Here is a 101,728-nt window from a genome sequence, read left to right as displayed (position 1 = left end):
GAGACAAAAATATGCACACACACAAGGCTTACTACATGACGAAAATCCAGTCATGTTTGTTGACTGTAAGAGGAAGCCAGAGCAAATTAAGAGAATCCAAGCAAGACTCCATCCTGACATTTGAACCCAGGACTTTTCTGTTGCTAGACAACAGCGCTGACATCTGACTTATAAATACTTAGTAAACAATAACATGTGTTGGCATGTGTTATGTGCCCCCAGGCACATTATGATTTCTTTTCTTTGTTTTCTTATAACCTTTAATTGAAGGATCCTTTTGTTAATATATTTTAGGATTCTTTAGTCAATTAATTATGTTAATTTGCGGTGCTGTCGTCCGCCTATAAATAGGCTGGCCTTCAGCACGTTGGCGTGCCGTGGTTCCTTGCGCGCTCCTTGCGCGTTCTTTTTTTCCTACCTCGTTTGGGACGCCGCTTTCCACCTGTTCCTTTTGGTTCCAGCGTGCGCGGTGCGCACTTGTCTTCCTGCTGCGGCCTGCAGCGGACGATCCAGCTTGCATGCGGTATTTTTGTTAACCGTTTTTTTCTTACTTTTTTTTTTGAGTTTTTGGCCTGGCGGGACCGGTAGTCCTGTTTTCGATTTTTCTTTCCTTAGGATATTTTTTGGTCTTTAGTCCGGTAACAGTAGGGGCTTCGACGGCCCTGTATAGGGTTGGCCCCCTGCTGTACCGTTTTGTTCTGTTTGGCCGGCCTGCCAGGTCCAACTTTCTGTTGATACTTTGGGTTTTTTTTTACTTTTGGGGCACGGGATTTGAGGGCCTTTTTCTTACTCTTCTCTTCACATGACATCAGAAGAAGCTGACCAAGAACAGCTAATTGAAGAGAAGTGTTAAATAAAATAATTCCTTTGAACCCTCATTTGTTGTCTCGTGTGGCGCGACCCACTGGTGGGGAATTGAGACGTGACAGGTGGGGCGCGCCAAGTTCCGGTGTGTGTGTGTGTGTGTGTGTGTGAAAAGCCCTTTGGGATCCAAGTCTGACACCCTAACCGCTCACCCACGACTGCCCTTTTTTTGTAGAACGTGTGAGAGCAAACTGTCCTTATAGCTGTATGTTGCCGCTTTTTAGACCAATCAAACCCACAAAGTAATCATTACTAGCCTACATGCAGTCTAATTAAAAGAACATTAGATATGAGAAAAATTTCACCTGGAACTGAAGTGCCAAAATAATGATTGACGTGACGTCGGCATATTATTTGTAACGGAATAAACTTTCGCGCCCCAGTGTTGCCAACTCAGCGACTTTGTCGCTATATTCAGACCCCTCCAGCGACTCTTTATCAAAAAAGCGACTAGCGACAAATTAGCAACTTTTGGAGACTCTTACGTGAAAGCACGTATCGTTCCTTTTCTTGTCCTCCAGCGGCAGGTGCTGCCGTGGGGCGCCTCCCCCATCCCAACCCCGTTCTCCCCCGCTATCGCAGGAGTCCCTCTCAGCGCTGCAGAGACACAGCATGTTTACCCTCAGCGTCCAGACTGCACATGCGCCGGGATTGGCGGCGCAGGTTGATCATAATTAACTGAATTTGAAATATTTTATCTAAATAAATAGGACCAGTTTATTGAAATGACGTCTGACTCCACCCTGAGGCTCAGGTTTAATGCTCAGACTCATAGTAAATTCTGGTTTGGAGTGGAGAGGGAGTATCCACTCATCGGGCAGAGAGCTGTGTGCATTCTTCTTCCCTTTGCCACATCATATCTCTGTGAGATGGGCTTTTCAACTGTTGCTTCACTGAAAACAAAATACAGATCTCAGCTGAACATTGAGCATGACTTGAGAGTGGCAGTATCAAGCCTGCAACCCCGTTTTGAGAAACTGTGCAATGCAAAACAGGCTCATTGCAGCCACTAATGCAGGGATAAATAGACCTGTATTGCCAGATGGATTTCACTTCTTTTCTTTTATTAACAGATTGCAGAGTGGCACTTTAATTTTTTCTATCTTTGAGCTTGATACAAATTTTGACACAGCTGCATTTTTATTTTCTTTATTTTTGAGCTTGCTGTTATTTGATGTAGATAGTTTGTATTTAGATACTACTTGTTACTTCAATAAAATTGGAACATTTTAAGATTGTTGCATATTTCATTAGCATTGTGTTGGGGCGATGGGGACAGGCGAGGCTTGAAAATTCCCCCTTGTCCAAAGTGGGGAATGACAGAAAAAGTTTGAGAACCACTGCCTTAGCGGGACGTAACAGCATGCTATTAGTATGCTAACATGTTACATAGCAGCTGAAATGATCATTCAAGTACCAAATGTTAAAAAGCCTTTTGCATTAGAGAATGTCAGTTTAATTTCCTTTACAAGACCTAAAACAGCACATCGCTGTATTCAAGAGAAGCAAGTTAGTTTTGTTTTCTAAAGATTTAAAGAGATTTGAATAAAAGCCTTTCTAAAACTATTTTTGGTAAACTGAGCTATAAAATGCGCAATAAAAAACTAAACCACAACAGTGGGAACAGTTGTATGAAGCAGAACACACTAAGAGGTTTTCATGTTATCATAGTCATAAATGTTTTGATATAGTTTTGGCCTCATAATTATCTATTTGAACTGTTCTTACTCCAGGTTACTCAAGTACCAGTCACCAAAGGGTGGTGCCTCAAGCCTTCTTGACAATTAAAATAATATTTTGAAAGCTTCACTGTGACTCCAGTAATACATACTGTACTTCCTGGCCTTTGCAAATATCATGCAAAAGCATAAGCTTTTCCATTTTGATGTGGGTTTCTTCCTTCTCTGATCATAGAGTGAGCCTTTTTTTCATACAAGATGCACTTAAGGAACATTTTAACCAATTTGTATTTGATTTAAAATGATGGTATACTAAAAATAGTTTCAAATTCACTGAAGTTTTTAATTATTCCATCTTTTAAAAGTTGTATATAATCCTCATACCAGTGATACATGTATGTAAGCCTTTTACTCGAACTGTAAACTCCCCATTAAAAAACGGCAATCAGAACACATTACATTAACTGAGGGAACACTCTCTATTCCAACCACATACAAGTTCCCATTAGCTGTCCCATCACTGGCTTTTAAGAAGCTACCCTGCTCTTCAAAATACATCAAAGAAATATTAGAATATTCCTTCATCTTCGGAGCTGTCAGTCAAAAACATTATCCCATGAGCAGCAGCAACAGCCTCTCATTATGCAAAATCAAACAAGGCTGCAGAATTGAGTTTGGTGTCCCAGAGTAACATTAGCAAATACAGCCTGACAATTCATATTGAAGACGACTTAGAGGACTGCCTTTGCTGGGATATCAAGACAATAAGACAATGGTTTGTGCAGCCACAGGCATAAGATACCTTGTCTGCAGAGGAAGCAGAACAAACAAGCGTCTAAGCCTCAAATCCACAGAATCTGAAGGAATATGAGCAAAGTGCTGTGCAATGATCCTTACTGAGATGTCCATCTGTGTAGGCGTGTCTAGTGTGCAAAAATTCCTATATCTTTCATGCAGCAATAAATGAGAAGAGAGTAGATATATAAAACTAATAGGAACTAGAAAAAAGTTACACAGTAAATCGTAACACATTTCATTTTTTCCATTTCTATTGGGACCGATTTAATAATGGTTTAAATCAAAGGTGATGAAAAATAGAGACAAAGACAATGATAAGAAGGAAGAATATTTATTGCAAACTGTGATAAGTTAACTGTCACACGTTTTCTGTTTTCCATGGTGTACCACTGCCCTCCTGTGGGATCTCTCCACTCTACACTCAGTTTATAGTTGAAGATAACCCCTACCAGTGACATTCATCTAGGAGGAATCTTTTTAAATAGAATGAGTCTATCATTTTATTTCAAACTATTATTATGTAAGTCTGCTTTCATAATAAAAAAAACTCAGCTTTTTAACTCTCAGATTCAAACATATATTTCATAAGCATAGTTTAATTAAGAATGTAGTGATTTATACATAATTTATCACAATGATTCAAGTATTTTTCTTGTCATACCAGCTTAACTTTGTATGTTTGTGAAATCAAAGCTGAACTTAGGTTCAAGTTCAGTAAGCTTCATATTTAAGAAAATAATAAGAATTGATGAATTAAGTGCATCTCAAGTTATGGTGTCTAATAGCTGCAGGGTAGAAACTGTTTCTGAGCCTGGAGTTCTTGCTCTGGATGCTCCTCGGGGAGATGCCTGAGGGGAGAGGCTGGAGCAGTCTCTGTGCAGGATGGGTGGAGTCCTTCCTGATGCAGAGCTTCTTCCTGCTCCATCTTGATGAGTAGAGGTCTGAGGCAGAGGAAAAGGCTGCCCCCTACGGCCTTGTTTGCAGCTTTAACCACTCTCTGCAGAGCCACCCTCGCAGCAGCAGAGCAGCTGCCATGCCACATGGTGATGCCGGTTTAGAGAACGCTCTCCAACACACAGTGGTAAAAGTTCCCCAGGATTGAGTTCCTGAGTCCAACTCTACGCAGCTTCCTGACGAAGTAGAGATGTTGATAGGCTTTCCTGACTACACAGGGAGTGTTGTCACTCATTGGATAAATGCACACCTAGGTACCTGTAGCTGGAAACTACCTAAATACTTGCTCCCTCAGAGATGCATGGGATGAAGAGAATCCTTGCCCCTTCTGACATCACCCCCATGTTGTCTTCTTCGCAGTGATGCAGAGGTTATTATCTCTACATCGCTACACCAGGTGTTCAAACCTCCTTTCTGTATTCTGACTCATTTGTTTGTGATGCATCCCACTACTGCTGTTTTGTCTGCAAACGTCTCTATATGACAGCCGGGGTGTCTTGCTGAGCAGTCATATGTCAGTAGAGTAACCAGAAGGGGGCTCAGCATGCAGCCCTGAGGCAAGCCAGTGCTGAGGGTGATGAAGGAGGTGATGGTTACTTGAATGCTGACAGCCTGGGGTCTATTGATCAGGAAGTCCAGGACCCAGTCCTCCTGTCCTTGGACTCAGACCAAGAGGGGAGAGCTTCTGCACCAAGGAATGTGGGATGGTGGTGTTAAAGGCTGAGGAGAAACCACCTATGACCATCCAGAGTGGATTGATTCCTCTTGTAGGCACACTTATATGTGATGTTGGCGAAGTCTTTGATGTGGGTCATGACTATCCTGCCAAAGCACTTCATGATATTAGGCTATATGTCTATAGGCATTCAGACCTTTCCCTGTGGAGCACTTGGGGACATCAACAGTAGTGGTTGACTGCAAGTTGAGACTGTTTCCAGTAGCATTGTGGTGTTAAGACCAAGACCTCAGATAATTGGTCTGCACAATCCCTGGTGCTGATGGGGAGGTAGGGATCTTCAGAGCTGGTAGAGAACCTGTGCATCTGTCAATGAGGGGTCCCTTGAGCATTTTCATCTGTGATGTTTTAGCTCATGATACATTTGATGCCGTTCTTCATGTGCTGCAGGTCTTTGGTGACCCTAAATTTTCTGGGTGTCTGTGCTTTTGTCCTTCACAATGACTGGAGTAATTCTTTTCCTTTGTCTGGACCTTGCGATCTCTAGTCCCACGCAGTCCTGTAGCACAGTGGCCACATTCCTGGGCCACACAGAGACTGTTTTTTTTGTTGGCCTAATAGGTCGCATCAGCGGTCGGTATGCTGGTGCCAGCAGGATGGATATGTGGTCGGAGACACGAGAAATGGTTCGAGGAGAAGCTCTGTTCAAATGGTGAATGTTGGTGTTCCTGTAGTCCAGGGCATCTCCTCGCATAGAAAAGGTAAAATAGAATAGAAAATCCCTTTATTGTCCCACAATGGGGAAATTGTGGTGATAAAGAAGGAGAATCATTACAACAGAAGTGGGCACACAATCTGGACCTTAAAAGTGTTAAAACTGGGGATTGTATATCCGTTTTTCTTGACTAAAGTCCCCCACAACAGAAAAAGCCCCCCCTGGTGCGTTATCTGCAGCAAGTGTCAAACAGCATAATTCAGCTCCTGGTGGGATGTAAACAATGGTGATGAACACCACAATACAATCCCATTGCACATAGTGCACCCAACATTTCAACGTCATATGTTTTATCGCACCCGACTTTCACCCATAGAATGCTGCAGATAAGCAACTGCCCCATAAAGACCCTGACAGATAAGTGAGAGAAGATGGATGGATGGAATTAGCTTTTTACCATTTCACTAGTAAAAACTTCCAATGGTGTATAATCTGTGCTTATAGTGGCACATTTCTACTTAAGGGAAATACATTTCAAAGCCTAGGAATAGTGAAATGATAAAATATCACATCACTGTTGGCCTTTATAGTATTTTAAAAGCAGATACTGTCTCCTTGAAACATATACATAATTGATTACATCATCTTCATTCTTACTTTAAGGATTTAAGCTAGAATATGATGAATTTATGCCTGAATGCTTAATGACAAACAAAAAGGGTGTATTAGCATTTTTGTGACAAAGACAAAATGCAGAAAATATTAAAGACCACATATTTCCCTTCAACCCTTACAGCAAGAAATCCACAGGTTTCATTTCCGGTCTGGGACCTAAATGCATGGAATGTGGAAGACCTTCTCTGGTATTCTGACTTTCTCCCACAGTCCAAAACATGATAATAATGTTAATTGTTCTCTCTAAATCACAATTAGGTATGTCTGCATGGGTGATTGTTTATCCTGTATGATTGATGAAGTACTTTATTGATGTGAGACAATAATTAGTTCTTTAGAATATGATAGCTGGAAAATTCAGGCATACCATCAGCAGCAGCATGCCAAAGAAAATAGAAGCATATAGCACTCAAAGATAGTAGATAAACAAAAAAGTAAGTTTCATGCTGACATACAATACCTCAATAGAATAAATAAATTATGATTGAAAAGTGTATTTATTTCAGTAATATAGTGCAAAAATTGTAACTCACATTAAATATTCATTGTGTACTATGTTCTCAGTCGAGAGTAATTTTGTATAAAACACTACATCGATAAGGCTTTAAGTGGAGGAGATCAGTCAAGGAAACTTAGGCTGCTTAACAGTTTCCCTAAGCTCAACTGCATTGGCAGCAAAGAACCAACAAACTAGTGGCTGTGGAGATTGTCTGCAGTGAGTCAGACTTATATACAGTCCTACACTGAATAACAAAACAGTAATTATAAAATGATTTATGTAAAATAGACTTATACCGAATTTGACTGGCAACTGCCAGCTATTACGAAGATGACTAATTTGAATCGCCAGGTGTTGCATTTGCGCAGTGGCGGCCTAGTGGTTAGGGCATAGCGCTTTGAATGCTAAGGTTCTGAGTTCAAGCCCCACTCCCAAATACTTGCACTCTGTGTCTGAGCAAGACCCGTTTAGAGGAAAAAGGTATATGGCTCCCAACAGTGGTGAATATTGTAAGTGCTGTTTAATATAATACAAGTATGTGAATAGTTCCGTCTGCAATTAATGAGTCAGATATGTGGCGGGTAATGTTCGGTTTATTGAAAGATTTAATCTGTCCCAGTGCAAATGCATTTTGCAGACATTTAATGTTGTAGGGAAACGGCTGTTCCATCCGTTGCATTTGCAAATTCTCCCGAGTGGTGCCCGACTTTACACAAGTGAATAAAGTGAATGTAATTGGTCGTTAATCAAGGGGGCGGGATAGCTGTGGCGGAAGGTTCGCAAGCAAGTTGGGTTGTGGCCGATGTCTAGGAAGCATCTTGCTAACCAGTTAGCAACTTAGTACTAGTAGGTTCCCATGGGAAGTTACATTGGTACCAAGTAGCACTTAGCAACGACACTGTCAAGGAATGCTATGGACAGTGGAAACATGCAAGAGGAGGAGAGTTTTGTGTCGGAGTCTCCTCCGTCATACATTTTTTAGTTAGAGGAGGAAAGCGGGGACAAAGTTGTTGTGGAAGAGGACGCCAGGGTGACAGAAGCTTTGTTTGGTGTAGAAGGCTTGCATGTACATGTTTGAGCCCTTGCCTGGCAACGCTGCCAGTTCTGTTAACTCTATGCCTGCCGAAGACACAGACGTCCATGTGAACACTGGGACGGAACTCAATGGTAAAGTAAATGATTCTTATTTGAAATGTTGCGTATATTAGCTGTGACATATGAATCAAGTTACTATAACGGAAAACATTTGATTGACAGATGACCGTTGATATACGATTGGCCAAATTTAGGTGTACAAGCTGACGTATAACTAACTGGCCTGCATAAAATAACGAAAAAAAACCCCACAGATTTTAAGACAGGATTTTTTTTTTATTAGAAATTTTCTAAATTTTGGGACAATGTAGTCTGATAAAGAGTACATTTATATACATGAATATGCCAGAATGATGACATTTAAGTATGACTTCCCTACGGCTTTACGCACAGATTCCAGTATCTCTGCAGTGTTGGGACTATAAATCTAATATTAGCTATGATGGTACTGCTGCTGAAGTTAATTGAAAATGTTATTAGCACCAAGAACAGTAGTAAGAATTCCGGTATTCATTCTTTGCTTGCTTTGTGTGTAAACTGTCTAGTTGACAGAGAATAGGGCGGTGAAAGCCGAGGAAGGCTGGACCTGTTTGAATCCTTGAATCCATCTTGTAGGATTCAGCTTCGGAAATCAAAAACACCCGCTGTGTGTGTGCATCTGCCGTCTGACCTTTAGATGTCACTGAAAATTACACATTGTAGCTTTAAGGAATGCAATTGTTGTACCCTATGAACTTCTAAATACCATTCTGCCACTAGCTTATATGTTAGAACAGTGACTGTCTCTACTGTTTACTGTACTTGAGCTTGAAATGGCACACAAAGAGTATGTCTGTGTAATATATCGAGTAATTAAATTTTGAGAATGTAGCCAGATGCTTTAATCAGGTAAAAGTTGTAGTTCAACTAACATTACTCAAGTAAAATGAGTAAAAGTGCAATAAAACAACACAAAGAAGTTCTTTAAAGAGAAAGGTTACTTAATATAACTAGTTATCAGCCACCTCTGGCTGTAAGAAATAATAATCCAAAGTAGAGATAAAAACAACATGTAAGTCATTGTTCAATGAACGTATATAACATGCATCCCTTTTTAAGTTGAATTATGATCGAAATTTAAAATGGATTCTATTTAAGCAGTCTCCTGTTGATAGTACCTGAGAAACATTACTAAACCAACAGAAACCGTTTCATGTTAAGCTATGATGTACTGCAGGTCTGAATGAGGAACAAAGACCCAAAGGACACACTCTTGATTCTTTTATGGTTTAATAGAGATATTTTTCTTTCAGTCATTTATAAAATATTCAAAAACTTTTTTCTTTATTTACATATTAACAGGTGACTGTGCAAAATTTACAAGACAATAAAATGAGATCATATCAGTCTCATGTGTCAAATATTTATATACAAAGAAAGAAAGAAAGAAAAAACAAACATTTTCATAAGCTGAAGCCATCAACCAAAGATTACAAGTTGTAATCTCAAGCATAAAACTATAATTGTTATGTGTACTACTCACAAAAAAAGCCCATGTTAAGTGGGATGTTGATCTGAGGAACTAAAAAAAAGGGAAACAATGCAATCTTCACACGGAAATTTATTATAACGTCATCCCAACCCGTTTTGTTTTCTATCATTTCAGATATAGTTACCTTTTATTAGAAAAAGTAAAATAAGGTAAGAAGTTTTTCAGCAAAACTAAAACAGATCCTCATGATAAAATTTGATAAAATGTTATCTTGTAATATATAGAACAAAATAAATGCATACTTCTGTTCTCTAATGAAAACTAAAGAAATTCGGAGCATTTAAAGTCTGTAGCAAATCTGTGGCAGTAAAATATATTAATAAAAATAATAAAATCATCCACTGAACTCCCATTGAAAGCTTTGTTTTTACAATATCCCCAAGTGTTACATAAATCACATAAACAGCCTATTAGAAAAACTGGATTTATCCAGAGTCATTCAAAATCTCTGGAATAGATAAACCAACACTATGAATGGATATGGCTTTACTTTAAGAAGGCAGCTGAACAGATGTCGATTCAACAACAACCAGGAAAACAGCCAAGCAGAGTAACAGCGCCCTCTACACTCATTGGCAACCCTGTTAAAAAGGTATTGAAATAAATTCAGCATTTATTAGAGAATCATAATCTCAGTTTTTTTTATCTGAATTCTTAATTGTAGATTTTTAGTCGGAGGGGAATAGAATAAAAAAAGACATAGATTGTGTTACATACATCACTGAGGCCACGTTAATAAGCACCCTGACCGTTAACCTTTTGTCAAACCTTCTTTTGCCAACTTTTAGATCAGTCTCTTCTCCAGCAGACATGAATTAAATGAGTTGCTCTTTGGCAGACCTCTACAGAGTTGAATGACATGTTATGGGAATTGTGCTGGTAGATTTAGGTGTCTTGGACAACAGTTGGTTCCTCCTTAATCTAATCTTTTTCTAAAGCTCCAAATATTTAATATTTTTTTCTTTTTTTACAATCACACTGATAATAGATCTAGCCATGTTTATATGGAAGCTTGAATAAATTTGACTTATGATAAATCAATGTTAAAGGCCCACACTCTAAATGTTCTCATTGTAAACAGTAAGCAGGACAAACAAGCCTATGTTACATCATATTTATCCCCAGTGAAAAGAGTCATGGATCGATTATTTTATATTTTCAGACATTCTGACCAACGTGAAATCTTTAATCTACATTAAACCTTCAGCTTAATTCACCATGAAAATATTAGAGGTACCAATGAGTTTATTTTTTTCAAAAACCTGGGGTCTTTATTCCAACCGACTTAATGTACTCAAATCGTACCATAGACTCTTTTTTTTTTTTTTTTTTCTATATGAGATTATGCATCTGTAATAAAACTGTATTTAAACACTTTTAAACAACTTGAATATTGATATCAGTTAGTGAGAGTGCAACTGGTGTCATTACCCGATCACTTCATCGCTGAACATGCCACAAAAAATGCCAGTGCTTCAGTAGGTGCATTTAAAAGCTGATGGCTCCTCTGTGTTTCAAATTATTTTCTTCCTGCAAATATCTCTTCTAGTGCAGCAGATAAAATAAAGGGCCATTAGGTCTGCTTGCTTTATCCCACTGTGTGTGACTAGTCTCTTCGATCCAGCTGCTATTTAAGGAGACCTTTGTAGAGCAGCTGGGAGTGACTGGTCTCTCTGTCATTCTCCAGACATAAAAGCAGGTCCCGGAGGTTAACCCTGGTGATGCGCTGTCGCATAAACTGTCTGGAACCAGGTCCATTGGAGCCTCCAGGCTGAGTGGGACCTGACCCTGAAGCCTGCAGGGTTGAGTGGCGGAAATTATTTAACAATTCAGCAAAAAAAGCATCTTACTTTTAATCCCAAGTTTGCAAAAATCATTACCTCTGCACTTGCACCACTTAAAGGGGAGTCTGTTTTTCTTTTTTTCCTTGGACCGATTGCTGCAAGAGCTGTTAGGTTGGCTTCTCTCTGCCTAATCTGGGCCAACTCCAGCTGCTGCATCTGGAATACGCCAAAAAAACAACAACATCAAAACATTGAAATCACCCACTTGAAAAAACAATAAGAAAGAAATGACTTTCATATACACCCTTTTCTGCATATAATTACCTCCTTGGCCTTCTGTTTAAGTCTCAGCTGCTCCGGGTCTTCTTGCCTTGACCTGGACTACAGAAATATAGAGAAGATTTTGAATATTTTAGATTGGATCTGTGTGATTAGCTCATAAATCCATTGTTTTATTCATTCACTCACTCATACATGGCATATATATTGGCTAGCAGCATAAAAATGTACATTTATGATACAGATCACAGATTTTGGCCCTCTATGCAATCATAACAGTGTGAGTCATCCTGTCAGGCCCTTGTTTAAATAATGCTAGGTCACTCAAGTTCAACAAACCACGTTTCCTGCTAAGATGCATTTCATGATCGTGGTAAAAGAAAAAGAAAAAAAAAAAAAAAAAAGGGAAAAACCTACAAAGAAACAATGTCTTTACAGTTTGTATATAAAAAAAAACAATAATTATCAAAAACATTATGATAGATTACCATTAACCTGTTGTTCTGGGATGGACCACATCACAAATCAAACACTGTATAACATGATAAGGCTTTTGCTTTTTTGTACAGACAAACAAACAAACAAAGACATGACTTTAATAGGTATTTTGTAAAATGATTTATACCATAATTTCAATACGTTATTGGTCAACTTGGATGATTTATGGTCTGACCTTCTAACCTACAAATTAATCATCCCCAAAGGATGGTTAACTATAACATTTATTATAATTATTTTTTACATGAATAAATAGCAAAGATAAATAATAGGTTCCTAATATTTGGTCAATAAAAAAATATCTTTTTACATTTTGTTTGCATTTCTAGGTATAGTGGAGGATTTTCGCAAATTTCTCAAATATAAAAAAATAAATAAAAAATGCACATGCACAACCCTGTACCCGCTCCCGAGAGGGAACGTCTATTAAATGCATTCTAGAGCATGAACGAGCCCATTTCTCCTCGGGCACGCTCTGTTTAAAAGTTGTTGCTTGCATCGCTCATACAAGCTTACTTTCCAAAAGAAGATTTGTTATTTTTCCACTATTTCAGACTCACCACCGTTAAGTGAAAATCGAGCAGTAAGGCAGGCCTTACGTAAACATATCACCAGAATGATTGAAAATTAGGAGAACCTCTTACTTTGATGATGACCACTTATTTTGTTATAGACACCTTGAAAACGTTGAATATTGAGACTGTTAGTGATGATCCATCCCAAAATACACCCCTGTTTGTGTATTTGCGAATTAACATGTTACTAGGGGTGTCACAGTTCTATTGCACCCGTCTTCAGGATTATTAATGTGAATGTTGAATTCGCCCACAATAACTAAACAGTCAAATAGAACAAACACTACAGAAAAGGTCGCATTAAAATCACTGACAAGGTTTGCTTAGGACTAAAGGCTGATTTATACTTCAAAACCAGGTCCTCTGCGTATGTGTCGCAGTGAACAAAAAGACGTCCCCGCCCCCTCCGCAGACACTCTGTTGCACCTCTCCCAAATTGTAGGTGACTACAGACAGGAGGCCGCAGACAGGAGGCCAGCTTGTTTTGTTTTTATGACCACAAGTGCAGAAAACAACTTGTGAAGATGGACCAGCTTGAAGAGCGAGGTGCGCGAGAACGCTAGGACCCTTTTTCCACCCGGATCCCCGCTCTTTTTCGCCATCATGTCCCTCCGTTGTCAGACAAACTTGCCCCCACGTCCTCTCCGCCTCGGCTGTATCTAGACCCACAGCTTATAGTGCAGACCACGCTTCACTATTGAGCATAAACCAAAGATGTCTGCGTCAAGCTCACTGTGACACACTGCTGCGGGGAGTATAACCAGCCCTTAAGGAGGCCTGTAAATATTCAATAACATGGTTTGGACTGACTTCTTTAGCAAAAGAGCCAAATATTCTAGCGCTTTTCTTTAGGTGAAATTGTTAAAAACTGTAAATTGAATAAAACTTTATAAAAATCTGTATTCCATTTCCTTTTTTACCCATATAAAAGAAGTAAAGCGAGTGTTTGAGGTGAAAGGAAAGCTTCCTGCTGTTCTTAAACCGGCAGATTTGTCTCCCTACCTTAGCAGCCTTTAGCAGGATCTCTCTCTCCTGCTCCTCCTTCCTTTGCTTCTCCATCTGATCTAGCTGCTCAAAGAATTTGAGCTGCGCTCGCACGTCGCTGACCTGCTCACATCGCTCATCCTCCTGAAGATTTTATGAAGTAAGATGTTTGAAGGAAGGGTAGAAATAAAAAAGCTATGAAATAAGAATAGAACACATTTTGCAAAGCAAACTCTTGAATTACTAAGAAACATTCATACCCTAAAATTTATATTCTTCTGCTGTGCAACATGTGAAGCCTTTTCCAAAAGGTTCTGCAGTCGTTGCTGTGTAGCATGGGAAATGTAACTGATCACATCTGTGCCCAACTCGCTGACACCAAACCTCTTTCCTGAAACAGATTCCAGTGTGGGAAAAAAAGAGGAATGAATGAGATTTAAGCTACAGTAAAAGAATAGCTCCTTTGTCGCAGAAGTGGATCACTTACCGATCTGCAGAACTATCCGAGTGAGAGAGGAGATGGAGAGAAAAGCCTCGTCCTTACAGGACCGGGTCACAATCCCCACCAGTTCAGAGCTGGTTGCCATGATGCGGGCGCTCTCCTCAGATAAATTGACTCCTGCCATGGAAGCCACATCATTGATATCATCATCATCCCTGTAAGAAAGATGAAGTAAAAACAAATTTATTTTTTGTAAATTAAAATCTGTCAAGGTTACATAAAGGTGATGCTACTGAGTAACGGTAGCATCACATAGTTTAATTATAACCATGATAAATATAACGGATATCTTTCATTTTGCTTAATAGGAGAATTTGAACACCAGTTCCTGACTTTAATAATTTTTTTGGCCCCAAAGTAAGTTTTAGATCTACAATAACTTATTCCCTTCTTTCAAAGAACAAACATTTTTTCATTTTTTTTCTCATTTAATTTTTTTGAAAGTGAATTATTTTGGCTCGCGGATACTTTTGCATCAATTTGACAAAAATTGGCGTATGGATAAAATAAATAGTATAAAATAAGGAAGTGTTATCAAATTATAATACGGCACTGTTTAAAGACTGCATATTATAAATTTTCCTACTAAAAGAGAGCCAACTATGTATGCCCAGTTTTACTGTAACTAAAGCTGATCTAGCATTAGGAATTTAGCTGCCCTTTAAATTAAGGTTTTCTCCCAGAAGAAAAAAGAAAATAGGACTGAAATAAAAGCTAGTTTTGTCACCTTTCATTATAAATTTTAAAGGGGTGAGACCTTTAAGCCATATCGCCAAGCCCCACACTGTGTCCAAAAAGATTTTCTGTACTGCCAGAACAGTGATAAAAGAGCAATCATTGCTGTCCATAAACAATTATAAATTAAATTACAAAGTACCAGCAGTCTTAAACTCCGGTCTGGTCTAGCCAGGTCAAGATCTGCAATTACAATCGCAGCAAACAGGAAAGAGAACGAAAAGAAGATCCGGTTTGTCAAATTAAAATATGGTAACGACAGATCGGTAACTACAAATTAAGAGCATAATTCCTATATATTCCCAAAAAATAAGACAGTTTAATTAAATTATTGGATGCAAACTATTGGTACTTCAACATACCAGGAAGTGGATTTCTCATCTCCATCAAAATATTTATTTTATTAAAATGCGTTTGTGTATCGAGGCACGTCAGGGGAGTCTTAATTGAATCTTGTATTGTGTGTGGATTGTTTTGGGCTTGTGTGAATTGGGTTGTGCATGTTTGGATCTTGTCCTGTGCATGTATTAATCACATCTGTGTATTTGTGAAATGCCCAATTTCAGGCGTATATGTGTAGTGAGCTACGGCTACGGTTTCAGAGAGTCTTGAAGCTCTACTTTCTCACCGCGGTTCTTTGAAAAGGGCCGAGGGTCGTAAGAGAAAAAGTGTCTACGAAGTTCAGGAGAAGAAGTGAAAGGCCTCAGAAGAGGCAGATATATCCCAGAATGCTTTGAGCAGAGAGCCCTCCTCGCAAAGCACTATGGGATTTTCTGTCACAGCAGCCCGCGACTAATAAAGATGGCGCAGGCACCGCACAGTGGAGGAGGACTTACATGACCAATGGGTCAAAAAGCAGCGATCATCTGTCCAAACGGTCAGTTAACTGAGTTTGCTATAAAGTACATAATACAGGCCCCGCCGTATGTGTACACACAAAGCTTGTAATATCTATGAGAACAGCACATTTTAAACAGGGCATGCACGAGGAGAAATAGGTTTGTGCATGCTCTGGCACAAGAATTTTTCTTTTTTCTTTTTTAAGGGGAGAGGGCGGGTCTTCGGAAAAAAAAAACCTGTCCTCAGCTCCCTAGAATATGAGAATTACATATGGTTATTAATATCAACTGTTAGTGTCACTGTTTAGACTGATGTGAAGGATTTTTCAACATGTAAAGACTTGAAATTAATTGCTCAGCATTTTATGTATTTTATTTTTCTTACTCTAGTAACTGATTTCCTGGATAATCAGAGGGGGGACTTTCTTTCCAAGATAAAAAAAAGCCTCTGGGAAGATTCCATTGAGGATTTTTCTCAAATCTACTTCTGTTAGCCCTCAAAAGTTAAAGTGCCTTCATATCATGTCATTGTGATATGCTGCAGCCAATCTGTTGTTTATGAGATGTCACCTACAGCTGTTTTTTGTCAAGTTTTTCCAATAATCATTGGGAGAAATCAAGTATTCATGTAGTTGTGAAGCCACAAGCTTATAACTCAAGTCTGACTCGATTTGCAGTTACATGACCCAAGTCCACACCTCTTCCATTATCCAATAATACCAGAATAGAGTAATGGATTGATCCCCACTAGACATATATTTATCAATAATAAATATTAAAGCTTTCTGATGGGATCACAAATGATAAAATAACAAAAAAGAGATAAGAACAAAAAGTTACATTTAAAAAAAGCTATAGTTAGTAATCAGCAAATGTATCTCAATAAATATAAAGAAGTGAAAAGGTAAAACAAGTAATGGAAATACACAGAGGACTTAAAAGGTAAAGTATTCTAGATGCCAGATGGAGGACATGTACAAAAGACATATATATAAGCAGCACAAACTTGAAAGTTCCTCCTCCAGCTTCCTTCAGCTTGTTCTGGACATTGATGGGAGACGCTGGGTTAATCACTTTTACTCCTCTGGCCCCTGGAACTACGGTCTGCTTCACCATGGAGACTAAAATTGACAAATGGGGACAAAAGTTCACTTTTTGGCATAGATAACATAAGATTAATCACAGCAGCCATTTAAACAGTCCAAATCAATATCACATCTTTTTTCCGACAGTATAACGCATTAAAAAATGTAACCACAAGGTGGCAGCAATCCCATCATGTAAAACCTGAAAGATCTTCAACTTTGCAGGAAGATTTATTTTCAAGTGTCTCTGTAGCATATCAGCCTTTCATTAGGGCTGGGCGATATAGAAAAAAAGCTTATCGATAAAAAAAAATGCATATTGATCGATATCGATAATTATTGAAAAGATTTGAAACCATATTTTATGTTCAGCTCTGCCTGGACTTATTATGATATTGCTAAATGATTTAATTTTAATAAAGAACACAAACACAGACTTCGAATTAAATCTTTATTTAACCAACTTTTTTAACCATAACAGAATTGTTTTAAAGAAAAATAACTTAAGAGACCTGAGTTATGTTATTAAATACTGACAAAGAATAAACTAAAGTGACCAGAAAAGTGACCAAAATAAATATAACAAATAAATAAATGCCCCCCCACCGCCGCCCCCGTTTCCTGCTTTAACCTGAGTTATTACTTTGAAGTTTCTGGCCCCTCAGCATTTTTATCTCAATTGTTAGAACTACGTGGGAAACTGCCCAGAACTGAATATATATATATATATTTTCCCGAAATTCCCGAAGATTCCTCGGAGCAGAGCCGCGTCGGGGCCTACACAGCTCGTACTCCTGCGGGTGTGAGCGGCTGAGATGATAAAAAAAAAAAAAGTTGGTTTCGTTATCAGACTGGTTTTCACTGGTTCCCGACACATTTTACAGATGACTGTGGTTTGTTTTTGGTCCGACTTGCCATGACCGAAATACTGCCAGACTGCCGAACTACAAAAACCTTTCTTTGAAACAATTTCCTCCGCCTCTCCTTGCTGCGACATCTGCATGTGCTCTGTGTTGTGGTTTGAGAGGGCGGCGCTTGGTGACGGCGTGCCTGGGTCCGCGATTGTGATTGGTTAGGAGGAAGTAGTGACTAGCATAAACCTACATGCTAGGCTACAATGAGAAGGAAGGAAAACTGCGTTTCTTTTTTATCGAACTTTTATCGACCCTCTTTTTTTCTATTGCGCCACACGTCTATCCATCGATATATATCGTTATTGAATTATCGCCCAGCCCTACCTTTCATTAACATTATTGCACAGGATTAATATTGCATTTTTGTGTTTATAGCTACAGTGGGCAGTTATATTGAAACCCAATCCTATATAGATGTTTGAAATCTCCAGTTTAAAAATCTGCTGAACTCAAACCTCGTGAAATCTGCCTGACAATCTGTGGCTGACCGACAATAATCCGGCTCGGAGCTGCTCCTCGGATTGTCACCAAAGGAGACTGAGCCAACGTCACCTGTGGCCTCACTGTGCCGCCCGGCTGCTGAGGTACCACCTGCACATAATCACACACACAGCAACAAATGTTAGAAATTCAATAACAGAGTAGGATTTTACAGGTGAACGTGAAATATTGAATTGAAGTTTCACAGAAGCAGCTACATTACCACTCCAGGTTTACTGTTGGCTTTATGGGACAGGGTAATGACGGTGGCTTTGGTTGCAGCAGTGCCTGTGGCTGCAGTGGCTGTAGGGGGAAGAGGAGGTCGCAGCACAACAGCGCCGAGGGCTGTGGAGGCTGCTGCAGTTGGCTGAGTGCTTGGCTGGGGCAGAAGGCTTTGCTGGATGAAGGCCTCTGAGTCTGGGGTCATTTGGCGCAAAGCTGGAAGACTTCTCTATAAGCAGCGGGAGACAATAGATGTATTCAGTGAAAAAACTGAAGTTTCGTAATTTTTGACAGGTTTTTGGATGTTGTAGAATAAAACTAGTAGAATGAATAAAGTCATTACATTACAAAATAAAGTGACTGTAAATAAAATAAAAACATATTACAAATCAAAATCACAATTCATAATATTACAAGAATAAAGTCAATATTATTCAATGAGAACTCTGGCTCTTTCATCCCCTCCACTGAAATGAGGACTGATGAGAATCTTGTAAGGTTACGCTTTAGTATCATTTTTACAAATAAGGAAATATTCAACCTTTTAGCTCATAAGCACCAAATAATTATTTTGTTTAGAAACGGAGCTCAGCTTTCTGATTGGTTGTTTACATATTTTGTTTTCTGAAAGGAATAATAATCGGACAAATTTATTCTATCATGACTTTATTCACAAAGCATTACGACTTTATTATTGTAATGATACAAGAATACATTTTTTATTATTACAACTTTAGATAGCAATATATCTATTTTTTCTGGTAATATAACGAGAATGAAATCATAAGATTAAAAATGTATTCTTATAAAATGCATTACAGGATGACATTCGTTTAATTTTTTTTTTTTTGGTCTGACTCTAATACTCTGTCTTAGATTACTTTTAGATTTGTATTTAACGATTTGTTTTTTTATGCATATAGATGAACCGTCCGTAAAATATTTGGATGTAGATAAAAGCTGGTCTAAACGTTTAATCTTAGATTGGAGGACTTCCAACACACAGCGCTCTCTTAGCTGTTATTGTGTATTGATTTCATTTTCTACATGAAAGCAACTGTTTTTCTCCAAGTATCTGCTGAATATAGCTGAACTAGAGATAGATTCAATGATTTCCAGGTCAATAAACAGCTTTTGATGTTTATCAATGCTCTGTCTGGATTGCCCTTCTCAGAAACTGGACTATGTAACCAGAGATGGTCAGATCTGTCACTGAATGAGTCGCGTGAGTCATGAATGAGCCACCTAAATGTTGTTGTTAAGCAACAACACAGATATAAGTAGTACCTGAGGACTCTGTTTAACTGTAGCAATGGTCAGCCGGATGCCAAATAGTGGCGGCGCTAAAATTACAGCTTTCTATCACCTTTCGGGTTGCTTTAAAAATGATTATATCAAACTAAATTATCTTTCAGATTGTTGTAGCTATATTCATTTATGCCATATACTGTATCTGTTCCAAGGTCAATTTAAAAAGTAGCGGAAGAACAGTTTTTTTTTTCTTTGATGACGAAATATGAATTGCATTAAACACAAGTTGTTGCTTTTCTTTTTTTTTTTTTTTCCCTGAATGAAATTTATAAAATCCATGAGTGCTAGTGCACTAATATAATAGTAGTTTCATTGCATTCATTTATCCCTTCAAACTTAAGTTGAGGTAATAAATAAAAACCTCAACAGTGTGATTTGCATTTGTATTCAACCTCTTTACTTTATAAATTCAACGGCAACCAGCTACTTTCAAAAGTCACCTACTAAGTAAATGAAGTCCATCTATGTATAGGTTATAGTAAAATTTTTTAATAAATATTATATTAAAACTATTATAAATTAAAAATATTTTCCTGTAAAGACGTCTAATGTTTGTTAAAACAAAAGCATCAAGCAGAAAGGAACACACCTGGCAAAGATAAAGCAGCAGTATATGGTTACCTTATCAGTACTACGTTAAGGTGCGTCATTAAATCAATCATCAAAAATAGAAGATAAAGCACAGCTGCTAAACTAAACTGACAGACTAAGCAAACTTTTACAAACGAATGGTAATGTATGTGTTTACTGTTGGATAACATTTAAAGAAAGACCATTTTTGCAGCAACTCACCTTAAGGAAGGGGACAAGGTATGGCTGAGGGGAAGAGTTAAGCTCCTTGTACAACTGCTTGGTGAAATCATCAGGCTCTATCCTTCCTTCCTGTTAAAGTAAGGAAACCAAATGGTAAAGCTATGTGAGGTAAGCAGATATTAGTGTACGAATGACAGATCAGCAAACTGTGTAGAGAAGTACCAGCAGGCTCTTAACAAGCTCTTTGACACTGGCTGTAGTCTCCGATGACTGTTTTCCATTTGATGCCAATTTGATGAGTGTAGACAGAAAGTTTCTACACTTTTTCACATTTTCTAATGTTTCCTAAAACAAAAAAAAAAAAAAAATATTCAGAATTTGACTTAGTTAAACAAAGCCAGTTGTTCTACTTCTCTCTTACAGCTGAGATGGCTATAGGAGCAAGGGGCGCCCCAGTGGCTCCGAGGGGCGCCACCCTCTGAGTCACTACTGTCGTTGCCTGGACTGTTGCTGATGTTCCAAGGGCCTGACCTGAAGAAGACGCATTTCCTCCCAGTACAATAGTATTCTGTTCATGTGAGAGAGAGAGAGAGAGCACATGAGTTTACTTTAACAAGACATGAAGCAATCAGACATCATCTTTTAGGACCAGCAACTAAAAAAAGTCCCTAAAACTAATTATCCCTTAAAATTGTCAGAACCATAAAGACACATTTTGGCGACAACCTTGATGAGGTTTTGTTGAGTAAATACCATGAATTTCTGTTGATTTTGTTAATTAGCCTTTGTCCAATAAACTAACTGGTAAAAGTAAAAAAGGCAAATATGATGGAATGAAAGTCTAATTTTAATTTTTTATCATATCAGTGTGTTATAAAAAAAAAAAAAAAAAAAAAATCCCCCCTAGAGGGGTCTTTTTCTTCTTCAGTAAAGTAGGTAGATTATTCTATAGTAGTGGGCTAATTTAGATTAACTGATTTCATTGATTATTCAAATTTTATGTTTATGACAAATACATTTTTTTAAAACTGTTTTTTTTTCCTTAATGCACTTCTTGAGTGGCATCTGTTCATCAGAAGATCCCTCCTCATTACTAATATACTAGCTCACTGTGTGATTTCACTAGCTGCAAATATTTAGGGCGTTTTATTTTCATTGTTTTTGGGACTTTTTTTACCCTTTAAACTTAGGTATTAATGTATGTAGTTGTTTTGATTATTTTTATTAGAAAACTAAAGGGAGAAAAATAAATCTATTAATTAAGATTTAGTATAAAATAATAGATTAGACATTTTAGCCATATTACCCAGCTAGTATGTATGATTTTATCAAAGGCACCCCTTATAAACAGTTACACAGTGATACAGTGGGTAGCACTGCTGCCTTGCAACAACAATGTTGCAGGTTTGATTCCCCGCCCAGTGTCTTTCTGCCGCTGGGGGAGTGTTGGCCTAGTGGTGAGAGCAGTGCGCTCGTGCTCTGAGAAGGTTGCAAGTACCCCCGTTTGATCCCCACAGCCTGTTCTCTGGGTCCCTGAGCAAGACCCTTAACCCCACACTGCTCCCCAAGGGGATGGGTGAAATGCAATGTGTTAATGTGGTTGCTTTGTACTTGTGACAGTGGAAATTATCTAAGATGACCAAATAACTAAAAACAAATAATTACCTTGTTTTTCTAACTTGTAAGTAAAGGGAAACAAATGGCCTAAAAGACATGTAACAATCTTTGTGTTTGCAGAGTTCTACACATTCTTTCAAGGTAATTCCAGGAAATGGATGATACAATTATGAAAGCCTGTTTTATCTTTTTCCCCACAAGGACTTGAAAATTAATAAATGCTTTTTATCCAATATAGCAGTAAATAAACAAACAAAAGACTGGTGACTAATCCAGTCAGTGTCCAGGATGATCCTATTTTCAAATAACGATTGGCAGTCAAACAGAAGCCAACTTTTCTCGAGGAATTACTGAGTTGCTAGCATGACCTATTGGAACAACAACAGACCCACATTGAAGATCATATTTACATCTGTGGGCTCAGTGAAACATCAACTATTGTCAACTACCCTAAAAATATTACATTTCTTTTTAGTGTAAAACAGATAATAAAGAATGGTATTAAATATGTTTATTAATAGAATGATGTCTTCTTGTTGTGGTAAGTAGAAACGGGATAATCAGTCTGATGCGGGTACCTGGAGAACTGGAGGCCTCTGCAGTGTGGCGGTGGTGGTGACTGTAGTTTGAACAGGGGAACCCTGTTTGATGATGGTGGTTGGAGTTACTGAGCGAGCCAGCAGAGGAGCCCCAGGAGTCTAGAGAAGAGGCAGAGATGCTTTCATTAGTTGAAAAAAGAAATACAAGACAAGGACACAATAATCATTAACTTTATTGCCCCATTTACACTAGCCCTCTGAAACCGATCTGTGCAGAGTTCAGACCGAGCTTGGATCAGTTACCCGTACCAAGCTTGGTTCTTACGACCATTTACACATCACGCTAGCACAGTTCCTTGCCTCCTATCAGCGGTCCGCAATACTATAGCTCTCAAGGCAGGAATTTTGCAAACAAAAATGTCGGCGCCCATAACATTCAGGAACTTATGTGCCTGAATAGCTTCCTCCACCTAAATTTCAATGAGAGCGTCGGTCTCGACATGATCCTAATTTGCACAACGCTCTTTTGATGTCATTTATTGTTCATAGATTGAGTTTGTGTTGTGAACAGGTGAAGAGATCTGTGAATTGCAAAGCCGGATACGGCGGAAAACCAGCTAAATCAGTCAGCTGACTGTAAATAGGAGATGATGCGGTCTGCTCATGAGCTCCTATTGTTGAACTAGTACTAGATTTAGCCCGGTTCGGTTGTGTCTGGCGCGGTTCGGTTCAGTTGCACTCCATTTACATCCAACAGCTAACTCTGTTATCATGCTCTAACCATTCTCAACATGGTTTCAAAAGGGAAGTGTAAATGGGGCTTATCTGTGTTATTAAAAATCTCTTAGTTAACGTGGCATTACTGTGTTTTCTAATGATACTGCCACTTGTGGCTAAAACAAAGAACTGCAGCACTCTTCTGCTCGTTGTCATAGATTGGCTCATACTTGACAAGGTTTTATTTTTTTTACCTTATGTAGAATTCCCATTGGTGCCTTAGTTGAGCTGGATGCTGTTCGCTTCTGAGTATCCACAAAATCCTTTTTAACTATTACGCTTCGATTGTTTACTAGGGAGAACTATTTCACTGGGCTTACAGTTATCAGCGCTGAACTACTGAGGTGTCAGTCTGCTTAATAAACCATGTTATAGTCGTAAAGGGCAAAAAGACAAGACTATTTCAAAGATATCTTTCTGTAAACACTTGAAAAGGTCTCTTAAGCGTTTGAGTTCCTTAAACAAAAACGATGTCCTGTATCCAAAACATGATACGTGCATCTATGTCTAGTTCTGCATCTTCAAAAAGTCTGTTTTAAAACCCCTTTTTATTTAAAGGGAAAACGCATTTCACACATTGCAGCTTTTCAAGTAATGCTAATTTTAAAAATGCATACAAAATGAAACAAATTCATAATTGCAACTATGAAGTATAACTGTGGCCTTAACATATGTGCATGTAATGTTCTTTACAAGAATGCACATAAACATAGAAATTGGATCTCAATAATGGACACAACATCCACAGTTTCATGTAAAGACAGCATCTTTTCTATCATAGAACGTTGTAAGATTGCACTTCACCGCAGTCTGTTCTGAATAAATAAAGCAGTGACAAAGAAATTTTTTTTATTAGCCTGTAGTATTCTTTCATGTCATGTCTCATTCCAGCTTGGGGGATTGTATAGAGCTTGAAAAGCAGCACATGGATTAAATTGATTGAGTAAATAGCACAACTTTTTCCTCTACTTTCTGTAGGTTGGGCAATGGACTGTGATCAATGACAGCTGTTTAACAGCTTGTTTCTAAGTCCATGTGGAAAAAGCTAACTATCAACCGAAGGGTTTTCTAAAAGCCTGACCAGCACAGTCACAGCTTAACTGTCCAAATAACTGTTTTCACAAAAGTTATTTGGCATCTTAGAATGTCATGTTTTTATATGCAACTAATGTACCAAAAACATTACACTTCTGATTGCTGCTTAAGTGTTATAACGTCAATGTTTGTCAACTGCTATCCAGAACTAAACATTTCTGCACTGCTGCATTTCAAATAGAATTCACATGTGTTGTGTTCCTCTGCTTCAAGGTTTGTACCTGAGAGGCTGTAACCTGGACAGACGGCGTGGTGCTCGGGGCAACAGGTCGTGGCGTAATTGCGCTTTGTGATTGGGCCTGAGCCTGCATTTGAGCCAAGGTCTGCTGGTGAATCATCAGAAGCTGCCCACTCTCACTGCGTACCAACACCATACCTGCAAAGTAAAGCAATAGCAGTCCTACTCATGACATAGGATAACTTTAAATCAACATAAATAAGCAATTCTAAAAGTTTTCAAAACATTAATCTATAAAAGAAGAGACCAGAAGTAGAAAAAAAGAAAACTTAACTGAGTAAGAATAAGAGATTGACTGAGAAATAGAATCGTGACAAAAAGAAATCTGAGAAATATTGCTCGGATGGGTTGTTATGGTGGAAAAGAATATTCAAGGTAACTCTTTTCAGGGAAAGCACAAAAATTGGAGCTACTAAAATGAAAGCTGCCATCTCTTCAGAAGCATATCGGTAAATATATAAGCATCAATAGACTGCAATAAAGTATTTCTGTGCCAGGAGGATGTATTAGTGATGGTGAGATGAAGCCTCATGAGGCATTGAACCATTTGGCCAAATTGCTTCAACGATCCCCACAGTTCATGAGGCTTCATGTGAACATGTCACCACCTACTGGTGGACAGCAGAACTACAGTTTGTAATAAAAAATTTTGATTTTTTTTTTGCAACTGTTTTTTCTTTTTTTCCCCTTTTAAGTTCCCTTGAAATTGTTAATGGTTGGTGTGTATAATAAATTTTTTATAAGTTTTTTTTTTAAGTGTAAAATTTCTTAGAGCAATCATTTAAGGTGCACAGTTTTTCTGCCATTTTATTGAAATAAACTCAAGCAGACAGTGAAAGTGTTTGTGCAACTTGGGCAATGATGAACAAAATGAACGGTGTTAGTCATTTTTATTCAAACATGATAGTTTTTCCATGTTTTTTTTATTTTAATCAGGTTGGAAGTTGTGTTCAACCAATCTTTTTACTAAACCGACCTAATTTTCCCAATCTATATTTTTACTCGGGCAAAACAATGCAGTTTAGTGTCATCAGCCAAAATAATTAAGTTTAATCGCAACGTTCAAAAGAGAGAGACAGGTCTTGAACCATCAACCTCTAGGGTGAGAGTCTGTCCCTTACAGAGGATGCCACTCATGTAGATGGTCTGTGGTGGGAGAAAATACTTCTTAAAACTGACGTATTAACACTGGCTTTGTCTGGTGGTTTGCTCAGATTTTGATCATTACATTGTTTATTCAAACCAAATTAGCTTTAAGCAACTAGATTGGTTGGAAAAACAACCAATTTATTCTTAGGATCTATCCAAACTTTTTCCAGCTGACAGCAGCTCTCCTCCAATCTCCCACATCTTGACTGAACATTGAAGCTGTTTAGAAGCCTGTCAAAATTCTTGCGCTTCCCGAACCACTTACCGAAGCGGTCACGTGGTATCACGGTAGCGAGGCCTCAGACGTCATCAATTTTGGCCCCTCCTCTAAATGAATCACGCCTCGACACGCGCATCGGGGAAACGCCCCCTCCATTACTCGACACACGCCTCGAAGCCTCGGCTCATCTCATAACATCACTAGGATGTATCTATTGCAAAGGTAGATCATTGAGTACCTTTGTTCTGGCTGGAGCCAGCTGCTATTCCATCCTTTTCCCCCCTATAAGATGTCTTAATCTACAATCCATGCAAGAAAATAAAAGCGTTGAACAGCAAACTAAAAGTTATTGGACATCTTACCTGGAGGGAGCTGGAAGTTTTGGACACCTGTGGTGTTTTGATTAGGCTGAGTGGCCCGAGGGGCCAACACCTGTGGAGCGATGGTCCGTGTTACCCCAGGCAGGCTGCCACCGATTGTTGGCGAAAATGTAGTTCTCATGTTTTGTAGCACAGTTGGACTCCTCATAGTGGAAGTCGTAGTTGTCAAAACACTTGAAGCAGGGACCTGAGCACCGGTTGGGGTTATAGTTTTAGAAGGTTCGGCTTTGCAGGAATCACTGAGGCTCCCTGATGACAGGACAGTGTTGGAAGTTTGTATCGGTGGCCTCACCAGCGCCACAGTGGGAACAGTTTTCACAGAACACTGAGATGAATCCCCAGAAGAGATCGCACTGTTTTGTGCATCAACAGAAGTTCGAATAATAAAACCAGGTGATGCAGAGGAGGGTCCGTTGACAGCAGCTGTCGGAGATCTGTCCGACTGTCCGCTTCCGGGGATGTGACAGTTCATCACCGCGCCGCTTTCATCCAAAGCTGGAGCGGCAGCCGCCGGTTGTTTGTCAGCTGTTGCATCTGATGCTGCTGTATGACTTTGCGCGGCTGTAGTGCTGTGTTCAGCCGCCGGTGTGATCCCAGCCGTCCCATCCATGCTGTAACCGTGGGAAACTCTCCGATCAGTTACTGACAGCTCCCGCAACTCCTGCCGCTACCGCAGCTCAAACATACGGCAACCAGGGATGTACCAAACAACTACCCAATTCTCTGTAGTATCGGGAGAGCGATAAGTCAAATAAAGTTTCCCGCAGTAAAGTTAAACAACCTGACTAAAACTAGCTACTCTCGGCTAATCAGTGAGCGTAGATGTCTTACCTGCTTAATATTGTAAAAATCCAGTTTTACTACTATTGAAACTACCGACTGTAGTTGGACCGCAGACGTGATTTGTTGCGAAATAAGCTGCAGACGTTGAATTAGTTCCAACTGCTCGAGTTAAGAAGATCTCCGGAGCTCTCACTGCCTCTCTGACTACTTTTTTGTCCTCCTCTCTGTTGAAGAAAACATCATCCAACAAATCGGAGCCCGCCGCCATCTTTGCCTGCCAACGCTAGTGCGTTGAACGCATGCGCCGATTGGACACGCCCTTCCACGACGTAATGCTTGTTAGGCATTTTGATTGGTTGGTTGAAGAAAATAAACTCCGAAGCAAGTTGTTTTTGTACTATTGGCATTTTCTCCACAGTCACTTTATGATTAGTACAACGAAAATAAGATGCAAACTTTACTAACATTGTGGAAACAGTTTGAATTCTTTTTTTCTTTTTTTTAAACGGCTGCTTTTAATTTATGTTCTTTTTCAAAGATTGTATGAATAACAAATGGTTTTATTCTTAAAATAATTACCACAACTTTCTTAAAGAATTTTGCAGGATTTTATTCATCATTTAATTAAGATACACTTCTTATCAGGAAAAATCTATCTTGCTCATTTATCCTTTGAAAAACAAATAAAAAAATCTACCTTGTAAGGTTGACATCATATCAGACTGGATGAGGCAACTGCTGACATAAGTTGGCGTAATTTGCTCATGGGCAGATTTTAAGTATTCCTTTTAGATCTGTTTCACAAAACCAAGATAAGGGATTAAGCTAGGGATTTTACAGACATCCTTAATTAAACCTAGACTTGGCTTCACAGAAGCATTAACTTAAATTATTAAGTGAAGTTAGCCTGCTCCAGACCAGGGAAACAGACAGGCTTAGGTAATCCTGGAGCCTGATCTGCTCAGTCAGCATATCAACAAGTTTTGCCAACCTACATTAAAATTACTGCTTCTATTTAGTTGAGTAGTTTGATTATTTAACATCATATTTGGACATCGTTACTGCTCAATTGTGTTTTTGAAGGCTCTTCTAAATTTCACACCTTTAATTGACTAATGCATGTATTGAGGAGAGAATTTAAGTTATAGAAGAAAAAGGGGTTTTCCTTAAAGTCATGCTGGAACAAAAGCTCCAAACATGTGCCTTCTTTTACAACGGCATCTTCATTGTTGAATTTTTCCCAAAATTTACCATCAGAACCTGAGTTAACCTGTGTAACCTTAACCTGACAACAGCCAGATGCATGTCTCGCTCCGCCTAGCTCCGCTCAGTGTGAGTGGAGCTAGGCGGAGCGAGACATGCATCTGGCTGTTGTCAGGTTAGTGTAACCTGTCCATAATATTTAAACTATAATCTATAATCAGTTTATGTCTCAGTGTAAGTTAGAGAGCCCAGTCAGTGATTACATTTGTACCACTTGTTTATATATATATATATATATATATATATATACATACATACACAAACCTGAGTCTCTTTAGATGTGCTGTCTTTGTCATTCGTGATACAGTCTTAGACTTTTATGGAACTTGATGTGAAAATTATGTATTAAAGATTTCTTTCGAGGAGCACTATGTCAGACTTCTTAACTGTGAGCTTTTATTTAGAAGAGTAGGGATTGGAAAGTGGACATAATAAAGTGGAGGTAATAAAACATACAATAGAATAAAAAAGTCTCTGCCCACTTTTTTAAGTGTTTTAGAACACCAAACAAACAAATTAAAATATTAGTCAAAGAAAGCACCAGCCAACACAAAATGCAGTTTTTAAAGGATTATTATATTATTAAGGTAGAAAAGAAATCCAATCTTATCAAACTCACTTTTTAAAACCTATGTTTATATATAAAATGTACCTTTTTCAAGAGTACTCATGAGAATTAAAGTGATTATTCATTTTCAGTGCTAACTATTTCAATTATTATAAATTACAGTTGTTTTTATAAAACACTAGTAAAACGCTCTCAAGAGGCTGTGGTTTGTTTCATTAGAAAACATTCAATTTAATTCAGTTTATTTATATACTGTAGCCCCTCTTCACAACACATGTCATATCAAGGCACTTTACAGAGACAATTCAACCAGATCATATAGTCAGACTGGTTCAAAGTCCCTGGGGGCTTGACCTGGGAGGACATAGTTCTTGGATCTATGTCCGAAGGGTCATCTTATATGGCATTAAAGGTTCCTGTAGAACACCATCTTCTCTCCAGTTTCCTAGCATCTTGCTAAAGTGTGCAGCTCTGCATTAAACCAGGGAGCAAGCTTTCTATTTTTTAAGTTTTTCTTTTTAAAAGGGGCTACATTGTCTAAGGCAGTTCGCAGAGAACTAACAACCCTATCAGCAAAATCATCAAACTGTGAAGGGCAATAAACTAAACTTGTTTCCTCTACAGCACTACTCAGTAACACAAAGGAGAGAGAAAGTGAAACAGCTACTTAAAAATGTATAACTGCATTGTCTGATAATGATCTGCTAAAGTGAAACCTTCTTTAGGGGGAGAAGAACTCTGTTAAAGTAATTCTGAAGGTAATTAAAAATGGTCAGAGAAGACAGGGTTATGAGGAAATACTGTTATTTCTTCACATTCATTGCCATATGTCAGCACAAGGTCCAAAGTCAGAATGGATGTTAAATACCCCCACTATGATGACCCTGTTAGTATTCAACACCAAATCAGATACAAACTCTGAAAACTCATCAAACAATTTCAGAGTAAGGACCTAAGTTACAAAAAGAAGAGGTTTTCTTGCTTTGGAATTTGGATGATGGAAGTTTTCAAAAGAGTTGTAACTTTGGAGTAATCAGTAAGTCAGACTGAAAGGTGTTGCTACTCCCCCTACTGGCTCAGAATTTCTAGGAATGTGAAAATTTAAATAACTATAGGGAGTTGTCTCATTTATGCCTACATAGCGTAATCCTCTTGCTGCAGCCAAGTTTCTGTAAGGCAACATAAATCAATTTGATTATCACATATCAAGTCATTAACTAGCAGACTTTTTGAGGAAAGAAATCTTATGTTAAATAAACCACATTTAATCATTTTAACTTTTTCCCCAATTGGAGTTATTTTAATTTTAATTAGATTATCAAAATTTACTCTTTTGGGAATCTTTGCTAATTTATTAGATTTTTTTCATAGACAAGACACTGTCGGGATGGAGTAATGAGTAGGTAACAGTAGAGAAGCTGCAGAGAGATGTGTTAAACTATGACTCTTTTTCCTGGTCTTCACCCTGGGCTGTCTGCATTTTAGAGGACTAATAAATTTGACCAGATTCCTAGAAAGAAGAGCTGAACCCTCCAAAGTGGGATTTGATGCCGTCTCTCCGAATCAGACCAGGCTTTCCCCAAAAAGATTGCCAATTATGAATATAGCCTACGTTGTTTTCAGGAAACCGCCTGGACAACCAGCGGTTGAATGACGACATGTCATCACTGATTAGATCAGGGAGGGGACCAGAGAACATTATGGAGTCTGACATTGTTTTGTCAAAATTACACACTAAAGAAACACTAATTTTAGTGACCTCTGATCAGCATAACCGGGTGTCATAGCCAGCAGTTTCAGATGGGATTTGATGTTTCCCATTCTGGCCCCCGGCAAACATTTGACTATGGTCCCTGGTGTCGTTATTGCCACGTTTCTGAATATGGAGCTGCCAATTACCAGAGTGGACTTCCCAGTGGGGGCATCACTGAACAGGGAAATGATTACTCATAGTTAAATTAAAGAGTGACCAACATTGTCTAATTGTGTGTGTTGCCCCTACCTAGCTGAGGCTTTTATCAGTTCCGACCTATGAAGGACCTATGTGACATAGTGTTTGCACAAACTATCTAGTATTTCTCCACTAACTACCTTCTATAGCTCAAACAGCAGGTAGCTCAATCTAAGTAGACAGCATTATTTCAATATACTAAAGCGACTTTGTGATGCTCTGAAAAATACAGGAACAAAAAGTAAACAGGGTGACCACAGGCAATGTTATCTAATGTCCTGTCCTTTCCATCTAACCACCAAAAGTATTTATCCACTTTGAAGACTGTCTAGAAAAACTAAGTTAATTTATAAATTTTTCTTAGCTTTTTAAAAATAATGTTTTTAAATTGCAACTAGACACCATAATCTTATTTACAGTACATTGTCAGCTACATATGACATAACCTAAAACTATGATATACATACATGTTTGTTGATTATTATCTGATTTTATTGCTTCAAATATTCCATTAATTGCATTGACATCACAGCTTTTATGTCTTACATAAAAAGGGGAGTTTTGAACACTATTCAAGGGATAAGTACCCAAACAAATTGAATCTATGAAATATTGTTGAATGAAAACGGCTGTCCTCACTGTGAAAGGTACTCCTCCCACTCCTCATTGCATTGACTTCCAACCAGGTCATTCTCCGGCTGCCTGTAAAGGAATGCACCCACTGAGGTGGTGCTGTGATTGCCGTGGTACAAACAGGTGAGTTAAATTCAATCAGCTGGTGTGTTCCCAATACACCTCCAAATGCTTATAAGGTGTCTAAGAAAAATCTGAGTAGTGTGTTGTGAGTCAGTAAAAAAACTTGGAGCATCTGTCTTAAATGTTATTCAGCCATGGCTTCTACAAAGCCATATATTGGCTGTAAAATAGGGTTGCTTTCAAAGGCTCAAAATCGTTATGAAGGGATTTTATACACAATAGATAAAAATAACTCCACTATTGTGCTGGCAAAAGGTGAGTATAATATATTACGTGACAAGATGTGTCAGTAATACTCTGAGGCTTTGAGAGATTGAGAGAAAAAAAAAAAATGTTTGTGAACAGTAAAGTGTTTTGGAACTGAGGGACGTCCTACTGACAGACCAACACCACCCAAAGATGATGTCTATGAGTACATCACTTTCCGAGGAAGTGACATCAAGGATATTACTTTGTGCGAATCCCCAATGTGTCACCATGGCCTACCACCAGACCCAGCAATCATTCAAGTACAGTAGGAAAAACATGCATCATTCAATTCCATGTCAAGATTGTGAAAATTTTTTTTTATTTTACTTATTTTTCAGTCATCCAGTTCAAGCTCTGGCATCTACACAAATTTTGGCCCTTTTAGCCCAGTAAGGATGCCCATCTGTAATCCACTTTCTGCAAGCTCCTTTCTTAGCCAACAGTATGCTGCTGCTCTTGGCGTGGGCAAGTATTCCTGCAATTTCATGTGATGTAAATTAACCTTAAACACAACCCAGGTGTTTGATTGTTTTTTTTGTTTGTCAAATAGGGCCTGTACTTCCAGATCTGCATTTTAGACGGGGTCCCATGGTAGAGAAGGCTGTTCAAACAATCAAAGTAGAAGGGCAGAGAAGGGGTTTGATTGCCTCACAGGACAGGCAGTGGAATAGAAGGCCCCCGAGGACCAGGAGAGAAAATTCCCAGCCTCAAAGAGAGCCTGGGCCTACCAGTAAGTATCTGGTGATACTTCAGCTACATTAAAACAAATGGCCTGAATTTCTAAATTATCTGTTCAATTGTGCAAGATTTTTATTTTTTCCCCCCCAAGGCAGTTCTGGTTCTGGTGTGAGCTCTAATCGTCAGGGTTCACAGCGGCAAAACGTTGACCGCCCACCACCCAGAAGAAAACAAGGTAAATTTAAGATCTGAAAGGTCAAAACTTTAATGTTCTGTACAGGATTAATATCATGCATTTCATTGAAATGTTCTTAGCTCCTCAAAGACGTCGGAGCAGTGGTAGAGCGCAGCTGATGGTGGCTAATGTTCCATCTCCTATACTGAAGTTTGATACAGACTTTGACTTTGATTCCGCCAATGCACAGTTCATTAAAGAAGTTGAGAGGGAGGTGCAAGAAAGAAGAAATCTAAAGGGTGGGTTTCTGTGGCTGTTTATATTTCTTAACTTGTTGGAATGGTGTAAGGTCAATTTCCCATAAATATGCTACTATGTGGGGGAGTAAAAGGCATTTGTGGGAAGTAGTCCACTGATCCCCAATGGGTTGGGTGCAGGAATAGGGCTAGAGTGTGGAGTTGGGTATGTATTGTTACTGGTAAGGGTCTGGACCAGAGATAAACTGATACATTGGCCAACCAATGTATTTTTTTGTTTTGTGTTTTTTATTTTATTTTATTTTTTTAAATAAATGCTTGGGCTTATGCATAGATGCATTAGGCAGCCACGCCTTAAGAGCTTGTGGATTGCATGTACTGTCAATTTAAAATCTTAATTGTTTTGGAATAAATTGAGACTTGTTCAAAAGTATTGGCACCAACTATGAAGGATCTGTTTGAGTTTTTAATGCATCAGTTGATCTCAAGTCTGGATTAGGGCCTAAAAATAAATGCAAAGTTTCTGTTAGGACTTTTTTTGTGTTGTGGTTTTTTTTTTTTTTTTTTTTTCTTTAAGTTTAGAATGACTTTGCTGCTCCAAAGAAAATCATTTATATAGATAGATATATGTAGATAGTCATTCAGGAATTATCAAGCCACATTTGTCAAGAGGTGCATGTATGTTTTTGGACTTCTGGTAAAATTAGATTCTTTTTGCTGAATACACTAGAACCCATAAGTCATTTTCAAAGATTAAACAAATGATGACACAAGCAGACCGTATTAATCAATGTTGGTCCACTTGATCGCTTCTATCTGCTTCCGTAATTTTCTTGTTCTTTGATTCAGATATTGGGAATGCAAAAGAGAGGATGTGCTCAGCAGAGTATGAGGACTTCGGACCAAAGTGCTACTATGACAAAGCAAAGTCTTTTTTTGATAATGTGTCTTCGGATACTGGGCTTAGGTAAACTGTTCTTAGAAAATTAGACCTTTTTCAGTCTTCAGTAAAGATTTTGGAGTTTACCTCTTGTTCCCCAAATTTCAGATTATCATGGGCAGAAGAACGAAAGCGCAATTTGGAGACTTTTGGGGTCACTGGTCGATTCTTGAGAGGTCAAGGCTTTAGAGGTAGATTTACAAGGAGCAGAGGACGAGGAGCTGCTCAAATTCTCCCTTCAGAAAGGATCCACCAAAGAAGACTGTGAAGACCTGGAATATGAGTTTGTGTGTGTTTTTTTTTTTTTTTTCTTTTTTGTAGAAAATATAGATGAAGACAGTTTAAGGCTCTTCATTTCAATTTAATTGGTTTTGTCCAGTGGTTTGACTGGTTTTGAAATATTTTGCTCTTTAATTTCAAAATCCTGTAAATCTACAGTTAAAATAAACTTAAATATGTATTTAAAATCTTGAGGTGCCTTATTTCCAACATTGATGCTTTGATTTAATTGTTGCTACTGAGCCTACTTTATTACATCTCATTGTCATGGTTGCTGTTGTATGCAAGATTGTGTGGATGTTTTGAAGTGGGAATGGCCTGCTCCACCTCTTATAGTTTTAGCAGGCTATTGTGGCATCATCAGAACATATTTGGAAGCGTTTTGCTGTATTGCACATCCTTAAGTTTAGCTTGCAAGGAAGTCTAGAATCTAATAGAAAAGGTGATGGTCTACTGTCTCAGCATTTTGTGTTGGTTGGTATTGAGGGCACTGGAGGAAATTAATGCGTGTGGTGGTCTCCAGGTGAAAGATCAAGGAGATTGCTGAACGCAAGGTCTGCGGCTTGGTGTTGTAACAATTTAAAGTAATTTTGCATTAAAATCATTCTGCAGGTTATACCAAGTGGTTCTCGGTTATTGTGAATTAAAAAGCTTATTTTTAACACAAATGGCCTACATTTAGTAACTCCATGTCAGCGCTCTAATTAAAAGCTTGCAAAACCCATCTCCCTGTGATGTCGGAGAGCACTTTTGGTGCCAGCACAATGTTTTGTAATGGAGATGGATGGAAACATTAATGGTGGTTCCAGACCATGTTTGAAATTCCTTTGTGTGGCTGGACTGTCGGCCAGTTCAAGCTCAGGAGAGGGAAGTGAGGAATATGAAGGCATCCAGTTTAAATCTACAGGTTCTGACTCTGAACCTATTAAAACCTTGAACTTTATTGATCTAACATTGGGGAAATTTACTTCTGCATTTAACCTATTCCCTTGGGGAGCAGTGGGCTGCTATTGTTGCACCTGGGAAGTAGTGTGGGGTTAAGGGCCTTGCTCAGAGACCAGAGTGGCAGTCTGTGGGAGAGGGGCTTGAATTCAGAACCTCTGGATTCCAAGCTTAATGCCCTATTCAGTAGGCCCCCATGCCTCATCAACTAACATCTATTACAGGAAGCAAAGCAACGTTATTGCCACAAAGCAGAAACCTAACAGCTTTGGAACAGCACCAATCTATGATCAAAGCACCACATCAATCTTTTTTATTTTTCCTACCTCAACATCTCTGCTTAGATGTGGAAGCACTGGGAGCGACATTAGCAAGTTAAGTGTCTGGCTCACTTAGCATTTTACTGAAAAACAAGTCTTTCAATGAGGGAACAAAATTAAACATACTCAAATGTTTCAAGCGCTCATTTTCTGTCCATCACTGAGAAGCGCTATAGTGTCCTCTGGTAGTGTTTTTATGGAAACTCGTGCGGATATCTTTCAAATTATTACATAGATCACTGTTTTGGTCTACAAAAAATACTAGAAAAGGTCTACCATGTCATAAACACTAACAGTCTTAATCAGGTTGGATGCCTTTCTCAGTTTTCTCCCTACTTAAATGGCTAAGTTGGGAGGAAATATGAGGTTAAGTGAAAACTTGAGGAACTGAATGCTAAATTATCTGTATGCTATTATATATTCATATTGTATTCATGTACAGTAGATTGTTTATTTTTAGACTTAGACCATTTTTATTGTAATTTTGTATACAAAACGAAATGTTTTGTACAGCTTTCAGACAGTGGATGAGCAGCAGCTTAGCAGCAAAACATTAACATTTTCGTTTCATAAATTGCCGTGATCAAATAACATTGTGCAGAAACACATTGGTATGGAAGTTCAGAGCATTTCAATGCAAATATATACAGGGCAAATATGCAGTGTTTTCATTTGGTAGTATGATCTGTGTGGTGCAGAGTCTGTGACTTAATTTTGAGTTTTTTTTCAGCAGCCTGACAGCAGTAGGGAAGAAGCTGATGCAGAAATGCAAGACTGTAATGAGTTAAATGTACCTTTCTGAGATTGAAATATGTTGCAATACACCTTAACAGTTTTTAACACCCCTTTGTCAAAAAGTATTTCATATCAATAAAAAATGTGATTTGAAAGCAAACAAAACAAGAGACTTGCTGGCAGCAGTAATACACTCGTGGAATATTCAAAAAATTTTTATACATTAATAATTACTTGAGAACAAAAACACTTAATTATGCACATCAATGTAAGAATATTAAAGACGATAAGTACAGAATTCATGCTCTTTTCAGAACTAGATTCTATGTTATATGGGGCAGAGAGAAAAAGATGTGGTTCTGCGAGTCATCTAGGACTTTTCAGTGAAATCATAGATAACTATTTTAGTAAAAACATATTTAATAATCAATTTATGTAGATAAAAGTACTTGTCAATATCAATTTTATGCATAATGATTATTGATAAAGGTGACGATGGAAAAGATGTTCGACCCAGAACTCTAACCTGAAAGAATTTTCACTATAACTTTAATCTAGAAAGCACGGATGTTGAAATATATGCGTCTATTTGTTAAGAAAGGCTGTAGGAAGTATAGTTAGTCTTTATTTAGCGAATATGGAAGTTGTGCTCAATTTTCCTGTTGGAACAGTGCAGATTGACCCTGAGGTTCTGGCACCTATCCACTTCCGGACCCCCCTCAGTGTATATTGGTTAATGCCTGGCCACCCTTATAAAAATTTTCCTCTGTAGCCGTGTTAAAAAAAAAAAACCCTTCATGTTTAAGTACAATCAAAATATACATAACATATCTCTTAAAAAACAGCTAAAAGCAACTTTCAGTTAAGGTCTTTGGTGTGAAGGTAGAGAGCGCATGTCGCTCAGCATATGAATCAAAGGATGCTCCATCCACTCCAGCATCAGGACCAGAATATGGGTTGTACCAACGAAGGAGGGGGAGCGATCTTCCCCGGACCTTATGTTCTACACCTTGTTCTTATCTAAACTCGAAGGATAAACAAGGGTTTCAGCAAAGTGTTTTCATTTCAGACAAATGATGAGCTTTAAAATGTCCCTCAAATGCTAAATTCAATCATAGTTTTGCCAACCCCTCCCCCTTTTTTATTCTAGTTGTGAAGAAACCAAGTAACCAAATAGAAGGCTGTGCTCTAGATAACAAATAATATAAAAAAGGAGCGCCTTTATTTCCCTTATGACAAAATGTCAGTGGCGTTTTCTTCAGCGCGTCCCAGGAGTAAAAGCGAGGTGACGCAACAAGCCATCCAGAAGGTAAAATAAAGAGACAAAACAATATAATTTTATCACTGTGCGTAAGGGTGTGAGAGGTAACCTCAGAGGAAGTAGAGCCTGAAGTGAATATCAAAATAATCGCAGCTGGTAGCGCGGCTGTATGTTGGTGTCCTCTGAAGATGCCATCCAAACAAAGCGCTCAGCGGGAGCTCTGCTCTGCTCATCATGAACACCTGCTGTTCTTTCAGCGCTGGGATTCTGAATTTAGCTTCAGCTATACAGCAAATAATGTGGTCAAATTCGCAGAGTTTGATAGGATGGAACTCATCTGCTGCTACTAGACTTTGGTTATAGTGTTTAAGTTGGACAAAAGCCTGTTAAAATCAGAGAGTATCTGGAGAGCAACGCAAACAAAGCTATTTATCCTTAACAGAAACAACGCAGCTTAGTGCTAAGTGTTGATAAATGTCCCAAATTTGTTCAACTTCAGTTAAATCCATGAGAATCCAAGGAGACCCTATTTATATAGAATAATATTTCAACACATCAACTTAAAGGCTCTTTAATTTATTTGAACGTTATTGATATCACATTGGAGAAATTTAACTCTGCATTTAAAGGGGAACACCGTTTTTTTTTACACTGGGCCCTTGATTTTATGTTATTACATCATGTTCTACTCACCCATATGTGTTTTGTGTAATTTGGAGCTTTTCCGAAGATATTCGGTTTTGTTATATCTAAGTAACGTATTTTTATGGGCAACGAGTTGAAGGCACAAACTAAACTGTTCATAATTAATTCTTTATGGTACGCCAGCATTCATGACATGTAGGCGTACCATAAATGATAAATTATCAACCGTTTAGTTTGTGCCTTCAAGTCGTTTGCCCATAGGAAGACGTTACTTGGATATAACCGAACCGAGTATTTTCAGAACAGCTCTAAATAACACAAAACTCATATTGGTGAGTAGAATGTGATGTAATAACGTAAAATCAAGAGCCAAATGTAAAAAAAACAACAACATTCCCCTTTAACCTGTCCCCTTAGGGAACAGTTGGTCCGATTAATTTGCTGTCATAATATCTTCCTATTTATTATAAAAAGAAAATATAAAGGTTAATCTTAAGACTAATTCAGTTTTAACCAGAGATTAGACAGGTTTGTTTCCCACAGATTTATGTATTTCTAGGGCAAATCAGTGGATTGCATGATTATGACTTGCAGGTACAGTGTGCTACAACTATACAATCACCTAGAAGATTTCCTGACTTTACTAAAATGGAATGGTCCAAACAAAGTGCTATATCAGACCATATTTATTGAAAGTTAATTTAATGGAAAAATATTGTTAAAAGAAGCAGCACTACTCTATTATTTTGTCGGATTGCAGCCGGTGTTTCATATAAACAGGCTCATAAGTAAACTAGGAGGAAGGAAATAGTTTAAATAAAAAAAATAAAAAAAATATTTATCTAATTATTTTGCTCCTGAGAAAGGAAGTGACAGAGTGGGATTTACTATAGAATCTTTATCTTGGATAGAAATAAACACAGATAACCACTAAGCCCCAATGGCATCCACTGGTTGAAAAACAGAGAGGTTAATGTGCAAAGAAAGAGGCAAAGCCTTTGTGTTCAACTTTTCAAGCGCTTTAATTGCTAAATATGGTTTGAGGTTGTTTATGTCTCCTGCAGATGTTGGATGAAAATCATCAATTAATACAATGTATAATGGATTGCCAAAGCAAAGGGAAGACAGTTGAGTGCACACAGTAAGTGATCTTTGTTGTTGTTTTTAAATAAGTGAAAAACCTTCCGAAGATCATGGAAATTTCAGCAGAATTTCAACTTTTCCAGGTATCAGCAGATCCTGCACAGGAATCTTGTTTACTTGGCCACAATAGCTGATTCTAATCAGAACATGCAGTCACTACTACCGGCTGTAAGTTTGTCTGTCATGTAGTTTCCAGGGGCATGCAGCAGAGTTGATCAATCCTATAGTGCACCAATAATGCACCAATCCATAAGTCAACAACTTCATGACGAAGGAAAAAAAAGCAGTGAAATTAATTATGCAACATTTCTTATTTGTAGCCTCCTAGTTCCAATATATCCATGGATCCTGGAAGAATGAGCCAGAGTGGGGGACATGCTTCAAGCAGCCTCAATGACAACATGGCCCCATACATGATACAGAGCCAAATGAGTAACGGTTGGTAACGAGTGTGGATATTACAGAAAAATGTTGTGCCTTGCAGCAGTTCCACTAAAATACTCAGATGTGGCAAACTACCACACCAGTTTTTAATCAGCCCTTTGCCTGTTTTGTATTAGAGATGCCTAGATCCTTTACCTGGATCAGAGATCTGCTCCGATATTGACTAATTAGCTGGATCAGATATCGGTATTTGATATCGATCTGATATACTTGAGATGGAACCGTCATTTCTTTCTCTTTGCTTTTTATTTGTTTAATGATATAAAGTATATTTATATCTGTTTTAATCTGATACCTTTTTTTAAACCAATGTTTATGTCAAGACTAAGGCCTTTACTCTCATGGCAAGGTATATGGTCCATTCATTCAACAGCTGAACTGGATCTGTCAGGTATCGGCCGAAATGCTCAGCTCAGGTATCGTTATGTGATTGGATTGGAAAAAAGTGGATCAGTTCATCTCTTTTTGTATTCATCTCACTGTGACGGTGCTGCAGGTTGCCACTTCCTGTCTCTATGTGGGCTTATCTCTAATCTGAATCCTTGCAGACTTCTTTTGAAATCTGAATCCTTGCAAACAGCTTTAGGCCTATTCTGATTATCATTTTTGTTTTTTTGTTTTTTTTGCAACAATATCAATTTCTGCTTTTGTTTTTCCATATTTTTTTTTACACTGAACTACACTTAATATTCTTTAGCGTCCTGAACTTTCTTTTGTGAAGAACTGAATGTGGAACTCTGATGTTACAGCATGGCGTCTTATGAAAACATACACCTGCCTCTTCCCAATGTGTGTGTGTCGTTAGGCCCCAGCCATGCCCCCATGCAGTCAGGTCACATGCAGTCAGCTATTACTTCCGCCAGCAGCAACACTAGCTCAGTGTCCAAAACATGTCTCCAAAGAGATTCTACTTTTATGACAACTGCTTTGGACCCTCTCTGTCCTTCCCTGTGTTTGGCATGCAATGGAAGACAAAAATGTTTATTTCTGCTTTTAGATCACTAGAAAAAAATGAATACTATGTTATGAATATTCATTTCTGGACAGACTTTAATGTTTGAGATTATTCCCTCACTACATTCCCAGTCTCCATGATGCACCAACAATCTGCTCCTCCACAACACTCCTCAGCCAATTCAGGGAGGCGGCACTATCAGGGACAGCAATCGATGAGTATGATGGGACAGACCAACCAGGGAAATAACACAATACCTCAGAGACCCATGGGGCCCTACCGGCCCTCCCAGCAAGGTAAGTGGGCTTATGTTAAAGAGATAAATATATATATATATATATATATATATATATATATATATATATATATATATATATATATATATATATATATATATATATATATATATATATGTATATGTGTATATGTATATATGTATATATTTATATGTATATATATATATATATATATATAAACTCACCAATTTCTAAGAAAATAATGCAAAATGTGCAAGTTGAAGGTTGAAAACATAAAGTAACCCCTCAGTGCTCTAAATGATCACTTCAGAGGTTTAAAAACAGCAAATGGTGTGTTTTCTACATCTTCAAAAATCTTTCCTCGCTGTATCTGCTTATCAGATAAGGGAAAACCTACAGCATATTGCAGCTTTGTTTGGCTCAAAGCATCCTTTTGAAATGTGTGGCCAATAAGCTCATAGTCTAAAATAAACATATGACTCTTTTATGTAGATAGGATTGGATTAAAAGCAGTTTTATAATCAAATTTGATCTTTATAGGGCAAGTTACACTTGCTGAATTTCTTATTGAAAAACTTTGTTAGTTTTCTAAATATATTTAGGCAAGTGTTCGTTTCTTGTTATTAGATCGACATTAATTTTTAATCAAGATATCCATATTTTTTGAATGTTACAAATGTATTAAGGTCTTGTCCTGAATTTCAATAACACTATTGGCTTGAAATTTTGATTTTCAAAGTATTTTACTGAATGCCCTATAAAGGCTTAAAAAAAGGGCAAGAAAACTTAAATAAACCCACTGTTTGCTATATTTTCCAATGCTTTATTTTGTTTTCAAAGTAACAGTTTGCTTGATCACAACAACTTTGTCCCTTAAATGAAACATACAGCTCTCCATCATTACAATAATTAGAAGTTAACCTGAACCTGAACAAACTGAGCAGACTGAGAGAGGAGCTCACAGACTTATTTACTTGTATGAGTGACACCATTAGAGATATTCTCTAGTAACACATTTTTTTCAACTGCATCAGCATGTCATTAATTCAACCACTGCTCCTGTGATCTCTTGTCAGTACTCTACTAGTAGTAGACATTCATGAAACAAACATTTAAGGCAGACAGGTTATTTGCACAGACTCTCATATACTCCAGCATCCTTTTATCCATGCATGATTAAGCAAAGTCCTGTGTTGTTTATTAGTTAATCTTTGCAGCTCTTATTCTTTCACTGATTGAATAGTGGGCTCTTGCAAGGTTTGAGAATCTTCTGAAAATCTTGCTTGTAGCTCAATGGAAATATGTTTTGGTGGTTGAATTGATCAGACATGTGCTTTAATTAGGATAATTTGATCTGCATTGGTTTCTTTTTTTTGTTAGTTTGCTGTTTCCTTGATGGGTAAAACATAAATGGGATCTTTTGTTTCTGCACACCACCAAATAAAAAGGGAATCACCTCAGAAAAAGTGTAGACCGAGGTTAATGTCAAACAAATGGAAAAACCTTTGCATTGAGTTTCATTTTCCTAGCTAATAATGGAAAGTTTAACTTAATAAAATGCAAATATAAGTAGAAAAGGAACAATTTACCTTTATTAGCAATCTTAGAGGTTATCTCAGTGGCCTATTAGCCTGAAGGTTTTAATAAGGCCTGTTTCGCCTATTTTACAGGATCTGCACAACACTACATGGGACAGGAAGAGTTCTACGGAGAGCAGTATGGACACACTCAGAACTCCACCGAGCTCACAAACCAGCAGTATTACACTGATGGTAAAAATTTAATAACCTAATGTCTAAAGCACATAAAACACCCAACTACATGCCACGCCCTTCCAGTAAAATTCAACAAACCTTAGACAATTTTGTAAATTAGCATGTCTGTGTCCATACTGATACTCCAGCTGTGGTGTGTCACAAATTTCAATATTTAACCATTCCCATGTTATATGACACAGTTAAAGAAGTGTCAACTCTGCACTATATTTTGCTGTTCATATTAGAAATGAGATCCCTTCAAAAATATCAATGGTCAAATTTGCCATGATTGAAATATTTCTTGCTGAATTATTTTTCATCAATGTCCAGATTCATAGTTTAATCTAATTTGATGAAATACATATATTGATAAGTACTGTAACTTGATTTATAGTTTATAAAATGTTTTCATTATTTATAAAATTTATTTTTATAAAATATAATATAGAAATGACTAGATAACATTTTTCAATAATTAAATATGTCAGATATTATTTTAGTACTTATTTTGTTGTTTCACTGTATTTCAGAGTGAAGTCAGATGATGTTGCAAAAACAGATTTTCTGCATTTTGTTTGGCTTATCGTTAGTCTTAGGAAGAAATTATATGTGACAAATTTTCCAATTTTTTAAACTCTGGTACCTTTGCCCATTGAGAGATTCCTTTTTGCTTCTCATGTGTTTTTTATATTTGTTATGTGGTTTGATTTAGAATAGTAAAATTATTATTTTCTGTGTACCTGCAGCTTGTGTTAGACTGAGTAGATTTGACATGTGCTGAATCATGTTTTCCACACACAGATTATTCATATCATCACTCTTCATACGGTGAACAAGGTTACGAGAGGTCGTTTGGTGAGTCTTCACAGCACTACTATGAAGGAGGTAACCTTAAATCAAACTTTTTTAATTTTTCAAAAGATTTTAATAATTATTATGATTATTTGAAACTCCCTTTGAAGAGTAATACATAATACATAATGATGTATATAAGATGCATATGAACAGATATGTTAATTGATGCAAAGTTATGATGCAATCGGTTTTAAAGACTAAAAATAGTTCATTGCAGCTGCCCTTACAGGTAACTCTCAGTACAGCCAACAGCAGGGCTCATATCAACAGAGCACTGGTCAGCAGCAGGCTTTCAGTCAAGAGCAGTACTCCTCTCAGCAGGGCTACAGCGGGCAGCCACAAGGATATGGTGAGCATTTTTATACTATGTCAAAAGCTGTATCTAAGTATTTTGTCTGTAGCTGAGGAAGGCCAGCTCTGTGATTGGATGCCCTCTGGACTCATTTCTGTTGGACAACGTTTCCCATCCCATGCATGAAGCTGTTGCTGAACTGGAGAGCTCCTTTAGTGATAGATTGCTGCACCCTAAATGCACCAGGGAGCGTTATCACAGATTTATAACCAATGTTGTTCCCAGTGACCTCGATAAGTTTTTACATTGATGCTGATTTTTGCAGTTTTTCTTTTAGTTAGTTAAATAAAATACTTCTGTCATTTCTTTTTTTTTTTTATCTTTAGTGTTGCTGCTATTTTTCAAATATCCATTACTTTAAACATGTCTGCTGTTATTAATTTTATTTTTATTCTCCTAAAACAGAGTGTTTATATAGTGAAAACATTGTAGAGTACAATACTCTATTTGTTTTATTTATTTTCCTTTCTGTTATTTTATACACTTTTCTAAGGTGCACATTGTGTGACCACTTCTACTATAACCTTTGCTGCTGTAAACACCACAATTTTCCCAATTGTGGGACAATGAAGGGATTCTACATTCTATTCTAAAACATAAACACAGGTCCCCAAAATGAAAATGTTTAATAAGCCTAATCTCCATTACAGGTCCTAGCCAGGGAGGACCATCCCAGTTTTCCCAGTATCAGCAGAGCCAGAACCAACAGTATGGATCTTATCATTCTTCCCAAGGAGGACCTGCAGGACAAACCCAAAGGTCTTTCACCTATGAACAGGTAACAAGTAAAAAAACCTTAAAAAAAAGATATATATATATATATATATTGCTTTGCTAAAACTATTCCCCACCAATCTAACTTCTTGAACTGAGGTGTTTTTTTTAAATCACTTCCACTTCCTCTGTGTTGACAGTCCATCACTTAGGAATGCAGACTGCTATTATAAAAATCTTTTTTAGCAGATGGGTTGCTCTCTAAGAGAATTTCTGTGTGGTTTCTCTATAGGAAGGTGCCTGTATAAACAGCATTTTATGTCATCATGCATTTTCTGACTAAATATTCCACTGTCATTTGTAAGAAATATTACAACAAAGGGAATGGAAAAGACCAAATCATAGAGTTGGGCCAGCACGTGTTGAGATTATTACTGCTCTGAAGTTGCCAACATTAAGAAAAGTAAATGGGTGTGGAGAAACAAACTTGATAAAGCCTTAAAATTAGCTCGAAAGCATTGTGTAGAGCATCTTATTGCATGGATTCTCATCACTGAGAGGCCGTATCCGAAGCTACTGCATTCCCAATTATAAGAAATGCATTGAATGCTATAGTGTTTAGTATGCCTCCAATGGATGTTATTTTAAGTTGTCGACAGTATTATAATCACATCACAACAAGATGAGGACAGGTAAAACAGAGCACAATTATTTACAGTGTGTTTTTGTGGAGCAGTGACTGCTGTACTGGAGAGTATTTCTATAAGTGAGTAGTCAAGTCCTGGATAATACTGTGAGAGTCGGATCAAATGCAACATGAGTGTTTAGACTGCAGATGCTTTGAAAACTATTGGATAGGTATCAGATTTAGTACCACATATAGAACTGGCGCAAGTCTTATTCTGGAGGTGAAAAGATTGGAATTTGGCCATTCTGCTATGAAAAAGTTGGACAAGAGTCACATATGCAACAAAAAAAACCTTATTAGTTACCACAGCGTTTTATTTACCTCAGGGGCCAATAAGTATTTGGAATTGAATTGAGCTTATGTTTAAGTATAAACCCTGCCAAAATGTAAAAAAGCAATGCCCATATAGAGTAGTGGTCAGGATGCAGCTTATATTGGAGACTGGAAGCCAGGCCAGCTTGACCTACATCAATAATGTGGGATAAACTGGCTCAATAATGCTCACAAAAACACACCTTTTTTGTTGTTGTCGTTAAATATTCAGTTCCTTCTTTTTCTTGTAACACTATTGTGTATCTTAATGGCACTTTATTGTATAGAAATATTCCTATCTTGAGACATTTACATGTAGTTTTATCTACAGTAAATCTGGACTGCCACAAATGTTTGGACATGTAAAGAAAGAAAAAAAAAAGCCCAGTGGATTGTCATGTCAAATGTCGCATCAGTAATAGTTTTAAAGATTCTCATGTGACTTAATGCAGAGTCTAACCATCTTTGAAGATAATTCACTCAACCTGACAGGCTGAAAGCTTACAGTAGCAACAGAAAGTACAGAAAATCAATACAAGCTTTATATATATATATATATATATATATATATATATATATATATATATATATATATATATTTTTATTTTTTTTTCATTTGACCTCTAATTGAATATGTTAATACATTTTTCAGTATTGGAGGTACTCATATATTTGTTATGGTTTATACCCATGAGTGAGTCAATTTGTTATTGTTTTTGTCTGACACAATAGCACACTATACATTTTGAATGCAAAATATGGAGGAGTTTCCCAGACTAAGTTTGCACTAAGTATATTTTACAAACTGAAAATGACATAATGCTTAATAAAATGCTTTTCTTTATGGTTAGATGCAATTGACATGAGTTTTAGTTATAATTAAGATATTTTATTTTTGGCATTTTATTGTAAAAAGACAACACTAATACCCTCCTCCAAAAACTTTCGATATTTATTATATCTTTTCTCCTTTATTTCAGGGTCAGTATGGAAATTTGCAGCAATGAGGCAACACACTGTTTTCAAGTCTAGGAAACATTCATCTATACATGCTTCGACAATAATCTCCTCAACATATGGAAAGGAAGATCTCTCTGGACCCGACCTATTATCTTATGCTGATCAAGATAAGCTGATTTATCAAACACCACGTTTTCCTTCACGCCATAATATTTTTAAAGCGTAGCAGAATAAAGAAAACGGTACTTGTGACTCATGGAATCTCACGGAATTGGAACAGTTAGTTTGGTTTATACATCTGACAGGTAAATAAGTATGAAAAAGATGCCATTCCTTGTTTTTATATTTATTTTTTATTTCATAGCCCTGCAGATTTTCCTGTTAGTTAGGGAAATTAGTTGTATTCACTTTCTAAATATGTCATAGACCCAATAGGGAAATTGCTGGTTATGATTTTTTAACTGTCTCATTGTTTGTTATAAGTTTGGTGGTTTTATATTCAGCATCAAATTTTAGTGGCATTGCTCAGCTTACCTAAGCATATTGTAGAGATGGACCAAGAAACTGGAAATTGTCAATTAAATTTGTATCAACTTCAGCTTAAACAGCTTTAAATTATGAAAGGGCCCGCCAGAAGTTTTAAAATCTGTTTTTTTTTGGACTGTAACCATAAGAAAATACTTAATGATTTCCAGTATCAATATAAATGCTCACAAATAAGGGTTGATGAAAGCACAGAAATGTTTGATATTTTACAGTTAACTGTATTTAGTAAAAGATGACGAAAAATGTCTTAATAAGAGAGTGACACTAAAGAGAGTTAAAAGTAGGGCTAAGTATTGGAAAGGTGCTCTGTGTTACCCTGCTGGTGGTTCAACCTCTGTCTGTTATGGAAAGTGTTGGATTTGATTTTGTCATCAATCATTATGAAAAATGATAGGTAATGCATGGATCTTTATTCTGTAGTATGTAAACAGAGATTACTTTTTAAGTAATCCTATAAACATGGTAATCTCTAAGATGCTAAAGACTGGTTTGTCATTTGTAAAGATATTATTTAATTATTAATGTATTAGTAAAATGCCAACATAACCTCTGCTCCTAATAAAAAAAATCTACCAATTAAATTGCTTTATTTAGTTAAATTAATTTAGTTAATTTGTTTTTTACACGCTGTTATAGTATCTTGTTTTATTACTGTTCTTAAACAGGAATTCTTTTTAGTTGAAAAACTTATCTGCAGGTCAAAGCTTTACATTCTTATCTATTCAGTTTTTAGTTATATGCAGTTAAGTGGATGCTAGTCAGTACTTAACTTTGGATTTAAATGTTTTATGACTTTGTCTGCACTTTTATTACTATTTTGTAGCAACAGTGAACATATTGTCTAATATTTTGTAATGCAACACAATACAGTTTTTATTTAGAAGTGATCCTGAAAGCCAAAGTAACCCAAGAACTGTAGCACTGATGTGTTCTTAATCTTTGCTTTTGTAGGTGCAACACGCTTATTTATGTTATGCATTCTTCTACTAATAAATGTACAATTCAATTTATTTCTACTGAAAGCACAGTAAAAGCTAAATGTATTGTTTCAACTTCTTTAGGTCTTGATCCTTTGCAAACATGCGGTGCACATCTTGCATAATTAATTCTTCCATCCATCCATCCATCCATCCATCCATCCATCCATCCATCCATCCATCCATCCATCCATCCATCCATCCATCCATCCATCCATCCATCCATCCATCCATCCATCCATCCATCCATCCATCCATCAGCTTAATGCATAATGATTGTTATTAATTTATGTTTTGTGAAACATAAAGATGAAGAACAGACATTAACCGTACAGTATTTTTTATAATCAAGGTGGTTGTCCGGTATCCAACTCCTCAGTGTTCTGCTAAAATGTATCTTACCTCAAAAAACCTGAAAACGGAACAGTTGCAGTTGTTTTTGCAGTACTAATCTATAAGCTGACTGTCAAACAGTCAGTTATTTTTGAACCACCCAACACTGACAATCCGATTCTCCTCTATGCTGTAACAAGTTTATTTCCTTGTTTCGATTTACTGTGAATGAAACAATTAAGAGATTTTTCTTATTCGTCTGTACTTTGTGTTTTTACCTGTGCCTGTAAACAGAACCTCCCTGAGCGGATTGTGTGGGTGTATGTGTATGTTTGCTACGTGGTGTTGTAGATACAATATGCATTTTGCAGAAGGAATGAGTCTAATTGGATGTATGTCATTTAAATGTGGATATCCTATACCTGTCTGATGTAAGACTTTTTTGTTTAAAGTTTGAATCTTATGTCTTTTATTACTATTTTCTATATTAAAATGAATTGATAATCCTTTCTATGTATATTTTGTACATTTTTTAAAAACAATCCACAAATTGCATGGTTTTGTTTTATAGTTATTAATAATGAATACACTTGGTTCAGTGTCGTATTAGGCAGTAGTTCAGTTTACATTCATACATAATGCGAACCTTTCCAAGTAAAAAAAAGGTTATTTCTGTATATTTTGTTTGTATTAAATGCACTTTTAAAGACATGTTACATTTTGTGAAGAAAAATCACGTTGAATAAATTACAATACCACTTTTCATTTTTTGGGATATACATCCTAGAATTTGACTCTATTTTATTTTTACCTATTTTAAAAAGTCTTAAAAATGTTCATAAACATTAGATATTTTTTTCTTCATCTTCAGAATGTGTAATGTTTATTACTTAGTCTTCTAATTAGGAAACTATTAATATTTCAATGAATAACAGATAACGGCCTCTAAAATGGATATAATAGTTTACCAAACTTTAGAAAGTTTAGAAAGTGTCTTTTTTTTTTTTGCATTTTAATCTGTTAAACATTTAGGAAAAGTTTTTTTCCCCATTATTGTTTGAAGCCTGAAAGAACATCCTTATGCAGCTAGAATGAGGATTGTGTCTAGATTGTTTTGGTTCAACTATCTCAGAGATAAGGGGCTTGAAAATCAGTAGGATCTTTTTAAAACCTGAATGAAGAATTTTCCTTATGCACATATGGCATGATGTCAGATTGAGTCTCAGACATAAAGCGACACAGAGGAGGCTCCAACTCTATCAAACTCAAATTAAGCCTGAGCACCCTGTGTAAGATTTGGTTGTGAGCATTGTTTATATGATCATTTGTTCTTTTTTTACTTTACTGTACATTGTTTACTGTACTGTACTTTGGTTTCTCTGTCAAATTTATTTTAATGTTGCCAAAGGCATGTTTGTTTGTCCACACCAACCTCCTGTAGGGATAAAATCTAACTCTAATATCAAGCCTCTGAATCCAAAATGAGGAACCATCAAACTAGTAAATCAGTCTTAGATTACTTTTAAGGCATAATAGATACTGTATGTTTAGACTTTCCCTATGAAGAGTCAGAGCAGGAAAATGGGAGCCTTTTATTCTCAGAGAAGTTAAACATTGGGAGCTGAAAGGTCAAATTGTCATGGCATAAATTGAATCATCTTTCAAACCATTTTTCATGTGAAATTCTAGTAAAATATATTGCATTTTTGCATTTAGCTTGAAATGTTCTAAGGATTAATGAAGTCATTCTTAATGTCCAGAAGTGAAAAATAGAAAAAAAAATGCAGATTTGTTACATTAACAAACTCTAATACGATCAGTAAGAACAAAATAAAGATAGAGAGGTTTGTAAAGGGAATTAATACAGTTTTAGGATAAAAGGACCGTTTAAGGAACATACTTATATAACTGGGATCATTTCTGCATAGGAACCACGCCTGTAGTTACAGATAGAGCCAGAAGGAGGCAGTAATGCCTCTGATTGACATCAAAATGTAAAACCCGAAGCTATTTAACCAAGAAGAAGAAGGAATTGTGTCCCTTCGCAGGTTCCGTAGTTGCAGTAAAGCGTCAAAATGTGTGAATCAACACATCAAAACATTTACAAGACGTCGTCCACCTCCTGAATCTACTAGATGATGTCTCCTGTGACGTAATAAAAAAAAAAATACTTCAGCTTCTGTTTTGTTTTTCGATCGTATCACAGATTAGTTGTTTAAAGGCTCAATGTGACATTTATCAATCCACTGAATGGTAAAAGGCACGATGTTGGCACTGTTATGGAGGGGTAGAAAGGCCTGTTGGAGCTTCGCTGACACTATTTGGAGATGCGGTTCAGGACAGGAGATGGGTCAGAGAACCTGCAGTTTGCTCAGGGAAAGTTTTCCTCCGGCGATGCAGAGGCGAACAGCGGGCGGATTCAGAGGGGTCTGCACCTCCACAGCACTCCACGGGAAAAGCCATGGAAGTCCAAAGAAGAAGAATATGTCTGAAAAGGAGCTGGTATGTGTGTGATCTGTGCTGCAGCTGGCAGCAGTGTTAAACATCATTTACCCATGCAGTAATATTTGCTAACAAAGCTTCACTTGAAACAATTTCTTACAGAATAGAATAGGGTAGAGTAGAATAGAAAAGAATAGAATAGAATAGAAAGAATAGAATGGGGTAGAACAAAATAGAAAATAATATAAAAGAACAGGATAGAATAGAAAAGAATAGAATAGAAAGGAATAGACTAGAATATAAAAGAATAGAATATGGTAGAATAGAAAATAATAGACTAGAAAAGAAAATAATAGAATAAGAAAAGAAAATAATTGAACAGACAATTCCTTTATTGTCCCTCAATGGGGAAATCAAATGTGGATCTTAGTAAAGTGTATAAGAATAACATAATAGTGAAGAGTTCAAAAGATAAACAGTAAAATACTGTACTGTAAAGTGTTTTAACAATATACTAACTAATATAACACTTTGCACCTGGAGAATAAATAACCAAAATACAGCTATGGATATTTTTACAGTAATGGATATTTGAAAATAGCTGCAAAATCAGAGATGAGCAGAATGACAGCAGCATGTTAATTAACTGACTAAGACAGAAATTGTGCAAAGTCAGCATGAATGGAACAACTTATTTAGGTTGTTTGGAACAGTGAAGGTTACAGAGTCTTATAGCTGGTGGGAGGAAGGATCTGTGATAACGCTCCCTGTTGCATTTAAGGTGCAGCAGTCTGTCGCTGAAGGAGCTCTCTAGTTCAGCAACAGCTTCATTTATGGGGTGGATATCATTATCCAACAGAGATGTTAATTTAGTTAGAATCCTTTTGTTTCTCACCTCCTGCACTGAGTCCAGAGAGTGTCCAATTACAGAGCTGGCCTTCCTGATCACCTTATCCAGCCTTTCTCTCAGCTATAGATAAGCCACTGCTCCAACAGAAAGCTCTATAGAAGATGGCTGATGCCACAACAGAGTCATAGAAGCTCTCTAGGAGCGCCCCCTGCGCTCCAGAAGACCTCAGTCTCCTCAGCAGGAAGAGTCTGTTAGGGCTTTGAATCCTGAGATTGTGAGTTCCCCGGGCGCCGCACAATGGCAGCCAACTGCTCCCCAAGGGGATTGGTTAAATGCAGAGAAGTAATTTCCCTCTGGGATTAGAGTATATGTATATGTGTGTATATATATATATATATATATAGATATATTCCATTGTGCAAAGTGTTACTTAAAATTCAGTGTACATCTTGAATCCTAAACTTGATTTCAAATTTTTAATACTTGCGGTAAAAATATGAAATAATATTGAAACAAAAGTGCAATAAAAAAAAAAAAAGCATGTCTTGTTCATCTATTTCTATACAGAATAGATTATTTGTTTTTATTTGAGTCTTTCCATCCTTCACCCACAGACCCGGCACTTTGTGGACCACCGACGTGTGAAGCTAGTTGCTGGATCAGGGGGTAAAGGTGCCTGCAGCTTCCACAGTGAGCCTCGGAAGGAATGGGGTGGCCCAGATGGAGGAAACGGAGGTGATGGAGGAAGCATTATCATAAAGGGTAAGTCATTCATACCTCTTGTCTGTTGCAGTGCTCACATTTTAATATAACTACCTAGTTAGATATAAGATAATAGGATGTATAGATCATAACATTTGTGGAATGTTATTTCCCTGAAAGCACTCACACGAGCAGCTTCTGACATTTCCCCTGGTTTAGGTGCAGCTTTATATGGGCTTAAAATGTGACAATTATAGCCTATTTTTGGATGCGTCCGTGTTTGGAGGCCCTTAAAGTTCACTATCCGGCTGATTTTTTACACCTTATGAACAAGTCCCACTTTGTTTCATGGGATTTGTTTTTCAATCTTTTAAAAAGGTGTTCAACCCTGTTCTTTGTTCACATCTGATTTCCACATTTTTCCTACAAATCCTCCTTCTATTATTTTTTGTTCTATTATTTATTTGAACATGTGGCTTTGTAACACTGGCTTTTTGTAGCTTACCGTCATTGACTCACTGCTGGATATCAGTCAGTCACTGACAGATGCCAAACTATGACCAATGAACACATTTAAAGGAGCAGGAGCATAGTACTTAATGTGTATAATCCTTAAGAAATTGATTTAAATTTCACGTTCAATCATTTTAAGGGAAAAAAAAAAATAAATAAATGGAGCTTATTTAGACCTCGCAATGCTCAGATTTTTTAGGCATTTTGGGGGTTCATTGGCAAAAGTAAACAAAAATAGGAACAGAAACAAATGCTTAGATTTTAGCCCTATGGTTAATGTAAAGTCACATTTGGTAAATAAGAATATTATATTGTAATAAAATCAATTTATGTAAGTAACTTTAATCCAGCAAGTAAAACCGATTTCTGTTAATTTTGATGATTTTCTTACAGCTGATCAAAAAACTGTATTTAAGATTAGAACATTTCCTCAGAGCTATAAAGGAATATTTTAAAAGAAGTATTGACTAAATAAAATATGTTTTAATGCTTAAGGGGTGTTATTTTATTAACTTACTTTAAATCTGATAAGCAGGCCTCATTGCAAAGCATATTCTTATTTATTAACTACAAGTGTAAATGAGTAAAATATTAATTAGATAAAAAACATTAAATATTTACAATTCATAAACTTTACAATAATGCCCTAATTTCTTTACACGCTTCTGTAGCTTTGCTCAGATTTGCTATTGAATTTTCCTGTGGCTGTTCATTACTGTTTGAATGTTTAGGTGCGTTTCCCAAATACTGTGAAAACTTTAAATGAAAGAAGGCTTTTTACTGCACTGTTAACCAGTTTCTTCAATAGAAGTGACTCATTCAAGAAAGCAGCATGTGCCACCTTAATAACCCTTTATAGGGCAAGTTACAATTTTAGATCACTTGCATTCTCCCTACAATTATTGTTACCAGTCTATCACCGTTAACTGTCATGTCCCGCACTTTATGTTAGTCTGTAAATGTCAGTCTTGTATATTTCTAGAGAGAAAACGTAATTTAATTTCCCTTGTATGTCTTGTGCATATGAAGAAAGTGACAATAAAAGCTGACTTGACTTGACAAACGGAGTCCCCTCCTTACCTTAGTGAGGTCTAGAAGCACAAGATCTATATCCAGCCATTCAGCAAATATACTGCTACATGGCTGTACATCTTATTTTGGCATCTGACCAATTAGATGGTCCCTTGAAAGATATATTACCTACTGTAAATTAAGTTGGAAAAAAAGGTAAAAGGTAATAAGTCAAGAAAAAAAAGGTAAAAAGTTAATTAAAAAGTTAAAAAGTTCATTAAAAAGTCAAGGAAAAAAGGTAAAAAATTAATTAAAAGGGTAAAAAGTCCAGGAAAAGGCAAAAAGCTAATTAAAAAGTAAAACAAAAATGGTAAAAATCTAATTAAACATTTTAAAAAGTAAAGTTAAAAAGTTAATAAGCCTAGTTATCAATTAGATGTAGGTTTATAAACAAAAAAAATCTAAGTGCCAGTATCAGCATTAGTGGGTGTAAGGTTATATTGTACCAATAAAAACAAGTTTCTTTGTGTTTTTCATGAATTTCTTATTGAAGCACTTATTTTTGTTATTATTCTTAATACATTCGGGCAAGTTGGCGTTTCTTGTTATTACATTGCCATTCATTTTTGCCATCAAAATGTTTCAAAGGTAATAAGGTCTGGTCCTGGATTCCAATAACACTATTGGCTTGAAATGTGGATTTACAAAGGATTTCATTGAGTGCCCTATAAAGATTTTTCCTGCTGTATTTTATATCATGTCAACATTCTTTGATTTGACAGAATCACTTAAATATAAATAACAAATATAATTTCAAAGCTTTCACAAACTCATCAACTCTGGATTTGCTTCTTGTGCTTTCAGCTGACCGGTTTGTGAAATCATTGGCTCAAGTGATTCCAGTGTATAAAGCAGAGGATGGGCAGTCTGGGAGCAGCAAGAACTGTTATGGTCGGAATGGTAGTGCAACCTACATTTCTGTGAGTCAGTGGTATTTATTTGAAGCTGCTTTTTGATCAGTTTCTGACCTTTTTTAACCTCTCCTGTTTTGTTCCCTCCTAAAGGTACCAGTAGGAACTGTGGTAAAGGAGCAGGGTGCAACTGTAATTGACCTGACGCAGCACGGCCAGGAGTATTTAGCAGTGTTTGGAGGAGCTGGTGGGAAGGGGAATCGTTTCTTTCTCTCAAATGAGAATCGGGCACCTATGATGGCAATCGCGGGCATGGCGGGGCAGGAGCGTATTATTCAGCTGGAGCTACGAACCATGGCTCATGCAGGACTGGTGGGAAGACGATTGCAGACATTTCAGACATTGAGTTTCAGCTCTGCTATGTTGACTTGCTTATCAAACTTGGGCTTTTTCTTCATATATTTTTAGGTGGGCTTTCCAAATGCTGGCAAATCATCACTGTTAAGAGCTATTTCCAATGCCAGGCCTGCTGTGGCCTCCTACCCCTTCACAACACTCAATCCACATGTTGGAATCGTTGAATACAGGGATCATGAGCAAGTTGCTGGTACTCTTTTTTTTATTTTTTTTTCTTCAAAAAAGCACTAATTTAAAAAAGCAAACACTATTTAAAATAATTTCTGAAACATTTTTCAGAACGGATCATATGTTGGTTTAAAAATTACCGTCTTAACTCCCACTAGTTCGCCGGTGCACCGTTTTCTATATTTACATCAAACACAGCAGTACGCTTTAAACTTTTACCAATATAGACCTGTTATACATCTTTAGAAAGCTTAGATTCTCCAAAATCTAACTGCCAAATTAATTTTATGGAAACCATGAGCAGCAAAGCACATTTAACAAAGAAGTAGCTGCAATGTAAATCAGAATTTTTTAAATAAAGTTTTGGCTTCCTACCTTTAATGCGTTCCTGAGGCCGTATTAAAAATCCAATCTTAGATTTTTGTATTCCATTTGTCCGTAAGGGTCCACAGATAAAATGTAATCCAGCATGTTCATAATAAAACATTCCGTGATGAGAAAATCGCCACATAAGGTCCGTTTTGGAGCATGAGAAAAGTTCGATCCGTAAAGGTAATCCTAACCGTCTAATACTAATTACACAGATATTTCGGGTCAATGTCGGGTATGTTTGTTTCCTCAACCTGCGCCGCCAGGCCAGCCCTCTCAGCTGCCTTCTTTACACATGATTCCCTTCATATTATTCCTCATAAAGTCCGCCTACCATTGGGTAATTCATCACGCAATGTTTGGCTCTGTAACTAATGAAAGCAACGTTAAAACAAGGTTAAGCATGGCTGATTTGAATAGATAGAGAGCCATTCATAAAGGGACAGAGTCAGATCCGATCCTGGATCATTGCACACTGTTAGATAATTAGATGGGAAGTTAGAAAAATGAAAAAATATTTGCTTCTTAATTGTTTCGTGGCCATCAAAATGCTCCAGTGCGGTTTTTGTGATAAAATTGTTTTGTAAAAGCAATAAGAACAATTTGGATTAATTTGGCATATTTGGAGAGGTTTGAAGATGCTGATGACTTTAGAAGTTAAAAGTTATATATATATACCATACTAAGTTATAGTTAAGAGGTCTGAAAGTTTCTGCAGTTGTTGTCATAATGCAGAATAAATGTAAAATAATGGCACATGCCTATTTTCAAGCATTTCTTTGTTACTGCTATTCAAAAAAAGACCTATTATTTTCAAGAAGAAAAACTTTGAGTCATGTTTTCACTGCTGCTGTTTCGGCTGTGTTTTAGTTACACTACTTTCATTTATATTTTCAGAATCTAGATGGTGTTAGCCTTCAAATGATATATCGCACATGTAATTTTGGGCTTACAGTTCCTTTGTTATTTTATTTTTTTTATATTTGGGTATGCAAAAAGGCAAGGGTTACTTAAATTTAGGTTGGTGTTAAGAGCTTGCTTTAAATATTTGACTCAACTTTACGTCCTTCATGTTCAGTTGCAGACATCCCCGGCATCATCCGAGGAGCCCATTTGAATCGAGGCTTGGGAATCTCCTTCTTGCGTCACATTGAGCGCTGTCGCTTCCTCCTCTTTGTCCTGGACCTGTCTGCGCCTGAGCCATGGACCCAGCTGCAGGACTTGCGTTATGAACTGGACCAGTATGAGCCCCATCTGTCCCAGCGGCCTCAGGCTATAGTAGCCAATAAAATGGACCTACCAGAGGCCCGGGAGAAGCTGGAGACCCTGAAGAGCCACGTCACACAGCGGGTCATCCCCGTCTCTGCTCTTACAGGGCAGAATACTGAGGAGCTGATTCTGCACCTTAGAGAGCTTTATGATGGCTTCCTTCAAGGAGACGACAGCAGAGGAGTCAAAACTAACTAGCTGGTAGAAAACAATTATAACTAGAAGTGGACAGTGTTTGATGTTTTTAATTTCTTGTGAATAAACAAACAAAACACAACATAATGTGCTGTTATATTGAAATATTACACACCCTACTAAAACACATAAGAATGCATATTTTTCAGAGAGGTAGAGCATGCAGGTGTTTTACAGGTATAATTTATGTAAAGTACTGTTCTACAGATAAATGCTTAAAAACCAATTTCAGTTTATTTCAGTTAATTTTAAAGATTAACTTCAATAAAGAAAACTAAAATGAAGTTTGTCAGAAAGCTATATTACCAAGGGCCCATTAAAATAAATGTAATTAAAAGAGTGTCGCTATCTTCTAAAATATGCCTATTTGGTGTCTATTGCTCCAAAATGCTTTTAAGGCCGCAGCTGTTTTGTTTCTCTATGCCTGAGTGTATTTTCCATCCACAGATCTTCCTTCCACTCAGTTTCCCATTCATATGCTTAACTTAAGCACATTTGAATTCAGTTACTGATATAAGATACATTTATTAACATGGTGCTAAAAATAGATTATTTTTGCACTGCTCTTATAGTGTCAGTAAATATTCTCATTCATGCTGGTCATGATGGATTATCTTAATGTTTTATTAAGAGATATTGCAGTTATTTTTCATTATTTTAGACTTATCTATTTAATGTTTGCTTGGGGTTCTGTCAGGTTGAGACCTCAGACATTAGGAAGTAAAACCTTCTTATTTTTTCTTCATATGTAAAAATGCCATGTCCTCCAAAACTGAAAATATTCCTTTTTAAATACGGAATGTTTGTGGGCTATAGCATCAGCACCTTTTTATTTCTAGGTTTTTGTGCTCATGTAGGTCAGAGCAGAAAAAAAAAAGATGAGACGCAAAAATAAGTTTTGGCTCCTTCATATTCAAACTGAAAGTTAATAGAGCAGCTTTTCACATAGAGGTATCCTATTTAAGTAGTCCACTTTTCATGATAGTTTTGCTATTTATTTTAAATTGTTTTTTTTTCTGTTAAATTTAGCAGTTTTTATAAACATATTTCTTGATTTTTATTGTATTCTTTTATAGATTGTCTTTTTCATTAATGCTGATAATCTTGCCCCTCCTACACTGTCTTCAGACTGAAGATTGTTAGTATCTCCTTGAACAAATTACAATAAAACTAGCTTTATTGATCTCACAATGAAGAAATGAACTCTTTGCATTTAACAAATCCTCTTTGGGGAGTAGCCTGGGGGTTAAGGGTTTTGCTCAGAGACTCAGGGTGGCAGTCTGTGGGAGTGGGTTTCAAACTCACAGCCTCAAGACTCCAATCCCTATGCCCTAATCACTAGGCCACCACTCCCTAAACTTTCTCAATTCTTATAAATATTTTAATGTGTTTTGTTGGACATGTTTTATGTAAATTGAGATGCTCAACAACATAAAACCATGCCTGTCCTGCAATATTAGATAGGGTGCATAGTCTAGTTCTACCACTAGAGGGCGGTAAAACAAAATGGATCAAGTCCCCATCTGGTTCTCACGGGCAGAAACTCGAATTTGAATTGTTGAGACTGAATCTACATTCATGTAAAAATAAATAAAATGCATTGCTTTGAAAATGTATTTCACAAAATTAAAACTGACAGTTATTTGCTCTGATTATGTATTTAATTGTATTGGGCTTTTTTTTTCTATTTTCACATCCATTTCTGTAATTAAAATTCAGTGAAAAAATAGAAGCAGCTTTTTTTGTGTCAGACATTTACAATCATTTAGCCACACAGTAAAAAGACAGAGATTCCCTGATATACATTTTAGGGTAAACTTATTTTAGTACGTTTTAATGAACACGTGGAGGTCAAGAACTGACACACACAAAAAAAGTGTGTGCTTAGAAAACTAATTTGTTCTCAGAAAGTACTTGTGGCCACAACCTATGGTGCACACAGAAATAAGGATCTCCCTACACAGGAGACCTAAAAGAAGAACTAAACAAGATGGAGAGGGGATACTTTGATTCTTTATTTTATGCTGAGGATCAGAGACTCCCAATAGCCTCATTCTCATTAGGGAGAGAAATAGAATACTTGCCTCTGGAAATTCTCAATCATGACAACCACAAAACGGGGTTGAATCTGAGGCAAACAGAATGTTGCTCAGCAGAGGTGTCAAGTAACGAAGTACAAATACTTTGTTACTGTACTTAAGTACACTTTTTAGGTATCTATACTCTACTCCATTATTTTTTTTCTTCCTACTTCTGACTTCTACTCATTACATTTTCACACAAGTATCTGTACTTTCTATTCCTTACATTTTCAAAACAAATGTTACTCGTTACTCTTGGCTTCAGTTTTATGTTTATAAATATTTATTTTATTTGCACCATCCAATGCAGATCATTGGCTCCATCCACGTCTAATGAAAACTAGTGTAATTGGATGAGTCATATAACGCAAACACTCATTGGTTAGCTAAAGAAAATCAACAGAAGCAAGCAGGCGTTCTTCAGACTGCAAACGCTAATTATCTATGCCATGCTGCAATGTCGGATACAAAAAAAGATGTCAAAATGTTTGAAAGGTCGGACACAGGCGAGAGCGTATCTGGAGATGGAGACTAACAAGACCTCCCTCATCCTTCGCTCTATCTCAAAGAATTTTTAGAAATAGTTGAAAAATTGAGCTTTCAATTCATATATGCATCTGGCTGTTTTTTTTAAAGGGTATTTTATATTTTTATACTTTTTACTTTTATATTTTTATATAAATATACTTTATACTTTTATACTTTAAGTAGTTTTTGGAGCGCATACTTTTTCACTTTTACTTGAATAAAGAGGTTAAGTTGATACTTCAACTTTTACGAGTGTGTTTTTAAACTGCAGTAGCTATACCTCTACTTAAGTAACAAGTGTGTGTACTTTTGACACCACTGTTGCTTAGTATATCTGAAGAAATTCTGGCACCTATCCCGGAGTCTTTGTTAATACAGTTGGCTTACACTAGGGCAATATGTAGTTGGAGCGCTGATCATTTCAAGCCACATGGAGGCTCTTCCTCCTAAGAACACTCAGAGCAGATTCAAAGACCTACCTGTCATTTTCCTGGGTTGTCAGATTGTTTAGTTGTGTATGGGTTTTGTGTTATTTATTTTAATCATGATAAGTGTGCTCGTTAGCTACTTTGAAATAGGTTCCAGGACCAAATTGTAGATGCTTGGAAATATTTCCAGAAAAATTACAACTTTTGGCTTGTGGCAACAAAGCAATCATGATAAAGAAGGTCTCTGGTTAGATAAGAGTAAAATTGAGCGATTTGGATGATGGAAGAAGCTGTAGCTAAACCGTCATATTTGGTTGCACATCCCATTCTTATTGTGTAACACGTTAGTGGCAGTATGCTGTGTGAAGACCTTTGTTCTGCAGTGTCAGGAATACCAGATTGACCAGGGGGTTGATGGAGATAAACTCAGGGCAGTTATGAAATCTGTTAGAGGCTGCAAAAATAAAACTAGAGGTTTGGTTCAGGTTGGACCTGTTTTGCTAAGAAGAGAGGGTAAACATTTTAGTCTGTACATGTACAAACTGGTTAACACCAATAAAAAGCATGCAGCTGCAACTGAGGCAAAGGAGATTCTACAACATTTTAACTTGGAATGACAGATATGAACAACACATTTTTCATATATATATATTTATATATGTATATAAATTTATATAATACTAATACATGATTGGAATTGATTATTATTACTTGATAAGATGTTTCTTCATTTTAAACAGTTTCTGAGAAACCTTCCTCCTTGGATTAGAATCTTGTGACCAAACAGATGATCAAACATCTGTTTAACAGAAACAAGAATTTTCTTTTCTCTTGATGTTTTCATAGGAGGTTCTGCAGATGATTGACTAGATCATAGAGTTTCTGTAAATTTGTTTATTTGATTAATAATTGTCTCTTTGTCACCTTTCGTGTCTGGTGCTTGATTCTAATTAGGCTCAGAAAGTACTAAACAGTATCAGTATTGGTGTTTATTACCATATTTATCATAATCAAATGGTTTTTGATATTTTATGTACAGCCATATACAAAAAAATAAAATAAAATAAAAAAAATTGCTGGTAATGGATTGGCCCTGGTATTGGATTCTAGGTTTTTTAAAGAACTCATCTGTTTATTAGTATTATTTACAGTATTATTCTTTTATGCTTAGAGTATTTTAAATGTGTGCAAATAAAAACAATGTCGATAAAAAGGGCAAACTCTAAAAATATTTAACATTTTTTATATCCAAATGATATACACACCATATAAAAAATAGTAAGCCTTTGCTATGTATACTTTACATGTCACACAATAATTTTCTTTTTCTTTGATCTCCATACAGTAATGTTCAGGTAATCCCATTCAATTTCTGACCAAGAAAATGTTAATTATATGACGTTATATTAAGAAAATCCATTTCATTGTTTTTTCAACAGCAAAATCCATGCAACTTCAAATTTTTGGTAGAAACTGTGCCATTATAAAAAAAAAATTTAAATAAAAAATAAAGCTTGCGATTATTTACACCACAGAAAATAGCCCTCTGTACCCAAACATGCTTGCAAGAATAGCGGGTTTAAATTGTTGTGCTTCGGTGAAACATTTCAGGAGAGCAGATTGAGGCCAGTTCCAAGAACCTAGAATCCAGTTCTATCTCAGAGTCAAAGGGAGATTCAGGATTGGAAATGGTGTCAAGTTCAAAGTTGTGTTCCAAATCTCCCTCATAAGCATATTTAGTAGGTTCATAATCACCAAATTCCTGGCCGGGTGCCTCAAGTTTTTCCAGCATTACATTCATTGCCTCAAATAGTAGAGCTTCGTGAGGAATTTCCCTCAAAACCTATACAATTTGAAGAGAGTTTATAGTTTTATTTCATGCACAAAATACATTACCTCCTTTAAGAAAATGAATTTTAATTATGTGATATCATTTGCAAGAATTATGTTACAGTACCGAATCCTTTAATGTTCCCTGCTGACGTCTGATCTCCATGGCTGAAGGAGAAACCTCATTTGACATCTCCCTGGAGGACTAGCACACAACACAACAAAAAGGCGTTTCTTAACAAACCACAGAAATATATTATATCTACATGAACTTGCCTAGGTTAAAACAAACAACAGCATACCGTAAGTTACCATTACATGGAGACTATGAACAGCTCTACATCACAATGTCATCAGGTGACGATGATATTATTTACGAGTTTAGTTAATAGATAAAACAAATCAATGCATGGAGGTGCCAACATTTTCTTTCTTCTAAAACAAAACTGAAGCAATACGTTTGGACAAAAGGAGGAAGTATAAAAACTTTGCATGCAGCTTCCGTCAACTAAGTTAGAAACCACTTATCAGGTTGGAAATAACTGGCGTAGTGATGGAGTCAGGCCATAACCTTTAACAGCACATGAGGAAAGTAAAACAAGTTGGCATTCTATCACCTGGAGAACATTTCTAGGTTAAAAGACTATGCAGCAAGATCTAACTCATGCATTTCTCTTTATTAAAATTGATTTTTGCAACAATGTCTTAAAGGTCTGCCTAAAATGTCAATCAGACAGCTGCAGTTGATCTGGAATGCTGTTGCCATACACAGGTTCCCTCTCTTTCAGATAAATGACTTTTAAAATACTTGTGTTTTAAATCACTGAATGAGTTAGCACCAAAATACGTTAAAGATGTTGTTTCAACTCACCTGACCTTCTAGGTTTTCTGACTAAAGACTACTCTTCACACAGAACAAGAATGGAAATATGGAGTAACAGCTTTTGTTTGTAATGTTATCTAAATAACTAACTAACTAACTAACTAACTGAATATCAGCCCTCCAGAAGTCTAGTTCATCTTTGATTTGAATTGTCAAGTCTGAAGATCTCGCAATGATTTATTAAAAAAAAAAAAAAAATCAATAAAAAAATAAAAACAATTTTTTCCTAGAATAGTGTTAGAGTGTGTTTGTGTTTTGTCCCGAAAGAAGATGATACAGGAAGGAAATTACAGCTTGGGCACAAATGGATCTTCCAAATTTCTTGTGAATAAACAAACAAAACACAACATAATGTGCTGTTATATTGAAATATTACACACCCTACTAAAACACACATAAGAATGCATATTTTTCAGAGAGGTAGAGCATGCAGGTGTTTTACATATAATTTATGTAAAGTACTGTTCTACAGATAAATGCTTAAAAACAATTTCAGTTTATTTCAGTTAATTTTAAAGATTAACTTCAATAAAGAAAACTAAAATGAAGTTTGTCAGAAAGCTATATTACCAAGGGCCCATTAAAATAAATGTAATTAAAAGAGTGTCGTTATCTTCTAAAATATGCCTATTTGGTGTCTAATGCTCCAAAATGCTTTTAAGGCTGCAACTGTTTCTTTCTGTATGCCTGAGTGTATTTTCCATCCACAGATCTTCCTTCCACTCAGTTTCCCATTCATATGCTTAACTTAAGCACATTTGAATTCAGTTACTGATATAAGATACATTTATTAACATGGTGCTTAAAATAGATTGTTTTTGCACTGCTCTTATAGTGTCAGTAAATATTCTCATTCATGCTGGTCATGATGGATTATCTTAATGTTTTATTAGGAGAAATTGCAGCTATTTTTCATTATTTTAGACTTATCTATTTAATGTTCATTAGGAAGTAAATCCTTCTTATTTTTTCTTCATATGTAAAAATGCCATGTCCTCCAAAACTGAAAATATTCCTTTTTAAATATGGAATGTTTGTGGGCTATAGCATCAGCACCTTTTTATTTCTAGGTTTTTGTGCTCATGTAGGTCAGAGCAGAAAAAAAAAAGATGAGATGCAAAAAAAAGTTTTGGCTCCTTCATATTCAAACTGAAAGTTAATAGAGCAGCTTTTCACATAGAGGTATCCTATTTAAGTAGTCCACTTTTCATGATAGTTTTGCTATTTATTTTAAACAATGGGGTTTTTTTTCTGTTAAATTTAGCAGTTTTTATAAACATATTTCTTGATTTTTATAATTTCCTAAACGAGGCTAAATCAAAATGCTGATCTCTTGCGGGGAGATTTCAAAAGTTACATGTGAGCAGTTTATCTGTACTGTGAGATGGAAAAGGCAAAACTATCAAATACTGCACATATTTTCATTTGAAGACAATAAAAAAAAAATGTCTGAATATATTTTCATATTTTCATTACTTTGCCATTTAGTGAATGGGAACCATGTTGATAATTAGGAAATCTAAAACATTTAAAGGTTATTTAAAGAAAAGTGTGTCTCTTAACACTTTCAAATACACCTTTTTAAACATGACATAAAGAACATAATAACAGAAAACTGTAGTAATAGATAACAATGAATTACTTAAAGAAATTATTTTAGTACCACCACTGAAGAATTTCTCCGAGAGCTTCTGTCTGGATATGACTGGAGGCCGTTCGGGCAGGCTTGTGAGTTTATGACAGACTCACAGAATACCTAGGAAGGAGGCGCATAACTTGGTTAAATATTCCAATTTTTAATGAGCAAAAAAGTCACAAAAAAAAATTAAAACAGAGCATAAAGAAAAAAAGAAAAAAAATAGTAAACATTTTGATAATGGTTGTTTCATGACAGGATGCCACAGAGGATGAAAAAAAAGAAAGACCAAGGTAAAGAACAGTCATTGATCAACTCGATGTGATGCATGTGTGTTTAGTCAGGTAGTTATGCATTTTCTTATAATAGTAAAATGTTTTACAATTGATATTAATGTAAGACTGAGTCTATGTGGCTAACTTCCCAGGAACAAAACTGATACTCAATGTTATGAAAAGAGCAAAATCAATTAGCTTTGCATGTTTAACAATCTGTCCCACCATTCTCATACAAGCCGCCATCCATTTTTCCTTATAAAGGATTTTCTTTTCAGTGTATGGACTGATCTAACTAGAGTAAGAAAAGTTTAAATGATTAACAATCCAATTACATTGTATGAGAAGTTTTAGCACATCATCTTCAGGATACACTTTAATTGGAATACTGCAGGGAAGAAATATAGATATTATTTTCTAGGGAACTGAAAGTAAATGCATGATGCCTGTAAAAGCTTAGAAAGGAATGGTCAGTTCATAGGCGATCTGAGTTGTTTCTGTAACTAGCTATTTTAGATGTGCAGATATCACATCATATGGATGACAGACATGTTACTTAAACTGAAATAATTTTGTGACAAGCTTTGTTAAATCAGCAATATCGTATTGTGATAAAGTCTGGGATTTAAACCCCTAGTATTTAGGCCGAAATATAGTCTTTTGACTCTGGTTTAGAGAAAATAAACAGAAAATACAAACTTTTGTTTATTTTTTACATTTCAGTAAAGTTTTGTGTTGTATTATTTGTTATTTTGAGGAACAACACCATAAAAACCCCCTAATTAAGAGGACATTCAGACAATAGCAGTGGAAGTGATGAAAAAACAGCAAAGTTAGCTTAGACAGATGATTACAGTCAGAGTATTTGTTGAAAATGAGGTCCACAATATATTATTAAATTATTTTCAGTTAATACAGTTAATTAGTAAACAACTTACAGCACTTACTGGTGTCATTCTCAGCATTACATCTTCAGATACTTTCATTTGTTGCATATGATGTTTGTTCTTTAGGAGTTCAAAAGGAACCTAAAACATAAACACACATTTCCAGTTTTTTTTTTATTTGTGATTTGTGCTTAATCTGTTATACAATCAAACAATAACCATCACTTATGGCAAAAGTGTTTGTACATTTATAAAACAAACTGTGTTGAAATTACACAACATACTCTGCAGTCATTTCCTGGTTCTTCTGTGTTGCCTGTCATTAAATTTTGCACAGGATCATCATCAAGCATTAGTACTTTTTGAGGTTTGCACGACACCATGAAGCTTGTAAAAAGCAAACCTGGAGATCAGGCACATGAATCGACAATTATTATTTTCATTTGTCCTTTTTTATGCTATTGAAAAAATTGGTTATATAGATTTGGTCATACCTGTAAGCAATATAATGCAAAAGAATAATATTCCCACAGCTGTTGCTCCCGCTCTGGATCCGGTAGATTTTTGCATTCTACAGTCTGGCCTTGTTGCAAAAGAGCACTGACATACAACTACTGTCAAGCTATGGAGAGCCTTCTTTCCCTGATAATCTGATACTTCTAGCATTAACGTGTGATGCCCAGAATAAATCTTCTTTTCTTTTATAAGCTTGACCGAATACCCTGCAAATCCAAGACAAACACAGATTTAGTTTTGTAATAGGAGGCATTATGATTCATTTAAAAGAACATTATAAAATATACACACTCCTTGAAACTTTTCACACTTGACAAATTACAAACATTTTACTTCATTTTATTGGATTTGGGTTTATGCAATTTTTTTGTCTTTTTTTTTTTTAAACTGGTCAACTTGTTATAAACTTATATAGCTTATAGCTTGCTGTGAACCTAAGATAATTAGACAATGAAAGGAGGCGGAATGATGAAAAATTATTATATTAAAACAACCTGGGTATCCCAGGCTTTCACAGATTATACACTGACAACCTATTCATGCTGGGGGGGGGATTACTGTAATGTTATATACTAGATAATGAGCATAACTGAAGCTAGAGAGCAAAGAAATAATAAATTTTATGTAAACCAGAAGGACAGGGAAAGAGGAAAAAACTAAGAAACTAATCATGAATGAAACTAATTTAACTAAACATTCCAACTTACAAAACCCAATCAGATCAGATTGAATACGTCAATTCTAATTTTCATATTTGAACTTTAGCTGAACAATTCTACCATTGGATTGTTTTCAGCTGTTCCCATTGCAGCTCTTTCTTTTCAGACTCACTGCCCTGTTTTGATCAAGAATTCTCCAATTGAAAAAAGCATGATTAACCTTATTGTCTCCACTTAATAATCTTGTCCACAAAGCCTGATGTTTCAGCTGCCATGTTTGAAAGTGTTTTTCTGCTTCTGTTGTTTAATTGCTAAAATACAATAAAAGAACCCTTGAGAAGGACTCCCCTTGTGTCACAGTCTTGGTTTTCCATTTGTTGTCCTCTGCTGCCCTCTTGTGTCCTCTTTCCCTTGGTCTGTTTTCTGCTCTGCCCTCACCTGTTTTCAATTCCCTCGGTAGCCCTCTCTCTGTCTCTGTCCCCTTTAAAAGCCTCCCTCTTCAGTTCCTGTTTGCTGGATCCTCGTCTAACTTCTGTCTGCCTTCCTTGTCTCTCACTGGTTCCTAGAGTTTGGTTTCCCCTGATGTCTCCTTGGTTCTGGTTCGTTGTTATTTTGTTGGATTTCTTGATTCCTGCCTCAGTTCCTGTAAACCTTATTAAACCCACTTAAATTCACCTCTGCCTACTTGCCTTTGGGTCCCCAAACCAACACCAAACCTTGACACCTTGTTTCTATTAGCTATTGGAAAACATAGCTTAACACAGTTTAATATGGCTTCACCTAGACCACCCCTAGCCCCAGAAATAATCACATGATTTAAACACAAATCCTCAACACCTAACTCCAATATGAACTCATTAGCACAGCTTGAATAGAACTGGCATGACAGTTTAGGTATTTTTTTCAGGTGTGTAGGGCATATAAAAGTAGCAGTACACTAGCCCTCGAGGAATTAAAATGTATTGCTTTCTGATTAGACAAAATCTGTCTTTCAAATAATATCTTACTATCATTATTACTTTTTATATTTCTCTTTAATTTTGCATTGTGCGTTTGTCTCAGCACATTCCAACTGCTCTAAATTAATTTAAAAGCAAATTTGACCTCATTCTAAATTCTTCAAGATAAACTTTGGTTCTCAAACATAATATTCATGCTGATCTGTGATATAATTGCCTAATTTTATTGGTAATGGACGGGGCCGCCTTTTACAGCTGCTTTTTGTGTCTCTGCTTCCGTCTCCTTGAACCCCAGTCGGCCTCGGCAGATGGCCGCTCACACTGAGCCTGGTTCTGCTGGAGGTTTCTTCCTGTTAAAAGGGAGTTTTTCCTCTCCACTGTCGCTACAAGCATGCTTAGTGTGAGGGATTGTATTTGAGTCAATGAGTCAATGCAATCAACTGGTTTTCCTTAGACAGAAAACTTTGTATCAATTTGACTGTATGATCTGGTTGAACTGTAAAGTGCCTTGAGATGACATGTGTTGTGAATTTGGCGCTATATAAATAAACTGAATTGAATTGAATTGTAATGGTCCTTCTGTGTGCGCATAGATATTTACAGTAGATTAGTTTCACTGGCTTAGTGAAGAGTTTATAAATGAAATATGTTTGATCTGGATTTGACCTTTTCTTTTCATAACTTTTAGAAAGTTGCCACATACAGCCAGTTGGCATTGTATTCGCTGAACAGCACTTGGCAGCTTAAAAGTTATTTGTGATATTGATATTGGTATAAAAAGTGATATTGATAGGATAAAACAGTTACTGAAGCACATTTCACCTTGTTCAGGATCAATCCTCCAGTTGTTCTTAACGTCTCCAATAAGCGTAAACCAAAAAGGCCCACCATATGGTCCATCATCTGGGTCCACAGCTGAGACATTGACCCATGAGGGTTTATCACTTTGGCACATTTCGAAGCTGTTAACAATCAGCGATGGAGGATTGTCATTCTCATCCATGATGTAGATGCTGAGAGTGCCTGTGCCTGTCAGCGGAGGATTCCCTTGTGCACACACAATGGAAATGTTAGTAATTACAATGATATGTATTTTAAGATAAGGTATTTATTTTATCTCTTTGAACATACCATTGTCAACAGCATTTATTGTGATGACATAAAGTCCATCATCAACAAAATTAGACTCTCTGTCTAAAAGTGTTGATGTGTTAATTTGTCCTGTCTCAGGGTCCACAGTAAACAAATTAGCTATATCCTCTCCTTTTATGTATCTGAAATACACATCCCAAAACATACATTCAACATTTTATACAGAAAATCTGAACATATCAAAGCAGAGTCCAGTTTAAAAGGGATTTATGTGTGATCATAATTTATAGTTTTGGATAAATATTTCTACAATGAAAATAAAATATAGATGGAAATTTCTGTCTGTCAAAAAGGAAAATTACAAATTCTTGACACAAGCCACACATATTTACATACGTTTCTACATTTTTGTTAAAATCAGTTTACAGATATAAAGTTAAAAATAATCTATATTAAACTCTACTGAGCATGCAAACACAAAAGTTGATCAGATATTTCCTCCGCTCAGGTGATTGTTGCCATTGCCTGGGGCTTATTTTATTGCTATGTTTTAGTTATGTTATTTATTTCTATTTCTATTTCATTTCAGGATTTGGACTATTAGAATTTGCTCGTAATTTTACGACCCACTATTTACTGGTACGGTATTAAAGGGGCCATTTTACTTGTATTTTTTTACTTTTACCTGACCGGTTTCTGTAATGACTAATTTTTACTTTTACTAGAGTTAAAATATTAAAGAAGAGCTACATTTACTTGAATCAAATGTTTGGGTGCTTTATGCACTCCTTCAGACATATAAAGATTACACTGACTGACTGGTATTTGGCATTAATTAACTAATCTACCTCGATAAAATCTTGATATAATCTGTAAAAATTTAATTCTTGAGATGTTCCTATTTCCACCATGTATTGCTTTTTCCTCAGTTTTTTGGTTTTATATTTTTGTGTGAAACTTATGTTTCAATCATTCAGATCTGGTTTCACAAGTCTGTGACAAATCCTGCCACAAGGTGTAGAGAGATTACAATTAGATATGGATGTATCCTTTGGAAGAAAAATTTATTTGTTTTGCAAACATTTATGTAATGTGAAAATAATTTCCTTGTTTTAATTATCATAAGCATGAACTTCAGTTAATCGCATTGTTAACCCATTGGTTAAAATGTGAAGTCTAATCTCTCTGATTATTATAGTATCACTGATTCAACATGTCTGAGAATACATTTAAGTTAAAATGTGTGTTTTATGGGAATTTTAGAGATAAGATACTTATTTTAAAAATCCTTTATACACTTTCGGGGCTCTGTGCAGCCCAACAAGTTCTTCCACTAAAGCTGCTCATCATTGGTGTAGGTGCAAAGGGAAATGTTGCAAAGCGGATAGTCATTAAAATCTTTCCCTAAGGTTACATCAAAACTTTTTTTTTAAACTAGGTTATGTACACTTTTGACTATTAAAAACATCATCATGACATACCTTATTTGGTTTGCACCGGTGACATCAGGGTCTCTAGCTGGAAATGTTCCCAAACAATAGCCCACCTCCGCATTTTCAGGTACAGAAACAGACTTTGTCAAGTCAAAGACTGGAGGCTCATTGATGTCTTCTATGACCACTGTTAATGGTAAATTCCCCGCTTCACCAGAAACTTCTGTATTACTTGCTCCAGAAAAAAAACCAGGATCTGTTTCTATTTTCCAAAAACCAGGGGTGTTACGATCTATAACTTTGCATGTGAAATAGGGAATTTCATTCTTCACAGAGATTATGATGTTCTTCAAGGATTCCTTCTCAAAGTCGAGTTGCTGTTAGGGCAATAAAAATTCTAATCAGAATCAGAAATACTTTAATAATCCCAGAGGGAAATTACTTTTGTTACACGCTCCAGTTACAGTTTTTATATATATATATATATATATATATATATATATATATATATATATATATATATATATATATATATATATATATATATATATATATATATATATATATGTATGTATATACTATATGCATATGTAAAAACTAAATCCAAGTAAAGTAAAGTGAAAATCCAAGTAAAGTGATAATATCTGTATCTGCCTCTAAAAATATAATTCTATCACATCAATACATTTAAATCACAAAGTTTTAAAAAATCTTTTCAAAAATTTTAAATAATTGACAAAAAAGCAACTCAAACATATATAAAGAGCATATTGAGGAGATGTGTTTGACGACATAGAAACCTTCTGAGTTCAGGCAGCAGAATAAAGATCAGCAGTAAATATAGGGAAGGTTACTGATTAGCACAGATGGGGATTAACTGAGGTACAAAAAAAAAAAAAAAAAAAAAAAGGGGCGGAAATCTAACATCTCACAGTAATATTTCTAGACAGCAATGTCCCTAACTAAAATACATTTTGAGGTCCTCTAATTTTGGCGATAATACAAATTCCTGCAAAAGTCTCACGATCAGATTTTTCACACACCTACTGTAAACTCATTGCGACTCTAGCAGTACTGTTTACAGTCTACCTTTTGTATACATAACCTAGTGTTACTTAAAGTAATTAAATATAAAAGTGTGCAGCTTATTTAGAGTAAAAGTTTTACGTGGTTTATACTTTTGGTTCCAATTGCATCTGCAAAGTCCAAAAATAGCCTGTTGTGCCACAACAAAAAGGCAATGAAACAGCTTCAATAAATAAAAATGATAATTAGTACAAAAGGGGGGAACAATTAAATAAAATTCAAGTTTCCTGAAAAGAAGGGGAAACAAAATGGAATTTAATGTTAAATACTTAGCTCTTAAAATTAAAGGTATGGAGTTATTTACTACAGCTCTAGTTAAAGCGGACATGGAGGTTTCAGGTTTTCTGCTGTACAGGCAGGGTAGTTCAATTTAACAATACAGCTTATTTTGCTGTTATGTTAAAAGCAGGGTATTTCTAGTCCAGTTACCAGTCTATCCCCTCGGCAGAGACATCTAATGTCTTTGTTTTTCCTTGACTGGATGAGCTCTGTTGACAGCTGTTGTCAGTTGCTCTTTAGAGTGAAAGGGGTGTGAGCCATATTTTACTTCTCAAAAGAATTCATACTACCTTGCGAACACAGTCTTCTTTAAGCTCTGTTTTAGGAGAAATGTTCCACATGTTTGTTCATTTCAGCTTATTTGACAAGGGTGAGCTTTTGATGTGTCCCTCCATTAAAAAAGTGTAGAATGTCACTCCACAGCTTCCGTAGTGGGTCTCACATGCTAGAGGGGTTTGTAATTATTGTAATAATCACAGCAGGAGTGAAAACTATCCTCAGAGTTTCCCAAAGATTTGGGCAGAACTTATTTTGAGAGGTAAGTTAGTAAATGTGGTCAGGGAAAACCTAAAGAAAAGGTTAACAGGAGAATGATCCAAAATAAAAACACGAAACAAAACCAAAACCCAAACTAAGCATTGTGATAATTTTAAGTAAAAAAAAAAAAAAAAAAAAAAGATCTTAATAAAGTTTTTTTTTCTTTTTTTCAAAACACTATACTTTCTTTAAACTTTGAAACATATAGAAAAAAATTTGATGTTTTGCTTTAGAGAGATGGTACCTTATCCACATAGAGTAATCCTTCGTTTGTTTGGGGATCAGTTACGATTCTGAAGCTGTTGTTTTTGTCTCCATGAATTTCATACTTTGCCTTCCAGGCTCTCGTACCTCTGGTATCTTCATCCTTGACTTGTAGGCGGGAGAAAACAACACCTTGCAGTCCTTCTTTTACATTCACTTTGCCCTGGCGTGCAAAAATGTTAAAGATGTGACGTTAAATGTGTTCAAATTTATTTTTTTCAAAGTTGTATAGGAAAGTTGAATTTAGAAAAGCTCACAGTTTTGTTTGTAAACACTGGATGATGTCTGTTTCCATGTTCTATGTTAATTGTTACGGTGGTAGAGCTGGAGAGTGCCATAGGTTTTCCATGGTCAGTTGCCGTCACTATAAGGGTGTATTTGTCTGCTTTCTGTGGGGTATATGAATCATATTTTTTCAAAATAGCCTGACTTTTATAAAGATAAGTTTATCACTTTAAAAAAGAGATTATTACATGAGCCTTTTGGAACAACATTTCTTATTCAAGGTTGCTTGAAATCAGGAAACTTTCCTATGCTTAAAGAGAACAAGCTGTATGTCAAACATTACAAAATAATTTCCTCCTAAGTTTTCATTAGTGTCAATTGCATTGATTAGGGTCTTAAATTGTAACACATATCCCTACTCCAAATACATTGAAAAGTGCCTTCCTATATTTTGGTGCCAATGGAGCCTGAGGAGCACAGTTAAGAGTGTGGATGGGTGGTTAGCTTAGCCACGAAGCTATGAGGGGGGTAGTTACGGGATGGAAAAATCTGTTGATGTCATAGAGATTTCATCGCAGTTCATACTGCAGTTTGAGGGAGATGTCATGGAATCTAGTGAGCAGGAGTCTTATCATTTTGATCACTGACGCTGGCGCTGCCAAGGCAGCGCAGTGCCAGATAGCTTTCTGTGCAAGCATATGCCTGAATGAGTTTTATCTGTACCACAATGTGGGGCTATGATGATGAAAACCTGTACCGGTGACAAAGGCCTGTACCGCACCATAGGTGGAAAATTAGACTGCAATAACCATTGACCATGGTACCACTAAGGGCTGCACTAGGACGGTTTTAAGACAAATATTAAAACCTAAACAACCTTACATGAAAATATAAAATAAACACAGAGTACCATTGAAATAGCACCCATAGGCCCAGTTTCAGTGGTGGCACCACTAAATTATAGAGGAGTGACATCATTATGAAGTATTTACTGGTCAAAGGCTATAATGGCTATTTATTCATTAAACCAAATACCTTTCATACATATACACAGCATATTAGCTAACAGCTTTTAAAGATTAAACAATTACTTTTATCCAATTATCAGGAATAATATTATAGTTTTTTTCAATAAAATTGTATTCCTACTTGATTAGTTTAATTTATATAATACTATAAATACCATTCAGAAAGGAGAGCTTCTAATAAACAGTATATTTAAGATCAATTGGGTTCCATTCTTTTAAATACTTTATTTAAACAAACCAAAGCTGTATGTTTAAGGTTATCCAGGATACATGGAAAAGTGAAGCTTGTGTTTTTCTTTCTTCTATTATGTCTTACTGCCAACAGTAGATTTTATGTTTTCCAGTTAATGTAGCAAAACCTTTTTTTTTTTTTTTTTTTTGTCAACGTGTACGTATAATTGGATCAGAACAAATTTTTTTTTAGATCTTTAGGCACTTAAATGCTCTGGTTTTTCAATATAAACACAAGATCTCTTTCAAGCTAGAAGCTCCCATAGAGGATTCCTACTACTGTAGTTTTATCACTGCTGGAGCTTGTAAATTTAACTTAAGCTCTGATAAAAGTCTCTCTCTCTGTTTCTCTGATCATCCAGGTAATGCACAGTAGTTCATGTCTTGCTTGTTGAGTAAAAGTAATTAGCTGTAACTTGGGTCAGCATTCACGTTTTATAGTATTCATGCTGCATATGTCGAATAAACAAGTTTATTATTCTTCTATATTTTTTAACCCTCATTGTTGCAACGGATAGTTGTAATTACATATCTGAGTTGTTCACTTTTTGTTGCTTATGGCTTATGCTTTTTCATCAGCAGTGTACTGCGAACTTTACAATCCAAGCAATCCAATGGCACAATAAAGGAGCTGAAGGTTCATAGATATGCAATTTTTTGTTTTTTACAACATGTGTAACACAGATCCAGGGCCAAATTAAATTAAATGAGAGCATAGCTTGCATGAAGGTCATAATTTGATATGAATTTGGATAAACAACAAGCCACAAAATATGAAAGCTGCTTTCAGGGGGGTCTAAAATAATTTTTCCCACCAGGATAGTCAACTTTATAGAGTTTATCTGCAATGTTATCTGCAAAACATTTTGGGGAAAGTGATTCTGGGAAAAGGTCAATTTTCCAATGACTGAGACAAACTGTAAAAGTTGTTCAAAAAGTTGGTCAAAAGAAAAATTATCGGGTACTAAGGAGGTGCGGTCCCAACGTCGATTGGCTGAGCTCAATAAGGAATAATTAAATAATTCCGCATATTTTAAAACAAAATAAAACATTAAATTTAGAGGAAACGCTGGCATAAACAAATGACTCATTTTAATTCCTTGCTTTGTACTCCTTATCACTTTTATTCAATGTGAGAAATACTTATCATGTTTGGGTTTGTCACAAGGTACAGTCCAGTTGCAAACAGTACAATTTTAAAGCAAACTGTATGAAGTGAATTGAAGCAGACCAAATGACTTTCCTGGTGTAATTAAATCCTTAGAAAAAACTAAATCATAAGAGCAACTGAATTTCCAACCAGTTTAATTTGCCATCACGTTTCCAAATTATAGGAGTTCTTACCTTGCTGTTCAGGCATCCTTTAAATGATATTGTTCCAGTATTAAAATAAGGCACCTCATTTATAAAAAACTCCAAGTCCTCTGGTTCGGGAGTCACAGATTCTATTCTAAAATTAAAATTTCTATTCTTCTCTGTCATGTCAAGGTCTGTTGCTGTGACATTCATCAACCCAGTACCTGCGAGATGTTAGAGATATATATTTTTTTATAACTGTGAGCATTTTGTTCATAAAACTGAAATGGAAAAATAGAAAATAACAACCTTACCTTGTAACACTGACTCCATTATCGTGGTCTCATATGTTGTTTGGCCAAATATAGGTGGGTTGTCATTTGCATCAGTTATTTCAACATTAATGCCCACCCTAACTACTGTCTGGTTGTTTTTACCTGCTCCCTTAATTAACAGCTGAGGGGGAAGTACAAGAATTGGTTAATTAAGAAATACTGTTTGACTATTAGAAAAAAAAAACTCTAATCCTTGAAGATATCAATTTTTAAATGTATTTTCTTCCTCCTACCTTTAGAATCTGATATTTTTCATAATCCACAGGACCAACGACATAAACTCGTCCTGACTTTTCATGTATTTCTAGTAAATCTTGAGGTTCTTCGTCAATCCCTTGACCAGTAACCTCCAGAATATTTAAACTTGGGTCAATATCAATCTGGAATAAAATAAAAGTTCCTTTTGTGTTTTTATGTTATGTTATTCAGTTATAACTTTATACTTGAATACTTACTTGGTCTAAATAATATGGAAACATTCCACTGTATCCTTCATCAATAGTTAAAGTTTGTATAATCCAGTTCCTCTTCTGCCGCTGCAAAAAGTCTGCTGGGGATAACTGCACTCCAAGACTCTGCAAGGTGTTAAATAGGCATATTATGTTATCTTGCACTTAAGAAGATAATCTCAACCTACCAGATGAAATCAACCCTTTTATATTAATTATTATGTTTTTTAATCTAGAAATTTCAAATATGGGTTTTCACAAAGTAATAAAAGCGTAAAGTCTTTGCAGTTTAATCAGATAACAGTTATGGTTAAAAATGTTAAAAATATGATGACCTATGACTAGAACAAATAGTAAGATTAGTCCTTACCAGTAACAGGAGAAGATGGAGTGTTATCGCCATGTTTGATAAAAAATCATAGATTAAAACTACATCAGGGGCCTGAATGCTGGAAGCTAAAATGAAAGTAAACTAATAGCAGGTATTTTATACAGGATATGTTGAGTGGGAGGGGCTCTGGGTTATCTGATCCCTTACTGTTTATTGTAATTTAGTTGAGTATGTTATGGTAAGCTGCTGAAACATGAGAACTTTCTGAATATAGCGGCTAAGAAAATGAAAGAAAAAAAAAATCAGTTCATGTTTGGAATTCTGATTTTATCTTTACTTGTCTTTGTCAGTTGCAGAAGTGATAAAAAGTTTGTTTTCCAAAGTTATATAGAAAAACATATTTAAGCACTTTCTATGCTCCTTTGATATTTTTTCTAAGTAAAAAAACTTTATTGTATTGTATATTGAAATTAAATAACCTTGAACTGGTTGAACTGTTTACCTGTTCAATACCTTGGACTTCTGGTTGCAGCAGATTTTCAGCTATAGATATAAATTAAACATGATTAATTTTAGTATTTTCTGATCATTTTCAACTTTGACATCCCATATATATTGAAAATATTGCTTTTATGGGTTATAATAAATCTGATCCAAGGATGAGAATGAGATTAATATTTTCTTGAATCAGAGCACTAGACAGGAAAAATGTGTTTAACTGCAGATAAGACCTTATTAACAGATTTGATCTGCAGTCACTTAAAACTAACTCTGATGAACTGTGAATCTTTAACAGATGGTTTTTACATGTGCTACACACCAGACTTTTCTTTTAGGCACTAGTTTTTGCACTTTGCATTATCCATAAACGCTATCTGATTAAAAAATACTACATATCCCATTCTCTTAATCAACATCAGAAATCAATTTAAAAATGTGTTGTACCACATTTCAATATTCGCTGGTAAAATAAATAAATAAAAAAAAAAAAAAAAAAAAAAAAAAAAATATATATATATATATATATATATATATATATATATATATATATATATATATATATATATAAACAAAAACTGTTTTCTCACCCCTCGTGGGGTGGTATGTGTCGTCCTCAAGCTCGGGTCCTCTACCAGAGGCCTGGGAGTTTGAGGGTTCTGCGCAGTAGGACAAGACAGGAACGTTTTTTCTTTACGAAACTTTTTTTGGAACGTCATTGAACAGCGCTGACGACCCGGTGAGTAGCATATTTTTAAAAAAGAACGTTTAAGGTTGTTTTAAGGACATTATTGGACATGCACTATGGAAGCCATTCTGAAGCAGCCAGGGGTGGATTCTAAATGAGCCAAAAAGCAGGGACAGGACCAATTGTCAAAATTTTGGTGTCGATCATTCGATTTCATCCTGGACACTACAGAAAATGGGCTAAAAGTGTAAAAAAACCGGAATTCTCCTTTAATAGGTTGGTCTAGGATTGCCTGTACAATTAGCTTGCAAGAACAAAGAATTGTTGTGAGATTTTTGACTTTAAGTTTACAAACTCCTTAAAATACATATTGCCAGATGCCAATAACTGTACTATCCTCAATAAAGAAGAGAATCACTGTTGGACATTTTCTAGATGGATGGACCCAAGGCCATAACTACCATTGAGGTCATGTACTCTATTTTTTTAATCTATTTATATTTACCTAAATCTTGATATATAAACCGAAAATATTATACAGAGAAACTGACTTTAGGACAATGATCTAGATCTCCTACAAGAATGTGAAGTCTTTTATATTTGTAGACTTAAGATTAGCGTGACTATCTCATGTAGCTAAGATTAGTGTGACTATCTACAAATGTAGGCGGAGGGCAGTTTAAGTTGTGGATGACAGTGAAAAAAGCTGTATTTTCATGAGGAAGTTTTTCAGCCCAGAGGGCTACAAAACAGCAAAGGGACTTCGAACCAAAGTTGATTTAACTCCAGTGTTTATTCAATTTACACCAGTTGAATGAACAATCATTATGCAGCTGATATGTTAGCGACGTCTTCGGCTGAAAATGAAGCATTTATTCAGCGTTGGTTTCTCAGTGTTGGATACTGAACCTTTTCTATAATTCTGCTGGATGCCGGAGCTCAATGCAGCAAGACGGCAAAGAGCAGATTGCACGAGAAAGGAGGCGAATCTTGCTTTTGCTACTAAAGACTCTGAAAATGGCCGGATTTAAATAATGAAATTTAAAATATTTTCTGGGGAGCACGCCGCTGAGCCCACCTACAAGTGGCTGACTTTTGATCTCAGTATTTTTTGGGACCTGCGTAAGGCCCTTGATGGACCACAAATAGTAGCTGTTGTTTATTTTGATTTGTTTTTTGTCTAATATTTCACAATATTTTTCATAACTGGTGTCCTCTGGAGTTTTGAAGGTCCAGGCACTCATAAATTTAGTGATCTTTAGATTGCTTTGTATAAAATGGATTGACATTACTGGACATTAATGTTACATTACTCAAAACCGTTCTTTGTCTTGTGTTCTTAACCATCACCATGGAGACTGGGGACAGTCGTAACACTTTTCCTTTCCTCTCTGTTATTTCAAGATTATTGGACATACAAAAAACCATTCACATCTGTCTAGCATTTACATAAATATGATTACATATGATATATTTTTTACAAGATTTAATGAAAAAAAAAGTCAGCTATTGCAACTGACCTCATTCTGGGTACGGTTGTGACACATCTCAGGAAGAGTTACAACATGTCATGAATAGATAAAGTTTCACAAATCAACTTTTGTTTATTTTATTTTGTCTCAATGACTGTATTATTCTGAGAAGTTATATTGTTTAAAAAACTTAACAACTGAACTGTAACCCTGGGCTGTCCAAAAAGTGAACATGCACTGGCTTCCTAAAATGAAACAATGATATTTTGAAAATATCACTTTTACAAAACTTCCCAAATTAACACGGTAACATTACTTATATGTATATATAGATATTAACACCATACAACATGCAAGTCTAAAACACTAATGAAAATCTCATTAAAACAGACCTTTAGGAGCAGACATTTTAAATTTGTTCTTGTTCTTTTTTCTTATTTTTATAATGGACATCCAAATGACAACAATCTGTCAAAACCTCCCCCTCCCCCTTGGTTATAGTCACAGTTGTGGCATGTATAAAAATCAACACCAGCTACTGAATGCAAATATGACTTGCCCAGGCCTTGCACATTCAACACTGCAGCCACACTCCCATGGATTTTGAATAGCTAGCTGTCAGTTCTTACAAAACACTGTGTCAAAGCTGATACACATATTTCAGCACTTGCTAACCATGTGACTTTAAAATCGACAATGTTTAAATCAAACTCGTTGTTAATGCATACAAATGACAATAATAGCATCACAACAATGCATCAAATTAAAATAATTACTTCCTCACCTCAAAAACATGTTTTGTGGAATTAAGATGCTCTGGAATGTGTTTTCAAATCAAATTATTGCTCCTACCTCATGTTCCTAGATCTTATCCCTTCCTTTGTTTCTATGTTGCTCAGACAAATGTGTCCACTGCTGCACCTACAGAATCAGTTTGAAGGAGAGTAAATAAAAAAAAAGATTCTGCTGTAGACCCTTAACTGCTTAAGAAAAGTTCTGCAAAACCCAATAAATAGGTCATAAGCAAAGTACTAAATACTTAAAAAGGAAATACTTCAGTTAAAAATAAAAGAAAAATCTGTGATCTTTATTCTAAATAAATAAAACATTAAACCTAATACTTTCTTTTTAAATCAGTGCTATTTTTGATTATTTTATTTTATGGCCAGCTGCTGAAGACATCAGAGATTCTTTTATCTCTGCTTTTTCACAGTTATTCTTGCTACAAGCAAGTTGGTCATAGTGATTTCAGTTTGTAAGGTGATCTGGAGCTGACTTTTTATTATGTGATATTAAAAATAGATTTTAGGCATGATTTTTTCTTCAATATTTGAAGAAAAAAGAGAGATTTTAATAATTAGTAATAAATAGAGGTCATGTATATATATATATATATATATATATATATATGCCACAGCTAAATACCTACAAAGGGTAAGGCAGGTCCTGAAAAGTCAGCTGAATGGGAAAAACAAGATCCAAGCCATCAACACATATGCCCTACCAGTCATCAGATACCCCGCTGGTATAATAAACTGGCCAAAGGAGGAGATAGAGGCTACTGACATCAAGACGAGAAAGCTCCTCACAATGCATGGAGGGTTCCACCCCAAATCCAGCACCCTGAGACTGTACACCAAGCGTAGCGAGGGAGGCCGAGGGCTAGTGAGTGTCAAGACCACTGTCCAGGATGAAACAACTAAGATCCAGGAGTACATCAGAAAGATGGCCCCCAAAGACAAATGGCTTGGTGAGTACCTCAGGCAGGAAAAAACCGAAAGTGAGGACAAGAAAGAGGAAGGAGAACCATCATGGAGGGACAAGCCGCTGCACGGCGTCTACCACAGACAAATAGAAGAAGTGGCTGATATCAAAAAATCCTACCAGTGGCTGGAAAAGGCTGGACTGAAGGACAGCACAGAGGCACTAATCATGGCAGCACAAGAACAGGCACTCAGTACAAGATCAATAGAGGCCAGGGTCTACCACACCAGGCAGGACCCCCGATGCAGACTGTGCAAAGATGCCCCTGAAACAATACAGCACATAACAGCGGGGTGTAAAATGCAGGCAGGAAGTGCATACATGGAACGCCACAACCAGGTAGCTGTCATAGTGTACAGGAACATCTGCCATGAGTATGGGCTGGAAGTCCCAAGGTCAAAATGGAAGACACCTCCTAAGGTAGTTGAGAATGACCGAGCTAAGATCCTATGGGACTTCAAGATCCAGACTGACAAACAGGTGATGGCTAACCAACCAGACATTGTGTTGATCGACAAACAGCAGAAGAAGGCAGTAATGATAGATGTGGCAATCCCAAGCGACAGCAACATCAAGAAGAAAGAACACGAGAAGCTTGAGAAATACCAAGGGCTGAAGGAGGAGCTAGAAAAGATGTGGAAAGTAAGAGCAGCAGTGGTGCCAGTGGTAATTGGAGCACTGGGGGCTGTGACCCCCAAACTGGGAGAGTGGCTACAGCAGATTCCAGGTAAAACATCAGAGGTCTCTGTCCAGAAGAGCGCAGTCGAGAACCAAGAATCCACCTTTCGTATTCCATTTTCAGAGTTTTTTAAAGTGTTTAACAGAGACGTTAGCACCTCGACGTCGGAGTACACAGAGTGAAGCGAAAAGACTACAACTGTGTAAACAGGCCCCATTTCCGTTTCCGGTGGCAGGGGAATATTGACTATTCCAACAGAACTCAATGGGATTTACAAAATGCTAAATAAAACACTACAGGAACGTTTTTTCTTTACGAAACTTTTTTTGGAACGTCATTGAACAGCGCTGACGACCCGGTGAGTAGCATATTTTAAAAAAAGAACGTTTAAGGTTGTTTTAAGGACATTATCGGACATGCACTATGGAAGCCATTCTGAAGCAGCCAGGGGTGGATTCTAAATGAGCCAAAAAGCAGAGACAGGACCAATTGTCAAAATTTTGGTGTCGATCATTCGATTTCATCCTGGACACTACAGAAAATGGGCTAAAAGTGTTAAAAACCGGAATTCTCCTTTAAGGGGGACAGATTGGGGTCAAAGCGGGGCCAGTGTTTTTTTTCATTGGGGCACAAAGCAAAAGAAAAAAAAAATAGGCTTAATTTTTAAATAATATATAAAATAAAACAATTGGTTAACAATACCAATCAGTTGGAGGTTCTTTTCCAGCTCATATTATAATTAATTTATCATAAATGTATAATTTATTATGAAAATAATACAAAAAATAAAATTGGTAGACCCTTATCAGCTTCACATGTAATGTCCCTCATTCAGCTCTGCCAATCGACATTGGGACCGCTCCTCCTTAGTAGCCGATGATTTTTCCAAATAATCTTCATTTAGCTCTTGATCTAGCTTCCCTCCCGCATGCCAGCAAACATTCACCCACCTTTGCTTTATTTCCTCCATCTCCTCTTTCTCCCTCTGGCTTATTCCTCCGCCAGTTTCGGACCCTGGGGGTAGGACTCCAATCCTTTTCGTAGGTTAGTTGATCAGCGAATGTTGATCCTTAGCATCAAAGTCTTCTGCCGGGGCCCGAGCGCCAAATACCTTATTTTCATTCATGTCAATATCTGATTCTATCTCTTTAAAACTCAGTTGGCCTCGGCAGAGGGCCTATCACACTGATCTTGGTTCTTTTGGGTGGGATGTGTTGTGGATTAGCACTGTATAGATAAACTAAATTGAACTGAATAAAACGTTTCTAATTCAAGCTTTTCTATGTGTGAATCTCTCCAGGTTGAACTGTCTTCAGTACAGGGGGCCATAAAAGTGGCCAGGACCAAATCAACAGAGGCACTGGCCCCTGTGGGCCCCTGTCTAGAAGCGCCCATGCTGCATTGTATTGATACAGTCGAAACATTATTGTTTTTTGGATATGAATTGCAATAAGCTCACCAAGATGTTCTGACTTGTCTCTGAACTGTTGTTTTATTTATCTTGTAGTTAATGTTGGAGTTTGTTCACTAACATTCTCTAAGAAATCTCAAAATGCTTTTACAGAACAGCTGCATTTAATAATAATAACCATGTTATTTAAAGCTGTTGGCTACATTAAATTATATTTGGGAAATATGATTTAATGTATCTAAATATAAATGTATAACATACTTCGTATAAAACTTGTCTCTTTTTTATCAGTAATGAATAACTCCAGAGAAAACAATGCTGCCAGTCTTATTTTATAACACTTTGGTATCATATGGAAGGTTAATTGGTGCAACTTTTACTGTGTGCTGCAATACTACCGTACTTCTTTTTTGTCTGCACCTGTTAGAAATAGCCAAAACTCATTAAAGGATGACGTTCAATTCAACTGGCTTTGATAGCATTACCCGTAGCCTTGATGAAAACAATTCTCAAGAAAAACTTTGCGTGCATATCCGGACAAAGGCCTGCATAGGAAAACAGTGAGTCAGACAAAGGCAAAGTGCCAAGTTTACAAAACAACAAACCAGTTTAGAGGGAAGCAAGGAGCACCCTTTTTTAATACTCAAGTGATCAGCAACTGAATTCCTGAATTAAATGTAATTAGTGTTGTAAAAATAATGCTTCTTATCTTATTACAAAAAATAAAATTCGATTTTTCTTTTTCTTTTAGGTTGGTTTAAACATAATATTTTTCAATGTGGATATTATGTTTCTCTCTTGTTTTGCTCAAAAGTACACATTTTGGCTTTCTAATGTTGTTCCTTTAGGTAGGTTTCCTTCTAAATATCTCCAGTTTCTGTCACAGGTCAAAGTACCCCTCAATTTCATATATGTCATGCTTCATATTTTAATGGAAAGATGGTAAAAAGGTTTGAGTATGCCAACATATTTCATTATAAACAAACTGAATTCAGCACAACAAGAATACAGCCGTAGAAAAACATATTAGAACACCACAGTTTTCTTTAATTTCTTCTTCCTAAATGTTTATTACCTGAAAAATACAATGAAAAAAAATATTAAATAATGATGATCTAGTAATATTTTCTATGATTGTATGCATTTGTATGTTTAGAGCAGTTTGTAAATTGGTGTTTGTGTTCCTGTGTTTGTAAAACAAGTGGAGCCGTCTCTTTTTTAAATATTACTAGGCACCACAGCACAACACCATCTGCATGGCAACTAGACACAGTCTAAAAGCAGATATTAACCTTTGTTTTGTTTCATTTTCAACAGTAAATATGCAATCCATCTATGCATCAGCTAAACTTCATATTGAAAATATATTTTATTGACATTAATACATGAAAGTTGCTTTATCACTAGGCACAACATCCTAAAACTGACTCCATTATTTGCTGCAGGTAAAGAAACTAGAAAGCCATCCCCTCTAAAAGAAAATGCATAAGGCTTCCAGCTTCTCAAAATATTGTTAAAAAAACAAACCAGAAAACAATTATTTAAAGAGAGAATAGGATATGAAGCATCCTGCTTTTCCTGACCCCATTTAGTGGGTGAGGTGGGAAGGCTGCCGTGTTGCACAGGATGATTCCCTGGAAAATACAGTAAATGATAACAGGCGGGTAGTACCATACCGGAACAAAATAAACTCGCCAATTTTAAAATTCCAAGCAGACAAGTCTGAACTCAGCATGCTCTGCTGTTAGGAGATGGAATGATAAGGGCTTTTTAAGTTTAAGCTGGAAGTGCAAGCTACCAGTTTTTTTTATATACAGTAAAGAAGTCATACATTTTTCCTCACTATGGCTTACCTGATTAAATCCAAAGATTAAATCAGTTTTTCCTAATTATAAAATATGTTTTTTGTTCAGTTTGTTTTTGGAGGCGTTAAATATCCATCTATACATGTTCTACTCTGTGGTACTCTGGTTGTAGTCAAACAGACAGTAAGGTACAGAATCAGTTAAGATGAGAGGAAATGATCTGACAAAATATTCAGAACAGCTGTTTAAGAGCCTCATGTTCAGGCTTGATTTATTCCCAGATCTACCCTCTGTTTTAGTTAGCACAGGTACTTAAAGGTTGTTTTCTACAGAATCATGCTAATGGGAATAACTTACTGCTGAAAGTAACAGCAGTAAAATAAGCAATGCCATAAGAGGAATGCCAAGATGTTAAAATGAAGCATAATTGAAATCAATAAAACATAAATTGTATTAAGTTGACAAAGACAAAATGCTGGAGATCAATTTCAACACAATTTTTTCAAAATAAAGCTGCTTTAGGTTAAGTAACATGAATGGCGAGTAGGAAGCATACTGACAATAGCATACTGACGATGTAAGCATTGCTATAGCTCTACAAGGCGAAAAAACTTTGACAGACAAAAAAAAAACATAATCTTCATATGATAAAGTTTTTTATACATTTAATAAATTGTGGCTTAAAATGATGTGCATTCTACACTGTTTCTGATGCTCCTACGAGTCGTCTTATTATCGCATCCCTGGTAGGCTAACAGGAGCAACATACCTCAGCCAACACGAGTTACAACTGTACTTGGCCTGCGAAATACATCGTTAAACAAGTCCACACAAACAGATATTTGGCATTTTGTTTATTGAGCAATTAAAAAAAATGTAGTGATAACACAGTTGTGTATCTAACCCATTAAAATATAGGAGGGTGTCACATCTCCCTGGTTTTTTGGCAGTCAGAGCACAGCATTTCACAATAAAGGTTGCACAGGGCTATGTGTGTCACAGGCTAAGGCGAAGACCACAATAATGGTTGAACCCTCAGTTTCTTAGCAAAACCCCATCATTTTACAGTCCGACTTTGGGGGATTTCTTAGGTGTACTCACAGACAGATATTTCTTTAACCAGGCTTTGTATTACAAGTAGAAAACACCTCTGTACACTTTTTGCATAAGGCTCCACCATACCACATAAATAACATGCAGATCTTGACACTAAGAAATGTAATAAACAAATAAGAACACAAGACAACCTATTAAACAACCTATTAAACCATGCAACATTTAGATCAGATGAAAACTGGCACATAAGTTGAACACTTTCTTATTTAATGGCTGTGGACATATTTCTTAGTGATTCTGAATACTAAATCAGTTAAAAACACCATATTTAAAAGTTTTCTTAAAAAAAAAAGGTCAAGACTAGAATTATAAAAAATAAAATGTATTTTAAAAAGGCAACAAATGAAATCTTCCACTCTTAATTCCCAACCTCACCATGCATGAACAGATTTACAGCTTAATGAGTATTAATAACTTTAACCACTCATTGTGTTGATGCTCATAAAAGACATTAGGAAAACGTCAATATGTAGTACATAGAACATTCACTGACGTCCAAACCACCAAAACTAAAAGTGCTTTTTGATAGATCTTATTCTGCTCAACTTATAAAAGTAAAAAAACAAGCAAACATACTTTATTCTAAACCAAATGCAACTTTCCCTACTGAATAGAGCAAGAACTGCTGAAACAAATAAATCTTTAGCAATTACCACATAATCCCAGTTTCAAGAACATTTGCAAATATACAGTACTTGACTTTGAAGATGTATGTAATTAACTTACGTATAGTCCAGTATCCAGCTAACTGTTGCACATCTCTGTCTGTCACTTTGTATTAATCTTTAAATCCAAACTAGAGATATGAGAGGCTATGACTATTTCATTCCATGTTTTTTTTTAAGCTAAGCATTGTTTACTTCGCTTTTTGGCGTACAAATCTTTGCCAAGGTACTGAACTGTGGCCCCAATTTTTCAAGAAATGTCAAATCAAAATCTTCATATAGATCATTTTCCTGTGAGAGACAACTTTTGTTGCTCCCCTCATATTCATAAAAATTGACAGAGTCTGTGCTTAATGATGACTCTCTCTCATAGGCCCCCAGACGCTGTGGGATTTAAACCAGAAGAAAGACACATTAATATCATCAAAACACTTTAAACTGTTGTATTTTTGACCCTTGGCTCCATAATACGTACAGTAGTTATGCTAATAGTGATTCAAATTTCTACATAAATAAATTTTATTTAAAAATGTTATTACATGATTGATCTTTATTTATTGCTGTCTGGCACATAGATTTTATTTAATCAGATAATCAGCTAAGATTCTTTCAGGATATTTGTGAGCGTACAAAATGGTGAGTTAATCTTACCCGGTGAAGCTGGCTTCGAAGATGAGCCTCTGTGGCTCTAGTAGATTGGCTGAAGGAAGAGTTTCTCATAGACTGGCTGTAGGTGGAGTTGCTCTAATATAAGAAGTTTTAAGATTTAATAGCAGCAGTAAAAATAACACATAAAGTGACAATTTTCTCATACATTTCTTTCTAATCTGTTTATATAAATATTTATAAACCTTCACATTTAGTTACAGTAAACACATTTTAATCAGTTTTTATATTACAGAGCCAAACAACATGGTGCATAAGTATAATGTAAAAGAAAAGTTTAACACTTTGTATTTTTGGAGTAAGTTTCTTTGACTTTCCATATGAAGAGACATACGTTTTTTGACTATTTTTATGCAAAGCGCTAGGCTGGACCAAACAGAGCATGTATGAGTCGAAGCATGACTCCAGAGTTTCAACTGGACTGAGGTTTGGACTTTTATTGGTTTATTCTTACTCCTGTATGAGCTTTAATTAAAATGTAGCTCTGGGTGTTCCATCCCTAAATCTGTTAAAGCCTTAAACAGAATTTACACCCAGACTTCCCTTGCACACTGCTGACCAAATATCTTTCCCTACTGAAGAGAATTGATGGAGCCTCATTGGATACATGACTTTTCATTAGTGTCTTTTATTTTAATTGGCTTGTTTACTGTACCATTCTTAAATCAAGATAAGATTATCAGTATGCAGAAAGAAAATTGTCCTATTGTAGCTGGATTTATAATGAGGTTAGATTAGATATATGCACCCCATGTTTTCATTGTTTTTAATTTTAGGTTATTTTCAGTTTTAATTTTTTATTTTAGATAATTGCTTGTGCCTGAATTTATTGGGGGGCTAAATAATTACTGAAGTTACAAACAAATCCAAGCCCCATTTTCTAGAATTTTATTTCTAAACAATTTCTGGATTTCTTGTTTTCTGCCTGTTGCATGTCTTTTTTTCTCTTTTACACATAGCCTTGTAATTTTTTTCTCCCTTGATCATATTTTTTAACACTGCACTTAATGCTTCAATGAGTAGTTTAACTTATATTTAAATTAATGTAGAAAATTTGACAAACAAGCAAAGAAAACAAGAAGGAGGAAAGCACGATCAAATCATGACATACAGCAACAGGGATTTCATTATTAGAAATATTAATATAATAAATTAAAGTTTGCTTTTTTTTGAATGAGAGGAAATTCAGCATATCAAGATTTTTGCATACAACAAAAAATGGAGGTGTACTTACCCTAAATGTGCTCCTCCCAATGGTGCTTGCATAGCGCTGAATTAAGGAAAGAAAAAAAAAACTCTTTATTTTAATATTTTAACCTTTCTTTTTTTTTCTTTTAAGCCACTGAAATACAAAGTATAGCTATATCTGTATCCACGCTGACATATTTTCTTTTCTGGATTTCGGGAACTCATGTTGTTGCTGTTTTGTAATTTGTCTCACTAAGGACAAGGAAAATAATTTTTATTGATCACAGCAAATGTACATTATGCAGTATTTGTTACGACTCAGAATATGAACGCTTTGCTTTAACTACCAAACTCTCTACAAAAGTGTACCATTATAAAATCTTAAATATACAATGTTAAAATTAAAATACTTTAAAACAATCATTATGCAAATGTAAAATAGAAAGAAGCAAAATTATATACATATACTAAACAGGTTAATGATCTCTTCATGAACCATTTTGTTGCAAATGCTAAATGTGTGTATAGATAAGCTTTAGCTCTTTCATATTAACAACTGGGAACTTCCAGCTTGTACATTTATTTGTTTATATTTTTGGAAATGAACAAGCTTTGTTAATTTAAGTTTCAGTGCACTACTTATCAATTACTCAAGGTACCAGATTGACACAGCAATTTACATATCACACAGTCACTGAGAAAGATTAGATGTGGTGGCCTTAATCACTCACTCTTGATTCTCCCTTAAGGTTTCCGTGGAAGCCTCCATGAAACTGAGACTCCATCGTGTTCATCTGTGGACACATTTTATAATAAAGCTAAATTACCTTCCAAAGGCAGTGGAAACATAATAAAACACACAAACCAATGGATTATAATAGTATTTTCTGAACCACTAATAGAACATCTGAACTATGGTTACCCCATAAGAAGATGATGCCACCATGGGGTCCATTCTATACAAATCTTCAGGGGATGTTTCAGTTTCCTAGTAGGATACAACAAAAGAATAAAGAATTGACCAAAACCACTTTTGCGAAATTGAAGGCTAAAAAAAAGATCCAATTAATAACTATTTACAAAAGGATTACACTCAGTAATATTTTCAGTAATAAGTGTCCTGTTGAATACACATATTCAATTTGGTTTTGATTATATATATATATATATATATATATATATATATATATATATATATATATATATATATATATTGCACTGAGTTATTGCAAATAAATATTAATAATAATTATATTTATAATAATATATTATATATATAATATATAAAATATCTAATGAATAATATATATATATGTATATATATGTATGTGTATATATATATATATATATATATATATATATATATATATATATATATATATATATATATATATATATATAAAAAACGGTGGATAAAGTTATATGCTTGCCTAATGCCATCTGGTGGAGAATCTAAGTACAACACATAGCAGGTGTGGGTTTATAATGAATAGAAGAAAAATAAATCTTTTCAGGAATCGTCACTAGAGAGAAAAAGTAAGAAATATATTTTTTTACTTTTTTTTAAATTGTCATGAATAAAGAAATTATTATTACTATTATATTTTATAGACAGACTATATTTTTTGTGTGTATTCTTCAAATACCAGACTTTTTTGGGAAACAACTTTCATAATGCTAGAGCTTAAAACAGATTACTGTATGATTTGGCAAAGACTATAATACCACTTACTTAGAGTTGACATTAAAAAGGTAATCACACACAGGCTTAAAAAGAAATGAACACTAGAAAGTAGTGACAAGTACCTGCATGTACTGCTTAAGGCCCTCATTCACATCTCTGGCTTGTGGTAATATTATTGGAGACTGAAAAAGAAATAGGATGTGAAAAAACCAACACTTAATGCATTTGCTCTAGCAGTTTATCACACTCAGCATGTGTCTTTTCATTAAGATTCAGGTTATTTACTGGATATGGTTCAAATTTGCTACAAATAGGGATTTTACAAGTAACACTGGTCCAATTGGTTTTTAATCATTTAGAAATACAGAATGAATCAAATCAAAACATACTCCAACATGTTTTGATTCCAATTGGTCAAAGTTAACTGATTATGAGAGACTATCTGCATTTTTGGAAATCCCTCCTTATATGGGGTACAAACAGTCTTTCTTCATTCAGCACAGTTGCTTTACAAACTGACCTTGCAATCAGTGCCCCCTCCTTCTTGGTTGTAATTGATCAACGTCTGATGTCCATCATCAATATCCATTTTAAATTCCCTTTTTTGATTGCATGTCAAGACAGCAAGTAATACTGTGGACACATTAATAAAACTTTGAGCTCATTTGTCTTTACACAAAGTATATATTTTTTGTTAAACTGAGAAAATAGTACTAAAAGAAAACGAAATGTTTGTTAAAGCTTAGTTGTTTAATATATATGTATTATAATGCTTTTCATCATATGTACATATTTTGTATAAATAGCTAGATGGATTTTAATAATTTTCAATATATATTGTATAATACTGTATCAGTTTAAATAAATTTACTCTTATACTCACGCAAAAAGAGAAGCAGTCCTGCAATAACTAGTCCAATGGCAGCTGCACCAAGGTTAGTTAACAGAGGCTTCAATTCACGGCAAACACCTTCTTCGTTACACTCACACACCTCCACTTGCAGAGTCTCTTTGGAGGCCTGATTCTGTTTGTCCTCCATCAACAATGGCACAGAGTAGTTACCATATTGGAGATCCGTCCGTTTACTAAGGGTAACTTCGTTACCTATTTATGATATAAAGAAATATTTGTGACCCAACATTGACTGTTAGGTAGTCTTAGTGAAAAGGGTAAAAAGGGGTTAACCAACCATTTTGAGAGATTAGTTTCCAATTTTTAATAGTATCATCCCCTTCCAAGGCAAAGTTGAAGGGCCCACTGTATGGATCGGCGTCAGTATCCTTAACAGGTACCTTGACCATCGCTTCAGGTTCGTTTGTACACAAAGTAGCAGTCTTCTTGACCAACGTAGGTAAGTTATCATTAATATCCCTGAGGTATATTGTGACGGTACATGTACTTGTGGCTGGAGGTTCACCTTAAAAAGCAGAGCAGTTCAATTCATAAATTAATAAAATATGTTTTTTTTTTGTGTAGCTGCAAAAGTGAAGAGGTGCTTTGTCATACCATTATCGACAGCTGCAATAACAACTTTATAAGCATTATCCACGACATGGGGTGACTCTCTGTCCATCCTACTGACTGATGTTATTTGGCCTGTTTTTTCATCAACAGTCACCCAGTCAGCACTGTCATTTACCTTGATGTACCTGGACGCAAATCGGAAAAATCAGACGGTAGGTCATTTTGGTTATTTGGAGAAAAATGGCCAAGTAAAATTGAATGAAACAAGCACTTTTATCTACATATATTTCTAACTGTAAAGCTTATCAAAAAAGGTGATAGTAATGTCCTCTGAAATGTACTGATATGGTTATATATAGACAAAATAAAAGCAATTAAGTAAGCCCAGAGATTCTTAAGCTGTTGCCATAGCAAATAGTAGCACCATTTTAACATTTGTTTTCTTAGTAAAAGTAGAAGATATTCATCCAAGAAATTAATCAACTAATACTGTAAAAGTGATACTAAAAATGAATCAAGTTACTCAGGTTACTCAGTAAATGTAACTAAGTTAATGAAACTAGTTACTACCCAACTCTGCATAACCTGCCTACCTTCATTCAGGTACAGGACTTAAAAATCAATGTTTGGACACTTATTTAATTCTCTAAAAAAGTTTCACTCTCTTCCCTTTGCCTAAAACATGTACTACCAGAACTTGCAAAAGTTTGGCTAGTATTTATTTTATAAATGGTAAAATTTGCCTTAATAGTTACTTTGCATCCACAAACTCATAATGCGTAACAGGAATGCAATTATATAGGCACAGTACCTGAAGCTAGAAGAGTCAATATCTTTAACTACAGGAGTATACAGCAGCTGTCCCGGCTCTGATTCCTCAACCATGTGTACTTTATCTGATTTTGTTTCAAACACTGGGGGGTCGTTGGTGTCAACCATCTTCACTTTGATTTTAACGGAATCGAGGGGTTGGTCTTTGGGAGGTGTAGATTGTTTACCATCTTTACAGAGAGTCAAGTCTTCAATGTTTCTAACTCCAATTTCCAGGTTTACAAAGGTAGTTATATCAAAATTTTTCCCCTGAAGAAAACACAGATTGAGAAGCAGCAGTGGTTTAAGATTGGTGGATTCAGTCATAAATTAACATTTTCTGTAGGGTCCAGTGAAATGGTTACCTTGGCTATACCAATAATTCCCTCGTTTGTTTCGGTGTCTGTGGTAATATTGTAGGTATTATCTTCATTACCGCTGATGAAGAAGTATTTGGCTGTCCAGCCTTCAGTGCCGGGCGAGTCCTTATCCTCTACTCCTACTCTTAAAATTTCGGCAGAGGCTGTGTTTTCTAAAGCCTCGGCGTCATACTGAAAAAAAGATAAAAAAAAGACAAATTTAGCTGAAGTTATAAAAATATTTTAAAAACTGTATAAATAATGGTATCATGAGTGATTCTTGCCTCTCTCTTTTTAAACTTCGGTGGGTGGCTGTTTGTGTCAATAATATTAAGTATAATAGTAGCAGTGCTGGAAAGTGGTGGCTTTCCCTTATCAACTGCTTTAAGGACAATTTTGTACTGCTTTGCTTTCTGTAAAACAGGTACAACATCATTTGCAAAAAAAATGCACTGATTGTAAATTTTCAAACAATAAACCACTTTCAATAAAATACATCCTACATCATAGTCAAAACATCCATCCAGTTTGAGTCGCCAGTCATTTTTTGTTGTATTGTCTACTCTGATCTTTGGTTCAGCTGGTATTTGGTCTACAACGTTGACTGTGAATGTTGAGTTTTCTGTGCCCTCCTTGTCGAAGTCTTTGACTTCCATTGCTGCAGGGAGGAATTCTCCTGGAATACAAACAACGGAAATCAGGGAGGCAATCTGAAGTTTTTACTTGTTTTTTTTTCCTCTCAGTTCAGGAAAACATTTTATTACATTACATTACATTCTTTAAATTTTCTTCATGAAAAATATTTAAAAGTGTAAACATAAGCAAGAGCCCCTCATGTGCTAATAGTCAACTTAATTTAAGTTGGTAATGGAAGAGTTTCCTTTACTTTATGTAATTTAAAAAATAAAAAAAGGTAGTTTTACAGAGAAAATTATTTCATTATTTCATCTCCGTTATCAAGAGTGTACTTTCATTTTTTTCAATGCATAATTATATTTAAAATTATATAAAAAATCTGCACATTTTTGAAAAAATGGCTTGTTTGTGAACTTACCTGATGTGGCATTTTCAAATACCTTGGCTATTTTATCAATCTTTATGAACTTTGGTGGATTGTCATTTATATCTTGTACTTCAACATCAAAAGCTAACTGTCTGTCAATACTGTTTGTTGTTCCCTCTTCTTTGACATCAAATGTGATCTGTTTATGAAAATATTAAAATAACACAGTTTTAGAATATTGCATATCTTAGTCAATATTAATAGTAATGCATTGTTCCTCACATGGAAGCTGGGAGTTGTTTCTCTATCGATAGGTTGAAGAACATAGACATCTCCCGTCTTTTCATCAATATTGAACAGTGTTTCATCCGCACCGTCTCCACCCATTACAAATATATGGTGATCGTCGTTGTGCTTGTCGTTGTACATCTATAAGAGATCCACATATAATTAGGCTCTCAGTGGCATTTCGTTTTTGTGTTTGTATCCTTCATTGAATATTGAGCTGTCACACTTACAGAATATGGTAATTACAGAAAGCATATTATTTTACCTTAGAGATTCTGTACGGGTATTTAACATCCATTTCCTCTTCTAGCTCTATTGTAGATAGGACCCATCTTCTCTTGGAACGCGATAAGAACTCCTAAAGGAGCCCACAAGCAGTTTAAGCAGACAATTACAGAAACATTTGTTAAGAAGAACATTTTATAATAATTTCTTTTCAATTTTTTAACTACTTACCCGTTTAGCTCGCCTGTGTGGCTTGCTTCCCACTTCGCTCAGTCCCAGGGCTGCTAATGTAATCTGAATGGAATAAATTTAAAGATGCAATGGGGCTTACTTAGCAAAGTCAATTTGCTGCTCATTTCCTTTTTTCATGTCGTTTAACAAAATAGAACATGTCACAGAAATTCACTTGTAAAACATGCTGTGTTTGTTCATGTGTGTGAGAGTTTTTTTTTTTTGGTCCACAAATCTAGATAAAGAAGGTGAGATGGGATGGGAGCAGCTATAAAAAAAAAAATAATCTTTTTATGTGGACAGCAATGTTTAAAATTTATTAGGGCTTTTTTGCCATCTTTGTAAAGCTTAGATATCCTTCAAGTAATCTAAAATTATTGGTAAAAACAAAAACAAAAAACAAACTCATGACTGCATGCAAAATAATACATATTACAGATTTTCACTTGATTGAAACCAAGACTTGAAAAATACCCAGATATATACGTGGCTCTTAAACATCTGTTCAATCACATTACAATATCCAATGTCATGGATGTACAACAATGAGACCATGATAAACTTTTAGAAATATACTATGACATTTAAACATTACAATTAAAGCAAATAGAATGGAAAAATTAGAATGCAAAACTGATTAAAAACTCAATGGAACTCTCTTTGTGAGTTTCTGATAAAATTGACTTAAAGAAAGTCTGTCCTTCTCTTTATTTTTTATTAGAATAGACTGTTCTTTTAAAGTTTACAGTGGATGTAAAATCTGCACAAAGTTTTCATGTAAAACATATTGCTATGGCAACCTTTCCTTTAAACATAGAAGCAAACCAAATAAATCAGGCCAGTGAGATAACTCTGTTCAAACAGTTCTCATTTCAGAAATTATTTGGCAGTTCAATGCTTTAGAAAGCCTCTATAAAACGTCTATATACAAAAACGGCAGCTATTTTATTTTTAAATATATAAATTTTGAAATAGAGTTTTTCTCTCACCAAACACATTGGGAACACCCCCTTTTAAAAACTATTTCTTTATGTTCTTCTCACTAGATGCTAAAGAAAATAATATATTTTATAGAGATGCTATTGACAATAACCTATCCCTTATTTTATAATTACTGAATACGAAAATTCCACTCATAAGTAAAATAGGGATATTTAAATGTCAGGTTGCAATTTCAATATGATTGAGAAAATCAAATTAAAACGTCCTTTTTGTTTTTTTATGTAGTTTGACAAAACAGAATTAAAATAAATTTATTTTAGATTTGTTTCAGTCTATTTAATTGTAGAGTTCCTCAATTGAGAGACAATGTATATGAAGGTTAAACTGAATTTAAACTTTAAAATTCTATTTTACATTCAATTTAAAACTGTCGTGAGAGGCTTTATTTATTGTAAATTGTTTTTGATGTAATTTGCTTATGACATGACACTGAAATCAATAGCTATTAAACTGTAAATTTCCACAACTGTTCAAATTGGTAAGGAAATAAAATGCAGAAATGGAGGTGAGAGTAAATGCATTTGTCTCAATTGCAGTCCTTTCGATGTCCTAATCTTTATTTTTTTGGTATTCTGTAGTAGTTATTGATTTTCTTTATTCTAACAAGGTGTAAAAGATAATGTTGCACTTTATCGTTTTCTGACTTGATTGGATTAAACCAATGAAACTAACTAAAGAAAGAAAAGCTGTCAGCTGTAAAAGAAAAAAAAAAAAACTCAGCTATATTTATTAATGCTAATGTTTTGATGCCACTGGTTGTGATTGTTCTGTGGAGTTAAAACCGTAGAGGCCCCACCAGTGGGCCCTTGAAGCATATGGAGCCAAGTGATATAATTCAAACTAAAGGAGTAAATTTACCTTTAAAGAAAAATCGTTTTCATTTTCAATTTCTACATGACATGGACCGTCTTTCTGAATCGATGAGAAAAACGTTGAGTCGAAAAGAAAATATTCAAAGCATTGACACCAGACTCATCAAACAGGGATACGTTGTTCCTTATCTGCTTGAGGGTGAACTTAGTACAGCATCTGGGTGTGCCTTCAGAAATACCTTTATAATGAAAGTTTTCTGTACAAAATAAAATCTAGTTTCCTTTAAGAGTAAAGTTTATTATGTGCAGAAAAAAAGGGACCACAGGAGCAAGGGAAAAATATGAAACTCAGAAGGAATTATTTTATCTATGATAAGGTCTGATGAGAATTACCATGATATCAGATTCTAGAGTTTCAGTTAAGTTTGTAACAAAAAGAGGACATTAATGTTTTAATTCTGCAAAAGTAGAAAATTTTTGGAAAGATATTCGATAAGTTTTATTTCTCCTTCTTCCTCCAGAATTTTTTATTATTTGTAAATATTGGCACAAAAGTTACATAAACTGTAACACTAACAAGCTATATGCTTTATAAATTAAGTTGTTGATATATAAAAGTTGTGCTCTTACTGTATGCAAAAAATAAGTTGCCTACATATATAAGCTGTGGGTAATTTTATTTAGCCAAAAAAATGTTTTGATTTTTTTTTTTTTCTGTAAGATACATTATTGTTCTGTTAGTGCATATAGAACAGAAATGAAGACAATATATGTAATCCTTACCAGCAGAAGCAGAGGAAGGCTCTTCATCGTGATTTTCACAGATTCCTATCCTTACTGAGAACAGTCTGTATAAAGCAAAAACAACCTGACTTAGTGCTCGGAAAGGCCACACCCACAATGCTTGGAAGCATCAGATTGGCTGACACAAAATCAAGGGAATTGTACTCTTAAAAGGACTATTTGCAAAGACCTTTTATATCCAACAAAATGTAATCAGGTCTTCAAAATTTGCTTTACTATGTATTTGTAAAAATTCACTTTAAGAGCGGAATTTTGAACACTCTGTGCTTCTGATTCTGGCTCTGCTCAGGTGTACACCCTCAAGCTATGTAGCTCAGGTTACCATCTGGTATTTTATGTCTTCCTCTTCTCACAAACGAAACTCAAACTCAGAGTTTTTCAAAACTCCTGGCAGCCATTGCTGTAAGAGATTTTCTTCTACGTCAAAATGACAAGTTACTTTCAGAGAGATAATCAGCTTCCATAACTAGTAATAATTATTGTACCTGGTTCACAGAAATTCGAAAAACAAATAAAAATCTTTATTGGGCTGCTCTGGAGTTTCTATCTGCACTTCTGGTGCAGCCACCGCCCTTCATAAAAAAGCATTTTGCATGTAAGGAGATTCCCTGCAACGTTCTCATGCCTTTGCTGTGACTGTGTGAGAAGCCACAAAACTAACTTGATTTAGTACAAAACATTTCAAATCTACATAGAGGGCAGAGCTTTCTTCCGTTTAGATAATGCATCTTGATAATAGAAAGTCCTGTTTTATAAAATCCTTATTTACAGTGACCTATGGGAGTACCTGGATAACTGGCTGTATGGCATATACACCAGATGTGATATATTTGACTTGTTTGGATCTCATTTTAGGGGGGGGGGTTGTGTGTGAGTATCTAACTTTGCTTTGCATAATACAGGTGCTGGTCATAAAATTAGAATATCATGAAAAAGTAGATTGATTTCAGTAATTCCATTTAAAAAGTGAAACTTGTATATTATATTCATACATTACATACAAACTCATATATTTCAGATGTTTATTTTGTTTAATTTTGATGATTACAAATGACAACAAATGAAAATCTCAAATTCATCATATCAGAAAATTAGAATATTACTGAAGACCAATAAAAACAAAGGATTTATAGAAATGTTGGCCAACTGAAAAGTATGAACATGAAAAGTATGAGCATGTACAGCACTCAGTATTTAGTTGGGCCTCCTTTGGCCTGTATTACTGCAGCAATGCGGCGTGGCATGGAGTCGATCAGTCTGTGGCACTGCTCAGGTGTTATGATAGCCCAGGTTGCTCTAATAGTGGCTTTTAGCTCTTCTGAATTGTTGGGTCTGGTGTATTGCATCTTCTTCTTCACAATACCCCATAGATTTTCTATGGGGTTAAGGTCAGGAGAGTTTGCTGGCCAATTAAGAACAGGGATACCATGGTCCTTCAACCAGGTACTGGTAGCTTTGGCACTGTGTGCAGGTGCCAAGTCCTGTTGGAAAATGAAATCTGCATCTCCAAAAAGTTGGTCAGCTGCAGGAAGCATGAAGTGCTCTAAAACTTCCTGGTATGTGGCTGCGTTGACCCTGCACCTCAGAAAACACAATGGACCAACACCAGCAGATGACATGGCACCCCAAACCATCACTGACTGTGGAAACTTTACACTGGACTTCAAGCAACGTGGATGAAGTGCCTCTCTTCTTTTCCTCTAGACTCTGGGACCTTGATTTCCAAAGGAAATGCAAAATTTACTTTCATCAGAGAACATGACTTTGGACCACTCACCAGTCCTGTTTCTCTTTAGCCCAGGCAAGACGCTTCTGACGCTGTCTGTGGTTCAAGAGTGGCTTGACACAAGGAATGCGACAGCAGAAACCCATGTCTTTCATACGTCTGTGTGTGGTGGTTCTTGAAGCACTCACTCCAGCTGCAGTCCACTCTTTGTGAATCTCCCCCACATTTTTGAATGGGTTTTGTTTCACAATCCTCTCCAGGGTGCGGTTATCTCTCTTGCTTGTACACTTTTTTCGACCACATCTTTTCCTTCCCTTCGCCTCTCTATTAATGTGCTTGGACACTGAGCTCTGTGAACAGCCAGCCTCTTTAGCGATGACCTTTTGTGTCTTGCCCTCCTTGTGCAAGGTGTCGATGGTCGTCTTTTGGACAACTGTCAAGTCAGCAGTCTTCCCCATGATTGTGTAGCCTATAGAACTAGACTGAAAGACCATTTAAAGGCTTTTGCAGGTGGTTTGAGTTAATTAGCTGATTAGAGTGTGGCACCAGGGGCCATCAATTTTGAACCTTTTCACAATATTCTAATTTTCTGATATGATGAATTTGAGATTTTCATTTGTTGTCATTTGTAATCATCAAAATTAAACAAAATAAACATCTGAAATATATGAGTTTGTATGTAATGTATGAATATAATATACAAGTTTCACTTTTTAAATGGAATTACTGAAATCAATCTACTTTTTCATGATATTCTAATTTTATGACCAGCACCTGTACAAAAAATACATGCAGGGTTCTTAAATGTTCCATCTTGGGGCCTCTTCTATTTAATATCTATATGCCCTTGCTCAGATAACCGCTAATAACAACATAAGTTATAATTAATATGTAAGCTTAGAACAGGCTTCAATTGGAGGCAACCCGACCTCAGCACAGACACACTGGATACGAGGTGAAGGTCCGGTTGCCTCTGATCTATGCTTGTTTTGTGGTTGCTATTCCCGAGATGACTGAAACTTTGCACAGGATAACTATACAGCATTCAAACTCTGCAAAAGAAGAAATTGATGCATGGCTTAGCCATCATATTTTTCAGATCAATAAAAAAATAGCTGAAGTAATAATTTCTGGACAGACTGAGTGTAATCCAGAGTTAGAGCACAGTTTTGGTTACTTCAGTAGGAAGCTACTGATCATGCCTGAAATCTGGCATAGTGATAGACTCACACCTGAGGCAGAAGGCTAGAAGTAATTGATCCAAACCTCACAGCCATCCTCTCTGGCTCCCTTAGCAAGAGCCTTAAGTGCTGATTGCTACCTGGGTGCTTCATGCTGGGTCCAGTTTTGCTGTAATGTACATTTGCTTATCACTTATCCTTCAAAACCATACAACAGTCAAAGAGTCAACATCAAGTCACAGAATTAATACTTTCAGAATTAAAAATGTGTCTATTTATTTATTTTATTAAGTAGAACTGACTGCTGCTATGCTGTCTTCTCAGGTTTGCCTAAAAATTTGATCAGATAGCTGCAGTTGATTCAGAATGCTCTTGCCTGTGTCCTAATTAAAAGTGAGGATACAATCACACAGGCGGTCCTGATCCTCAATTCTGATTATTATTTCTGAAATCTGGTCTTTTGGAGGTAGTCCTTTCTACTGCTAATTAAACATGACTGCTATCAGACTACAGTCTAAACGGTTCAGTACATTGAAACAACTCTCACACTCAGAATAAGAATGTAGATAATACTTGGCAGCAAACTCGTTACATAATGATGAATGTAACTGTCACTGAAAATGTTTAACAAATCTTTGCTTAAGAAAATAGCCTAACAACTGAACCCAGTGTCTCAATTTAATTAAAGTTTTGAGTTGTTGAAAAAAACTAGAAAAAAACAGCACAAATATTAACAATCGTCATTTGCATGGCAATTAGCGTCTGTCTGGATGATTAGTCAGAGCCTTCGCAATGATGCATAGTCAGATGAAATGTGGCATGACTGTTCAGACTGCAGAAATTTTGGCCAAAGAAAGTGAACCACAACATCCAAGTTCTGAAATCCTTACATTGGCTTCCTTTATCTCAGAGAATACCTGTCTTAATTTTAAATGTTAACTGAAACATAATTGATTTTGATGTGCAATGTGTCTAACTTACTTTACCTGCTACTACTGGGTATATTTTCCTTTGCTTTTCCATGCAGAGCATTTTAAATTGTTTTGTTAAAGAAAAGTACCATATAAAGAAACTAGTTTTGGCTTTCCTTAGACTTTGATTATTCAACTTAAGATCCAAAATCCTAGCGGTATCACATATTACCTTATCCATTGGAACAAAACCTATGTGCACTCATGCTTAAGTGTTTTTTCTATGTTAATCGGACAAATATGTCTGCTGTATCCTGAGAATATGGGGTATCATTGAGTTTTAATCCAAATAAGCTTCAGCTGTCATAAAGTGACTGGAAGCAATACTTTGGCAAGGATACAGGCTATAGTATACCTCCCTATATTTACCTCCATGTTAGTTCAAGGTAAATTAACTTCTCACGCAGCAGCATTGTTCCAAACGAACCTTTCGAAAGTAGAAAAAATGTCTTTAGCTTTAGGCAGTAGTTCAGCAATTAAGAGTAAAGCAGGTTTTTGCAGTTCTCAACACACCGTTTTATTTCATTGTTTAATTCTATGTCA

At 35.9% G+C, this 101,728-nt stretch overlaps 6 protein-coding genes across 18 annotated transcripts; 3 read left to right on the top strand and 3 right to left on the bottom strand.

Annotated features, from left to right (window-relative positions):
- Positions 1 to 9,882: 9,882 nt before the first annotated feature.
- Positions 9,883 to 27,552, bottom strand: LOC119781398 (transcription initiation factor TFIID subunit 4-like). 3 transcript variants are annotated; one of them, XM_038281827.1, is made up of 16 exons: positions 27,294 to 27,552; positions 26,445 to 27,185; positions 24,697 to 24,851; positions 22,643 to 22,762; positions 20,869 to 21,015; positions 20,670 to 20,792; positions 20,487 to 20,576; positions 18,385 to 18,612; positions 18,137 to 18,272; positions 16,689 to 16,803; positions 14,094 to 14,263; positions 13,867 to 13,997; positions 13,625 to 13,750; positions 11,595 to 11,651; positions 11,367 to 11,486; positions 11,114 to 11,281 (listed from the first exon to the last, which is right to left on the bottom strand). In XM_038281827.1, the coding sequence occupies exons 2-16, from the start codon at positions 27,070 to 27,072 to the stop codon at positions 11,114 to 11,116; spliced, it is 2,514 nt and encodes an 837-aa protein (XP_038137755.1). In that variant the 5' UTR covers positions 27,073 to 27,185; positions 27,294 to 27,552. The 3 variants fall into 3 exon arrangements, with proteins under 3 accessions (XP_038137756.1, XP_038137755.1, XP_038137757.1); XM_038281829.1 differs by having other exon boundaries at positions 26,445 to 27,073; XM_038281828.1 differs by having other exon boundaries at positions 9,883 to 11,281; positions 26,445 to 27,551.
- Positions 27,553 to 31,901: 4,349 nt separating this feature from the next.
- On the top strand, positions 31,902 to 34,352 carry lsm14b (LSM family member 14B). Its single transcript, XM_038281787.1, has 8 exons — positions 31,902 to 32,038; positions 32,129 to 32,292; positions 32,371 to 32,497; positions 32,583 to 32,762; positions 32,862 to 32,945; positions 33,026 to 33,184; positions 33,992 to 34,109; positions 34,191 to 34,352. The coding sequence occupies exons 1-8, from the start codon at positions 31,918 to 31,920 to the stop codon at positions 34,348 to 34,350; spliced, it is 1,113 nt and encodes a 370-aa protein (XP_038137715.1). The 5' UTR covers positions 31,902 to 31,917; the 3' UTR covers positions 34,351 to 34,352.
- Positions 34,353 to 37,477: 3,125 nt separating this feature from the next.
- On the top strand, positions 37,478 to 49,071 carry LOC119781376 (calcium-responsive transactivator-like). Of its 7 annotated transcripts, none has more exons than XM_038281791.1 (10): positions 37,478 to 37,667; positions 39,329 to 39,405; positions 39,491 to 39,575; positions 39,728 to 39,845; positions 40,938 to 41,102; positions 42,734 to 42,835; positions 43,622 to 43,675; positions 43,893 to 44,024; positions 44,678 to 44,805; positions 46,722 to 49,071. In XM_038281791.1, the coding sequence occupies exons 1-10, from the start codon at positions 37,599 to 37,601 to the stop codon at positions 46,746 to 46,748; spliced, it is 957 nt and encodes a 318-aa protein (XP_038137719.1). In that variant the 5' UTR covers positions 37,478 to 37,598; the 3' UTR covers positions 46,749 to 49,071. The 7 variants fall into 7 exon arrangements, with proteins under 7 accessions (XP_038137719.1, XP_038137723.1, XP_038137720.1 ...); XM_038281789.1 differs by having other exon boundaries at positions 37,480 to 37,667; positions 43,622 to 43,705; XM_038281790.1 differs by having other exon boundaries at positions 37,484 to 37,667; positions 43,622 to 43,705; positions 43,905 to 44,024.
- A 1,513-nt stretch (positions 49,072 to 50,584) lies between these two features.
- On the top strand, positions 50,585 to 63,612 carry mtg2 (mitochondrial ribosome-associated GTPase 2). 2 transcript variants are annotated; one of them, XM_038281785.1, is made up of 7 exons: positions 50,585 to 51,059; positions 52,464 to 52,611; positions 54,940 to 55,055; positions 55,140 to 55,358; positions 55,455 to 55,593; positions 57,019 to 57,456; positions 63,472 to 63,612. In XM_038281785.1, the coding sequence occupies exons 1-6, from the start codon at positions 50,808 to 50,810 to the stop codon at positions 57,405 to 57,407; spliced, it is 1,263 nt and encodes a 420-aa protein (XP_038137713.1). In that variant the 5' UTR covers positions 50,585 to 50,807; the 3' UTR covers positions 57,408 to 57,456; positions 63,472 to 63,612. The 2 variants fall into 2 exon arrangements, with proteins under 2 accessions (XP_038137713.1, XP_038137712.1); XM_038281784.1 differs by lacking the exon at positions 63,472 to 63,612 and having other exon boundaries at positions 57,019 to 57,486.
- LOC119781372 (cadherin-like protein 26) lies at positions 61,207 to 76,808 on the bottom strand. 4 transcript variants are annotated; one of them, XM_038281780.1, is made up of 16 exons: positions 76,712 to 76,808; positions 76,348 to 76,467; positions 76,126 to 76,272; positions 75,872 to 76,013; positions 75,606 to 75,781; positions 73,035 to 73,166; positions 72,758 to 72,940; positions 70,660 to 70,988; positions 69,218 to 69,360; positions 68,909 to 69,133; positions 66,447 to 66,674; positions 66,237 to 66,355; positions 66,004 to 66,093; positions 64,818 to 64,910; positions 62,399 to 62,476; positions 61,207 to 62,284 (listed from the first exon to the last, which is right to left on the bottom strand). In XM_038281780.1, the coding sequence occupies exons 1-16, from the start codon at positions 76,742 to 76,744 to the stop codon at positions 62,021 to 62,023; spliced, it is 2,502 nt and encodes an 833-aa protein (XP_038137708.1). In that variant the 5' UTR covers positions 76,745 to 76,808; the 3' UTR covers positions 61,207 to 62,020. The 4 variants fall into 4 exon arrangements, with proteins under 4 accessions (XP_038137708.1, XP_038137709.1, XP_038137710.1 ...); XM_038281781.1 differs by having other exon boundaries at positions 64,821 to 64,910; XM_038281782.1 differs by having other exon boundaries at positions 66,013 to 66,093.
- A 9,020-nt stretch (positions 76,809 to 85,828) lies between these two features.
- On the bottom strand, positions 85,829 to 97,357 carry cdh26.1 (cadherin 26, tandem duplicate 1). The gene is made up of 19 exons (XM_038281821.1): positions 97,287 to 97,357; positions 94,690 to 94,752; positions 94,499 to 94,591; positions 94,228 to 94,374; positions 93,997 to 94,144; positions 93,446 to 93,618; positions 93,227 to 93,355; positions 92,949 to 93,134; positions 92,585 to 92,853; positions 91,816 to 91,958; positions 91,499 to 91,726; positions 91,192 to 91,413; positions 90,829 to 90,941; positions 90,431 to 90,490; positions 89,547 to 89,612; positions 89,356 to 89,418; positions 88,671 to 88,706; positions 87,422 to 87,514; positions 85,829 to 87,154 (listed from the first exon to the last, which is right to left on the bottom strand). Exons 1-19 carry the CDS (start codon positions 97,311 to 97,313, stop codon positions 86,951 to 86,953), a joined length of 2,463 nt encoding a protein of 820 aa, XP_038137749.1. The 5' UTR covers positions 97,314 to 97,357; the 3' UTR covers positions 85,829 to 86,950.
- Between the last annotated feature and the right edge of the window lie 4,371 nt (positions 97,358 to 101,728).

This window comes from Cyprinodon tularosa, unplaced genomic scaffold, assembly GCF_016077235.1.
Source record: "Cyprinodon tularosa strain WSP-4 unplaced genomic scaffold, ASM1607723v1 ctg176, whole genome shotgun sequence".
In the NCBI taxonomy this organism is placed as follows: domain Eukaryota; kingdom Metazoa; phylum Chordata; class Actinopteri; order Cyprinodontiformes; family Cyprinodontidae; genus Cyprinodon; species Cyprinodon tularosa.
This window is presented reverse-complemented; position numbering and strand designations above follow the sequence as displayed.

Bases quoted from the DNA above. Each gene is read 5' to 3' on its own strand.
- LOC119781398 (XM_038281827.1), bottom strand. From the start codon at position 27,072: ATGGATGGGACGGCTGGGATCACACCGGCGGCTGAACACAGCACTACA. The intron at 16,804-18,136 runs GTTTGAGTTCAG...TGTCAATTTTAG, and splicing joins TGTCAGGCAGATTTCACGAG to TCTCCATGGTGAAGCAGACC. The intron at 11,487-11,594 runs GTAATTATATGC...GGCGTATTCCAG, and splicing joins TTAAACAGAAGGCCAAGGAG to ATGCAGCAGCTGGAGTTGGC.
- lsm14b (XM_038281787.1), top strand. From the start codon at position 31,918: ATGGCTTCTACAAAGCCATATATTGGCTGTAAAATAGGGTTGCTTTCA. The intron at 32,039-32,128 runs GTGAGTATAATA...GTTTGTGAACAG, and splicing joins CACTATTGTGCTGGCAAAAG to TAAAGTGTTTTGGAACTGAG. The intron at 32,763-32,861 runs GTAAGTATCTGG...TTCCCCCCCAAG, and splicing joins AAGAGAGCCTGGGCCTACCA to GCAGTTCTGGTTCTGGTGTG.
- LOC119781376 (XM_038281789.1), top strand. From the start codon at position 37,599: ATGTCAGTGGCGTTTTCTTCAGCGCGTCCCAGGAGTAAAAGCGAGGTG. The intron at 39,576-39,727 runs GTAAGTTTGTCT...TCTTATTTGTAG, and splicing joins TGCAGTCACTACTACCGGCT to CCTCCTAGTTCCAATATATC. The intron at 42,836-43,621 runs GTAAAAATTTAA...TTCCACACACAG, and splicing joins CCAGCAGTATTACACTGATG to ATTATTCATATCATCACTCT.
- mtg2 (XM_038281785.1), top strand. From the start codon at position 50,808: ATGGTAAAAGGCACGATGTTGGCACTGTTATGGAGGGGTAGAAAGGCC. The intron at 51,060-52,463 runs GTATGTGTGTGA...CTTCACCCACAG, and splicing joins ATATGTCTGAAAAGGAGCTG to ACCCGGCACTTTGTGGACCA. The intron at 55,056-55,139 runs GTGAGTCAGTGG...TCCCTCCTAAAG, and splicing joins GTAGTGCAACCTACATTTCT to GTACCAGTAGGAACTGTGGT.
- LOC119781372 (XM_038281780.1), bottom strand. From the start codon at position 76,744: ATGGCGATAACACTCCATCTTCTCCTGTTACTG. The intron at 73,167-75,605 runs GTAAGAACTCCT...TATACCCCACAG, and splicing joins AAGGATGCCTGAACAGCAAG to AAAGCAGACAAATACACCCT. The intron at 66,675-68,908 runs GTGAAATGTGCT...TTGGATTTGCAG, and splicing joins GAGGATTGATCCTGAACAAG to GGTATTCGGTCAAGCTTATA.
- cdh26.1 (XM_038281821.1), bottom strand. From the start codon at position 97,313: ATGAAGAGCCTTCCTCTGCTTCTGCTG. The intron at 94,753-97,286 runs GTAAGGATTACA...TATTCCATTCAG, and splicing joins GCCTTCCTCTGCTTCTGCTG to ATTACATTAGCAGCCCTGGG. The intron at 88,707-89,355 runs GTGAGTGATTAA...TCCTTAATTCAG, and splicing joins ACCTTAAGGGAGAATCAAGA to CGCTATGCAAGCACCATTGG.